Below are 144179 nucleotides of genomic sequence, written 5' to 3' on the forward strand. Positions count from 1 at the left end.
GAGATGAATATAAATTGCTTATACTAAAATGATTAGAAACAGTTTATAACTGCATCTATCAAATCAATCTCTCAGGAATTGGGCCTGTTAGTTAAATAGAATCAATTTTCATAATTGTGATGCATAATATAGTTTCATATCTATATCGAATCAAACTCATTGTGTAGGAATCCATTTCAAGATTTGTAGATTACTTCATAATGCAGATTTTAGAGTCTGAATTGGATCCGCAAATGGCTGAACTCTTTGTGATGACTGCTTTAGTAGATTTATTAAAAATATTTTGCTGTCCACTATGAAATCAGGCCATATCATAGCTTCGATAAGTACGTAAGTAAAGTACATTTAAAATATATATTTAATGTATACTGACTATATTATTTACTATTTACTCTATCGAGCAGAGCAAATTGGGAAAAAACAAAAAGGAGGTGTTATAAGGTTAATAGCAACTCAGAATAACAGTAAAGTTAATTACAGAGCCCTAATAATTAGAAATATGCCATGTTGTCATATATAGCTAAAGTATTGTATTTTAGGCAACATAAAAAAAAAAAGTAAAAAACAGTACCGTAATAAAGCGTGCTACTAGCCCCTTTCTATTCAGGTCGAATCATTTCTGTAGGAAAATATTGATAATTTGGCGATAATAGCGATACCATTTCAATGTGGGCAGTCGACAATCTGATTAATAGAATTTAATTACTTACTTCAGAGTAGATACATAAATCAATATTATAAAGGTACAATATATTATATTCACAATTTTATATAATTAATTAGTACTTAATTACCTGTTTTTAATTAAATTTACGGCACAGTTTATTTATATCATTTCTTATCAGGTGTTCCGCCCAAATTGTGGCCATTAATCTTGCCTAAGTATGAGCTTCGTCTTGAATTCTTAAAGCTGGCACTCGCCTCAATTGTGTTCGGTGACATAGCAAACATATTCTTAATACCAACAACAACAAAAGTGGCAAAGACTACTTTATGTTGGAGCCGCAATAAACGTAATGAAACACTCGACAGCAATAGCAACACTCAATTTTCGTTTAGTCATTAAAACGAGTCACAAACTCACACACACGCACACCCACACACACACATCTACACACACCCACACATATGTACATACACCCACGCATACAGCGGGACACTTTTGGCAACCTGCAATATGATTCATCAAAACGAATGTGGATGATGCAGATGGGAAACGCGACCGCAGCGCGTATTGCATTTCCGCTGGTTATTCATGGTCAATGAACGCGGCTGATGCATGCGATGTAGTCATAAAATCAAAATGCAATGCAAATTAAAGAACAACAACTGCAGCTGCAGCAGCAGCAGCAACAACAATAGCAAGAACAACATTTCCTGCCAATGCATTGGTGTAGGCAATGTGTTTACGTATGCACGTTAGTCAATGGGATATATATATACACACACACACACACATACACGTCTACCTCTAATACTGCCCACTGGCTCTCCCAGTCTCGCGGTCGGCGCAGCTAAATTAGTTTTTGCCATTCACGCTGAAAATTGTGCTTCACACACAGAAACGATGCAGCAGCAAATGCAAATGCATAAAATGTATTGCCTACTTTTCAGCTAAATATTTTCTGCTGCAGTTGCTGAAGCGCATTATTGCAATTTACAGGCCGAGTGAATAGCAGTAATGGGAAGAGAAATTGAAAGGAAACAAAGCTCAATGCAGATATATATATATGCATCCGGCTGTGTTTTGAAGCAACATTAATGGGATTTTTTTGCAATTATTAAGTATGATCAGTACAAGATATGCATTGATAATTGAGCTAATATAATAATTGATATGACATTTCCTGTGGACTGATGCATTATAAAAAATGTGAGTCACTGCTTTGTGCGCATTGCTTCAAGGACAAAACTCAGTTTGTGGTCAACTGGGTAGAACGAAAATAACTAAACCATGCTCATCCGTTAGAACTATATTTATTTTTATTAAAAACATTTTCTTTGCTTTTGAAAATTGTGGATAGTAGAATTTATAGCATTATTTCGAGAAAATGATATCTGCTCATTAACTGAGATCATAGTTGACTCATTCTTATGACAATATCAGCTTTTGTCAAACATTACATAGTGATTTTAATTATTAAAAAAAATATATATATATTTCCGATCTGTCATAATTTAAGCATTTATAATAATAATAAAACCTACAAATGTTCTCAGAGTTTCAAGCAAAATTATCCCTCTCACATTTCACAATTTTCCCTAAGAGCTTCAAGAGTTTTAGACTGGTAACGTAAGCCCCGAACCTCAAGAAAGCTTATAGCTCTTGAATTGGGAGATCTGTCTAGTCAGCAGCTCGAAAACGTTTCCTTCATTGAATATTCCGCTTTCTTGTGAAGAAGGTAAGGGGGTGGACATAAGGGTAGGGGGTAAATTACAACAAAAATTGAAATTATATAAAATACATATAAGTCTACATTTAAAATTTGGAAGCTCTAGCTCGAAAGGTGTTAGAGATATAATTAAATAACTAAGGGGGAGTAGTTATCGATGTATAGAGAACAACTCCATACGCGCGTGATATACACGGACCTAGGAATTTCAAGTCTCTAGCTCTTATATCTTCTGAGATCGACGCGTTCATACATACGGACGGACAGACAGACGGACAGACATACGGACAGGGCCAAATCGACTCAGCTCGTCGCCCTGATCAAGAATATATATACTTTGTGGAGTCTGCCACGCCTCCTTCTGCCTGTTGCATACTTTTCTACACAACCATTATACTCTGGTTTCCCCCATGAAAATGGGTTCAGGGTATAAAAAGTAAATTGCAAATTGTAAATTGCATCCTGAATATACTTTGGCCACTGTATAGGGTATTTCTGAATTATATATTTCACTTCATATCCCACTCCATGCGAATGTTGACTGTAGATCGAAGAGGTTATATTGATGCTCAAACTTTGCTTCCATTGCCAGTGCACTGAGCATCGAGCTTAGTAATAATAATTGAGCGAATTTTCGCTAGTGTTTCTAAAACATTTTCAATTATTCTATAGGAAAAATATCACATTTGAATATATATTTTAACAACTAAATGCTATTGACACCTCAATGAGCTGCTAAATTGTAATCAGCCAAAGTAGTATAGCTCTTGCCACCGCATAGTTATCAAATGCAATTTATCAGCAAAAAGCCCAAACTGGATTCTAGATCAGCCTGCGTAAATATGTATGTTTATACCCACCCATTCCGCCTTCTACATCCCATTGACTAGGCCTATTGTAATTGGCGAAATAAAAAGGCATAATTTGTATACAAATTTCAGCCATAGTTTTTTTGTTTTTGATCGCTTTATCTATTCGTTTGTAATTAAGTTTATCAATTTCATTTAATTTAGCGGCCATAAAATGGCCATACATACAGTGCCCGCAAAAACTGCTGACACGCGAGCCCGAATACGGCGCAAAATAAGAGTGCAAAGTAAGCAGCATGTGCGTGCCCTGTTTTTATCAAATTTACGCTTATTGCATTTTAATTAATTATAAACAGGTAATTATGTTAAACATACTAGGGCACAAACAAACACACACACACACACACACCCATACACACATGCACTCGTTTCGCTCGTTATTATCTGACAGGCTTCCACTGACAAAAAACAAGAGAGAATAACATGCACATTTCCCACACACGATTACCGAGTGCTTAACATTAAAGCTGGGGCTGGGCAGAGTTTTTTCTGTTTTTTTTTTTTTATACCCATTGAACTCATTGAAAATGGGAAACCAGGTATATTTATTTGCGTCAAATGCATGCAAGTTGCAATAGAGGCGTGTATCTGATCTTGATCTAAGTAAAAAGCCGATCTCTACTGTATGCCCTTCTGTCCGTAAGTTTGAACAAGTCAATCTCTGATGCTATAAGAGCTGCAGAATGAAAATCTTACTCATAATTCGCGTGGATCGAGTTTATCTATATGACTTATTTTTTATTATCATCGGCTAGAATTTATAAATGTTAGAGAATTTCCTTCCATGACCCTTAGAACTAGAGTCTTCAGATTTGACATATAGTTTCATGTGAGTTTTATAAAATTTTGGATATTTGTATATATTTCTACCTTCTTCCCTTCAAACGTTTTCAGACCACTTTACAATGCTACAATATATGCATATTCACATCCTGAATATTTGATATATAGAAAGTGAATCCATGAAAAAATAAATTGCAGCCCAAGCGCAGTCGCTGCGCAGTTAGCAGAGAATGTGCTAATTAAAAAAAAAGTGAAATGTCATTGGAAAATCTGTTTTCCAAAGATATCAGGGCATCTCGTGGTCGAGAACTCTCGCCTAGAGCTTTCTCAGTTGTTTTTCGTTGTTGCTTTTTTTTCTTTCGATTTTGTCCTGGCGGACGGCATAAAATTAACTAATTTAATCCGTGTCCGTTCGCTTAACTGCACTTTTAAGTGCCTGGCCATAAATGTTCATTGCCTAAATGCTTCCGCCCATAAATTTTTGCATAATGCGCCGCATGTGTCAATAATGTGTGGAAAATCGTTTCCGAAACTCCAATTGCAAGGCTGCAGCCGGAAAATGTTTTTATGACAACATTCAGAATTTCAGCTGCTGCCGCTGCTGTTACAACAAATGAAAAATAAATACGCAAATATTGAAAATCCCTGAAAAAACAGAAACACCTATATAAACGAACTGTAAAGCGAAAATTCTGCATTCGAGCAACTAAAACTGGCTTCATTAAGCACCTGTTAACGGTACAGAGAATTGTCCCTTTCTGTACAGAAATTTTCTTTGCAAAAATCAACTTAGCACCATGAAACAGATCTTCATCATCTTATCAGACATAATGTAAGCTAAGGTACTTACATCTAGAGAATGGAGAATCTAGAGATCAGCTGCAAATGAAATTTGTTTTGAAATACAAAATATATGCCATAATAAAATAATATATAATATTTCAGTTTTATTAAAATGTTGCAAATAAATAAATATTCGTATGCTTTAATCTAATTATATTCAATATAAATAATACTTTTCGTTACTTAAAAACTCTTTAATATTTTAATACATATATTTTTTTTTGTTTACTAAACCACATCCATTGATTTGGCCTGCAAAAATAATGGGCATTTATTTATGTCAAAATTATGTTAAACATTATTATTTTTATAAGTTTTCTTTTTTTTTTTTGTTAACTGCTGTTGTTATAGCTCTAAGATATGTATATTTTAAATGCAAGTAGTTTTTTAAGCTACATGAGAAAATATAGACGTATTACCCTTTAAATAAAGAAGTTTCAGACCTATTATTTTGGCCATGAGTGTAAATTTCTTTATCATAACTGTAATAAATATCTTTATGGACATACAAGCCCACTAGCCATGCAGCTAGCTGCTAGGCCGAAGAAAAAAAAAACTCAAAAGGTTAAGCGGACCATTCAATAATTATAATTATCTTGTTTCTAGTAGCCTAATAATAATAATTGTGATGTTTATTTTCTGACTTTGGCTATTGCATCATGTTAATTGGGAATTCATTTGCATTAATCAATTTTCATTTTACAGTTGGAAATTTTAATTTAAAACCGCTAATCATTTGTTAATACTCAAGATTTGTTAAGTAAGATGAGATGAATCTTAAAATGTTTCATCGAAAGTAATAATAGCAGAAGTTGTTTATTTTCTCTTCCTCTCTCTCTTTCTATCTCCCCTGGCATCTCTCATTTCACCTAATATTGTTCAAAGCGTCTGCCAAATAGTTTTTATTGTATATGTATGTCTATATATTTATATAATTTGATCGAATTTCCCTTTTTACCAAAAACCAAAATTGGCAATCGCAAGTTTTTGGTCAACACATGCGTTAGCCAAATGAGTTTTGATGCCTCTGCCGCAGAGTTTGCACTATATACACAAAATTTTCTTTTTTTTTTCGGCTAACGTGTGTCTGGCTTTGTTTGGCTTGCTCGGCTGTTGCAGCCGCGCAGTGACTGCACATAAATTTCAATTAACATAAATTTTATGGCAGCACAAAGTTGGCCAACAAACGCAGCGACCGCCACGGCATTTTCAATTATTGTCTGCTGGGAAAAGTTTTGGAAGCGCTGTCGTTTTGATTATGTTTTTGGATGCTGTGCGAAGAGAGAGAGAGAGAGAGAGGTACGTATGCATGTGCGTTTGTGTGTGTAGCACACTTGAGTGCTTTAAGGGCTAGATTTAAGCCGCATGTGTGTGTGTCCGAGGAATTGGCAAGCGGCGGCGCTTATGCAAAAACGATAAAGCGCAAAAGCCAAGCAGCACAAATCTAACCCCAAGGCAATAAAATCCATTTGAAATTGTTATTTTACGAGAAAGGCGGCGGTGGTGGTGGCGGTGGTGGTGGCAACAGAGGTTAAGGTAAAAACTCTGAAAGCAAATAAAGAAAAGTAGCCAAGGCATAAAAAAATCAAATATCGCTTCAACAACAACAACAACAACGGCACAAAGTGGACAGCAACGGAGGCAAATGAAGCATTCCAATCAGTCGGCCTGGCGGCAGATAAGCAGAGCTCGGCAAAGGATTCGCCAGAGGAGAAGGAGGAGGAGGAGGTGGAGTCCTTCGACATCTAATGCACAGCCAGAAAGAGAAACACATTCACAGCGAGCCCATAAAAAATCAAGGTAACGAAATGCGTTTTACTGATGAAATCAGCAAAAGTTTCCTGTTTCTTGGCCATTTCGTAGCTGAGCTGAAAATCTGTAGATGCCAATAAAACTGGCAGCAATAATGAGACACACGCGCCCGGGCAAAAAAAGCCAAGAAAAATGCAATGAAAAGAGGAAAAAGGAATGAAAAGGTTTACAAGCCAACGAAAATCTTGATAATATGTAAATTGTTGTCTTGCATGGCAAATGTGTGTGCGTGTGTGTGAGTGTGTGTGTGTGCATGTGTGTGTGGGATATTTCACCTTATCAATAGCTAATATCGTTTGCATATTGGAAGGCAAGGACAGCGCAAGAAAAACAACTTCAGCTTATCTGGCATCAACTTTTAAATACTTGAATCAAATATTTTGCTGATAGAAAGTTTTCTTCAAGCTGTCTCGAGTAGCAAAGCTGCAACGGAGCTCAGCTCATTGACTTTTACGCTTGAGTTGGCAGTGCAGCGACTGCAACGAGTCGACTATTTTGTGCCTTTAAGTGAGTGGAGCTAAAGAGCCAAAATATTTACAGCTGCACTTCACAGATCACGTAGCTGCATTGACATCGCAGCATTTCCATGACTCAAAATGCCTTTTAATGTCAGCCCTAGGCTCGAGCTCGGGCTGTCCCTTGTGCCCAGATCCTATATAATTTATAGCGCTGGCAATGCCAAATTATGTGTGCCAGCAATTGCAATACACACAGACAGACAGACAGACAGACGGACGGACAGACAGACGGACAGCGATTGGCAAGCAGCGTTTTATGGGCATTTTTATTTTTGCTACGCATTTTTATTGCAGTACGAAAAATTATGATTGTATCTATGGGCTTCTGTCTGTGCGGCTGCTTCTTGCATTTTGTTTTCTATTGCCTTTGCTCTGTTTGCCAAGGTTTTCTCTTCATTTTTGCTTTTTATTTTTGCAAGGCATTCATATCTTTTGTTAAGTGCAGGAGGGGACTTGCTTAACGTAGGGTTTTTTGGCGCTGCTTCAAAGGGGCGATTAAAGAAAATGAGGAAATTCAGGAAAAAATATGATGTTAAATATTATGTTATGTTTGGTATTTTTATTTTATTATTTTTTTTTTATTTATTTTTTTTTTTTTTTTAATTAATATAAAAGTTTGTATGGGCTTATCATACTGCGTAAACTAAAATGCCCACCAGCCTTATTGTAATGTGCAAAAATGTATTTAAAGGACTTAAATCCATTTCAATGGATTTCAATGCTAAGAGATGAAAATCCTGTATGTGTCTTCAAATTTTCAAAACCCAACGAATCTTAAGACAAAAGAAATTTGGATAAAAAACATCGTAAATATTTATATTACAATTATCCAAAGTAAATTGTCTTATATATAATATATTATGTTTATAAATAAAAAAAAATATATGCATATACATGTTTTTATATATTTATATATTTATTTTTAATTTTGTTCTTTTTACATTTATTTTTGTATCTGTAATTTTATTTGAAACTGAAATATTTCTATAACTAATTTAATTAATGTATCAATATATGGATATAGATAGGAGTAATAAAAAGTATTCATTAGCTATCTAAAAATATTTATCTATAACAGGAAAAGCAACAGAAAGTTTTAAAGTATATTACTTCAAATTAATGTACAACAGAAAAACGAAAATATCAGGGTATAAAAAAATAGAAAAAGAACAAACTTTTGGGCGCTGTTTGGTCCTGTATTCAAGGCAACAAACGCGTAAGGATAAAAGCAAATACATATAGACAAAAAATAAATAAACAAAGGCAATGAAATTACGTGACGGTGACAAGGACTATGACAATGACAATGGTGTATAGAACAGGAACTCGAACCAGGGCCAGACAGACGACAGCAGCAGCAGCAGCAGCAGCAGCAGCAGCAGGAGCAAGAGCAGCAGCACGTAATTTGCCAATGGGGTGTGGCCAATGGCCAACAACAGACACTTTTTATTGCAAATCATTTCAAATGCTGCAAATGATAACAACAACCAACAGCAACAACAACAACAACAACAACCAACAGCAAATAAAGTAAAGAATAACTGAAGCAGTGCTAAAAACGAGCTGCAAGCAGACATGACATTCCGTTGACTGTGTGGCATTTGTGTGTTGCATGAAAATCGTGTCCAATGCCAATGTTGTTCAGGCGGATTGTGGCAGCAACAGCATCAATGAAGACACTGCTAATGGATAAAAAAATTGATAGAAGTAGAGGTGCATCAGTTGTGGAGAGAGAGAGAGAGAGAGAGACAGACAGACAGAGAGAGGGAGAGCAGAGTAGAGTGTGTGATAATATTTGCAAATAAAATTTAATGGAGCCAGCAAGAGAGCTGCACTTTCTGAAAGCAAACAAAATTGGATTAAGGGTAGGATTAGAAATACAGAAATATTTTGAAAATAAATTATAGTTTGATAAAGTTGAGGGCAGAGATTAAATGAGATTAGAAATATAGACATGTTTTTAAGAGATATGAAATGAGAAAGAAAGAGAGAGAGAGAGAGAGAGAGTCATATTGCCTGCAAATATTGAGAAGAATAAAGCTCTTAAGTTATTGAGATAAAGAAGGAAATATGGAATCCTTATGGAGAAAACATAATTTTCTTAGAGTAAATAGAACAATAGTAGAGAATATTAGATCTCATTGTGATGGTAAAATGAGAACAAAAAAGTTAGAGTAAATTAAGAAAGAGAGAGAGAGATATAGCGAGAGAGAAAGAGACAGAGAGTTAGAGAGTGAGAGAGAGAGTGAGAGAGAGAGTGTGAGAGAGAGAGTGTGAGCGAGAGTGTGAGAGAGAGTGAGAGAGAGAGAGAGCGATAGAGAGAGTGAGAGAGAGAGCGATAGAGAGAGTGAGAGAGAAACCGATAGAGAGAGTGAGAGAGAGAGAGACTTTAAATATCAATATTCGATCAGCAGAAGCTGCATATAAAGAAATGGAAAGTTATGGAACCAATTCAATATTTATTCAGCTAGGCTGAGCAATTGTCATCGCTTTGTAATTGAAATTAATTAACAGCCAAACTCACTCAATCTCTTTACAGTACTAATTGGCACTTGAGTAACTTTCTGGCAAAACTTTCAAGTGAAGCCCTGAGCCCTAAATCAAACAGATTTTTACTTATAGATAATATTTTTATATTTAAATGGCATCTTGATTTAATTGAAAGAAGTTTGGCTGTCTACAGTGCTAATTGGCACTTGTGCAACTTTCAGCCAGACATTAAATGCGCAGCTTAACTTATCGTTGCGAGCAATCGGGGCAAACTTTACCTGTGCGGCAATTTATGCCGTTTTATCTGTGTGAAATCAAACATAAAGTTTTTAAGCTTCAGACAATTGAGCTTAATATGCAAAGGTGTCCCACAGACACACACACACACACACACACACACAGACACACTCACTCACATAGTTTGTGGCGCCGCAAAGTAGGCAACGCATATTTCTACACCGAGTCGTGGCTTAAGTGACATAAAAATTACACAAAATGGTGGCTTGTTTGTAGAGCGTCTGTCTAATAGCAGCTTAGGCTAAGGCTTAAGCTTCATTGGAGACAAGAAATTTCTTACACAACTTCTGTTGTCGTTGTCGTTGTTGTTGTTGTTGTAATTAAATGACAAATCTGATTTATGTGACATTTGATAGCCGCAGCGAACAGCAACCAGCAAACGGCAAATAAAGCTTGACCACCGACACACTCGCTTGGCATTTGGCTTATGCGAGAGATTTTCCGTGTCATTAGAGGCAGGCCAGCTGGGCAGGGCAGGTGGGCAAGCCCAGCGCAGGTGTGTGCTGAGCAATTTGTTGTGCGCAGTTTGTGTTTGGCTTAATAAATCTGCTGGCAACCTCCCTACCTCCCTCCCTTACTAACAATTTGTTTGGCTTTTGTCATATATTTATCAAATGCGCTTAGTTTTGGCAGCTTATTAGTGGCAGCGTCTTAGGGCTAAGACGCCAGCTACTGCCATAAATAGGAGTAATCTCTGGCTCTGATAAGCCACACAGAACACACAGTTCTATACATTTTCTGCTGCTTATCAAAAGACTGTTGGGAAATCGAATAGAAGCGTATAAAGCTGTTATTGATTGATGCCTGATTGAACAGAGCTATTACTAAATATTGTTTTAATTTTTCAATCAAATTGCAAATATTTAGCCATTTTATGTAAATAATTTTTTTAAGAAAATTAATTATTTTCTTGTTTATTTTTATCTAATTTGCATACTAGTTACAAAATTAAAAAAAAATTAATATGTTTCACTAACAGATTAACAATTAATAAATAAATCCATGTATCAATATCAGAGTCATATTACTTATGTAAACAAAAAATATAAAAAATTATATTTTACCTTTTTTTTTGTTATATTTTTTCATGCATTAATATTTATTTATTTATTTTTTTTTTTTTAGACTGAAAAATATTGCAGTTAAACGTTACCGACTCATTCAGCCCAAACGCTATTGGATATACTTACCGCGCCCTTTGGATGTATGTGCCATATCTGTTTGGACTTGCAAAACAAAAATACTAATTTCACTTTTATGAATGAGCATAATAATTGATATGAACTTTATTTATTTTCTTCTTTTTTCGTATATTTTCCACAATTTCTATTCGGTAAAAAAAATGTTTGCTGTGAAACCAAAAGAAATATTAATTAAGCTTTGCCTCTTGTTTTTAAAATCTGTTTTCAACACATTTTATTAAAATAAAAATAAATAAATGAAAATTAATATGAATATACATTTTTTGCATATAAAATATATCCAACCTTTTTACTCTATAAAAAAATGTTAAATATATAAATAAAATATATATTCCTTTGAAGTTTTTTTTTTTTTTTTTTTTTTTTTTACTTTTTGTAATATTGTGCCACAGCCTAACAATCCCACCTATGGCGGCACATTCCATCGTCTGCATTGGTTCAAATGCCCATCTCTGCTTTTTTACTGCTAAACGGTTTCGACTGTCCTCCGTTTTCTTTATTGTCGCTGCTGCTGCTGGCTAGTCGTTGATGCCTGCTGTCACGTACGCAACGCACATTTTCACGTATTTCAAATATTTTCCAAAAATTACCCAATTTTCTTCTAAAAAAAAGTGCCAGTAGCGGAGAATGTTGGACAAGCTGTCAACAGAGAAAAATGTTGAACATCTCTAAAGGAACTGAAGACAAAATAAATTTGGTTGATTTTTAAACAATTATTCGACTTTTTTTTATTATTTTTATTTTTATTAATAATTATTTTGTGAAGATTTTCGCTTATTCGATCATAACTTGTTAGATTTGTTGTTGTATCATTTGCTCGCATCTTCGTTTGAATTATGCTTAAAGATATTTACAGAGTTTCGTTTCGATTTGCATTTTCTTTTATTGTTGTTAAATTCAATTTAAATTATTTTATGGCATTTGGTTTTGTTTTTAGTATGCAGCTTGGGTTTTTTTTTCTTGTTTTCGTTTAATTCATCGTATATATATTTATTTATATATATATTCGAATGCATTTTATCTTAGTTTCTTTTTTTTTTTTGTATACATCTAAGAATTGAGTTTTAATACACAAATAATTTACACTTACAATTAGCAGCATATATATATATATTTTTTTTTAATATATTTTCCTTTGCATTAATATTTTTAAGTGTAGTTTATAGCGTTGATTAAGTGGGACTTAAAAACAGTTTACAGTTTACAACAATGCACATTGATTTTCATTAAAGTTTTATATATAGATGCACTTAAATCTGATTGCACACACTCACACTCACACACACACACATACAGTCAGTCATACACTCTCCCACTCACACTCATATCGTCTACTTAATTAGCATTTAAATGTCTGCACATTGATATTTAATTTATGCATAAATTTATTCGCTTAGTATTTAAAATGTTTGCATTCATTTTATGGTTTTGCTCTTTTTTTCCTCGTTTTGACATCTTAATACTAATTTAGTTAGGATTTTAATTCAAGTATTTACACATAACATTTATAAATATATATATATAAATGTCTATATATATTGTTTTTGTATTTAATGACAATTAAATTTCAAATTAAAATTGCTATTGCAATCGGAAATCAAATTTTTCGTATTATATAGAAAGAGAGAAATGGACAAAGCATTTGATATGGCGCTGCTCTCGGGGCTATTTACATAAATGAATAATTGTGTTTTGAATGTTGAATGCATTTTGACTCTTCATTAAGGCTTAATCACAATCATTTCTCTATTGTTTTCTGTTTTTTTTTTTTTTTGTTTTTTTTTTTCATACTTTTGTTGATGACTTTCGCATTGTTGTCTCTAAAAATTTGGCTAACTAAAATGTTAACATTTACAAACATTTTTGGTTTTTCTTCTTCTTCTTTTTTGTCAATTTATAGCAAAATAACATGGAATGTTATTAGTATTAGTAGTTCTTGACTAAATAATAATATATGTATATATGTTTATATTTATAGGTACGTTGGCTGTACATACTAAAATACGGACAGAGAACAGATCGAACACTTAATGTTTAAATATATTTGGTTTTTTTTTTTTTTAAGTTTATTTCACTTATTTGTTTTCTTTTGCATATTTGTTAATTGAGTTCACATACATGCATATACACATACATTAAAAAATTTGGCAATTTATAAATTTACGATATGTTTTTGTTAGTTTTAAGACCTTTCGACAGTCACCAGCTTTTAAATGCTACATTTGATTAGATTCCATTTAAAAACTTTCTTTGCTTTCATTATTCTTTATTTGTTTTCTTCATTTTTTGTTTCTTTATGTGAGAAAGATTTGTGAAAATACAAAAATTTGATACGAGTGCATGGAAAATGAATTAAATATGTATATTTCGAAAATATTTAACAACATTCTGGAAAATGAAAAGTCACATAGCCTAAATAAACTTTCATCGAATGCATTCGCAAATTTACATTCAAAATTTCTTTTAAAATTCAATGTATTGTTATTACAATTTATGTGCTTATTTGGTTTTTCATGATTTTAGCTACAGAATGCTTAAAACTAATTTAGATTTAATTATATGTTTCTTAAATTTATGCATATATGCTTAAATATATATATATTTCGTTTTGCTTTTGTTTAAACTCGTTCTTTTTAGCAGAGCTCAACTCTGAGCGTTTTTATTTTGTTTTCATATTTTTGATGTGTTGTTTGCTTTTAATTTTAATTTTAAGTTTTGCCTTTGTTTATATTAATTATACTTTATTTTTTTCTTTTTTTCTGTTTTAATCTTTTTGTGTGGAATTACTTATAAATTAATAACATATAATACACACATTCATTATTAACTATATACAGTTTTATCAATAACTTTTGAATACGCTCAACAATTTTATTTTTTTTCCAGCTAAAAACAGGTTTTGTGGCTCTATTTAAAATATATAAATATACGTAGTTTATATTTTATTAAATTTAAATATTTTATGCATATAAATATGTTTTCTTTTATGTTTATACAAATTAAATTCAAGAAAGCTTTTGTTAACGACATAAATAAATAAGCAATTTTTTGCAGCTTTTTATTTTTGGTTTTCTTTTTTTTTCATTTTGTTTTTTTTTTTTTTAAAGATTTTTTTCATGCTTTTGATTTTCATTTTCTGCGAAGCGAAGACGGAAAATTCAGTGGAAAAAATGGGCGGGGCATAGGCAAGGCTAACTTAATGCAGCTACCGCGCAGTCAGCAGCAACTGCCGACGCTGCGCTGCTGAGAGAGAATCTTGAAGCGTTTGCTCAACATGAATGAATTGCGCTACGAGCTTATCATTGGGCTTATCATTGCCTTGCTCTGGCTCTGGCCTAACAACATTTATCGAAGCTCGATGCACGCGGACCCGCGGACCGAACCCAGCCTTGCTGTGCCTGAACGCCGGCCAGTTGGAGTGGAGGCTGCCGCCCGCTAAGGTGGCAGCCAGGGCCAGCGCCAGCAGCAGCAGAGCATTGGGCGCCCGGGCCATTAGGAGCGAGTCCGTATTGCTGGCTGCATTTGGTTGAAGAAAAAGCGATAAGATTTTGGTAACAAATATTTCCCGGTATGACATACCTTGCACCGGATCGGCGCGCGAGTTGCTGGCGAAGGCGCTGTCGCTCTCTCGCGACTCCAGGACCGGCGCCTTCTGCGGCCGATCGCCCTCCACGGACTCCTCGTTGCTGCGCCAGTAGAACGACGAGAGAGCAGCCACACACTGTGAAGTCGATGTTAACATCAGTCAATCAATCAATCAATCAAATCAAGTCTCAGCAATTCCACTCACCTTCAGCTTCATGTCGCCGTTGCGAAAATGATGTTGCTCCACGCGAAACTGCAGGCCCAGCACTGAGGTCTCCAGGCCCTCGCGGCCCGATACAATCGTCTCGAATTTGCGCAGCTTCTGGGGCTCGGCCGGCTCACCGTTCACATACCAGGTAAGATTGACGGCCGGCTTGGAGCGGCCGGCGGTGCAGTTGATGCGCACCCAGTCGCCGATTTGGTAACGCGGACGTCCTCCAATTATTTTCGGTGGTCCCTGATCGGGCAGAGCTGCAAGAGTAGAGGAAGCAACAGACGGAAGACTGGTTAGTTGTTGCCATGGCTAACGAAGTCAAGCTGTGCTGAATTTAATTTACGGCTAGTTACAGACAGCACAGCCAGCCCCTCCCACGCCCCTTGCCCAGAGCCTGCAAGCATTGCTCTGCCCAAACCTCGAAATACCATAATAAACCAAAGCCCAAGCCACCAGCAGCAGCAGCAGCAGCAACGGCAACAACAAAGTCGCCGGCGCCCATCCGGAAATTCAATAAAAGTTCCAGCCGCTGATGCACTGACAGACTGCTGATAAAATTGCACAAAAAAAAAAAGAAGCAAACTAAAGAAAACAAGCGAAATAAAAATAAAATTGAAATGAAGGCAAATCGTGACTTGATCGCATCGCATCTTTGAATACTCTAACCAGGCACGCAAAGTGCATTAGCTGAGCGAATTACATGTAATTTGACAGAGCTATGTTCTGTTAACAGTGCTGGAGTTCTTTATTGACAAATCAGTTAACAGTTGTGCTACTCTGCAATGATAACAGAGCCTAAGCGACTTTATTAACAGATATTGGCTTACTACTGCATCCTAACAGTTATTCTATGCTGAAATTTTAACAGAGCTCTTGTGTGTTCATTAACAGAGATGTGTGTATGTTTAAAAACATTGTTTAGTGTTGAATGAATAAAGAGGCGATTCGCTCTGTAATGTTAGCTTTGATTTGCCACTTTCAGGGCAGTATTTTTCGCTAATATACAAATATACATATGCAATGTTATCGATATTGTTAATTTTTTTACTGTTATGCTATTTTATAATATGTTAATATGACTCTAATATGTCAATCAAAATATAAATTAATTATTTAACTTCAGCTATGATAACATACCGATTGTTAGTATTATGAGTATTATGATCTTGCTAACTCTGTAATTTTTACAAAACTCTTATTTGTTATTCAACAAATGTTCATTTATATGTTAGCTAGCTCAAATATTTCAATCGAAATATCAATTGCCTAACTGGAGTTCAATTATGGAGTTCAATACTGCATATTAGTGCAATAAATAACTAAATTTCCGATTTTTGTAATCTTCCCTTAGCTCATATTTGTCTATTAATAAATTCTTTTAAAGTTACTTTATTATGCTATGTAGCCCTAATATGTTTATCAAAAGCTATTTACATAAAAATCTCTCACAGTAGCTCAACTTAAGAAAAATAGCAGAGACTCTGTTAATCAAGAGAGAGCTGCATATTAGAGCATCAATTTAACAGTTGCTTAATTTTGTTAGAAATTAATCTCTAACATGTAAGTTTAAGGTAATTAACATATAAATGTAAGAGTGAATTGCACACAGTTCTTTTAATCAACAGAGCTCTGTTACGCTAACATTGCCTTCATCTGTTAATCAGCAGCCATGCTCTGAAAACAGAGCACTTTAAAGTCATGGGATGTTAATATTGCCCAAATACTTCTGTTATTGAAAAATCAATTGATTTGAATTATCATTGAACAACCAATCACTACTGTTAAGTTAACATAACTCCCAACTGTTATCCAATATAGATTTGCATATCAAATAGATATTTATTGAACTTGACTTCTATTTTATATTTTTGCTTTTCTGTTTATTTTCATTATCTAAATAATATTTTATTATTTATCTGCTAACAATGTCAGTCCAGCCCAACAGCCTTTAAAGTTAACGTAAAACGGACTAGCAAAACAAATTGTCAAACTAATAAAAGCAATGCAGTTAGCCAGGCCAGCCATAGCATGAGCCCCGGCTCTGGCATGCTGATGCATCCTGACATGCTGTTGACTGTGCGTCATGACAAAGTTCTAATACCCGTTCGCTCTCGCGAAGACTATAAATCAGTGCTGAGCAGAACGATGCGAGCGGAAACGGAAATGGCTTTTTTGCCAGAAGGTCTAACGGCAGCTGTGGGCGCAGAGAGCTGTGAACTGCCAAAAACTGGACTCGGAGCTGTGGCATATGCGAGCCAGTTATTGCTGTTGTTGCATCTGCTGCTCTTGTAGTTGTTGTTGTTGTTGTTGTTGTTGAAGCTTTTAAAAAGTTTGATTGAAAGCCAAACAGGCAGCCTGCACAATATGAGCAACACAAGAGCCAAAACAAAAGCGCGTTAGAACAAAGACAAAACCAGCGCCAGATGAGAGAGGAATGGAAACACTAGGCCAGCTGGCAAGAGAGAGTGAGAGAGTGAGAGTGAGAGGGAGAGAGAGGGAGGGAGCCACAGCAGCTCTCCTCTGTCCACGCAAAAGTTTATAATTGAACAAACGAAATGTCAACGCCAGCTCAAAGCGTTCCGGTTTGCCTCGCCCACGTGTGACTCTCGTTGTCCGTGGCAATAAGCGTGATTTCCGGTCTGAGCCCCGAGCCCTGCAAGCATTTCACAAAATGTTGTTGCTCCTGCTCCTGCTCCTGCCTGCTGCTGCTGCTGTTGTTGTTATGCTGTTTGCATTTCGAGTTGGTCGCGACATCTTCGAAATTCTTGTTCCGCCTACGGCAAATTGCTGAGCAAGACAGACAGTTGCAAAATTGAGTTAGATGCTAAGCTTTGGCAGGTTGCCGACCAACAGCAGCAGCGGGGCATGGGCATGCCCATGTGGCATGCGGCTCGGGGCCACAACTGAGAGTTTTGTTAAGCTTATTATAAACACGAAATCAAATGAAGCCTGTCAAATGCAGTTCAACACTTGAGCAGATCAACAATTGAATTTGCCTTCGCCCAAATGAAGTGGACCAAATTGAATATGAAACACCAGCAGCAGCAGCAACAACAAAAACAACAACAAGAGCTCAGGCAGCTGGTCCAAGTTCTGTAATTTATAATTGCTTCGAGCGTGTTGCACAGATTAATGCCAACTATGCAATTAGCCGTAATTTAGAGTTGGCTGATTGACGCTTCACTTGAATTATTGCTTTAATTCTTGCAATTATTGTCAGCTAGTGTATAGGTAGGTTCCTCCTAAGTCTAAGAAGTTTATTTAATTCAGAGATGACAGTTCGAACTGTCCGCTGTCATAAGATATTTTATATGCCTTGAACACTTGCTAGAGGCTAGTTAACAGTTGATTATCTACTTTCAAAATCGAAAATAGCCTAATTAACAGTTCTCGTCGTAAACTCTCTTAAGTCTGCTAAAGACTTTTCTAAAAAAAAACATGCAGTACTTAACATAATTTATTTATTATATTTTATATTATATATATTAAATACTATGTTTATATATTAAAGATATTCCAAAATAAGGAGGATCTAGATATCTTGAAGGGCCGATCTCAGAGTCCATTTTACAGTTAACTTAGTTAGCTAACTATTTACTGACTACTTGAAGCGAAAGCTTTGAGCCTAGCTAACGACTAACAATGGATAATCTGCTTAAGCTTCTTCAAGTGACACTAGCTAAAAAAAAAATTTTGAACACAGCTAAAAGTCGATAGTTCTTTTTGACTGCTTCTCAAAATGAGCCTAATTAACAGTTGAGTACCTCTACCCATTATAATCTTCTTGAAAGCTCTACTGCTCGCTTTCACTTGAATGTATAATTAGAGATGTACAATCAAACTATATTCCATTTAACTCTAAAGCTACATAGTTTGAGATAATAAATGAAAATAACATAACATTAACATAGACAATTAACAGTCGAGAATTGAATTACCATATATTTATATGGTACATTTTTTATTTCCTCAAAACTAAGTTTTTGAGAGAAGTTAACAATTATTTATTTCATTTTATAAATTTTGGCATTGAGTCCATTTAACAGTATACTGCAGCCTGATTAACAGTTAAGAGCTCTGGAAATAGTCTCTGCATAGCTATGTTAAATGTGCTTTGGATACTTAGTTGAGCTAAGTTAGTAGAAGTAGTAATTAGTTAAGCTTAGTTAAGTTAGTATTAGTGCAATTTATACAGATTCTAGGTATAGGAAATCTATTTTCGAAAGATATTCAAATTTAAAGTTTCTAATTTTACTGCTTAGCCTGCCTCACTTAATGCTTAGTTCAGGCTCTTAGCATAGTGGACATGTGAAATTCCTTAGCTAATCTCTTCAAATACATCGGCGATCTATGCTCTTTCCACTCATCAACTTTTTTAAGGACTTAACACTCTAGACAACAATTAAATTCCACACTCATCAATAAATAATACTGTTATCTATATATGAGGCAAGCAAAATCTCTATCCATTCTTGTAAATGATATAGCTAGTACTATATGTACTTTTTGATTATATGTATCTGATTATTGTTCAATCTCTATTTCTATTCAATTACATGCGATTTCTCTATTTATTTCACTTGCTACACAATAATAAGCCTTACCTGGCTCTTAACACCACCTCCATTCCCCGCACATCACTTCACACATCTGCAGCCTCAACAACACCCTAGACACAATTAAACTTCAAGAATTGATAGATGGACACTCTAGACGTTACACTTGAGTCTAGTTGATTGCACCACCCAAGCCCTAATCGCCACTCTCAGTAAACTCCCTCTCCCCCTCTCCCTCACTCTCTCGCTCTCTCGCTCTCTATGGCTATGCTGCGCCAATTTCCAATTAGAATTATAAGTATTCGCCAGAGTTCAATTACTCTACAGCAGCTCGTATTACTATTATTGGTATACTTACACACAACAACCATGTCGCCATGCTCGGTGACCGTTTGGAAGGATGGCGCCTCGCCGGAAACCTCGCAGCGGAAGCGGCCAGCCGACTGCAGATTGACGTTGTGCAGGTTAACAATCGCATCGCTCGAGTTGTGCAGCTGCAATTAAAAACGGTTTGAATGTGTTCAGAGTAAAGTAAAATAAAGGCAGCGCAGCGCGGCTAAAGCAATGTAAACGAAAAGTGGCAAAAGTTGTAAGACCAAAAAGGAAGCCGCTGTCCGTCCTTCGACATTGGCTGTTCGCTATTGGCTGTTGCCTGTTCCCAGTTCTCAATTGCCAGTTGGCAGTTTCAATAGCCGCCACCACTTTGAACGTTAATGTAACGTAATTGTTTTTGAGAACCGGCTCAAAATGCTTTTTCAATGTTTTTGCTACTCTTGAAGGCACACAGAACCCACTTGGTCAATTTAAGGGTCAGTCGCGTACGTTAGGCGAATGCTTCCCCCTTCAGCTTTAAGCCATTAAGCTGCTTTGCTGGCCGCCGCCTGTTTGCCTGTTTGTTTTACCCGCTCAAGGAATGCAAGGAGCTTATTGGTTTTGTTCTACGTCCGTCTGGCTGTCCATGCGTAAGCCATTTTGCTGCTATTGAAGCTGGAGACGAGAAGTCTTATGTGATAGTGCTTATACTTATCCAACTGACCAACTGGGAGGAAAAGGAGGTTTTATATCTCTTTTGCGATGTTTCTTTTGGCGTTTGATAGAATTTGATATAATTTTTGTATATACTCGTATAATAATCTGCGATTTTGTATGTGTTGTAGTTAGATCCGTGGCTAGGCACAATGAAGAATTGTGTATTACTATATCTTGTCAAACTTCAGAGGAAGACTTCCATGTTTCATTTTTACTTTTGCCCTTCTTTATAGGCGAAAGAGCTCGTAACAAGCTCTATGGGCAAGGGAAATCGGAAAAAGATTTTACCACGTCGCATCTTTCACAATTGCTGGTAGATCCTAATTAATCTCTATGGACTTTTCTGTATGGATATTTCTCTATATACCTCTATCAATACACTTTTCTCTACGAACTTTTCAAGACTTTTATATAATCTCTCTATAAACTCTTCTGCACAAACCTTTCTCATAGACCTGTTCTATGGATCCTACTTCACTGACCCTTCTCTAAAGACCCATCTTAATCACTTCAGCTGCATTGACACTTCCCAAATGTATATCTTCAAATAAACTCTTCTCTATAACTCTTTCCGAATAGACCCTTGTCTATAGATCATGTGCAAATACCCTCCTCCACAGACTCTTCTCAATGACCTCCAATGGCCTCTTCTCTATAGACTATTCTCCATAGACTCTTCTCGGTAGGTCCTTTTCCATAGACTTTTCTCTACACACTATGAATTCATCTCTATCGACCCTTCCAAATGATCTCCCCTCTATAGACTCTATAGACAAATTTCTATAGATCCTTCTTAAAGGACCCTTGTCCATAAACCCATCTCAATAGATCCCTTTCAATAGATCCGTCTCTATAGACCCTACTATGTGGGTGGACTCTTCTTTATAGAGTTATCCCTAGAGGCACTACTCTATAGAACATCAACTCTATAATCTTCTCGCAATTACGCATTGCTCATGTTAAAATTTTCTACTAAAGATGTGTAAATATATCTGAGCGAGTATTAAACAGTCGTTTCTACCAAAACTCAAGCTCTTCATTCATTTGAAAAGGGGTTTTTTAATGTTGTTTACTTGCCCAGCTAAAAGTGCACTTTGTTATCTTTTATTGCGCATTTTTTATACCTTTGTGCTCATTGTGTTGTAATTGTTGTTGCTGTTGTTGTCTTAACCTAATTTATAGTTTACCTAGCTAAACACAAACACTGATGCAGACGCAAACGCAGACGCCGTTAAGCTCTTAGCTTAGCACACGTCCAGGCAGACGGCGAACAGTTTCGCACAACTGCAATAAAACAAAGCCCGAAATCCAAACAAAAAGCCAGCCAATGGCCAAAAAGTTGTTGGCCCAGCCACGTCAGTCAGTCGGTCGGACGGAGGGACGGTCGGACAGTCACTTGAATCGATTATGCTAAAACAATATCCGCCAAATGTGGTTTGGATATAACCATTAGCATTGGCTGCCAGCTAGAGCCAACTATCTAGACCTTGCAACATGTTTCGCTTTTATCAGCTGCCCACCATCAAAGTTGAGTAGACCGACTCTGTCCATGTGTGGGTGTATATCCTCTGGCTGTTATAATGCGCATTATAGACACGTTCGTGCCACGCCCATAGCCAGCGGCGACTGGCAAAAGCGCAACTTGAAAAATTTATTGCACTCGCAACTGGCAAAACACACGGCACAGGAACCCGAACAGGATGCGCGGGTGTAGCCAGGACATGCATGCCAAGCAGATTCACTTTTATTTCTCTTTTCGGTTACGACGATTAGACTCGAGTTTCAGTAGTTTGCTCTAGCGCAGTTCCACTGTACATCGTTTTATGGCTGTGTATGCGTGTGAGTCTGGCGCTCTCACGTGCTTATCTAGAACTCAGCGAGGCGTTTACCCTCGCACCGCCCCTCGGGCAATGCCAATGTGTGCTTTGTATGCGTACACAGGATTTTTCGGGCATTGGCGCCACCGCAACCTCACCTGTAAGCGCGTGCACCTCGCATTTGACGTGCAAAACTTTTAGTGGCAAAAATAATGGCGCAATGGCATTTAAGTGCGCCACTTTTCCAGAACGGAGCGGGCGGCAAAGTTCGGCTCAGTCCATGCATGATCATTGTTTGAATTTTTATTTTTAAATGTTATTCAGACTTGTGCTAACGGCCAACTGATGGGCTGGAGACTAAAGTGCTAGAGCTTTAAGCACAGCTCTGAGGTCAGCGCTTGACTTGTCTACGGAGCTCTGCTTATGCAGAGCAGCTGCGTGAGAGTTCTCTTTGTGGCCATTAGATACGCTCCAGCAGCTGCACCAAAAAACTAACTCAACTCCAAGGCGACTCATTGTCTGCGCCCGTGCAGTGATAAAGAGCTCCTTTGCTGCAGCCCTATATAAGCAGACGGGCACTAGAGCTGCCGGCCAGGAGGCGTTGCAGTCTATTGTCTGGCTGCGCCGCAAAGCATGCAACGTTGTTTTAATGCCGCGCCTTAACAATGCCGCCGCCAAGCTGAAGGCAGCTCTAATTTTGCGTGAGACCACGAGAAGTGCTCAAAATGGGGTATACTGGTTTTGTAAAAGTGCATGGGACAGGCTTTGAACTGAGCAGGATCAGCCATGAGAAAGATAGGAAACTAAGCTGCTGGCTTCTCTCTTTTTGAATATAATAGCCAAAGGAGAAAGCTTTAGATCGGATATTATATTTGAACTCTTGAGGGCTAGATATTAAAATTTAGCTCATTTTTCTCTTTCTCTCTCTCTTTTTTCATCTAAAGAGTCTAATGTCTGAGATGTTCTTATTTAATATGAAATAGACTAATGTTGATATGGGATACATCTACTTCAACTCGTCTAGTGAGTCTTGATTGTAAGAATCATCTATCTTGTTCTTTTTCTCTCTATCTTTCTATCTCTATATATCCTATCCCTCTCTGTTTACCCATAGGAGCCAAAGAAGCAAAGAAGCATATATTATAAGCCTCTCTTTCCAGTTATCCATAAGGTCTTGGAAAGCTAAAAGTTTATTAACTTTTAATTATAAATGACTATCTTTTCTGATATATGTATAAAGTCCAGATGAGGCCGATAAACTATTTCTATTTGCTTTTATTTATTATTGAATCTCTCCCTCATCAATAAGGGCTAGAGATGGTCATTTTATAGTGCTCTCTAATCTGGTATGTTCGTAAATTATCGATATAATCATTTAATTGCTTGGAATCGATGACACACCTCATAATACACTAAAATTGTATTTTTTTCCCTATGTCTCTCATTGTAATTAACTGTAAGATCCAAATAAGGTCATTTTATAGTGTACTATATTTAAATTTAATGGAAAATTATCGATCATGTATCAATATTCATGAAATTGATACCATAATCTTCAATGAAATATCTTAATCCAGGGATTCAAGCACTTCTTTTAAGTATAAAGAGCTCCAGCTGACTCAACATATTCGCTTTAAGTACAGGAATACATAGGACTAGCTTTAGGAACCTCTCTCAGCAATGCTTGCTGGCCTTATACACATAGTATTGCCATGGATAACAACAGGAAAATCTTCAGCTGCAGCATGGCACAAGTCTTAGGGTATCTGTCAGTCGGTTCATTCGCGTCTTAACAACTCCTGCCTATTTTTCTTTTCGCTCTCTTCTTCTTCCGTCAGTGGCATACTCACATCAACAGCAACACCTGGCAGGCGAAATGTTTGCGCCGGCGGATTATCCCTGGGCACATAGCGGTAAAACTCATTGCCATCCTTGTACCATTTGACCGAGTAAAGCGCCTCGCCATCCAAATCGTAGAGGCACTCCAGCTGGGCGGTGGCGCCCTTAATCACATAGTTTGGTATGCGCACCTCGACCAGACGCAGTCCGGCCGTAAAATCTGTAAAACAAGCAAAAACAGAAAAACAGAAATTTTAGCATTATTAAATTGCTGCACACACACACATAAACACAACGCATTCGTTTGCCCTTTCGGGGCTTTAATTTTTAATGAGAGCGTACGTTGCTCATGATTGATTTATGTTTAAACAAATTGCTGTTGTTATTGTAATGTTAATTAATTATAAAAGTTTGTTTGGCTGGCCAGCATAAATGTCAACCCGTTGGCCGCATGAGCGATTGCTCTGTCCCTGGCCCTTGCCCAGGCCCTGGCCTGGTCGGCAGTCGCCGCTTATAATGCCTCGCACAATTTATGTATTTTTAATATAATTTATAATAACATTTTATCACCGAGTCAGGGATATGTTTTTGCTTTTATATTTATTTTCCCAAACAGTAATTTTCTTCTTTTTTTTCCAATTTACAAAAGTGCACAACGCTCAGCAGCTGCGAAAACTACTCGCTCATAATACATTTTGATATATATAATAAATATAATGCGAAACGTATATATATATATATATATATATGCGTCTGATTAATCAGTCACTGTGGCTGGACTGCAGCAGCCCTCAGCTTGATTGAGTGCCCTGATTTATGTGTTTGTGGGCCCCTTTGAGCTGAGCATTTAACTTGTAGTCTAGTGTAGTGTATGTGTGTCACTTGACTGGCCCACTCGAACTGAACTAGACTCGACTCGACTAGACTTCCAGCCATGCCAAGTCAAGCCATTCCAGTCCACTCCACTCGGCCCGGTCTCTTGTTACGTTTTATAGCAAACTTGTTTATTGTCAATATTGACAATGCGAGACACAGGCACAGACACACATTTACAGATAAACTTCCACCTACTGCTCTTTGTGCGTCTTATATTATTAGAGCCCCCAAGGCACACACACACACAGTCGCGCACATCAAGTGACTGCTCACTCTGCTGCTTCTAAGGATGCTTGAAGGACCTTCGACTGCTGCTGCTGCTGCTGCTCCAATCGTTGTACATTACAAGTGTAATAAAATGTGAAAGGATATTATTGTACATACATCGCCCAGCTGACAGACAGAGGACTCTTCACACTGAGCAATCGAGCTCTGCCAGCAAGAGTCGAGCAAAAATGCATTGCATTTATATAACAGCATGATGTACTACAAAAGCTTAAGAGTCGAGCTACAAATTTCTAGAAATTCAGGCAACAACCCAAAGCAAAAAGTAATTACAACAATATAAGCATTCCGTAAATGTTATCTAAGAAAGCAAAAAACGAATAATAAGAATACGAGTGTAAGACTCTTGCAAAGACTTAAGCTGACATTTCAAAAACTTTTTAAGCACCAAACTCAAAAGAAGTCGCCGTTGGCTTGGTGACGTCCTGCCGATTGCCCGCCCAAATATCGCCAAGTGACTGCAGTTGACATTATTTTGTTTTGATTTTTTATTGTAAATTTAAAGCTTGATTTTGAGTTGTAATTAAATGAGAATATAGCAATAAACAAAAAATAAAAAATAAAAATTTATTTTTTTATTATTTTTATATTGATAAAACTTTATTTTTTTATCTGCTTTTAATTTTTGTATTTTTTATTTTCTTTTCAATTTTTTATTTTCTTTTATTTTTATTTTTTATTTTAAATTTTTTTCTTTTTTATTTTACATTTTTTAATTTTTTTATTTTACATTTTTGTAAATTTTTTATTTTTATGTTTTTATGATTTTTTTATTTTATTTTAATATATTTATATATTTTTTTTAAATATATTTTTATATTATAATTTATTCTATATTAATATTTTTATTTATTTTTATTTTTTATATATTATTAATTTTTTTTTTATTTTATTCTTTTTTTAATTATTAATTTTTTATTTTATTTTATTTTTTTTTTTTTTTATTTACAATTGATAAAATTTCCAAACTACTAACTAATTACCTAACTAATCATTTCTATTCGACAACCATATCTAGTCATTATATTCAATTATTTCAATTATTTAAATGCTGAAACATATATTCACCATTTTTATAAGATAGCTTCATTTCTCTCTAGCATTCGATATATTCTTTTAATATGTAACTTAAGTTTTTTTGCTTTTAACTTTTATAAAAAGACATCTATTGAAATCTATTGATATATGTATGTTTCTCTATATTACCAAAACTTTTTACCATAAAACTTAACCACATTTAGCTATGAGGAAACTTAAAAGGCGTTGATCTGCCAGCAGCTGAAAGAGCATTGCTAAACTCCCGAAAAAAGAAAACAAAAATTGTATATGAACAACCTGCTAAAAAGTGTTTCAACACTTGCAACAAAAACAATGAGCAAAAGCTAAAAGAACTTTAGTTCAATATGCATCAAGTGCAAGTGAAAGACATTCATGAATTTGAGAGTAAACTTTTAGGAGAAGCCAGAGACACTAAAAAGAGACTGTATATATGCAAAGACACACACACACTCATACACTTACATACACTAGCATATATGCTAAAGTTCTAGAGTGCAACTGCAGACATTTCTATAGACAAAGCAGGTTAAATAAAAATAGTTGAATGGGCAAATAGAAACTTCTATTCAGAATTACTATTTCTTTATTATATAAATATTAGGACCAGACAGATCTTAGCTTTACCTATGGCAAATTCACTCCAAATTTTGAATAAACTACAAATTTTTCACTTGTTCTCGCTTAAAGTTTAGAATACCCTCAGCAAGTGTCGAGAAAGTTAGGCAACTGCAGTTTGTTGGCGTGCGTATATGGAAAGTCTTATATACACACATACATATACACATATATATAGCATACATATATGTATGTTTGAGTGCTTGCTCTTAAAGTGAATTTGGGTTGCATGGCTGGACGAGCGCCCAAAAACTGAACTGCCTGCAATAGCAGCTTTTGACTTTTGCCACCAGGAAAAAAAAAAACCCCCCCAATGAGAACAATGAAAATGTGAAAGGAAAACCAACTCTCTACTCATTAATTCTGCTTAAGAACAGAGCAGAGCAGCGGCGAGCAGAGCAGAAGCTAGAGGCTGGAGCTGGGGGAGCGCAAAGTAAGCGAAACTAAAGTTTTGGCCTGGTAATTTAAGTAACTTTGTCATTTGGGCGTCACACACACACACTGACACACACACGCATACTTTAACTGGAATGTCAACACACAAAGAGCAACACAATGCGAAGTGTATGGTCTGTGGATGGGTGGTGCATGGGCGTGGCTGAATTAATATGCTCATGCTGTGACCTCGTCCAAGTGAAAAATCAATTTACCTCGCACTCCCACTTCGCAATAATGCGACACACGCTGCATGCCACATGCCGCATGCCGCATGCCCCGCATAGCTTGCCGCTTTCTTATGCCATCAGCCAGCGACAACTTTTGCCAAAAAAGAAAAAAAACACACACACACAAACTTTTTCGCCATTCGTATACTTCATTGGGGTTAAGTGATTAAATTTGCACAAAAAAAAAAAAAAAAAAAACTTTTCCTAGTAGAGGCTGATTGACTTGAACTTACCCTGGCATAGCTCAAAAAAAAAAATTTTTTTTTTTAATTCTATTTTATTTGCATCTACTTAACTCTTTATAATGTTATAATATATTGCGAATAGTAGACTTGATCTTTAAAATTTTTTTCAAAAGATTTATGAAATATTTTAGTTTCAAAACTAACTACAAGAGATCTTTTCTATTTATTTTTTTCTTAACTGAAAGAATTTTAGAAAATTTTGTATAATTTTTTAAAACACATTTCCGCTTGAAAAAAAAAAAAGTTTATCAAAAATGTACAATTTATTTTATTATTCTCTCAATTGAATAATTCGGTTATTTATATAATTATTCATATGAAAAAGTAGTTTTTTTTTCTAAAGAATCAATGAAAATTATTTCATAGCTGAAAAATGAAATTTTAAGAAAATTTATATATATATAAAATGGTATATAATATCTGTGGCATTATACTAAATCGAAATATTGCTTTTTAGCACAATTTCGATTGGCTGAACAGCAAGCGCGGAACTTGTTAGCTTTTTTATAGTCCATCAGAATTTATGTAGCAAATTTTATGACTCGAGCGTTTTGTGGATAATTGAAATTGAAAAATATTGAAAGTTCGAAAAAGTAGCTATCGCCCACGGAGACACTGAGAATATAAGCTATCTTCATCAAAATGAAATAAAATTCGTATCTGTAAGAAACACCTTCAGCGAGAATCAACATACCCCGAATGGCCACTTGCAAATGAGGGCGCACAAAAGGCAGCTTGGCAGGAAACTTTGGCACATGTGACACTCGCCTCGAATGCCGCATAATTGTTGCCGAGTCTAAACTGAAACTTTGTTGCTGGCACAAAATTTGATTATTTTGATTATGATAACAAAAAGTTCTTTTTTCCTCTTCTTTCTTGCTTTTCGGCAGATGGGCAGATGGGCAGGAGGCGGGACATAAGCAAATCATTTGCCGGCAACTTTGAATGGCAATTTACCCTTTTCGCCAGCTCCAAGGAATTGAGGGACTGTTGCTGCTGTTGCTGCTGCTGCTGTTGCTGCTGGCTGCTGGGCCTGCTTGTTTAAGCTATCAGTTGATAAGCAGGCGGCAGGGCCTATTGAAGCGGCAAATGCCAATGGTAATGGCAATAGGATCACAAAACAGGACCAAGCTCCGGCACTTAATGTCGGGTCACTTTTGGACTTTGGGCCAAGTTAGCTGCGTCTTTTTCTTGTTTTTTTTTTTTCCTGCTGCCTCTTTTTTCCTTTTTGTCCTCGGGGCAGTTTGAGCTTAATATCCGTTGCCATTGTTGCTGCCGTTGTTGTTGTTGCCGTTGCCGTTGTTACTGTTGGCTGGTTTATTAGTAGTTCGTGCTGGATAGAGGCAGGATGCCAAGCAGTATGCCAGCGACTGCTGTATGGTATGCTCAGCTGGGAGTCGAGTGCGTGCGTGTGTGTGGCTGGAGTGAGTTCGAGCTGCCACATAAAAGCAGAAGCTGTTTGCTTATGTAAATGTCTGCATATGAGCCATGCAACGCATCCTGCTACCCACGTTCCACGTCCTGCCAGCCAGCAGCCAAACAATGCCTTTCATGTTGTGCGAGTGTGTGTGTGTGTGTGTGCGTGTGTGTGCGTGTGCGTGGCGCTCTGGCCAGCGCCCGAGGTAGCAATATTTGTTTTCTTGCTCTCATCATTTGCATATAATGGAGCTGTAAAAGTTCATAAGATGCCCAACCCAAAGCACTGTAGTGCGAGATGCTGCTTGCTTGCCTGCCTGACTGCATCGCATTGCATCGCAGCTGCAACTCGATGGGGGCAAGGAATTTAATAAGCCCAACTATGCATACGATTTGAAATTCTACGCAATGAAATTGAAATTGATTTTTCAAATCCCCAACTAAGCCACAATCAAATTGTAAAAATGCTCAGTTCTGGAATGGAATGGAATGGGAAAGAATATTTGACTATTAAGAAATTCGTGGAAAATGAGAAAATATGCCAGAGCTTTTTCGACTGGGATTTGGATTTGGCCTCTGACTCTAGCCGTTTCCTTCGTGACTTTAGTGCCGCCGGGCGTGGCAAGCGCAACAATTACTTCAGCGCTCCCCAGGGCGACATCAGAAATAAAAAAAAAATAAATAAAATAAAAAAAAAATGAAATGAAATGAGAAGAAAAACTGTGTAGCAAATGAAAAGAAAACAGAGAACATTCAGCATGCAGCTTTAAGCAGTGCCCGCTGGGCCTTACTTTCGAGGAGGAGAGCGGAGAGCAGCAGGAGGCGGCCGCGACGGGGGAGACTGAACTAGACAAAGCTTTTGTAGTTGCGCTGTTTTGTTTCCTGTTTGTCCTTAACTGGGTTTCCGCTAAGAATTGCATTGCATTAATAATTAATTGTTTCGACGGTTCGTCAGCGAAAGAGAATCGTTGCCCTAATTAGTTTGGGCCATCAAATAATTGTAATGGGCCTCGCAGCGCTGGGAATTGAGGGTGAAATATGCTGACAGAGCTCGTTAGCTTTATAAAAGTCTAAACAATGATGAAATAAACTGCCAACCGTGCTGAGTTTTAATAAAAAAAAATAAAATAAAAAAATAGTCTGAAAAGCCAAAAGCTCTGATATAAAGCTCTTCAACAGCTTGACTAAGTTGGAAGTATGTGAAGCTTTTGATTGCAGAGACTTTGAAAGCACTTTGAATACTCCTTAAGCTACTCACTCAAAGCTCATGAAATCAGCTTTCAGTGCTGGAAGTAGAATACGCTGACAGTGCTCCTTAGTCGAACAAGAGTCCGAACGATAATTAAAGAGCTTTACAGAACAGGAAACAATAATTTAATCAATTTTAAAGCAATGAAAAGTAATAAATCTATATAAATGTCTAATTTTTATGTATTAAAACTATAATATACATACTATACTCATTATAATCCAAAAAGAAACTAAGTCGGCTACAAACTAAAAATATTTCTACCAAAAGTCTTTCACTTTATATCATAAACATTTCAAGTACTTTCTAAGCCTCTATGTATCATTCCATTCAACCATAGTTTGCTTGAATTAATTATAGAATAATATTTATATTTATTTTATAAATAAATTTTAAGCTTCTTTAGATCGACTACAATGTGCTCTGCTCTACCAGTCGGCGTATATATGTATGTATGTATGTATATGTATGCACATTATCTAATTGCTGCTGCTGTCAAAACAGTTTCCGTTGCACCTTAATTAATTTTTCGCGCACTCTTTGAGCCAAACATTTGCGGTATGACTACAATGGAACTCAACGTTGCTCATTTATATCGCATATCGTTTTTGTGTGTATTGTGTATTGTATTGTGTTTATCGTTAAACCATGATTTACGCTCATTATTTGCTTTTCTACCATGAACACAATTACACCAACTTGGCCCATCCCTCTCGCTCTCTCGAGCAGTCTTGCTCTTTCTCACTTTTATAGACTATTTGCAATTGCTTGTGTATGGAACATTTTCCCACACATCAATGCCAAACAACAACAACAACAGCAGTAACAATGGCAATATCTAGAAACGTTGCTAGCGCTCCAAAACCTGGGCCAAGCCGCCATTTATGTAACGCCATTATATTCATTAGCGCCCACACATACACGCTCTGTCTCTCTCGCTCTCCCTCACTCACACCCACACACACAAGCACACATCTAGGCAAACAAATACCCATACACACACATACACTCAAAGCCAAATTGTTGCTATTGTTATGCAGTGCGCGATTTCCTCTAGTCCCCTCTCGCTCTCGCTCACACTCTTGGCGTCTGATTTTATTTATATATGTGTGACTGTGTGTGTGTGTGTAGTTGTTTATTTTTTCGCTAGATGGCGTCAGTAATTTGCTCCTTATTGAGATGTTGTTTATTTACCAAGCAATTTGTATTCATTGTGCGCCGCCCAGGCTCGTGTTACCAGCATTTGCTGCCGGCCCCCATTGCAGTCGCCTCTGGTTTTGGGCATAGATCGGGGCGTGGTCGGGACCGGAGGAGTCGACTCGTAAGTTATAGTTTCCGCAACTCATTTCGTTGTTTGGCGAATTGATTTTGGCTGCCTTGCCACATGTTTGGCCGCAACTTCGGCGTCAGCTTCCATTCACATTTAAGCGCTAGATAATTATTTTCTTTACCTTCTGATGCTGCTGAGCTTTGCATAGCAAACAGCCGATGGCAACCCTAAGCCATTAGAAGCCAACTTAATTTATTTGCAATTAGCTAAGCGCCGTATTGTGCCCCACGTTACACATTTGCGCTGCCTGTGCTGCTTCATTAGCACATTTGCCTAACTTTTGACAACAAACAATGCTCAAGACAATGTTCCCTTCAATGAACTTTAAAGATACCAAATAGATACCAAAATGAGAGTTGTATGCATGTTAAATTTACAAGGTTTAAAATAAAATTTGTATTTCATTTTTTAAAAATTAAAAAAAAAAAAAAAAAAATAACACATTTTTTTCTTTATTTTCTTTATAATTTATTTTATATTTTATTTTATATATTTCAATGATATTTTATTCTGCATTTTTGTAAATATTTTTTTTTTTTTTTATTTTCAAAATTTTATTATTAAACATTTTCTTTTATTTTCAAAATTTTATTATTAAACTTTTTTTTATTTATGTAGTATTTTAAATGTTTTTTTTTCCTTTTTTTTTTAAATATATATGTAAAGGATTTTGTGTAAAAGAAAAAGCATAAAATATGTTAATTGAATAATTTTATTAAGTTTAATAATTGTTTGAGCTCAATTTGTTTTTTAAATTTATTTTCTTTTTAATATATATTTTTTTTAAATACTTTAAAATATTTTTAAAATTTTAATTTGTGTTTAATATATATATTTTTTTTTAATTTTTCTTTAAAAAAGGTTTTTTATCCTTTTTATTATATTTTTGTATGGCTATTATTTATTGTATTAAATAAAATGAATGATATTTTCCAAGCCAAAAAGTAGAAAAACCAATTGTAGAACTTTGCTAATATTTATTTTACAAGTTTAGCTTAGTTTTATCTAATAATTTATAGTCTAAGATCGAGTCAGTCTCAAAATATGATTTAAAGTTAAAAGGGAAAACTATTTGAGAAACTATGCATTGAAGTTAGCTCTTAGCTTGGTAACTTTTATCTTTTTTGTTATTTAAGCTATGTGCAGGTAACACTAAAAATAACACTCACACACACATACGCACATTCTGTGAACTAATTTATATAGAAATTAGCCAGGACTCGCCTTAGGTAAGCAAAAAGTTTTCTTCAATGTCCAAAATTTGCCATAGCATGTAATATGCATTTCATATAATAGACCAGACCAAGCACAATAACCAACTTTTGTTGCACTTGAACTTTATACGCACACACACACACACATAGACACACACACTCACACTCACATATGTCGCCTCGGGTGCGGTGGCTGTAACATTTTGCTAATGGAGCTTAAAATTTATGTAAGCCATTGTCGGCCACACACAATGTGTATGTGTGGGAGTATGGGTGAGCGGGACAGCTGGATGTCATGCATGCATAAGTGCAATTGCATCTTGCGGCTGGTAAAAGAGTAAGAGAGAGAGAGAGAGTGAGAGAGAGGGCGTACAGGAGGATCGACCAAAAAACATATTGCATACTTTTGTGCATGCGAGCTGAAAATTAAAAGCGCTTACGTTGGCGAAACTGAAAAAAGTGGCAAACGACAATGGAAACGAATGAAACGCATAAAACGAATGAAACGAATGCACAATGCTAGCCAAGTAAATGAAGTTGTCTTTCACCACACACACACACAAATGAAATAAACAAACACGAATAGCACATCGAGCTGATAGAACACAGACACAATGACGATTCTCTTTTGAGAGCTTCGAGACTGGAACCGAGAGCATTTTAGCAAGAATATAGAAATATCTTTAAAAAAAGAGTTTAATAAAGTTTAATAATGTTTAATTACAAATATATTTCTGTTATAATAATTTTAGTCTTAAATTTAAAAAAAAAAAAAATTAAAAAAAAAATATATATTTAAAAATATATATTTAAAAATATATATTTAAAAATATATATTTAAAAATATATATTTAAAAAAAAATATATATATATATGTATTTTTTTTTAATTTTTTTTTTTTTTTAAATTCATATTTGAGGGCATTTTATTGAAGAAATTTGTGAATGAAGTTTAGCTTTTTAATTGCAATCAGCTTTTAGGTTATGCATCTTATCTTATTTAAGTCAAATGTTTTCATAAACAGAGAAAAATAAATAAAAAGGAAATGAATTTTTATAAAATTATTTAGTATGAAATATTTGTATTAACATTTCTATATCCATAATAAATAATATCTGGGCCATATTGCGTATAAAGGGTATTTTTAAGTCGATTTTTACAGTCTTCAATGTCTAATTCCCTGGCCCTTTTTGGCCACTCCCCATAATTTGCGCATATTAATAAAAGACGTCAACTTGTGTATCTGCTAACACATATCTCTTGCTGTTATTTGCTTTTTATGGCTTTCTGGCACGAGTCACCGTCGAGACTTTGCCAGTCGCAGCTGTTGATGCTGCTGCTGATGACGATGAGGATAATGTCGCTGATTTGCCACGTGAATACAAAACGAGTAAGAGTGGGAGATAGAGATAGAGAGAGAGAGAGTAAGAGCAGACTAAGCTTTCAGCTGTGGGTTAAGTTGAGTGCATTCATACGAAATTCGCACACTCACACCTACACTCACACTCAATCGCATTCGCTTTCACATTCACATTCGTTTTCGTTTTCATTCTCGTTCTCGTTCTCCTTCTGTGTCTGTGCAAGTCAAGCGCTCGAATAATTTAGTGCTCTCTGAAGAATAAATGTTTCAGTTAAATTTGGCAATTCGTTGCCAGAGCAGCAACAGCCAGAGGCAGCTAGGATATTGTTTAATTTTTCATTTGTCTGCCAACAGACACACATACACACACACACACACACACACACTCGTACATGTGCAGCTGCATATCTCCTTTGTTCCCTCTATCCCTCTCCTTTCGCCTACTCCTGCTCGCCTCGCCTCGTTTACGTTCGTTCTTTATGGCCATGCTTTTGGCTGAGCTTTGGGTTTGTAATTACTCTGCGGATCCCTTTTTAGCCATTTGTTTGACTTGAAATTTGTCAGGATATTGCGTTTTGTCTTTGTATTGATTGGGGCGCGGGTCACGTAGCAACTGTTCGATACATTTAAGCGGAGGCAATTATTAATCAATTGAGTTAACAAAGCTCACCTAAATCAATCAGTTACACTAACCAACAAATCTTTTGTGCCGAATGAAGCTAATCAATGTGATTGAGACTCGCTGATTGGAAATGAACGATATTCGCATGGCATACTAAATCTAATTAGATACGCATGCAAATGCTTTTTGCCAACTCAGTTTGTGGCATAAAAAAATAATGTTCTTGGCTGCGCAGTGTAATCAGATAGCTTAATGGCCACAAAGCAACAGCCTTTGAGCCGATAGCTATCAGCTGGGCGGCTGGCTGCTGGCTAAGAGCTCCTCTTTGGCAGGAAGTGCGTCTTGTCGCTGGCTGCTTATTGAGGCTTAGATCCGATTTGGCACAAGACAAGCCGCCCATGAAATTGTTTGTTTATTGAAAAATGATTGTTCGCTTGGGGTAGCAGTAGCAAATACATACATACATACATATATATATATATATATATATATATATATATATATCTGTGCTACAGAGATATCAAATAAAATAAAAACAAGAGCAAGAATACGATACGGCCTGGGCAGAGGGCAAACGCGGCCGGCTGGCAACCGATGCGATTAGGCGATAACCCCAATGCGAACCTTAAGCCGCCAAATGGTCTGTGAATGTTGCCAATGCCAATGGCTTTGCCTTTGCCTTTGCCTTTGCCATTGTTGTTGTTGTTGTTGGCTTGTCTATATTGTTGTTGTTGCCTGCTTGTTTCTAGAGGCTTTGCGGCTTTGCCAACGAGCCAGGCTAAAGCACATTATCATTTTCAAAATCAATCTGTTAACAACACTTTGTGCCATGCCAACAGCTACAAAAACAGAGATAGACAGAGAGTGAATGAGAGAGAGAGAGAGAGAGAGTGGGTGTGAGAGCGAGAAAAAATATACATTTTCCCCCCAAAGCTGTATCTTACAGATGCATTTGTATCTACATATATATCTGCTGCTGGCAGCCACTGTATTTTTTATTGTGTTTTGATTGCTTGCATTTTTTTTGTTTTTTTTTTTTTTTTTTTTTTTTTTTTGTTTTTTTGCTAGCCATTTCTGTTGATTTGTCCATGCCAACAGCCAAAAACTTATCGGCTGCACCACTATAAATTGTTCCCTCTTTCCTTTATTTTTTTTCTGAGTGTGGTCACACAATTGTTGATGCTGGCGCTGTTGTTGTTATTTTTGATGAGTGCTTTTTGTGCTGAGTGTTTGGAACAAAAGGCGGCAACTGCTGCTGCCTTCTAGTATTGCTTTTTGTCAGTGCGCATTGATTGAGTGCATTGAGTTGTTGAAGTTGTTCTGCCGCTGCCATTGCCTAGCATAGACAAACGCATTGGCCGAGCCAACAAAGTTTGTCTGGTTTTTGTTTGCGGTTTGCTGATATGCCAAACAAACCAAAATACAATAAAAATACACACACACACACACACAAAACGAAGGGAAATGCAATGCACACAGCAGCAGTTGACAACAGCAGCCGCCATTGGCCACGTTTAAATGGACAAGCTGAGCGGCTAAAAGGCCACTCCCACACACAATCGAAAATGGCTTACTCTAGCATAGGGCAGACAGTCGCTCAATTGATGTAGTATAATAAATTTACTCCTATACTTTTATCTATTCTATGTGCTGCTAGGCTACACTCTCTGCCTTTCCCTCTGCCTTTCTCTCTCTTTATTTACATTTACATTTTTCAACTACTCCAACAAAGTTTGAGAGCTTTTAGGCACAGGCTTTTGCTTGGCTAATACCTGAAATTATCTCAATTTGTAGCTGCAATTCTGTTGCTGTTGGTAACTCGCACTCGCACAGCGTGTGGCCAAAATGTTTTCCATGCCAAGCCAACTGAAGTGCATTCGAAAATGTTCGAGCTGCTATGGGTTGAAATATATAGTCAATAAAGGCATTAATGCAATTACTTCAACTTCAGCAAAACGAGAGTCGCCCGCTGGGCGTGCCGCAATTAGCAGCACCAAAAAAAAAAAAAAAAAAAAAAAACCTGGAAGGCCAGGCCAAAGCCAAGCTGCACATAAAACCAAATTACCAAAAATAAAAAATTGAAGTAAAAGTGAGAAGAGTAGCAAATTCGAGAGGGTTCTCTACCTCTTTCGACATTCATTAAACTTTGTGGCTTTGCTCATGCCACGCCCTGCATTTGCATTCTAGCGTCAAAAGTTCAAAAGTCATCGCACCTCCTGCCTGCCTGCCAGCCAGGCAGACAGACAGCCAGACAGCAGGGAGCAAAAGGTGGCAAGGCGCAAGTGAAGTGGCTGGAAGCGAGCGAGCGAGCGGCAAGCGTCTACGATTACCAGAAGGAGCGCAGGCAGCTCAGCTTTTGACTAATTGTATTAGATAAATTGTGAAACCTTAATCGTGTGGGCTGATGGACAGCCTGCCTAACAGCCGCAACTGTCGTCATCGTCGTCGCCGCCGTCGTCGTCGTCGTCATGCCAAAGTGCAATGGCAAAGCTCTCAAGTCCAGCCCACGCCCCTTGCCACATGCAGCTTGGTCAGGTGAACGTGGGTGGGGGCGTGGCCATACCCCCTCGCCCACTCCGCCTTTGTGTTCACGTTTTGTCGTTGATTTTTGTCTTTGGCATTGTTTTACATCCTTTGTCTCAGGGCTGGGCGTTTCCGTCGCCCTTCGACCACGGCGCGCTCTTTATTCAATTTCAAGTTTCACTTACTCTGCACGGTTTGTCTTTCCTGTTTCTTATTTAACTTCTCGGTTTACCTTTTGCGTATTTTTTTCTTATTTCTTATTTAATTAATTTGTGTCTGCGTTGATGTGTATGTGTGTGTGTGCGTGTGGGTGTTGCTGTGTTTGCCTTTGGGCACATAGCCCGAAGCCCTTTGCCTTTTGCCCATGTCAGAAAACTGTCCGCTGCGGGTCCATTTAATTTAAAGCGGCTTTCGTTACATTTTTTTTCCAATTTAAATGGATTTTTTTTAGAAGCTTTTGGTTCTTTGTTTTCATTAATTTAGCATAATAATTATTTTTAGTTAAAAAACAGCAGCCAATTTAATTCTATATCTATTTAACATATTTGTTAATCCAATTAATTATGCAAATCTTAGTGAATTGTCTCTATTTTAAATCTATTTTAATGAGAGCCCGGGCGGAATTTCGTTTTTAACTGCTACTAAATATTTTTAGACATTTATCACACTCACTCACTCACACACACACACACACACACCCGCCTTTTCTCTCTGTCAATTAGTGCGTCTTGGGCCAGCCCAGCTGCGCCCATCAGTTTAAACTGTAGCGCAATTAAAACATAAAAGTCACTCATACGTCATGTAAGCCAGAGCCAGCGTGTGCGTGTGTGTGTGCCAGTCTTAATAGCATTTGTGCACAGCGTGAATTATGTTTATATGACGCATGTCTCGCCTGTTTGTCGTCCGCCTACAGCCCGAAAGGCAGTTGCACCCCTTTTGTGCGGCCATATAAATAAACATAGCATACTTTTGCGGGCCGCTGCTCGTTACATGCACAATGGCTATATATATACACTATGGCTCCGGGGATTAGCCACTGAAATTATATTAGCTAAATAAGTTTTAAAGAGCGTTAAGTAGGTCGCACAAACTGCCTGAGTGCAAAGTTTCTTAAGCTAAGAATTTTCTCGATATTGAAATTTTAGTATTAAAATTTAATTAAATTAAATTGCTGCAACGGGTGTTATTTATTTAACTCATAACGAGCTCAATTAAATTTAATAAAAATATATATTTATATTTATTATTTTTATTATTTAGCTCAGTCAAATTTATTTTAAAAAATTTTTCAACAAAATCGAATATATTTTTTATTGTATTATTTTCACATCATTTTGTTTTTGCTTCATTTTCTTGCCAGTCAGCCAACACATTTACCATATATTTATGACAGTTTTTTACACACTCTAGCTGTCTCTCTCTCTCTTTTTCTCTCGTTCTCTACTTCTCTTTTTGCATTGTTTTATTTGTGTTTGCTTTACAACGGAATATAATTTGCGCCTTTTTCTGTTGCGCCTTTGCCAACAAACAAGCCGGAGCAACAACTTCTTTCACTTCCGCTATGCGACGACACTGTGTGCTTCTGTGTATGTGCTTAACTATGTAAATGTGTGAAATTGCTACGCGCCGCATGAAAATTCCCATACGTGAAGTCTCCTTCTCTTTTTGCTATTGGGGGGCCCAGGGACGCAGCGCTGTTTGCTGTTTGTTATTATTATTTCTTGGCTCGCCTCGCAGGCACTCAACGTCAACATCATCGTCACTGTTCACGTTGTTGGTGTTACTGTTGTTGTTGTTGTTGTTGTTGTTTTATTTCCTTTTGTTTTTTATTATTATTACTGTTGCCGTTGCCGTTGCCTTTACAAAGCAAATATGAGCGTCTCGCCGTGAGCTAAATATGTTGCTACTCCTGCATGCTGTTGCTGTTGCTGTTGCTGTTGCTGCTGCTGTCGCTGCTGTTGCTGCTGCTGTTTGGCGTTTTTCTTCTTGGCTTCTTTTTTTTGTGTTTTTTTTTTTTTTTTTTTTTTTTTTAACTGTGTCTAGCTGTGCCTCAGCTGCTTCATTGTTGTATATATGTATGTGTGTGCGTGTTAGTGAGCTTGTGCTCGTGCAGCACATCAAATGTATTTAAGACACGCGCTGACTTGTCTTCAATGACGTTGATCCTGTTGCCAAAGGTAAACCAAAGCGGCTTAGACTCATGCAGCAGCTGCAGCTGCACTTGCAGTTTCTGTTGCATTCGTTGTTGTTGTCCTTGTTGTTGTCTTACTAGTTGCAGTCGCAGCAGCACCGCGCGCAGTTGCATTCAAGCTGAGGGTGGCCCCTGGGCTGCAGAGCCTTGGCAAAGGTTCAACAGTCGTCACAGCTCTCGCCGCTAGACTTTTATTTGTTTGCTCGAGCGCTATTTCTTCAGCTCTTACATTACAGAATGCAAACAAAGGGGACGCAAAAGGCAACAGCAAAGGCAAACAGCACAACGGAGGAGCTGCAGACATGGCGCAGAACTGAGAAATCCCTCAAGGAAGTCGCTGACACAAAGCAGAGACTCCACACACACACACACACACATACACGCCCACACACTAACAATAGCAAAAACCGAAATGCTCAGAGGAACAAAAAATCATATATACATATATAGCTTTAAACTGCGAGCTGTTGGCTGCCACGCCCACATGCTGACAAGCAACAAGGCGCCATGTTTCAAAATTCATTTATTACATTCGCGTAGCATGTGTGGAAGCTCATCAACTCCCCCACTCCACGCTCACCTCTGACATTTTGGCAGTGTACCAAAAAGCGAAAAAAAAGGCTAGAAAAGCCTCAGCTCCCACAGCGCTGAGCGAAACGCCATGTGGCGGCCGAGATGTGCATAAAGTGTGTAACTGAAGAAATTGCATAATATTTCTCAACAGGCAAACACACACACACGCATACAGATACACAGAGAAGGAGTCAGCCATGGATCGGGTAAAGCGAGCAACTTGTGACAAAGCCAAAGACAATAATAAAGAAAGCACAAAAAAAAAATTGACGCAGCTTCGACATACCCTAGAATTATTTCAATTAATGTGGGCATATTTGTACAAAGCTAAAAAGCATTTGTGAAGGAAATATTGAATACATTATATTTAATATTTAAGGATGGCGGAATATAATATAATTATAAAATTTGTTCTATAAAAATCTTTTTATATTTCAAGTTGAATTTAGATTATTTTCTTCAATGAAATTATTGAAATTATTATTCAGAGATTTAAGGATAAAGCGTATGAAAAAAATTTGATATATTTTACATATTTATTTATCAGCAAGGTCGATATATAGTTTATTTATTTTGAAAATGTTATAACAATTCAATAATTTTTAAAAATATCTGTAGATTTTACTATCCTAATATGCCTTCTGTGAAAAATTTATTTATTTGTTTTACAATGATAAAATGTTAATTTATTTCTAAAAACTTAAGATATGAAAACTTGTAGGCATACTTTCAGATTTTTGTATCCTAATCTGCGCTCTGGGAAACATTTATCTCTTTTGTCTAACTCCTTCAACTCCATTCAGATATGCCAAAGGCATTCCTGCTTGCCTCATTCTATCCACTTTCAATTAACTCGATTAACATTACTTTCAACTCTTTCGAAAATTTCTTTAACTCAAGTTATTTTGTCTCCCCCTCACTCTATCATCTCTCTCTCACTCTTTTCCACATTGTTGGCATCTATCAATCTAACCACTCCTAGCTTTTACAGAGCATTCCAGCAGCGAACGCTGCGTGCACTGTATACCATAATCAGACGATGACAACAACGAGGCAGAGCTGGGCCAGCGGGTCAGGCCGAGGGGCATGACGGCGCTGACGAAGGACGAAATTGCAGTAAAAACGGCAACTCAAGTGCGCTGCCTTAAATGAGGAAAGTTTAATGGTTTCATAAGCACAACAAATCCGAAGACAAAACCCCGACAGACCCGACCAAGTGAAAAATAGACGCTGCGTGAAGCCGTGCCGCATATCCTGGCGTTTTATGAGCGTTATCCTTTCTGCCCCAAGCTGGGGCTCTCCACAGCCTCCGCCACCGCCCGTTAAGGCAGGTAGCTCCAGCTCCAGCTCCAGCTCCAGCTCCAGCTCCAGCTCTAGCTCTAGCTATGTAGCTACTCGCATACTTCTATAAAAATCAAGAGTTTGTTGTCTCTGCTCCGGGGCAATATTTTCTCTTGCCGTTTGCATTTGCTGGTGCTGCTGCTGCTACGGCTCACTCATCTTTCCCTTTGCTCCTTCGCCCCCCTTCGACCAACCTCTGCAATGAAAGTGCACAAGTTTCGCGTTTAATGGCTCATTTGTCTTTTTTTATAGGCATCTTGCGCGTACCCAAGCCAACAGAGCTACGGACTTGGCTTACAAATAGGCTGCATACAGGGGCAAAAAGAACAAAAAAAAAAAAAAAAAAGGATAAGGAGAAAATTAAATATTATGAAACTGCGGTCGAACTGGCTACACGTTGCCCCTTTTGATACATGCAACGCTTCTCATTAAAAAACCATATCAAAGCATATCAAATTTGCATAAAAAATTCAGCGGAAGTGTGGGGAAAAAATGGGTTCGATTACAGAATTAACTGAATAAAGCCTGGAATTTTACATTCATTTTGCGAAATCCCTTTTTGAATAATCCTTACTTTGTTCTAATAATATTTACTCACTAATTCAGTTTCGCTAATTAATGCTCGAAAAACAAAAACGAATCAAAATATTTATCAAATTTCAAATAAAATTCCGCAGAGCTGAATGAATTTTTAATTTTTAATTTATTTTACACAATTTCATATTTAAGCTCAATGCAACGATGATTTATTATTGAACAATGAAATTTGTTCCATTTGACTTTTTCTATCAAATCAGCTATGGATATATATATTTATATACATTTATTTGTATGTATAAATTTATATATATATATTTGTTATGTTTCATGTCTGCCCAACTGGCATTTACATGAAACGCGAGCTCAAACAATTTACTACGCCTAATGGCCCGCGCACAGCTTGGCAGCCATTTTGCCACAATTAAACACACGCAAATTATGTGGCATGTAAAAAAAAAAGAAGAAAATGAAATGCTTTGCAGCAGCAAAAATTATGATCTCAAGTAAAAATTAAAGCGAGCTTAACGAGCCCTACTCAAATAAAAAAAAAAAAAAAAAAAAAAAAAAAAAAATTAAAAAAAACATAAAGAGAGAAACAACAACAACAACTGGAGCAGCAGCAACAGCAGAATTGATGCAGCTGGCAAAGGACAGACGCAGCAGCCATTAAAATGCATAAGGAGCTGCGGCAGAGGCCGAGTGAAATGTTCGTGTGCGAGGGCGCAAAAAGTGAAATGGATATTAAAAATACACGCAGCAGCAGCAGCAGCAAAGAGCAACGAAATAATCATAATTTCTGCTAATAAATTTTATATATTGCTGGCCCACTGACCAGCAGAAGGAAAGCAACCAGCCAAGCAGCCAAGCAGCCCAGAGCAGAGAACAATCAAATGCTAAAAGCTGCTGCTGCTGCTGCTGCTCCGACTCCTGCTGATGCTGCTGCTGCTACTCCACTCTCAAGCCCAACTGGCGTGGCATAATTTCTCGCTGAATCGGCTAGAATTGTAGCTGGTGATGGTAATGTGGCCGCTTATGTGGCCATAAAACTTGAAGAGCTTTCAAGCAGCTTGCTGCATGTGAACAAGCATTAATGCTAGACGCAGTCCATGCACACACACACACACACAGAGAGAGAGAGAGAGAGAGACCATCATAAATTCACAGACAGTCATTGGCGAAGCTGCAGCTTTTCCCTTTTTGAACTTTTCGCACTGCACAAAAATTAACTCGCACAAAAGCGAGCAACACAAAATGCACTTGCAACCAAATGAGTAGCAACAAAAAGAAAGCCATATTAGTGTGTGTGTTTGTGTGAAAAGTGTGTATGTGTGTGTGTGTGCTGTATTGCAATTTAATTAAGTTTATGCGTTGCTCTCAATTATGAAATACTTGCAATGCATGTTAAATTGAAGCCCTTTCAACACTTTATAAATGAAAAACATTACGCGGAGTTGCGGTAAAATTAAAAAAAAAAAAAAAACATTGAAAAATAGTCTGCATTTGTGCAAAATACTTGAAATACTGATACTATTAAGTTTGTTGACTCACCAACAACAATTTATTTTGAAAATTACACCCATTTTAAAATTGAAATCAAATGTCCTAAGAACTTTTAGTTGCATATATCAAGTGCTTAGGTATTACATTTCCGCGTAAAAAATAAAATTAAATATATAGTGACTAAATATTTGTAGGTTTTACTTTTTTTTAGTTTATGCACATGCGTAGAGATTTAAATAGCATATATGAAGTGCATAGGTATTACATTTCCGCGTATAGAACTAAAATTAAATATATAGTGAAAAAACATTTGTAGTTTTTCTTTTTAAGTTTATGCACATGCAAACAGATTTATATACATATACATATATATACATCTGTATGAATGTTATTTGAACTTTTAGTTTTTTTTCTATCTATTATACATATTAATAGAGATGTTTTTTTATTATTTATTTATCCATTTATTTGATATATTTTTATAAAAAAATTTTTATGCATTTCTTCAGGTCTTTGCTTTATTTTTTTTTTTTTAATTTATTTATTTTTAAAATTTTGTATATTTTTATGTATTTTTCAAAGTATTTTTTTGTGTGCATATTAAGTTTTTTAAATTTTTTAATTACTGAACTTAGACTTTCGTATTTAGAGAAGATAGTTGAGGAAAGTTTTCGATTACAAGAAAATCATTATATTACAATTTTTTTATTTTTTAATAAAAATATATTAATTTTTTAATCAGGCTTCAAAAAACATATTCATTCATAACATTCTACCAACAATTTTATGCATCTTTCAGTATCGATTAGAATATTGAATATTGCAAATGTCAAATGTTTGTGGACAACATCGTGAATATGCACGCATAAACCAAATTCAAAACAGCATTGCAAGCAAACGAATGTGTGTGTGTATGTGTGTGTGTAGGGGAGAGTTTTGTTTGTGTTTGTAAAATGTTACGTTTCATAAATTCCGTTGCTTTAATTACAAATTTGACTTGGCTGCTGCACAAACGGAGGCGACCGGGCAATAAGCCAACAGAGCCCCCGTCAGGAATAGCGGCAATTGGCCCCAACGTAACACCGAACAGGATGATGTTGTTGTTGTTGCCAACCCACTGACCCACCTACACACGCACTCACACTCACACAGACTGACTTCTCAGGCGTTCAGTCTAACGGCATGTAATTAGTGTGGCTCTATTAAAAGGCACCGCCTGCCAGCCAGCCAACCAAGCGGGCATCATCGACAGGACGAAGGCAAGAGCTGAGCGATGCAGTGGGGTTCGTTTTTGCTACTTTCATGGAAATTAGTGTTTTAATGTATGCTAAGCGCGCCATTATCCCCCGTCAAGTGGCCCCATAAGGCTCTGCGATTGGCCAATTTCATTAACTGGACTGTCCTCTAGCTCAACCAAGACAATCGATGGCCAATAATGTCAACGATGACGACGATGATGATGATAATGATGCTGCTGCTGCTGCTGGTTCGACGCTCTTTAATGCACTTCCAGTTATTAATAACTATCAATTAGCAGGTGCTCGCGCCTCGGGTCTAATTGTGCCAAGCCAATTGCCTGCTAATTGACTTGGCTAGCGGCAGCAGCTAATTTCCAATGGCAGCTCGGCTCGCTCTATAGCAAATAAAAATAAACTTTGCCCATCTCGATCTTTGCAATTGATTGCCAAGTACTTTATAAAAGCATATTCCTAGCATGCATGCATGGCAATCACTATAATTTAGAGAATTATTCAGATTTGTTGCTTGCTTGTCTCTTTATATATACTTTGCAGCTCTCGCAAATAATGTTGAGCTGCAAGAAAATTCTCTTTCGAAAAAATAAATAGAAATAAGCGCTTCTATTGTGCTGCATGCTTGCATGTGAGTGGGTGTGCATGTGTATCGTATGTGTGTTGCCAATTTATGACAAGTGGCAGCCAGAGAGAGACAGAGAGCAGAGCAGAGGGAGATGCAAAACCAAAGATAAGCTCAAGCAAAAAATACCAAACTGAAGAGCGGAAAGTTCTTGGTAAGTGTATAAATTACGCTAAATGAAATATTTATGAAAATTGCAAACACAAAAGACAGTGAGAGCAGGATAGAGGGAGGGAGGGAGACAGAGAGAATGGCAAAAAGTGTAAGCTAGCCTGATATATGTATGTGTGTATGTGTGTGTGTGCGATATCATTCAGTTGGCATCTCGATTTATGCATGAATATGCAAACGAAAATTCTAGTCCAGCTGTTGCCGTAGCAGTATGTGGCATCAAGTTTTTGGCCAAAAACAAAATATTTCAAAATATAAAAACCATTTTATTTAGCAGAAAATATAAAGACAAACTTGACAGAAACAACAGCAGCAGCAGCAGCAGCAGCAGCAGCAGCAGCAGCAGCAGCAGCAGCAGCAGCAGCAGCAGCAGCAGCAGCTCTTTAAAAGGTAGTCGCAGTTGCACTTGAAACAATTTGCCAGCTAGCTGTCAATATTTATAATGAAACGAGATTCAGAGGAGGGAATGGGAGAGAGGGAGATGGAGATATAGTGCCTGGAAAAGGAATTGGCAGTGCGACCCTGACTGGCCTCCACGCTTCGCTGTCCTCTGTCTCCAGCAGATAAGAGCAGCAGCGCAAAGATGTTGCAGATGCGAATGAATGCGACTTCAAGATTAACAAGCTGCAGAGCTGCAGACGAGAGTGCATGACTAGCAGATACTGTGGAATGAGAAACTATACAAAAGGGCAGAGAAGGTAGGCAAACATATAAGAGCAGAAGCAGGTTATCTAGAGAGAACGGAAAAGGAAAAACTTATCGATGAACTGTTGCAGACTTGACTTATCTATGCTATAGTACTTGACACTAACAATGAGACTTTAGGCTCTCCAGTTCCAATAGATATACCTCTGAAAATAGTATATACTCTATGGCTTCACACATTTTATACCCAGTTTACGCATTTTCAAGGGGTTCTGCGCATAAAGAAGGGCAACAAGACAGCTCCACCGGTCTGTCTCTCTGGTCCAAGTGGCGAAAAAAAAGAGAACAGAAGAAAAGAAGGAGAAACAGCATTGCATAAACCAGACAGCTTCAGTCGTAGCCATGGCTGCTGCTATTCCTGCTGATGCTAGATAATTTTCAGCGCTGCGATTCATTAGGGAAAGTGCGCACCAATGTGGCAAGGGGCAAAGTTACTCCAAGCTATATTATATAGTCTATATACAGTTTATATATAGATATATACATTTGTATATACATATAACTTGAAGCATAATTGAAAATTGAAAAAAATCTTAATTCGCGCTGCGTAATGTCAGCCGCCTTTGCCTCTGCCTGTCTTCCCCCGCCAACGACTCTACCACTGTCTCTGTCTCTGGTTCGGCAGCAAATCAATTTTAATTGATTTATGACTAAAGTGTTTTCGGCTGCAATCCGCTTTGGCATGCGGCATGCGGCATGCCCCAAGTGCCACGCCGCCAGCATTTGATTGACAGCCATCGCTGTGTGGTCGGGTCAGCCCGACTGCCTTGCCATGCCATATGCCCAGGGATTAGTGACTCATAAAGTTGCACTCCTAATTGCACTTGAATAACCGTCGGGTGTCGATACTTAACAGTCCATAAGGTGAGGCCCCGCTCGACGCTTGCTGAGCCCTAAGTGCTGCTGCTTCCCAATTGGTTTAACGGCATTCCCTCAAGAGTGCAATGCACTGATTACAGCAATGCCAGAAGAAGAGCCAGCATAAGAAATGTGTGTAGGAATTTCCCTCCTCAGCCTTTTCTAACAAATTGGAATAATCTGCCGGATATATTGAAATTGAAACATTTCTTGCCCTTTGGCTGCTGCACAGTTGACAGGTGTCAGAAAAATAATCAAATCAATTGAGCACAATCTTAATTAAATACACACATTTTACGGCCGACGGAAATATAATAAATATATCAAAATGTTTGCCAAAAACAAACGGAAAATAATTTAAGAAAATTGCCAAATTGTCTGCCGCTGACAGTTGCTGATATTCGACAATTTTTTTAATTCAATTGTAAAAAGAAAATGTGACAAAATTCGAACATTTTTATTTGCTTTCAAATTAAACTGTCAAAAGCTTGATTCAAAAATGTTTTAGACGGTTTTTGCTGGTAAGAGCGAAGAAGCTGTGATAGAGTTGTAGAGCCGTACTAAAGATTTGAAGGGTTGTAGAGTTATAGATCAAAATTGGACAGCTGTAGAGATGTTAAGTTATAAAGATGTAGAGTTATAGAATTGTTGATTTGAAGACTTATTGTAGAGCTGTAGAGCTGTAGGAGATTTGTAGGGTTGAGGAGCTGAAGAGTTGAAGAGTCTTAGAGTTATGGAATCTTTGTAGAGTTGTACAGCTTTACAACCAATGGTTGTAGAGCTCTGAAGTTAAGGAGTTGTAGAATTTTAGTTATAAAAATGCACAGCTATAGGGCTGAAGACTTAGAGATTTGTAGAGTCATAGAGTTTTAGAGTTATAGAGGTGTAGACTTATGGGGCTATAGAGTTATAGAATTGTAAAGTTATAGACTTGTAGACTTATAGAGTTGTATTGGTATTGTAGAGTTGTAGAGCTTTACAATTAATGATTGTAGAGTTGTGAAATTAATCAGCTCTAGTGTTGTACAGTTGTAGAGATCTAGACATGCATAGTTGCAGATTTATAGAGCTGCACAATTAATGATTTGAAGAGTTGTAGAGTTGTTTCTTCGGAGTTGTAGCATTATAATGTTGTAGAGATACAGAGAAACAGCGTTGTAGAATTGTAGAAGTGTAGAGTTATAGACTAGAAATGTTGATTTTTAGACTGATGTATTGCAGAGTTAAAGAGCTCTTGAGGCATCCATCATATTATTACTATCATGGTGAGAATTATTTTCATCATACAAATCTAACTTAAATAGCTTTGTTATATTACAAACGTATAAATGCAGGCACGTAGAAATTCCTGTAACAGCTTTATTATAGAGAAATTCATTTTAATTTGACATTTCCTATAATTTATTTATGCATTTTATATATAATAACAATTACACTTTTATCTATTTCAATTTATCTTAAACAAATATCTCAATTCAACTTTAGTATGAGCTTCTTCTACAGTTTGAGGCAGGCTGTCAAAAAAAAAAGTTGAGGTTGTCGACATGTTAACTTTGTTGACAACACAAATTAACACTCATAAAAGTTTTGTGCCGCACACACACTCTCACACGCACACAGAGAGAGAGTGAGAATGTAATGAGAGTGCGAAACGAAAAACTCTTCAACATAAACAACCAAACAACAAGAATTTATGTGCATATTTGCTCAGCCGAACAACTTTGACCGACAAAGGCGAATGTGTGTGAGTGTGTATGTATGTGTGTGAGTGTGTTGGTGCAAACATTTACTTTCAGACATTGCAATTTCTTCTAATTGACGCATTTCGTGGCTGACAGCCAACCAAGCAGCGCACCATGCAACATGCGTGCAACATAACATGCCACATGATTTGGAGGCAGCCACTAACGAAGGAACTGACTGAAGCTGAAGCTGAAGCTGCAACTGTAGCTGTAGCTGGCTGAAGCTGGACACTGAAGTTGGCCTGTAATTGAAAATGTCTTACGCTTGTCGAACCGCAAGTCACAAATGCACACACACACACGCACACCCATACACACACATACACATGTACAGCTCGTGCTGAATGTCATTCCCTGGGCATTTGCCGTGAGCCCTAACAATGCAATTTGAGCAAAAACACACACAAACAACGCACAAAACAAGTCCGGGCACACCGAACGGGAGTGCCCGATTAGCAAATACCCGGCACATCATGTCAAGCTGCTGATGTAAGCCTTCTTTAGGTAAATCTGCACAGGAATGCAAGAAGTGGAGCAATTTGCTGTGAGCGATGACTCCAGCAACCGAGATGTGCTCAAACTGTCTGAAGTTTGGCAATTTTTGAAGCGATAACATGGTGATAAACACTTATCGAGTATCGACTAGAATCGATAGTAGAGTGATCGATGGTTTGTAAATAACTAGATCGACTTTTTAGTGCCTGATGATCATTAATTGCGGTTATATCAACTCGAATCGATATAACGATAAAAATGTAAGCAGAAAACATAATCTTCACTTGCATATGTATATCACACATATAAAATATATCACTCATTGAATGATCAGCGCTAAAGCGAATGCTTATGCAGGCACAAATATAGATAGTTAATAGATATATCGATAGTTAATCAATAAATCAATAATTAACAGATATATCGACACTTAATACTTATATAATTAATAAATATATCGATACTAAATACTTATATAATTAATAAATATATCGATAATTAATAAGTATATCAATTCTTATCGATAACAAAATTATCGATAGTTTGTAAAGAGATTTAATCAGTGTTAGATCGACTCTTCGTTTCATACTGATCATACATATATATTTTCTGGTATCTCCTGATAAAGAAATACGCTACCAAACAAAACTTGATACCCTGTTTTCCGTTTGCAATGGGGTTCAGTGCATAAAAACGCCGCCATTGCGAAAAGCGAAAATGAGCGTAAAGCTCAAAATGACAGGGAAGCGAGACAAAGACCGTGAGAGCTAGAGCTAGAGCTAGAGCTAATGCTGGAGCTAGAGCGAGAGAGACAGGGACAGCTACAGAGTGATGTAGTCAGAGGAGTCGTGCCATCATGCCACTTGCACGGCTGCCAACTTGTTTATCTCGTGACTGCACACAGTTTCAATTCGACGACCCAGCGACCCTACTTCGGGTGCACTGTAATTGCCCGCAACAACAACGGCTGAAACAGCATCAACAACAACAACAGCAGCAGCAACAACAACAACTAAATGCACAACTAGAATTGAGGCTGAGCCAGAGAGCAGCTTTAGCAACTTCATTTGCACTGTTTCGCTCCGCTTTTCATCTATTTTCCTCTTTCACTTTTTTTTTTCTTTTTTCTTTTTTTTTGTGTGTCTGTCATTTTGATGTCCCTTGGCTGGTTGCTGGCTTGACAGTTTCTTCTTCTTCTACTTGTTTTTTGGTGCATCGTTCTGGCTACTTGCGCTGAGGTCAACTGGTTGACACTTTGCCATCTTTCTTTCCATTTCTTTCTTTTTTTTCGCAAACTCTGCGTGTCGCTTGCTGGCTGTCAGAGAATTTCTGGAATTAGTCGGCATTGCCCCATGAGCTGGGTGAAATAATGCGGAACAATGTTGAAAGCGATTTTTATCTTATTAAACATTGCATATTTTAGCTTCAGCTTGACATGCGAAAGCATTTGAGCCGCACCAGCGGCACTGACAATTTTTTAAATTAAAAGTTTCTTCAATTATTGCCCCAAACACTGGAAGCAGCCGGCAAATTATATTATTCTCTCTCCCTTTTGCTCCACTGTCTACTCTATATGTGAGCTTCTTATGAGTATTGGTATTGGTGTTTGCTATTCTTGAGACTATAATTAATTTGTCAGCGTTTTTCTTTTCTTTATATCGCTTTGTAAGGTGGCTCTGTCTTTGCTTATTGTATGAATCTTAATTTAAGGTATCCCATTCTATTATATTACTCTCCCGTTCGCTCTGTTTCTTTCATCATTCTATTGCTCTCTCTTTTTCTTTCTCTGTTTTTTTCCGTTTTTTTCTGAACCATACTTAAACTAATTTTAGCATTCTTTTCCTTTACTCCACTTCTATATGATATTCTGCTCTTTCGCACTCTCGCTCTTGCTCTATTCATCTCTTCTCTCTTTTTTTACTCATTTCTCTCCTCTCTATATTTCAATTTCTCAGTTGTTCACTTTCTGTAGTTGCTCTCTACTTTTTCTTCCTCTATCACTATATTTCACGCTCTCTTTTTATCTCTTTTGCCTGGCACTACACCCTCCTAACTCCTCTTTACTTTCTCTGCATTTCTCCCTTTCTTACTTTTTCCCTACTATAGCTACACCTTTGCGAACATTGAAATTTTCCGTTCTCTTTTCAACATGCATTCTTAAACGTTTTGCTTTTTTATGCTCCTTTAAGAGCCTTTAAACTCTCGTATGTTTTAAAAACAAGTTTATAAACTAAATCAGCGAGCTTGCTTTAATAACAAAGTTGATAGCTGCATTTCTATCATGAGCGGGAATACTTTGCTGAAAAAAGTTAATTTCTAATTCCTTTGATTACCGCATACAGTATATTAGTTTAATTAACTCACACACACACAGACACACGCTAATGCAGAAGCTCAACATCAATTAAAGTAAATTCGTAGTAAATCAAATCATAGACATGCGCTCATAGCGCAAAGCCGAATCACCCGCTCTGCAAATGTTTTATAATATTGCTTTTTCCCATGAATTCCATAATTTATTATTAATTGACTGGGACTGGGACTATGACTGTGTCAGGGACTGGGACTGAGGGGGTTCGCTCTGAGCCCCACAAGGGTTAAGAGCTGGTCTGAGTTATGGAGCCGAACATGCGATGCGCCGCCGCAGTCGCAGCGACTTACGACTCGCAATAATACGCTCTCTGAACATTTCAATTAAGGTCGAATCGCACTGGGAGAAATACATATTGATAAAATCACAATCAAATACAAATAAAACAGACATTGCACATAAAAATTGACGCAATTTAACAGCTGCGCTTAGTGGCTGCCGACTGCCGAGGGGTTTTGGCAGTGGGGTGGGGTGTGGTGGGAGGAGAGGGTTGAGGGTTGCGTGGGGGGGTTGTATAATCCACAAGGGGAAGTTGCCATGGCCACGAGGCTGGAAGCCAACGCAGTTGTTGGTAGTTGCGTGTGAAAATGAAACAATGACATGACCACAAAAGCCATGACAGCCAGACAGCCAGACAGACGGACAAACGGACACGCGTACAGCCGGCTACAACAACAACAACAGCATAGTAAACTAACAAAGTTTAATGCCCATGAAAATCGAATACACAAACTCACTCGCTCGCTCGATGGGGTTGCTCGGTTTTTCGGGCCAAATTTCTGGGACAGTCGAAAAGTGGGCAAATGCTATGTGCGCTGCTGGCCAGATGCGTTGACCAGACTAAGTCAATAATTGCAGCCAAGCAGCCCAGCCGCCCAGCAGCCCAGCAGCCCTGCTGGCGGTGTAAAGGGGGCCGGGCTTAGACAAAACAAACACACTGCATTATAGTTTGTAATCGTTTTTCGATTTAATAGGATAGTCCAGAAGGGGCTGAGAGAGGGAGGAATTGATAGAGAGAGAGGGGGAGGCAAAGTGTGGGAGCGGGCAAATTGCGGTAAATGGAAATGTCCGTTGCAGAAAGGACAAAAAAAAAACGAAACAAAACTGGTGCGTGCTAGGATATGGCAGCACATGAAGGCGTGCCATGACAGTGGCCTGCCAAAATGCTCCATGGGGACACCATTTGGGCCTTAAATGAGTTTCTGGCTCACACTAATGCGACGACTGTGTGCGACTGACAGCCAAACAACAGCCAACAGCAGCAGCAGCAGCAACAACAACAACAACAAAACACCCCACCAGCCCAGTTTCAGTTTTCTTTTTTGCCATGGCAATGGAAGCACCTAATCCACCGTCCAAGTCCGCACGCGCCCACATAAAAACTGCAATTAAAGCGTATTGACCATGAGAATTTTATAATTGAATTACAAGTTGGCAGAGATACAACGGATACATACAAGCCGGGGTTGGCCAAACCGGACGGAACTGAATTCACAATTCACATTTGTCCACTCAGATACATGCAGTCAAGCGTAACTCCAGGCCAAAGGTCAAGCCTCAATGCGACGGGCCAGTCAGGCAGAAGGTCAGCAATTAAAACGAGGCGTGGGCAATGCTGAAGACTTAATAAATAGCCAGAAAATTCTGCAGCACAGCCCCCTAGAGAGGGTTGGTCAACACACTCACACACACACACACACACACTCACCCACACATCTGATTGCTGACCAATAGTCCGCTCTAAATTTGTGTCATCTTCAGCGTACGCCTCATCGAGCTCAGCTCACTGCGTGACCCCTGACCCTTGCCCGCCTGCTGAGTGAGTATTTAATGCGCTTACAACAGATGTTTCTGTGGCAGCAGGATTCGAGGGTTGTTTCCCGCATGTCAAAGGACTCTCGTCTAGCCCGAAAAATTGTCCTCGATTGTATTCCCTTCTTGGTAAACAAACGTTAAATGAATTATTATTATTTTTTTCTTTTTCTTGTCAGCAGCAAATAGCATTAAGTCTAATAATATTAGACGACTTCTGGATAAGAATATGATTCAATTGCGACTTTATAGCATCATAATTATAATAGATATTTTTTAAGATAAGTCATAAAGCAATATAGAGATGACAAGTATAAGCTGTTGCCTATATTAAAGTTTTTAGATACATATATAATGAGGTAGTATTCATGGCTGATTGAAAAGTGAATGAACCAGTGAATTATAAAAAATAATTTAATTTTTAAGAGTATTAAAATTTAAATACAAATCCTGTAGATCAGACAGAGGAGTTAAATATGTATACAAAAATACATAAAAATACCTACATATATACGAAGTATTAAATATTTATAAAAAATGTATTAAAAATATATAAAATATATATAAGTATATAAATATATATCTATCCTATATATAAAGTACTTCAAATAGATAATTATGCAACAACAAAAAATACCTTCTGAGCAGACTGTAAAAAGAAATATATATACAGATCTCAATTTAAGGTTTATTTATTTATTAATTTTTTTTTTTTTTGTAATATATGTTTCTCCTAAATCTAATTTGTCAAAATTCCAAACATATTTAGTATAAATTCATCCAAAATTTCTAAATATATCTTGATTAGGTTTGCTATGACCTTTCTCAAAATAGACTCAATTAGCAATTAGCAGGAGCGGACTGTATCAAGCACAGCAAACATACCAGGAGCATTCCTCGTGTATCCTAATTGTGTGGCATGAGCTAAGAATAGCGAAACTCTATTAATATTTTATTGAGTTAACAGCTGTGCGACAGGTGAGTTGAGCTCCGCGAGCATAGAAGAGCCGCGACTCCTGCTCCTGCTCCTGCTGCTGCTGCTTGTGCTCCTGCTGCTGCCGGTAAGGCTGCTCAGGTAATCAGATATAATCAATACAAATATCAATATATGAACATTGCGTTGGACACAAAAGCGCGCACAGAATGCCGACTGAAAAGGTGGCCCGCACTTGCTAATAAATTCATTAAACATTAATGTGAGAGAGAGAGAGACATGCAGAGACAGAGAGGTAGCAATGTGGGCACACACACAGAGAGAGAGAGCAAGTGCAGCGGCAATAAAACTATTAGCATAATGATAGCATTAGGGCAATGGGAACAGCAGCTGAATGAGGCTGACAGGATGCGGGTCCTGGCAGTTAGCTGACATAAAAAGGCCTCATTGGGGGGCGAATTTGAAATGCTCAGATAAATTGTTATTTTATGTGCCATCGTAATAAGCGCATTATATAAGACAGCAGTCGACCGTGTGAGTATGCGAGTGTGTGAGAGTGTGTGCGAGTGCCCAGTCATACAGAAAACTACGCACGTCTTAGCATCAGGCATGAGAGAAGTACTTCAGGACGTCATTGAGACAAAGACGAAGACGAAGAGGAAGACGAGGAGGGCGATGACGCCTTGGGGACATTGAACCCTACTATAATTTCGCATGGAGCAGCAGTACGGCGCGTGCCGAGGCCAAATGGAGCCAAGCGTTTGGGGCTCCAAGGCGCAAAGGTGCAGACGTGGCGCAGACAACCGAATGCCACTCAAAAATTATAAACATTTTTTAAAACACTTTTTTGACAGAGTGTTGAGAATTTATAGCCAACGAATAGAATCGTACGTGCTGCGGTCACGCATCAATTTTTGGCCACACAGCCAGCAGCAGCTGCTCAGGCGTGCGTGAAAAGGACGAAGGACGACAGCCCCGTTCACTTAATAAAGTGTTTGTTTGGCATCAGCTCCAATCCAACAGGGGCTAGGCAAAAGCTCTATGCTCGCTATGCTCTCTATACAATTATATATGGTATATACATACATATATATTGCAGTCCCATGACTGAATTCTGTTTCTGTCAGCCAAGAGACTTTGACATTTCAATTTCGATTTTCAAACTGGTCACAGGAATAAATGACAGAATACGCAACGGCACAGCAGCTACAGAAAAAAAAAAAAAACTATAGAAAAAATCAGACATCAATACCACAATTAAATGGCATATATATTGGAAAAGGTTGCAGCAGAAATTGAAGCGAAAGTTCAATTTATTTCTGACTACGAACATCAAAAACGAAAACAACAAATAACTTGCAACTCGCTTTTGTGCTCTCCAGTTGAACCGGTGTAACTTGAGGCCAAACTTGGGCAGGTGTCTGACGGAGCAAGTCCGAATTTTGAGCAATCGGCAATAGCCGATGCTTGATATGGCAGAGCCAGAGTTTAAATAAAAATGGAAAGTGTAGAATGCAGTTGGTTGTTTAGATATTTTTAATTCTTTATGTCTTTAACTGTAGCTATGTCATAAACAAAGGAACTTCATCTACTCATTTTCCTTCTGCAACATTCACTCCAATTTCAGTTAAAGCATCTGTAGCTTTAGTTCATATCTAACCCAAATTCAAATAGAAAATCAAGCTTCAATCTGAGCTTGAAGAAGGTGCAGCAACTTTAATATATATTTTATAAAATTGGATTATTTAAAAAAAAAAAAATTATACTGGCTATGCATGAAAGACATCCTGATATAACAAATAAGAGTTTTAAGAAAAAGAAAGCAAATCAGATATTGAACTGGCGGTTATTTATGGATAAATCTTCTGTCGGATATAACTATCTATAGTATAGATAGCTTTGGAAGTGGACAAAACTAGGCTTACAATCCAGTATACTTTTAATGGCCTTCAAGTATTATTGCCAAATACTTTTGCACAATTGTCAGAATTATCAATTTTTTGATAATTCTAACTTTCAGTCTAGAGTCATCAAATATTTATTTATTATATTATATTTTATATTTATATTTATATTATATTTATAGTTATATTTATTATATTATATTTAAAGATTTATAATTTATATTATATTTATATTTAATTTATATTAAGATTTATATTTATTCTATTATTATATTTATATTTATTTATATTTAATTATATTTGCAATCTTTATATTTATTATAATTATCTTTATTATTTTCTCTTTATCTTTATTATATTTATTTTATTTTCTCTTTATTTTCTATTTATTTCTCTTTATATTATATTTATATTTATATTTATATTATTTATAGTTATTTATTTATTATTTATTTTATTTTATTTCATTTTTTTTTATTTTATTTATTCTTTGTATTTTCTTCTTATTTTTTTATTTTATTTTTTTATTTTATTTATTTTTTTTTTTATTTTTTTTATTTTTTTTTTTAATTTATTTATTTTATTTTTTTTTTAATGCTTCCATCGGTATATTTCCATTCTTGATTTGCTCATTTATTAAAGCATTATTAATTTATTTTTTATAGTTTCGCAATATCTATCCTTACTCGAATCAGTTGAAAATATAAAATAAGTTATCTTCATAGTTCAATCCAATATAATTTCTTTGTAAAGAAAATCAGATTCCTAATTTAGCTCGAAGAGGTCAAAGCAAATGGTTTATATGAGAAACTAATGGCTATTTTATAAATTAAATTTAATATTATATGTCTTTATCTTATCTTATATATTATATTTTATATATTTTTTATTATTTTTATAGCAACTTCGTTAACCGCATGGCAGGTCTCTTAGCCGACGCCTGGAACAAGAGCAGATCAACTTTTATGCTGAACTTTAACCTTATCCTAACCCATCTTACTCGCACATAGCCTGTCGCACATGCCTTTCTTTAGCTTCCGCTGACAATGTAAAATCTGTTATCTCCTCAACTCCACCCACCCACTTATTAGCCACTCAGTGTCGATCGTATTCGTGACACTGTTTAACAAATTCAGCCGCAAGACGATTACACATCATTACACGGTTTGAGCATTTGAGGCGAACTCTCACTCTCAGCTCAATTGGTTGGATGCTCTGGAGTTTTATTTACATTAAAACATCATCAACGTGTTTATATCAACATCAAACTCATTTTACGCATCACCAAACTTTTCGTAATCCTTTGATCCGATGCAGCAAAAGGGTATGCCCCAACCAAAAAAAGAAGACATACGAAGGGCAAAACGAAAATCAAGGCAGACCTCATAAAAAGCTTGCCATGCTGTTTTGCTGCTGATGCTACTTCTTTTTTTTTTTTTTTTTTTTTTTTGGCTCCTCTTTTGGGCATACGCACAGGAAGCGCAGAGGGCTAACAGCAAAAAGGTTTCATGCTATTTTTCTTGTTGTCAACCCACTACACAGCTGAATAATATAAATCCAAAATAAATCAGTATACTTTTCAGAGTCGAGTGGTTGTTAATTTGAAATTTATACGAAAAACAATTTAATCGATTCGAGCCGAAAACTGTTCTAGGCCCACCAAATGTTAACGGATACCAGATGTGTGTGAGTGTGTCTGTGTGGGTGTCTGAGTTTATGACCTTGTCGCAGTCAATGAGCTATGGCTTTTGGGATAGGTCTAGCGGGTAAACAATATTCACTCATCCCCATATGGTGGGAGTATCAGATTTAATACCTGAGCTGAATTGCGAAGAGACCTTTGGCGAAAAATGCGGCAAAATAATTCTTGGAAGCGACTGAGGGCGTGGGCGTAAAAACTCACATATTCAAAATGTTTCTTACGAAACATTGAATTATATTTTTAGAGCAAAGCTCAAGAAATAATAAGAGTCTTTGTTGAGAATCACGCATGCATTCAGATCTTTAGCAATTCTCTGTCATGCGCCCTGCTTGAATAACTTTTTGCATACAATTTACGCAGCTTCAGTGAGACTCGTATTTTATATAGATAGTACAGCTATTTAAATTTATAGTCACTTTTATGCCAATCCACAGCGAGCGTAAGAGATTGCATGAATTTTATTCTTAGACTCTAAATCTATAAATCATCTTCAGGCTCAATCCTTTCAGAGCTTGCTTTCTAATTATAGCACGAGTTCCAGAATTTCGTAAATTTATGTTACCCCACCTTAACCACAAGCAGCTCAGCCCAAGCTTGTCGAGCGCTGTCAATTAGCCTGTCCGCCCGCCCGGTTGTCTAGCTGTCTGCTGTCTGCTGTCTCCTCCTGTCTAGCTGTCGTGCTCGCATTTTGGGGCCAACTGGCAACAAACAATGTCAACGGCATGAAAACCGCAGCCTCATTACGAAATATTTAATCATATTTAGCGCGCAAGAACAAAAACGAACGGGGAGCAACAAGGAGCAGAGGGCGAGCGAGCAGGTGAGAGCAGGAACTGGAGCACAGCCACAATTCGAACAATACAAGCGAGGAAATCCTCAACAGCCACAGGCCACAGATATCACAGCTGCCTTGGCAGTTAAGTAAATGTGACAAAATGACAATATTTTCTACAAAGAGGCAGCAAGAGAGGGAGAGGGAGAGACAGGTTGGTCTCCTCTAGTTAGAGACAAACTGCTTTGTGTGTGGTGGCGCTTAGAGTATTTGCTGGTTGGCAATAATATCAAATTGCACTTTTCTGCACATGCACACACACACTCATATACACACACACTCTCAGTGTAACAATGGCAAAAAAAAAAAAGATACACAAATATCTGGCAAATACAAACAAATGTGCAAACAGACGTCGCAGGAGCACAAGCCACGCAACCGACCAAAGCAGAGTGAAGAGGGGGAACGACTGTGAAACTGAACTGAACTGAACCGAACTGAACTGAACTGAACGGAACGTGAACTGCTGCAGTCAGTGTCGCTCTGCGGCTTCGTAAACATCACTTAAGTCCATTTGTGCATAGCAGCAAAGCCACACGAGCAGCAGCTACTGAATGGTCGCTCTGAAGGAGCATCGTTTCGTGTGCTCAGCAATTTCTGCAGCGTGTGCAATGTGTGTCTGTGTGTGTGTTTGTGTGTGTGCTCAGTTATTTGATATGCGCGGTTATTTGATAATAACAGCTGCTTGATGGCCCAGTGAGGCAGGGGGCAGGGGACAGGGGGAGTAGCAGCCGTCTGTCAACATGGCATCAATCAAAAGGGCCACATTTGCCATCTACTTAGTTGGCTGGCTCGTCTTGCTGATGAGGCAATACAATTGTTTGATGCCTGATTGGCCGGGCAGTCAATGCAACAGCAGGAGCACCAGCAGGAGCAGCAGCAGCACCAGCAGGAGCAACAGCAGCAAACAGCCAGCTAAAAAATACTTTACTTGCTTGTTAAGATTAAATACTGAAACGGTAAACAGATAGCTAGGTAGACGCATATTTATCCAGCAAATTGTAAAAAAGTTGACAGAATGCTATAATTAAATAGATAGATAAACTGATTATCAGAAATTGAATATGAAAATGGGAAATTTTCTTAAAATTCAACAAAAGAAGTTGTCAATTTTATATCTGAAAGATTTTCTTGGCTGCTTGCAAATATAGAATGTCATAATTTATATAAACTGTTATGTGAGAAGAGGAGAAGAAGAAAAAAATATCTATGTGATACCAAAGATATAATAAATATAGTTGAGAAAGAGAAAAAAATATCTATGTGATACCAAAGATATAATAAATATAGTTGATTATCTTCAAGTAAATGCTTATTTTTGAAAGTATCTTTAGATGAACATTCAACATTTAAAAATAATTAATCTTGAGTCTTAAAGTATCAATTATCATTCATTCGTTTTAATTTATTAGGAAATGTTAATTATAAAAGAAAGTATGTGACAAAAGGCAAATATGTTTTACCGAGCGAATATCTATTTGAATAAAGTTATGGTATATTTCACAGAAGTATACAATCTTGTATCTGCAAGATACTTTTGTCTGCTTACAAACATCTACTTTATTATAACCTGTCATATCGCAGTCATTCTTAATGCTCAATTTGATAACTTAAAGATATTAACCTACTAAAGAGATACTAGACCTAAGAGATACTTTTATCTACTTGTCAAAGTATCTCCAACGTGTAAGAGAATCACTCAATATGATAATAGACTCAGCTGGTAATATTACATAGATAAGTACTTTGGCTGCTTGCATAAAGCAATCAAAATCATTCTATAGACACATGAAAGCGATGCTGCTAGGCAAAGTATCTGTCAGTTAGCCAGCCAATCTGACAGTTAAATATTCGCTAATTAGCAAAATATCTATTCGATATCTAAAGTATATTTCACGAGCATCTATGACAGCTCGACACTGTGAATAGCCGCAAGTTATATGCTCACATATGCCCATCAAATAGCTAATTAGCTGAATATCTATCAGATAATTTAGCCAACTGTGCGGTCTGACAATTGAACAAATAGCAATTGTATAAATTTCGACTTGACTGTCAAATTAAGATTATTTGTAATCGTATTTAGATAATTTAACTCTTAGTTTTGACCTTTTGGGAGCAAATCAATGTTTACTCCAATTTTCGAGTCAAGAAAAGCTATTTCAAATTTTAATGGATTGCTCAGAGCTCAGTGCTCTAAGCTGAATGCTTGGGCCCAGAATTTCCGTTCATGGCTTGTGTCTCGATGTATGTCAATTAAATTCAATTGAGATTAATTTAATGTTGTTATTGTTTCTTTTCTTTGGGATTTCGTAAGACTGCCGACCGAAGCCACTTAAGGCTGCCCAAACAAAGACCGCACAACATTCGATAGTAAGGCAAATCAATGAATAGCAGCTACCTGACGAGGGCTGAACATTGTTGTTGCTGAGGTCGGTCGCTCAATTAGATTTGGGTCGAAGCTGAAAGTGGAATTCGAGCGGCGACTAACTAAGTTGTGCTTCTAAAATTCCAAGAGAGTATATATTTGGTTTGCATTAGAAATGCATTTGGGTGCCTGACAGCTAAATAATTCATGCCAACGATAATGTAGAGCTAGAAACAGAAACAGAAGCAGAACAAGAAGCCATAAGCATATGTATCTGTATCTGTATCTGTAAATGTATCTGTGTGTGCATTTTTATATGCTCTTTATGCATTCGAATATTTTGCTTTTATTTACCACTGGCGCGTATTCGTATTCCAATTCGTATTCGTTTGCCTCATTTGCTTTGCTTTTGTTTTTCACATTCCGCATTCGTTTGCCCCAATCGATTGACATAGTTCACTTCTAATGGATTTTCACGCCAAGCGTTGACACAATTGCGGCCAACAGCAGCCACAGCCACACAGCAGCCAGAGCCGGAGCCAACTCGAGTGTTGGCTTTTTGCTATTGTTAACCCAGCCAAGGCAGAAACTTATATCATAGACATACCTGCAACGAAACAGAGAAGAAGTGAAAATTGCATTAAAGTTTCAGTTTGTAGTTTGTAGTTTATAGTTTTTAGTTTGTAGTTTTCATTTGTTTTGTTTTTTAGTTTTTAATTTATTTTCTTCATTCAATTCACTCAAAATTTAAAGTCATAAAGAGCTCAGCTATCAGTCGACTGCATATAAACATAAATTTCTTGAAACCTAATTGCCAGAGAGATTATCAGGAGGCGCAGCGACCCCAAATCAAATCGAAGTCTAAACCAAATGATGTACGAAAATAAAAATACGTTTTTGATATATTTACGAGACGAAAGACTTGTGGAGATTACAACGAAATGTCGAGAAACTTTAAAGAGCGACACACAAAAAGTTATCAGCGATGCGTGGCTGCTGCTGCTGCTTTACTTGCTTTAATTTTAATTAAAAATCTTTCGACTCAAATAACCCCGAGTTCGTAGAGGGACAAAAGTCGAAATGTATATATAAATACATACATATACATATATATTTATATATGTATATACTTATATATTTTTAGTCGAAGGCTTTATCGCAGCTGTAATCTGTCAGCGGGACAGTGAAGTTGTTTAGGGGCACCAAAGTCGAGTGCTTGGGGGGCGCGCGCACACAGAGACAATGCTAGCATCTATCTCTCTCCCACTCCCACTCGCTCGCTTCCATTGATGAATGCTGCGACAGCAACAACAACAACAACAACATCTTCGCTGGAAGTACATCAAGTGAAGTGCACTTGTTGCCTCTTTAGTTATTCTTGTTGTTGTCGTTGTTGTCCCTTTTGTTGTTGTTGCTGTTGTGTTTAGTTATTAAAACTGACAGTTTTATTTGTCGACTCGCAGTTCCATCTGGAGTTCGACTTGGAAGCCTGTCGCACACCCAAATGCCTTATGACACTTTTATTTCTCCTCTTTTCTTCTCAGTTCAAAATAGATTTAATATATATATATATATTTTTTTTTTCGTCGCTCATGTTTTTGACATGTGTCTGGCGAGTTCGACTTCGAGTGCGAAGAGTTCGGTATTTTGGGGTTGAACACAATTGATTTCACTTCATAGTGAACTTTTAGTTTCTGATTTTGAGTGCGAGGCGATTGTCAGCTCGCTGCGGTGGTTGCAATTGTCCACAGATACAAACGAAGTGGCATTTGAACTTCTACTTGCGTTTGACATTGGCATTGCAGACAGCTCGACAGCTCTTAAAGAGCGCCGAGCTCGCAGAACACCGAAAATCAATCAAAGCTGCCACAAAGAAATATCGAAAGAAGTCTTAATGCATTCGCAATAAATTTGAGGAGGGAGAAAAACAAAAATGTTTTTCAACGATATGTGATTTCTTTTAATATATTTGTATATTGTATTTATAAACAATTTTTAAAAACCACATAAATATCACAATAATAAATCTAAGCGAATGGCTTTTTCTACAAATTGAAAGAAATCATTTCAATCAAAATTTTTTTTAACAATAGTTCCAGCACTGTTCAGATTTTTTTTCTTAAATTTTATTTTAAGCTTTCGTACTTTATATATATATGTATATAAAAAAAAAAAATTATCGATGAAAATTTCTTCTACAAATTTTGCTTAAAATAATAATAAAAATTTAATATATTAGCAATAAACAAATTCATACAAACTTTTATTTACAAAAAATTTTCCCACTTTTTCTTATTTAATTATATAATTAGAATTATAAATCTTTAATACAAACAAATATTTTTTTTTTTTAAATCTAAAATATATATTTTGTATTTTTCAATTCCTTCTAAATTTAAAAAATTAAACTCATTTTTAAAAATATTTTTTTTTTTTTTTGTGCTCCATTAATATATATAATTTATGCGCTTCGCACCTACTTAAAATCTTTAAAAATTTCCCACTCTCCCGCAGCTAGCTAAAGAAACTATGCCTCCTATTAATTAGTATTTATTTCAGCAAATGAGGAAAATATCATAATTTTCTATATATTAAATGAGATGCCAACAAATTAGTGTCAAGCATCGTTTCGAATGTATTTAACTAATGATCCACGTAGAGGAACACGAAGGCAAAGCAAGAATACCATGAAATTGACTAGAGATAAACATGCTCGGGCGACTTTTCGCACTGCTCTTTCATTAATTTTCCAATTTTTCGAGTCCTCCGGAAAACAAAAAATTCAAACAAATGAGTCGCATAATATTTGTTGTCATTTGTCTATTTATGATAATTAAGCTTTGACATTTTTATGATATTAATTAATTTGATGGCAAACCGGAGAAGTGTGAAAAGAAATGCCAAATGCCACGCCTTCACTGCCCTTAGCATCCGCGCCAACGACCCGCCCGCCCACACGCTTCTAATTTTGTCAACGCGCGACGGATGTCGAGACGACCACAAAAAAAAAAAAAAAAGAAAAAAAATTAATAGGCCTTGGCGTGACCCCAAAAGACAAAAAGCAAACACGAAACACAATTGAAACGGGAAGGTGAGAAAAGTATTGCTGCAGCTGGAGAGTGGATACACGGTTGTTGTTGTTGTTATTCATCTTGTTGTTGTTGTTGTCCCACTTAATGAGGGGTCTACGTCTGCGGCATTAGCGCTGATCGTCAAGCATTTAAAACTACAGAGGGGGCGACTTGGCTCATAAAACTGACAATAAACTAAGACAGCTAGCCCTAAAAAAAAAACTAAGTGAAGGTGGCTGACTAAGAGATACCCTGTTGACTAACTTGAAGTGTATTTGCAGAGATTCTAGATTATATCTATATACATTTGCATGTGAGTTTATTCCGATCATTTGGGCAAGACTGAAAAGTTTTATTTGTGTAGAATTTCTCACATAGACAGATTTACAGTTTTGGTAGGTTTTTTTTTTTAGTTTAACGAGCTGCGAAAGGACTTATAAACAAATACAAGCATTGCAAGCAATATTTAATGGCTTAACAATTGCATGTTATCGATAAGTTTAACAACAGTTGCAATAGAGCTATCAAAAATAGCATTACTCTTGTTTGGTCAACCCCGAATGGTTTAAATTTAGATATCAAATATAGTCTAGCTCTTAGAAACTGTTATATATGATTCATTGAGATATTCTTGGTATCGATATAAATCGATTTAAAATAAAATAATATATTAACCATAAGAGGATCTAGGAATTATTATCAAATATCAATATCAAAAAGTTGACTTAAAGACAGAACTCCATGAACTCCACTGAGGCTGAACTAGAGTATCCTATATAAGCTTATTCGATAATATCTATAAGCTTCATCACGCATATGTAAACAAAAATAATATTCCCTGCATCGCTTGCTGTCAGGGTATTAAGAAATAAAGATAAACCCGCTGGAGTTGGCGCTCTGCTGGCTTATAAATACGCCTCATGTCTGCCTGCTCGACTGAATTTGGTTTTAGTTCAAGCATTAAATTAAACAAACAGGAATGATCTTGCTCACTGCAGCTAAACCATCCAATATGTCTATATATGTAAAATTTTCATAACAAATTTGCCAGCTCTTCGAGTTTTACGACTGCATGGAAGCTCGTTAGCCAAGTCGTAGGAGCCATAAATAATATCGAACTGCGATTGCGATTGCGTGAAGGAGTTCCCCATTTGGCATGATGGATGCGCTATATGAATTTTTGTATAATCAAATTTCACTTTGCGCCAGCTTTAAAATCAAATTTGTGCCTGTAGCCTCAGCCTGTGCCTTCAGCATATGTTTCACAGCAAGAATTATGTGGCGCAAAACTAATGCACAAAAATTTATGCGTTGTGAAAAGTTTTTTCTTCTACGGCTCTTTCGGGCTGCTGTCCCCCTTCAGTCAGTCTTTCAGCCACTGGCCAGCTGTGAACCACTCAATGGAGCTGGCCAGCCGTATAGACAGGCCCAACAATATTTTTGGCTGCCCGCCTTTCGGTTTCTTTTCTTTTTCTCTCTTTTGCAAAATGAGGCGCAACGAACCGTATGACAAACAGATTTTTCTCCAAACGCAAATCCGTGCGCTGAAAAGAAAAGGCAAGGAAAAAGTGTAGGAATTTCCATAAAATTAGAATAACAGCAGTGATTCTTTACTGAGAGAGACCCGCGCCCCGCCCCCCAGGCAGACGAACGCCGAAATTTATGAGCAGCAAGCATCCAAAAAAAAAAAAAAACAGCATATATATATGTATGCATGTAGGGCAAAAGAACAAAATCGAGAGCGAGAAGAAAAAAATGCAGGAGGAGCAAAGTGAGACGGCAGAATAAATGAGCGCTGCCTTGAAAGAGGCAGCAATAGCTTGTAAAATATAATTGAAGCCGAGGCAGCGACAGATTTTTATGCACACACGCATCAAGGGCTAAGGGCTAGGGCCGCCGCGAAGGGCAGCACAATATAAAATGTGCGAGGGAAAAGAGTGAGAGGGAGAGATGGGCGAGCGAGGTCTGAAACCCTTTTCCGCTCCAGTCCTCAGTCCCTTACTCCTACGCTTTGTTAAGTCATGGCGCCTCGCCATTTTTGGCACTCATAGCTTGCCCCAATTTTTATACCTTGATCACAATTGCAGCAGGCTCAACAGGGTATATTCACTTTCGGATTAAGTATGTTGCATTCTGAAGAAAATGTAGCTGAAGCCGAGAAAAATGTTTAAGTGGATATATATTTGTTTTATAATTTTAAGTAAGCCTCTGATTCTTCAGTTATTACATGATGTACATATATAAAGCTTTAACTCTTCTATTTTACATATGCAAAAATACTTGTAAAATGTAGAGTATCTGTGAGTCAAGCACTCCACACACTGGACAACGCTTCCTTCTTTCCTCTTTCTCTGCATTTATGATGTATTTTTTTCGCGCATTTTTCATGTTGTGCACCGGCGGCTGCTCCAGCAACTTACATTAAGTCATTCATCTTGATAGTTGTGTCTGTGTGTGTGTTTGCTTGTGTATTTGCTTTTACTTTAATTCGTTTACAGTTGCCTTTTTTATGCAGCTGCACAAATTCTGATGTCATTTTCATGCCTCTGCCAGGAAAAAATAAACGGCACAGCAGGCGCCAGCCACAAAATCTATACACGCTTTTTAATTTGCAAAATAAATTTTCCAAAGCCCTTTGACGCACATTTTACAACTATTTTAATACTCTTTAAATATACAAAGATATTATTGAACATAATGTAAAAAAAAAAAAAAAAAAAATGTCTTTAATTCTGAGTTAAATTGAAACTTTCGAAATAAAAATCAAGTTTTGGATGTTTATAATATAGATATTTATAAATTTATAATATATTAAAACAAAAAAATGTATATACCAAAAAATAAATTTAAAAAATTTAAATTAATAATTCAAAATGAAACTGCAAACTAAATTAAAAAGAAAGGCAGTGGGAAAATTAAATTAAAATTATAATAATACTACGATAACAACAAATTGTAAAAAAAAAATGTAAAGCTTTAAAAAAATATAACTTTCAAAATATTAAATTTTTTTTTAAATTATAAATTATAAATTAAATTAAAATTATAAATTTGTATGTATATAAAAAGCGAAATATATTTTTAATCAACATTGGATTAATATAGGAATCTATTATATTGCATGCAAAATTTAATTTTTATTTTTTTTTATTTTATATTAATTAGCCCATTTGGCTGAGCTAGTGCATATGTTATTCGTTTTGATCCTTGCGCGCTGCAATCGGTTTTCCATGTTGGCCATTTGTGGCCAACGCATTTGTCTGTGATTTTTAAAGCAATTTTTTGTGCACTGCTTTTTGAACTTTAAACTTTGCCTCTCTTCTTTTTTTTTACATTATTCGTTTTCCAAAACTATTTGCCCCATTTTTTCATCATTTTTATTTGGGTTTCTATTGTTGTTTTTGTTTTTGTTGTGTGGGGTTTTTGTTATATTGTTACGCCGTTTGTGGCATTTTTGGTGATATTTGGCGCTGTGCAAGTTTTTTGTTTAGTTTTTTATTTGATTTTTTCCGCTTTGGCGTTTGCTGAATTGGAATTACAATTTTTTTATTACTTTGCGGATTTTCCCCTCTCTCTCGGACTCGCTTTGTCTGCGTGCATATGTGTGTGTGTGTGTTTGTGTATTTTTTTCATAAATCTCTAAATTGAGATTTATGTTAGTTTTGCATATTTTAGCCATGTCCAAAAAGCGGTTTTGGCGGCATCAGACGAAGGAGAGCGAGACAAAAAGGACGAAACGCGCTTACAACTTGCCTTCGCTTTAAAAGTTCTTTTTCCACTCTCTTTGTGTGTGTGTGTCTGTGTGTGTGATGGCGGGAATTAATAAATTAGTTTGTGGTCGAAATGTCGTTTCACTCTTAACTTTTTGATTGCTGCCGGCGGCGTGGTTAGCTAACATATGGGAAGCAATTAGGTATTTAAGTGGAGTTTCCCACCAAGTTAAAAGTATTTAATTTGAGCGAGAGGGAAAGCTAAATTGGCAAATATCAATTGCATATTCTGATTAAAGGTGCGATTGGTGAGCCTGCAGCAGGCCTTATAGAGCTGATTTGAATAAGATGAGCTAACAATCGACTTAGGCCGAAATGGATCATGTAAATTGATAGGCAATTCTTGTGAAATGCCAACGCTTAGAGACCGGTTGGCTGGGGGACTGGGGGGGGACTGGCATGTAGACCGTTGCTTCAGCCAACTGGAACAATAAGCCAATAACCAATATGCAGCAAATGCATGGCGAAATCTGCATAATGAGCCCAGGCACTTGACCATATGTTCAGCCAGGTATCCATCCGTTCTATATAAATCCCCCTCAAACAGATAGCACACCACATAGAGTGGGCAGAGGGAGAGGGAGAGGAGTAAGAGAGAGAGATTACGGGCAAGTACAGGAAAATTCCTAACCGCACTAGCCAAACGCCTCATACTTGACCAGCGTTGGGGGGCTCCAAGGGATGTGAGTTTGGGTTTGCGGCTGGCCTGAGTCGAGCAATTTAAATCCCTGGCTGGAGCTTAAACAAATTTTGTGTTTAGGCCAAGTGAACCCAAGCGAGCGTCCAGACATATGGCATAATTGAAGCTGAGGCACAAACACACACACAACAGCCAGCCCCAAACAATAGCTGGGGATGGTATGGTTAAATTGCCGACTTGGACATACCCTGGACTAATTGAACTTAGATCTGTCTTTAGGCATACAATTGCCATGATTTTTGTGTAGATATAAGAGAAAGTGAGTCTTGGTCTAAACAGTTGAAGATAACGATCCAAAATTGATCAATAAATAAAAATATTGATCGATAACAAACATGAAATTAAAGATCGATAATTTGTAAGTTAATCCTATCTCCGCTTGTTATACTTGGTTGCAAGTCTCTAGTTGATAGATCTCTATATCTTCATGTCCAATACTTCTTCACTACACTGAAAGTAAAAATCGATAGCTGGCAAGCTCTATCGATAGTTTACAAAGAAATTTGATGCTTGTTTAGTATACGTAGAGTTATAGACCGACAGATCTGAGCCAAATCTTTTTGTCACTCATCTTCTGTCTTTTGCATGCATCAATCGCTATACCCCATTTACAATGGGTGAAGGCTATAGACAGCACACACACACACACACACTTACACGTGCCTATTGTATTTGCATTAGTGTAATGCAAAGTGTTATAAGCTTTATTATGGTTACCAGTCGATCCAACGAGCAGGAGGCCAACAAACCTGCCTGTCTAACTTCTCAGCAAGGGAGATTGCCCAGGCTCACTTTGGGGAATTTTATGTAATGATGTGCTTAAATCCCATGCACACACATAAACACACGTACACACACTTGCGCGCACACACACGCTCGCAGAGCGTAAGAGAAAGGTTGAACTATGCTCGTAATGCTAATGCTCTGGCTAAGTAAAGGGTCGCTCGTGTATTTTCCTTGGGAGGCAAAGCCCCAAAAATGGATTGATAATATCCCACAAATGATTAACTTGGCTGGAAAGTTTTTCGCATGCCTTTAGGTTGGGATATTGGCAAATGGAATTTGGCCCAGTGTGCTCCACTCACACATATGCTAATAGTTTTTGGTCTCGAACAGATTTGTCAGGCTGGCCCTTTATCTCGAGCCTGAGCCTCGAGCCTTGAGAAATTTGTCGCACATTTAAATCAATTGGCATTAGCCATTCGGCATTGGGCGGGCATTGGCCCAAACTTTGTTAACTGATGCTCCAGTCAACGAATTACACTTGATTGCTATCGCTACCCAAATTGACAAGCCTAACAAGCTTAACTGCTTTTATCTTTTTTCTAGCCACAGTTAAAGGGTTGAGTGACAACCCAAGGAGAGAGAGAGAGAATGAGTGAGAGTTCGTCTGATTAGCAGCTGATTTATGCAACGATGTCAATGTCATATGGCTGCCATAACTCAGCTGGCGAGCAGCAGCAGCAGCAATAAATATTGTATCATATGGCATCATAAGGAAATATAATGATAAATAACCAAATCAGCGAGCGAAATGACTTCATTTCATTGCATGCCTGAGACACTGGCACTCTCTGTCTCTTGCTCTAGATGCGACACATTCGCATTCATATCCATAAACATAATACACAATGCTAAGAAACAACTGGGAAAAGACACAAGCAGGCAAGCAGGCAGGCAGGCAGGCAGGCAGTCAGTGTCCACAAATCGGATTGTCAGTATGAATCGGGCGTAGTGGAGCTTACCCCGCTACCCTTGATATGCGTAAATCTTTTATCCGCATGGAACGATAATAAATCTTTGCAGCAAAACGTACAGATTATTAGGCAACCCATCCACCATGCCAAGCTCTGCGACAAAACATCTGGCATCAGCAACAACAACAGCAATAGCAGAGGCAACAACATTAGACATAATCGCATACTTAGGAGTGTGATGACATTTTTCCACTAGCTGGCAGAGCAGACAGCATTAGCATTATCTGATTGGCAATGGAGGGTAAGCAAACGAATTCAGCCAGTGTGCAAGTGTCTATATAGGAATTTAATTAAACTTGCTTGCTTGCAAGTAGTTACCAGCTTTTTGCCGCTTTAGTGGCCATGCATAAATTGGAAGAGATACGGGCTCAGATACGAATATCCTTAAGTATTTGTAGACAGTTATTACAGAGGCGACGCGTGACGGGAGGGAGTGAAAGAGAGTAGAAAGTGGAGAGTGGAGAGTGGAGACTAGAGAGTAGAGTTTAGATAATGGTGTGGAGAGTACAGAATATAGAGTTGAGAATGAGGAGTTGTGTAGAGGAAACAGCATAGAGCTGTAGAAGTAGTGGATAGAGCGATAATTGGAGAATAGAGGGAAGAGTGGCGAATGGAGTGTGAAGCTAAGAGCAGAGGGTGTAGAGTAGTGTAGAGCGGTGTAGAGTAGTGTAGAGCAGTGTAGAGTAGTGTAGAGTAGTGTAGAGTAGTGTAGAGTAGTGTAGAGTAGTGTAGAGTAGTGTAGAGTAGTGTAGAGTAGTGTAGAGTAGTGTAGAGTAGTGTAGAGTAGTGTAGAGTAGTGTAGAGTAGTGTAGAGTAGTGTAGAGTAGTGTAGAGTAGTGTAGAGTAGTGTAGAGTAGTGTAGAGTAGTGTAGAGTAGTGTAGGGTAGTGTAGAGTAGTGTAGAGTAGTGTAGAGTAGTGTAGAGTAGTGTAGAGTAGTGTAGAGTAGTGTAGAGTAGTGTAGAGTAGTGTAGAGTAGTGTAGAGTAGTGTAGAGTAGTGTAGAGTAGTGTAGAGTAGTGTAGAGTAGTGTAGAGTAGTGTAGAGTAGTGTAGAGTAGTGTAGAGTAGTGGAGAGTAGAGTAGAGCAGTGGAGAGGGTAGTGTAGAGCAGTGGAGAGTAGAGTAGAGCAGTGGAGAGTAGAGTAGAGCAGTGGAGAGGGCAGTGGAGAGGGTAGTGTAGAGCAGTGGAGAGTAGAGTAGAGCAGTGGAGAGGGCAGTGAAGAATAGCGTAGAATAGAAGAGCAGTGGAGAGTGGAGAGTCTGGAGTGAGTGGAGAAACAAGACTAACGCGAGGAGAGGAGAGTCAATTGTGGAGAGTGGATCGCAGAGAAATACAGGAGAATATTAGTAGAGTGTAGAGAGATAAGAGAGTACACAGAGTAGAAAAGGCTGAGAGTGTAAACGAGTAGAGTGAGTAGTAGTAGATTGTAGTAGGGTTTATAAAGAAAGAGAGAGAGAAAGTACATCAGAGTATCATCGTTTCATAGCTATCAATTCTTATGGCTTAAACTAATAAGATGTAATTGAATGCGAAATCCAACCAACAATTTCGTGCCGTTGATAGTTTGGCCTCTGCGCGAGCCCCCATCTGAATTCCCCTCGACAAATGATGTGATTTGGATACTTCGCCGGGGGGCTTAGAGCAAGTTTTGCGGTTTCGCATATTTGTGCCATTTTTATTGCGCAGCCAGTTGGCCGTTTTGTGCTGAGCTAACACTTTAAGACTGCCACACTGTGTGCTGTGGTGTGCCATGGCACTCGGGCTGATGATTTATGGCTGGGTGCAGCGAGTGAACAAGTGAGCGCGCGAGCTCGAAAGTATGCAACAGAAAAGGCAAGCTGTGGGGAAATGGAGAGGTGGAAGGGTAGCGATGGGAGTAGAATTTGTGGAGGGGGAGGCATTTGTTGTGGGCGGCAGTCAACAGTCGCGACGCGGTGGCAAATGTCGTCGGCAAGTCACTTAAAAATGGCTCGGTACTAGGTGCACACACACTCATACCCACACACACACACACACAGTCGTGATAACATGGAGTCTGAAATGTGTTTGGCGTTGCGCCGTAATGCACTTAAAATGCACGGCAAGCCAGCTGAGCGGGTGAAAAAATAAAAAGGGAATACGAAGAATAAAAAATAATCTGTATAAAAAATAGAAGTAGAAGAAGAAGAAGTAGCAGCAGCAGCAGCAACAGAAATGAGCGAAAGGCGGGCCAGAGCCGAAACTAAAAGGCATGTCATGGGTAGCTGCTGAGTGTTGCATGTAGCATAGTGTAGAGTAGCGAGAGTGAGAGAGAGAGAGAGAGAGAGAGGAGTGTTGTGTGTGTGTGTCGAATGTGCTATAAGCAAACACTTTCGAGTGCATTTAAAGTGTGGCACAAACAGTGGCAGCTACTTCAGCGTCTGCCGCCTGCACTTCATGGCATGTTAAGCTCAGACACACACTCGAAAGGCAACATTCGCGCGAGCTGCCACTCTCCCACTCACCCACTCACTCTCTCTCTCGCCCTCTCTTTCAACTGCCATTGTCAGTGGAACATCTTTTTATTTTCTTCAACGCCCCGCTGTGTTGCCAATAATATTTAGAAAAAAAAATGAAGGAAAATATGAAAACATTTGCGCAACAAGTGGGCAAGCAGAGCCGCCAAGTTCGCAACTGCCACTCAGTTGCTCACTTCCTGGCTTAAAATTCACACTTGAGAGCGAGGCAACAACAAACGAGGACCTGCAGCTAGCTTCGCATATGGCTGCCAAGTTGTGCGCCTCCTGCCGACACACACACACACACACCATCCGGCCTCTGCTCGACTCTGGCCCACTGTGCAACAGTTTGAAAATTTTTGCCTAAAATATTTTCAGCTAAAGATTTCCGGCCAACTCTCTCTCACTCTCTCTCTCTCTCTCTCTAACTTCCACTGAGCATAGTTTGCTAATTTTGTGAACCTAATTTGTGTCATCCTGTTCGCAAACTTTTCCAGTTGTCAGTTGGAGTTCCGATTCAAAAGCGAGCCCAGCTCTATCAGCTGCTAAGTAATTGGACTAGAAGCTAATGAGATTGTAGTACGGCTTAAACAGGACTTTTAATTCGGGTCGTGACATAGGTCAACTGTCAGACTTAAGGGAGACTAGCAGAGGGAGGAAGGGAGGTATAGCAAGAGTTTCATTGAATGCTCATTTTGTTTATGCTTTTATGGCATATAGAATTTAATAATCAAATTTAATAACTTCCTTACTTTATACTCCCCATCTCTTTCTCACTCGCTCTCTCTTCCCCCTCCTCTCTCATAGTTGAGCCAAAGTTTTGTCTTCCTTCGTCGCTTAAATGACGTAACTTATTTGCTCACATTCCACATTTATTATGCCTTCGATACATTTTCCTGCCCTACCCACAAAAACTTTATCCATGCGAGAGAACAAACGTCTACCTGTACCTGCTGCCCGGCCCTGGGTCCCCGAGCACCTAGGCGGAATTTGCTGAATCGTCGCAAAAATCACTTTTACGATTTTGGTTTATATAGCAATAAAATGAGATTATGTTGCTGCTGCCGTTGTTGTTGGACAAAACTAGCGCAATACAACTGAGAAATCTTTTGTGACTTGTCGTGAGAGAGAGACGGAGTAAGAAAAAGTGGGGTGAGATGGATAGGGATAGAGGCAGTTCACCTGCAGCATCCAGTAGCACAGCTGAGATTCGCGAGTTGTGTGCAAAGTTTTCGGCAGTCTCGGCCTGTCTGAAGCTCAATAAAATTGCATGCGAGGCAAACAAAGTAATTTTTATGGCAACTGCCAGATACATAAGAAAACACATACATGACTCTCGCATACTTTGCTCTGATTTCCTTTGCTCAATCTTTTTTTTTTCGTTTCTTCGTCGGCATCATTACTGCCTGCCAGTGCTGCCAAGGAAATGGCCAGATGAAAGAGCTAAATAAATATTTAAAGAGAACCAATTTCCAGCTGCTATAAAATCCCAAGCCAATTATTTATACATTTTGTAAATTTAAATAAAACTAAATAAAGCAATTTAGCTATAAACAAGAACTAGCTTTATCTAACCGAAAAGCAGCCAAATTCGCAGCACTACTGGCAGGCATTTGCTTCTACAATCTGTTGACGCTCAGCCCAGAGCACTGAGCCCTCAGCATTGCTTACGACCAAAAATTCAACGCGTAAAAGGTGGAGCTGTAGTTCAATTCGTTAACAAGCTGAGACTGGCAGCATGCGAAGATGGGCTATGTATGTATGGGGGCGGAGGGTGGGGGGCGTGGTGAGTGTAGAGTAGCATTCGCATTCGCATTCGCATTCGCATTCGCGCTGACTGAAAATTTACGCGTCGCATTACATAAACTTTGCCATTTCATTCAGGCAACGTCTCAGAATGCGCTGCCAGCAGTTGGGAAAGGGTAGCATTGATGACGCTCCAAGAAAGTCAGCATGACTCTTCAGTTGCCCCAGATATACACACACACACATGCACATACATATACTATATGTGCTTGTGTGGCATAAGGAAGCTCTGCTTGCGCTAATTTCGCCCTGAATATTCCTCGGCGGCCTGCTTGGGTGTTGTCAAGTTATTGAAAACGAATGGTGTGTGAAAAATGTGAATTACGCGTTTGTGTGAAACTTGTTCTTTATCCTGCATATGCCCTGAGAAAAAAGGTTTCCTGCATGCATGCCTGCCTGCCTGCCTGCCTGCCTGGCTGATTGTCAGCCTGCATGACTCTCCTTTGAGCTGCTTTCGCTTTGTTTTGTTGCGGAGCAAACAAAGCAGCAGCTCTGATAAGACATGTTGTAATCAACTATGGCTAAGCAATACCACATGACGTGATTAATCATGAATAGTTGAAGCGAAAATGCGTTAGCTTAAATTATTAGTTAGATGTAAGTTTAACATGGTAATGGAATTTTCGAATATTAATACTCTTAGTTGATTACCATCTAAAAAATAAACTATGAATTTAAAAAAAAAATGACAATAATAAAATTAGGAAATGTTAAATATAACCATAAAAATGAATATAAGTTAATATTAATTTAATTTAAAAATAAATATAAGAAATGGAAGATACAATAATAATAAATATATATAAAATATGGTAAAATAATAATAATAATATATTTATATATCTATATATATTATAGATTATATATATTATATATATATATATATGATATATAATATATATATATATATATATACTATATATAATATATTATAGTTTATTATTTTTACATATTTTATATATCTTTATATTATGTATCTTCCATTTATATATATCTATATTATGAAAAAAAAAAAATATATATATCTATTAATAAAATATAATAATAATAATAAATAATAAATGTAATAAAATAACTAAATGAATTTAAAAATTCTGATAATAAATCTATTTTAAGATACATATATATTTTTATATTAATTCTTTATTTAAATTCAAAGAATATTTAATTATATGTTATTCAAAATTTTGTTTTCATTTTAAATAGCCAAAACAAAAATTATATGTATTATTAATTAATTAATTAATTTTGGCTAGATATTTATATATTTTATAAACTCATTTTCATATAATTTTTTTGTTCATATAATTCAAAGATATATATTCTTTTGAATGTTTTTCTTTCTAGTTAAGAATGTGTGTCAAAAAAATTAAATTAAAAAAAATAAATAAATAAAAATAAAAATAAAATTGAAAAAAAAATATATCAATATATATTTATTATATTGATATGAATGAGAAATACGTTTTTTATGCCACTAATAATTTCAGATGAAAGATTTAAATTTTGGTAGTTTAAAATTTATATAAACTTTAACTTTAAAATTTCGCGTTCAAAATTGCTCATATATGGGCCATATAAGCTTTAGTGTTTTTCTATATAACTGTTTTATTTTTTGTGTTTTTTTGTAGAATTCTGTGCTCAAAATACTTCGATACGCTGTAGTCTCCAATATCCACTGACCTTGACAATGCTATTGCACTCAATTCGAAACTCGAAATCGCTTTAAGCAAGTGGCGAAAGAGTGCGGGACAGACGAAGGGCGGAGTGAGTAGGGGGCACCAGACGCCCCCATTTGGAGCAGCTGGCGTTTAAGCATTCAACACCCGTCTAATTAACCCATACAGGGTTAGTCAATACAGCGATGCCTGGTCCTGCACTCACTCTCTCCGTCTCTCTCTCTCCCTCACCCACTCATTTACTGGATTAGTGAGTCAGCTGCTATTGTTCGCCGTTGAGCTGTCCGTCGCTCTCCTGTTACCCAGCATATGTTTTTAATTATATCTGCATGCATACATATAGATTCACAGCTTTCAATTTCTGTCGTCTGCGAATCCAGACTGTCGCTCTCTCACTCTCTCCCACTCTCCCATTCTCTCTCTTTGTGCTCCACTTTTTGGCTGAGCTCGGGGCGATTTCTCGTTTGCCATAATTTTGCGAATTTATGATGCGTTACATTTACAGCAAACGAGACATTTTATAGCAGATCATCAATCAATTTGTCAGCTTCTCAGAACGCGGCTGTGCACACATTGACAGTTATGCCACTGGCCGTCTCTCCCGCCCACTTCAACCGGCCAGCCACGCCCCCCATTTAGTTAGTGAATGCCTGGCAATAATTAAACATTTGGCTTCGGCCGCGTCCATAAACTTATTTATAACGCGAGCACGCAGCAACATGCTATAAAATATAACTTTATGGCACAAAACCGCAAAATGCAACAAGAGGTAGGGTGAGGGAGAGCAGGGGAGGGCAGTACAGTTGGTGTAGGGAAAGAGTAAATAGTGAAGGGGCTAAAAGGCGAAAAATGTCAAAGGCAGCAACAACGAACGAGGAAGTTGCCTTGACGGCCAGTCAGCGAGTCCGATGGGGGCGGACGAGCGGTGCCGGTGTGAAGGAGGGGGGCGTGGCTGTGCTACTTGCAAGTTTACCACATTAATTTCCGCAGCGCCAGTTTTTGTTTTTTTTTTTTTCTGTTTCTGCTGTTGACTGAAGATGGCGACGCGGCTGTCGAAGTTGCCGGCGTGTCGAGCATGTTGCTGGCGTGCCTGTCGGGATGTTGCTGCTGCTGTTGCTGCTGCAGTTTGACAAGCACAAACAAACAGTGAGCGATGTTGCTGTCGCCGCTGCTACTGCCGCTGCTGCTGCTTTTGTTGTAAATGTGACAAAATGAAGACACATGCCGCCTTGCTGAAAGCTGTGCAAAGTAATTAGACAAACATTTGCCCGCGGTCGAGGCCAGCTGCAAGCTGCAACCCTCAAATACAGACGCATACACGCACTCACACACGCACAACTGCTAATTGCTTCAATCAACACGTTTGTTGGTTTTAACAGCTGGACAGGGAGACATCCAGCCAGCCAGACGGACGCACTTTTATGTGCCATAAAGTCAAGTCAAGCCAAAAGTTTTTCAAAAATATATGCTTCAAGAGCAACAACAACATTGAGAGCAACTGCCTTACGACAAATGTTTTCAATATGCCACGCCCATGACGCCTCTGTACGCCCACTGCGGCCAGACGGCGTTTATTGCACAAATTTTGTGAACGAAATTGCCACGAAAATTGCGCTTAAATAACAAATCATGAGAGGAGTCAGAAGAGAGCGAGAGCTAGGGGGAGAGCTGATGAGTAAGAGAGTTGGGTATCGGAAGAAGGGGCAGCGGGTCTGGAAGGTAAGCAAGGCGATGCGGCTGGTCGCGTTAATGACCACACTCAGACGCCATGGACACCAGCCGAGCAAGCGACGAGGCGCGGCTGTTTCTAATTGTTTTCATACTCACTGGAAAGCAGGCAGGAGGAGCTGAGCGGGGCGCATAGTCAGCTTATTGCTATGCGCGCTCAGAGGAAGTCAAAGCGAGTAGATTGGCTAAGTGTATGCTCGTATATACACGCGACTGATAAAGCGTATGGGATTGATTAGGAAATGCTCACATGGGCCGAGGCATTGGGCTAGCCTAGACTAGGAGCTGAGGATGATGTCACTATACTTATTCATAAAGTGAAAGGATTGGACTTGAGTATTATTCGCCTAGACTTGAAATTGGAAAAAAACGCGAATTCCCACTAGAGGCGTGGCAATGCGGCAAAGACATTTTCCAGCTTATAGATCTATGTGAACTCCTAGTACAGAAAAGTTTGGAGCATATCCAAGTTTTCTATAAGAATTTCACTTGACTAATGTATAGACAAAACTTGAATCCCATTGCTATTAAAATTCACCCACTACTGAACAGGCAACAGACAGTCTGTTACTCCTCACCTCAAATTTGTTTGTTACTAATGGAAATTAGGGGTAATTCAGCTGGAAACGCAAAAGCATTTAAGTTTTTGGCTATGTGTGCGATTGTTAATTACAATCCTGCGACAATTTGAAAGATGTGATGCCACATCTACCACTCCCCCCAAGCATACACACACACACACACACTTACACCCTCATCCACATACACTCAGACAAATTATTGGCGATCTGGCAACGCTGTGGGCCCAGCATGCAAATGGGCTTGCGGCTTCAGAGGTTAGATTTGATGGGCCAACAGAACGGCACTGGTGTTGGAGTTGGAGCTGGAGGCGGGGCTGTGGAAGGGGCTGAGGTTTGGTTGACAGCCGAATTAAACGCAGGCCGCTTTGTCGAGTTGTCAGTGGCACGAAATTCGAAATTCAGCTTTGTTTGTTGAATGAATCTCATTAGGCAGGCAACAGCTACGCAGCTCCAGTGGTTGCCTTTGATTTCAACTATGAGGAGTCAGCGCTAATTAATTTCTGCTCTAATTCAAATTGAACTATGTAAACTTATAGCAATTGCCACTAGGCCTAAAATTGACGAGGAAAGCATGTGAAATTTAAAGATTTTTATTTGGGAATAATATAATCAAGAAGAGATGGAAAATTGACTCTAGACTCAAGAAATTTCGGGATTTTTTATTATTATTTTATTTTTGTTTATTTATTTTTATTACTTTATTTTTGTTATTTTATTTTTATTATTTTATTTTTATTATTTTATTTTTTTTTATTTCATTTTTATTATTATTATTATTATTATTATTATTATTTTTTTTTTTTTTTTTTTTTTTTTTTTTTTTTGTCTTTTACTTAGGAAAAGAGATTGTTTTTATTAGCAATCTAAGTCTTAGGAGTATTACGAAAAAAAACTATCAGAACTCCTATGAAAAAAAAAAAAATTAATAAAACTAGAAATATTTTCGAATTCCAATAAATAGTTAATCTTAATCTTGAAAGTAATTTTATGAAACCTAACAGAACTTCTTTGAAAAAAATAATAAAAATAAATAATAAAATACATGACACAAATCTTTATATTAGGAGTATCAAAATCCTTAAGATTAAGACATGTATGATATAGAGCTGCTCTACAACGTAAACTTCAATAGATAAATACGTATATTATAAAATCTAACATAATTTATAGTAATTCTTAATAAATTGTTGAAGAACAATTCATTTATTATATATATATATTTTTTTTTCTATGCTCAGTTTTCCTTCTAATCAAACTTCACTTTCAGCGCATAATAAAAAACCAATAAACCTTCCTTAGTTTCTCAGCGAATATTGTCTCAGAGTTTGCCCTCTAAGTGCTTTGTCGGCTTGGACACTTGTCGCTCATTTGGAGCAATTGCCACGCCCACACTGTTTGTCATACTTGAGGCTGGCAGCAACAAGCTACAGCAGCAACAACAACAACATCAACAATGGCAGCAACACACTAACGTATTAATTTGCACAATTCAATGTGGCACTTAATACCAAAGACGTGTCAATTTCATGGCTGACAAACCATTTGAGAAGCCGTAACCAGCCGTAGCTGTCCGTCCGTGTGGAGCCAACAGCGTCGTCACATGCATGAAGACCCGACGCAACGCTTATGGGAATTAATTACAGCCATCAAAAGTTATTAGGCGCAATTATCACAATGTTGGCGACGTGCAACGTGACGAAGGCCATGGCGATGGAGATGACGATGGCGATGGCACTGGGTGGCTCTGTGCTGGTCGAACGGAATGACAGCGCATTGCGACGGTACGACGATTTCGGTCAGCCGGATGAATGATAGCTGCGAGCATCATTAATGGCCGGCAATGCGCATCAATAAGATGGCAAAGACGACAGATCGCCTACCCTTTCGATAGGGGGGGGACTTGGGGCTAAATAGCAAATGAGTTGTGCAGTCATCGCTCGACACTTGAGACACCGAGGCACGGCCCTTTCGCTCATAGCCATAGAGCTATAGCTGCTGGCCAAACGGAAAACGGCTGATAGAAGAGGAAGAGCGCAAAAGGCAGAAGGCAGCTAGCAAAATGCGCCATAAATTAAAACTAAATGCCGCTGCCTGTCAGTGGCAGCAAAACTGGAGACAGCAGCGACTGCAGCAAAGATTAACGCACAGAGAGAGAGAGAGAGAGAAAGAGGCGCGTGTGACTATGGGCACGCCCACAGCATGCAAAATGGGCGTTGACACCAACACCCACGCACACATGCGACAGGCCGAAAACAAAAGTCAGGCATGGGACGCATGATTTACGGCCCAAATGGAAAATTGCGCATACGCGACGTTGCCAACGCGCAGAACAGACAAAAAAAAATACACAAACCAACAACAAAGGGAAAAGGGCAGAAAAAAGCCAAATAAGTTAAAGTGTTTTAGCTGGCATAGTAGACTAGAAATACCCTATAAAACAAGTCAAGTCGAAACTAGTGGCTAAAAAATTATATGAAGAGTGAAGAGGAGATGAGATGAACAGGAGTAGAAAAGCTGAGCAGAATCGAGCTGAGATGGAAAAATCCATCAATAAAACTTCCAGTTGCTGTGTTTGCTCATCAACTATCGAGTTGCAAGTATCGATACTACTATCGGGTAGGCTTGACAAATGAAGTGATAAGGAGAGAAGGACTAGTAGAAAAGTATTGAGAAGCAAAAGAATCGAAAATCTGTCACATTCAAAGCCATCGATAGGAACTCGATACGATGGCTTCCCCTATTGATTTGTACCACCAACGATACTATCGATTGGTGCCATCGATGAATTTGAACAAGTTTTGTGCTATGGTAGAATTTTGTATCTTGAAGTTCTCATTCCAGCAATCGAGTTTGAGCTTACTTCGAAAAATCTATTCTACAATGACTTTAAGCTGAAGTAGAAACAATTGTTATTGGAGACAAGAGATAATTGCGATAGTTGGCATTGAATTATGATAGGTCTAATTATGATATCTAGTTTAGCCGATTCCAAGGAAAAGATATCGATAGTTGCAAATAAAATTGATCTCAGCATGAAATATCAAATTCCATGACAAATAGACAATAGACGCCTTACTCATAAAAACTGAGAATTTATTCACGTCTCATATTATCGCACATCTCATATACTTGAATGTCCAAAGTATACCCGTGCTCCCCCATTTTCACTGGGTAACAAACTGAAAATGGCTAAAGAAAATTGCTCATAAATTGTTCACGCACATTCAATGCAAATAACTAGAAGAAACATTTGCCCCTGGCCAAAGGATTTGCCAGTTGCGAGTTTTTTCTTCTACAGCCTGCTGCGGGTGGTCCTGCGTTTTGTTTTCTTGTTTTTATTTGTGCGCTAGGCAGACATTTGGTCATTTGTTGGCAACGCTTGTTGCTGCAAATTACAAACAGCAGCAACAACAACAACTTGAACATATAGCGCAGCCAAAGTGGGCGACCACGTCAGAGACACATCATCTTGTTAGCATTTTGTCAGCCAGCCTGTCACATTCGCTGCTCAACAAGTTGACAACGAAACAAGGGGACAGGCACATCTTCGGCGAGCCGACGCCTTTGCCCTAGAGTGGGAGATCCGCATTCATGTCTCCTTTGCACGCACTTCACGGCTCACTTGACTTACATTTGGGCCGACAACGGGGGCGACGGCGACGGCGACGGAGACGACGACGATGATGACTCCAGAGCGCAAAATCTTTAATTGTCGCGCAATTTTCCAGTTACTGCATTTCTTTTGCTTTCAACAGCAACAGCAGCAGCCTCGTCTCGCCTCTGCCCCCCTCTGAATGACTGCCTGACTGCCTTCCTAGCTGCCCAATTGCTATGGAATTCATGTATTCATTCACTTGCCACCCGCCTGCACAGTAGTGAAAGGAACTCACGAGGGAAGCAAAAAGGAAGCGCAGAAATATATTATGAATATATTACCAGTTTAATATATATATTTAATATTCTGATATAGTTTATCTGAATTTTAAGCACTTGATATTTCTTAATTATAATATTATTTCTTATTTTTAATATAAATTATTTCTTAATTTTAATATGAATAAAATGAAAAAATTAAATATTTATGTATTTGTATAAACTAAAAAAAAAAAAGAAAAACACAATTTCTGAATAATTTTTAAATATTCTTTAATTTAATTTTTTGAGTTTTTTATTTTTTTTTAAATGAGAGTAAATAAAATAATAACAAAAGAGATCAAATTTTTTTAAATATTTATTTGATGTGGCTTAAAATAATTCGTTTTTTTTTTTTTAATTAAAATAAATATTATTTTTTTTTTTTTAGCAGTTTGTAACACTATTTTTAAAAAATTTGTTATAAATATATAAAAATCTCCAACTTGTTGCTTTATCTGATCTTTCAATCCATTGTAAAAGAAAGAAAATAAATTAAGAATCTAAAGATTCATTTACATTGTAGAATAATATATAAAATTAACTCCAAGCACCGTTTTAATTCACAAATAAATAAAATGCCACCATAGAGTCTATAAAAGAAAATACAAATAAAATCTGTATAATCCTTCTATTAAAATTGTTTGGTATTTCAAATATCTGACAAAAATTCCTAGCCCAATTTTCGTTTATTGCTAAGCAGCACGTAATCAAATTAAAATCATAAACTTTTACGACCATTGAGCAAACGATGACCAAAAATTTTATCACGATCTGTTGGCCACTGTGCGACAGTGCCTAAGATATTCATTCATACGATTCGGTATATTTTCTTTTTTCTCCATTTTTTTTTTTTTTTCGTTCCATTCTCTCTTTGCATTGTGGAGTCTGCCGGCTGCATTCATTTGGACGCCACTTGCGCATGCAAGCGATACGCCCAAGCCTCCGGACCTCCGGACCGGGCTCCCCGAGCTATGGCGACGACGACGACAATGGTAGAGTGAACAGTAACTACCAATTAGGCGGGTAGCGAAAGCAATTTCAATTAAAGGAATTAATTGCGTGTGCGAGAGTCAGTTGAAGTGCCACCCGCTCCCAAAACAAGGCAAAACTGAAAGCAACACAGACACAAAGACGGACAGCAGACGTGCAACGTGCAACACTTTTGGGCGCGATAAGCGACACTTATCTAAATACATATTTACTTAGCTGCTGCATAAAGGGAAGCACAAAAGAATCTAACTGCATAATACTTGTTCGCAGCCTTAAGGAGAAGTGAAGTTAAATTTATTGCTATACTTTTTCAGGATAGACGTTAAAGTCTACCAACTCATATAGTGTAAGACACAATTCTAATTTATGCTCCACTCATCAAATAGTCAAGCCATAAAGTCTGATCTTAGCAGGTAAAACTAAACTGATGACACAATTATAGAATTTTATCTCTAATAATACATCTCAAATTTTATATATAATTAAAAAAGTTCCATTGAATAAGAATTAATTAAATCAAAATTAAGAATTAATTAAGAATTAATATTCGAAATTGCAAATCAAATCAAAATTATGAGACAGATAATATTTATTATTATAAATTTCAAGTAATGTTATTATAGCTCATTTATATAGTCTTTGGGCAGTTTGATGACTAATATAAATACAATTTTCAAAGCTTCAAGTCAAGTTTTTCATCATTCATCAGCTTACAGTAATCTGAACATCTCAGAAAAATGTCTGCACTTATCAAACTGAAAGTTAGTAAAAGATGAACACTTAGTCAAGCCCATATACCCGCTTCAACTGCATGAACGTGTATTTGAGCAACTCTCACTGCTTAAAGGCTTTGTACGACTGGAAGTATGCAGCGCCCGCATTGTAGCCTTAACGGAATATACATACATATATATTTATATGTATATGATGCGTGCTTGGCTGTGCATCTCTTTAGAGATGGCGCTTGTGATTTTTATCGCATTTCACGCAACTTGACAGGCGCCAGCAGCACTGACACCTGAAAGAGCTTTTCAGGCACAGCAACAATAACAAGAACAACAACAACAACAACAATACAAAGCTCTTTCCGCTTCCGCTGTGGAAGCTGTGGAAAGCCGCTTTCGACAGTCGCCAATGTGAGAGAAATGGAAATGTTGTTTTCCACGCAAGCGAGCTGACGAAACCGGAACAAATTGTACAATAGACTGAGCTAATTAGTGGGCACACAGATTACAGATCAAAGATATAAGAAGCACAGCATAAACTAACCATAAGATAAACACTAAGAACTTAAGCTAAACAAAGACATTCTGCTGTTGTAGTAGATGTTGTTTGTGGGCGACTGCCTAGGGGACGCGAGCGGGCGAGCGGGCGAGCCATAAAACTGGTCAATCAAATCAATGCAACGCCGACTCGAATGGGCGCACATAAAAAGAAAATATATATATCACATATATATATTTTTTACGATCGACTAAAACTAAGCTAAAAGCTTTGCTGAGTCATGGAGAAAGAGCAAAAGAGAGTTAAAATGTAGCTGGGGCTTGCCTCACGTGTAAATGCGCATGTAAAATGTCACTTAAACCCGTTCAATATTTGATAGGGCCACAGGCAAATTGAGTCACCTACGATGAAATGCAACCGGGCGCCACTCAAATGCATAGACACAAGCAAGCACTCACACACACTCACACACACTCGCATATACACATCTATAGATACAATGTGGCTGCGCTTTATAAAAAATATTTTACGATTGCAGGGCACAAAACCCGAAAACAAAGACTCGCCAACCGGGCATAAAGTGAGTTTTATTATGCTCGATAGCGGAGAGCGAGTGCAAGAGCGAGAGCGGCTGTAGAACAGCGTACGCTAGAGGGAGAGCGGGAGTGTGTGAGTGTGTGAGTGCGAGTGTGAGGCAGCGAGCTGGGCCTGGGGCCGGTTGGGCTGCTTTGCATGTCGCGACTTCTGCTCAGGCTAAAAGCCAAGCGGCATTGCATTAAGCGAACGGCCACTGGAAGACGTCTGGACATGAGCGTGAACAACATGAATAGCTGCCGGCAGCTTAATGGATATGGATATGGATATGGATATGGATATGGATATGGAAACGGGGATATGCTAAAGCAACAAATAACAAACAGCAATACACCAAACGGCAACAACAACAACAGCAGCAGCAACAAGAGCGAACGCGACAACGTACAAATGGAGCGAACTCTTCGGTTATTTTGTGCTCTTTTGTTGTGCCCTAACAAAGAGTTTTATAAATTTATGACTTAACACACTGGCAATTTCATCAAATTTGTAGCTGTGTTAATAAAATATCATATACTCGCTTGATATGTAAAAATGATTGGCATTTGATTTATTGAATGCTGTTATGAATTTTTTATTTCCTGTTAAATTTTTACTTACTTCATTGATTTTATTCTTATTAATTTATTTTATTATTGTTTATTTGTTCTATTAATATTACTTTCTTATTTATTTATTTTATTTTTATTTTTTATTTTTTAACTATTCTTTTTTATTTTTTTATTTATTTATATTTTTTTATTTATTTATATATTTTTATTTATTTTTTATTTATTATTATTTTTTTTATTTATTTATTTTATTTTTTTTATTTATTTATTTATTTTATTTATTATTTTTTTTTATTATTTATTTATTTATTTTAATTTTTATTTATTTATTTAGGTTTTTTATTTTATTTATTTAGTTTCTTTTTTATTTTATTTATTAGTTTCTTTTTTATTTTATTTATTTACTTCTTTTTTGTTATTTCTCTTTAATTTTTAATTTCCCTTTAATTTTTTTTTTATTTTTCTTTTTTTTTTTTATTTCTCTTTTTTTTTATTTTTTTTAAATTTTATTTATTTATTTTATTTTTAGCCTAATTTTTTTTTTTAATTTGATTTTTTAATATTTTCAGAGGTTGCATCTCCTTTGAATTTAAACTAAAATTTTCAATAAACTAATTGGAATGCAATTCACTTCCTGCTCGAACACAAGTAAGGTCAGCTTATAGTCAACTGAGTTGATCTTTATTCAAAATTTCAGCTTTGTGAATCAAACTGAGCATATACATATACAAAATAGTACACGAAAGAAACTTTGAGTAAGTGTATTTAATCTTTCACTTTCTACCTGCAGCTTTTCTGTTTACTTTAAAGGCATTTTTTTCGCGTGTGGTTTTTCAATTTCATTATCAAGTTTTATGTGGCGCGCATCGTTTTACTTAGCAGCTGGAGACAGATATGTGAAAAGGCATAAAGCAAAGGCCTCTGCGGTGACCTTTGTGACGTCGCCAACTTGGACTCAAGCGGATTGTGACCCACTCGTTGTTGTTTTCGATTCTGCTTTTCGATTGTTGTTGCATTCAATTGAATATTGTGGCTGACCAATTGGCGACTCATTGAGCCGCCCAGTGACTGAAAAGAAGCAACCGCAACAGCAACTCAAAGATTATTGCTTGCTGTGTGTGGGAAGCGGCTCTTGATAAAGAATTTTTTGGTATTTTTTACAAATGATGATGTCTTTCCATTTTCGTCACAGAAAAGGGAGCAGGTTTTCTTATTAGCTATAAATATGTCGGAATGATATTATGAGAAATGAATTACACAGGGACGTGTAACTGTCAGTATGGCCGGGTCGTGTCGGTGCGATATTACACTGTTGAAATTGCAATTAGATATTTTGATATCGTGTTAATCGATTGATTTAGTATTGTGGTGCAATTAAAGGATGCACTGTCACTAAGAGAGAGACAACAATAGCTGTTGCTGAACGTAGTCCCGGGTGTCGCTGGGTGAGAGCGAGACGGCTAGTCATGCCGTTCGCAGCAGGGTCGCTGTGCTTTCGATGAACAAGAATATGCGACCATGATTAGAACTTTCGAGAGTAGAAGAGAGGACACACTTGGAATGACTATTGAACGAGAAAGAGCATTAAAGAGAGTTTAGCGACACACCGGGAATTCGTTATTACGCGCAGCTATGATGGAAAACCAGAATGAGAAACGCATCGCCCCGACAAATATATTGAATATATATATATATTTCAATATTTGTATGAGTCGAAAGAGCTGAAAGAGTTTTTAGTTTGTCATTGTAGTTAAATATAGAAATAAAAGATTATAGAATGCAGTTTTTTATGGGTAATACTTCTGAATGAGATTTTATATCTCATGAGCTTACCAAGCTAAAATATATATGCTTATAATAGACTTATCAATATATATTTACAATTATGTTCACTAACTCACTGTTAAAACTTTGTCCTAGTCAACAATCTCTTAGTTCAATTTTCGCTGAGAGTATTTTTTACCACTTTTAAATTACTGCAAAAAAAGTCATCTCGTATTTCTATTCTAATTCCCGTATATTTGTCATATAATTCGATTGCGAGTCGACTTTTAATTTCTATGAAATAAACCGAGAATAGCTAACCAAATCCATTATTCACATGAATTTGCGTCCATTAAGCCTTGGGGCATTGAGCACTGCACTCAATATGCAGCTGATACCTTTCGGGTCGGTCTACCCTTTATGTCCAAAAAGCAGCTTTAAGTGCTCTACAACAAGAACAACAATTGTTGCCGTTGTTGTTGTTGTTGGCTGCTCACAAAAGGAACGATAACAGCGATAACATTTTAGCAAATAAATTACAAATTCATGAAAAATTTTACGCTCGTGTTGTGCATTTTTTTGTTATATACCCTGAATCGAATTTTAAACGGATAGGCAAGGTATATGAGTTTTATTGAAGAGATTATTGTAATATGGTGAAGTATATACTACATATATGTATTCAAGATATTGGTAATAATTTCGTTTGCCATGATATGTATTAAATCTATCCTTTATCTTCTATCCTGTAGCTTCTACTTCTAGTTTCTAGCTTAGACTTCTAGCTTCTAGCTTAGACTTCTAGCTTCTAGCTTTTTACTGCAATCTATTCTATTTTCTTACTTTGCAGGGTATCTAGCTAGTCGAGCGCTCTCAACTTGTTTAGTTGTGTTTTATTTCCTTGTTTCAGCTGATGTTGTTGTTGTTGTTTGTTTGTTTTCTGTTTTTGGCGGTAAACGCATTGCATGTTGCTGCTGCGGCCGTCGCTGCTGCTGCTGCTGCTGGCATTTATGTTGCTCGCCGGCAGCAACATGCATAGAGCTGCCCGACAGATATCGCGCATGCATCGCATGCGTTTCATTGTATATGTCGGCTGCACGTGTGCATGCGTATGTCTATATTTCTGTGTGTGTGTATGTGTTTGCGTGTGGGTTAGGCTTTGCCTTACTTTTTCCGCAAAAGGTGCCTGCAAAGGTTGCAGTGGGGTCAATGCGTTATTTGCAATTCATTGCTGCTGTTGCCGATTGCGATTGCCACCAGGCATCTGCTTAGCGGGCATTTGGTGGGGCGTGGCGGTGGGCGGGGCCTTTATGACTTCATTGCGAGCAATTTAAATGTTAATCGAACTGTGAGAGCAATGGCTAGCATAACGCAGATTGTTAGTGATAATAAATAAAACTAAGCATAAATGTTGACTTGCAAATGGAATTCAAATCAAAATAAATGCCGACTCGCCTACTATTTGTTTGCTTACCAGAGGCGAGAGAAGCGAGCGAACAAATGTGTAGACAAGCAAACAAAAATCTGTTGCATTGTTTGGATTTATGCCTCCTGCTTTGCTTACCTTCGAATCCCAGCTGGCAACGGTTGCAACTTAATTTGCGAGACGCATCAAGCGAAAATATTTGCACAAAATGGTCGCTCTTTTTTCCGTTTTTTGCCATCCCCCCAGCCTAGTGGAGCATGCAAAATGAACAGCAGCCAAGTAGTTGCAGTCACAGCTGATGCCATGAAAACGAAATACGGGCCAAAGAAAATGATGAGAAAAATTCTAAAAGCCAAAATTGCATTATGTCGATTCTGTGGATTTTTCCATTTTATATGCTAAAAAGCGATGAGAAAAAAAACAAACCGAATGAAATAACTGACAGAAGCTGCGCGTAGCTGCTTAAGCTGAAGCTCCGCCCCAAGGCACAAGAAACGTCAACACTAAAGGACACGCGGCAAACATTTCCGAAAGTCCTTTATTGGCTTAAGAGCTGCAGAAGCAGCAGCTGACAAAACAGCTGCTCGGTAAAGCGGAGAGCTGCGCGAAGTATATAGGTGCAAAATATGTATATAAAATGTATATATAATGTTTACAAAATAGATCAAATATATAATAAAAAAAAATAAAAATAAAAAAATAAATAAATATTTACAAAAAAAACATAAAAAAATATATAAATAATATATACAAAAAAAATATATAAAAAATATGTATAAGAAATATATATATAAAAAATATATAAAAAATTAAACTAAAAATAATTATAAAAAAATATATATATTATATATCAAATATATATAAAATTTTGGATTAATAATATTGTTACTTTAATATCTCCTCAGTTCAAATTGAAATATGTAAAATTTATAATATACGATTAGTAGGAAATCTACTGATATAGTATTCTCTGTTGTTCCCTTCCTTTAATATGTCTGGTTTCCAAAGTAAGCCCAATACTTTGACAATACTCAAGGCCAACATTGGATATGCTGTAGATGAAATTTTTGAACCGAATCTTGAGCGAAACCAGAGAAGCGCTTTTACTGCTGCCTCACAGAAGTTGAACCAGTCTTCTGAAGCTGAACTAGATGAGCAAGCACAGCCCAAAATTGGCCACAAAATAAAGCCAGCAGCACTTTAAAATTTAACTTTGCTTTTTAACTTTTGACCGAGTCAAAATATACATATGTATTATTTTCTTGCTGTATATAAAAGGAAAACATCGGCTTTCCAACCCCTTTAAGAATTTTGCAATTTGTTCTATTATTACTTGTGACTTGTGCAGCTCATTTCAAACGTAAGACTCTCGCAATATTTAAGATATATTATATCTACTCCCATAGATTTCGACTAACTATTGTTTATAAAATCTAAATTTGTGTTGGGCAAACAGTGAGCCCGTATCTCGGCCCTATCGCCATCTACATTCGTGCGCTTTGCCATCTTTGGGTCAATAAATTTCCGTAGACTAAAAGAAAGTTTTTCGCACTTTAATTTTGTTTATCTGGGCGCACGGCCGAGTCAAAGGCAGAGCTGCTGCTGCTGGGCGTGTTTTTAATTGCCGGGACAATTAAAAACAATTTTGCAGGCACCCAGAGCGAGGCAATAAATTTAATTGGCCGCAGTGACGCCCCCTTGAAAGACGCCCCTTTGACTTTTGTTGGCTTTTATATGACCCGCTCTCTCTATCTCTCAATTTCGCATTCTCATTGCCACTCTCTCCCCACCATTCTCTGCCTTTCTCTCCCTCTCTGGCTGTCCTTGCCTTTCGATCTGCTATCTACGTTTTCCATTTCCAGCTTCATCTCCGACTCCATCTCCTGCCTGCCTCACCGTCGCCGTCGTCGTCGCCGTCGTCGTCGCCGTCTTCTTTTATGGGTATTTTGGCTTGGCAGCCATTTTCGCACCTACTGATAAGGTGTTGGTGGGGCGCGCGCAGCAATTTATGCGGCTGTCAAATGCAAGCCAGCTTGATTTTTATTGGCAGCAAACACGCATGCCCCACCTACCAATCGCACCCCTCCAGCCAACGGCCCATGGCTTGGCTACCCTTTTTGCTTTTCGGGTAATTGCATTGAGCACATAAATCAATTGAATTGCATTTTCATGCGACAAGTTTGGCCAGAGCCCTCGTGGACCCTTGCCATCATCGGCTGCAAGTGAAAGCCAAAGTAGTTTTTCCTTAGTGCTGTCTTTCATCTTTCCAGTGCAGCGTCCTGTCCGCTGTCCTGCTGTGAAACCCTTTCAAGCGTAGCATAATCAATTGAAATTGCATGCAATGCGTCAAAGCCAAAGCTGAATTCTATGCTGTTCAGCAAGAAAAAAAAAATGGAAATGGAAAGGGAAAGGAAAATCGAAGACGGAGTTTTTCCTTCAAGTCTCGCCCCACACGCTCCCCCATTATCCATCATTATTCCCCTTTATTTGCCACGCTCTCTATCTCAAAGTCAATACTCCAACTATTTCGCCTTCTCCGCATCATCCATTAGTTTTGACTTGCGGCTGCCCCCATTTTGAAACAATTTTGAGGTCTGTGCACGTAAAAAGATTATCAGAACTTCGTTTATTGCTTATCAAATTAAATGATTAATGTTTATTTCGTTCTGTAGTTGTTGCTGTTGTTGTTGCTTTGACTTCTTCGAAAAATGTCAGCAACAGTTCTTTTCTTTTTTCTTCTTCTAGAGTTCCACTGTGGTTCTTGTTATTCATTTTCATTTTCCTCTATTTGTTGTTGTTGTTGCTGTTGCTGTTACTGTCGCTTGTGTGTTTGAGCATTTTATTGAGAAAGTTTTGCGGCGACTTTGCGGCTGTTAACGCTTCGTCGGTTTGCTCGGCTCGGCAATTGGTAGCGGCAAATCATATTTTACTTATTTTGAATATCAAATATATTCGAGCGACACTTGTCAAACAAATTTGCATATCAGCAGCAGCAACAAGTGCCACAGGCGGGTCGGTCGCTCAATCGCTGTCACCGATGAAAAATGACCAAATTTTCCGACACCTTTTTGATTAGCAAATTTTCAATTACAGATTCCAGTCAAAGCGTGCAAATGTCACATTTTATTTCAAAGGCATTTAAGTGGCATATGTAAGCCACATATATTCATAAATATATCTGAATACTTTAAATTTATGGATTAGTATATATAATAACATTATATTCTAATAAATGAATATAGCTGTGTAACATATTAATAGAGTCTACATATATCTCATATACGTTAAAAAATTAGCAACTCATGGTCCACATGAATTACACATATATTCCACATACGTTCCACAAGTAAAATAACATTCCTATCAAAGTCAATTGCCATATGAAATTGATGGTAGTACCTAATCAGATATACAAAAACGTAACTTCACTTGGCATCCACATATGTTCCACATGCGAAATAATTCAATTGCTAAATCATTATACCCTAGATAGTAAATTTAATGAATGTGCAAAATATGTACACTACTTGAGGTCCAAATGGAATCCACATATGTTCCACAAATTACTAAAAACTAATTTTGACAAAAAAAATTATATTTAATTGTAAAGAATTATCATAATTCAAATATATAATATATATAAGTGGAACGTATATGCGTTTCATTAAAACAGAATACACATAAGTTCCACAATTGATTTACTTTGAACCAAGTCGCTGACGCTTAGCGGGGGGGTAATGCATGATCTATAATCCATAACACACGTTCCATATAGAATCCACAATACATACTAACTATATACCTACATATAATATATTCACTTATATACATAGAGGAAATTTCTAATTTATCTAAATATATGTACAATTTAAAGTTTATATAAATTCTATAAATATAAATTCTGTTCTGGCAATTCCCACGTTTTCCACATCTGTTGCACTTACATTCCACTTTTCACGTCTGTCCCACATTTGAAAAGCTTCGCACACTTTTCTTGGCTGTCGTAATAGATATAACAAACGCACCCGCATTCACTGCATATGATCCACATGCCATTAATCAGGCAAGGGGCGGCCCAAACAAAAGTATAACTCATCAACGCACAAATTACAAAGACAAACGATGACTGACAATTCGGCTAGAGTGAGACAAGAGCGAAAGCTGCGACATCAACAACACCAGCATCAGCAGCAGCATCACCAGCACCACTTACTACCCACAATCCACATACGCTATACAGTGGGGCAGAGTTTTTGTTAATTAAACAAATGCCGCAGTGACATGTGCACATCAGGATGATGACTGGCGTTTGGCGTATGTTGAACGCAGCGTAGCGCAGTTTGCGGTTATCCCACTGCAGGGCCAAAATTGTCAACAGCTAGGGGGAAGGGAAGCAGCAGAGAGAGAGAGAGAGAGCGAGTAAGGGGCGCTTGATAAAAGCGCGCACACATACATATACAGTTGCATAGCTGGCGTCGGCGCCGTTCAGTGAAAATGGCTCCGCATGCAATTTAATTTATTTCAATTGCAGCAGAAATTATTACGACAGCCAGCAAGAGGGAGGAGAGTGAGAGAGAGAGACAGCGAGAGAGAGTGGGTCGACAAGATGACGTTGGAGAGCAATTTGCTCATATTTCGTATTTCGTATTTCGTATTTTGGTATTTTGTATTTCTTTGTTTGTCTTTGCCCCACTACAAATTGTTCATAAACAAATTCTGGCGCGAAGAAAGCAAAAGCAGTAAGCGTCAATTTCAATTAAACAGACAACATCATCATGAGCACGATCATGATGACGGTGATGACAGGGCTGATGATGATGATAACGATGGTGCACCCTGGAGGCCTTTAGCCGCGTCGTGTGTGTCTTGCCACACAGCAGCAGCAGCAGCCACCGAGGGAGGCTTAACTCTGCACTGGCTGCCCACTCGTGGCATAGTTAACACTGGCTTCGTATCAGCATCTCCCCGTCCCACTCTCGAGGCGGAAAATCATCAGCGGAAAATGTTGCAAATTTCGCACTGTTCACTGTTCATTCGCTTCATTCAACTCACTTGGGAGCAGGGCAACTAATAAAGCGCGACTGATTAACACGGATCGAGCATGTAAATAGTCATACGATTAATGTGATTAAATGCTTTTGGTGTCGATACTTGAAGGAACATTAAGCATATTTCGATATCCGCCTAGCAGGGAAATGGTAAATTTCAAGCGATATAACTGAACTAATCAAGAGCCACATCTTCATGGAATCAAAGCACTTTCAGCTTACTATTCATGAATTTTTGAACACTGTGCATGTTTGAAAATTAACTGAAAATAAGTTTAATCACTGTGCAATATTTAAATTAGTCTGGATTATTTACTCTTCATAAATTTCTTTATATAGTTTGAGAAAGACATATTTTCTGTTAATAATCTTATTTACTTCCACTTTTTACCACTGTGCGCTGCTCTAGAGCTAATTGTTACCTATATGATAAAGATTGTGATTAATAAACTCTAACTAAATATTACCTCGCACATTGAAATTTTGACTTGATCTAAATTTTTCTTCAATTTTTAAGCACTGTGCTATAAATTAAGCAGCTTAGGTCTATCCTACATTTCATTCATACATATATAATAATATAATATTCAGTGCAAACAATAATTACAATATTTTTAGCATTATTATTTCCAATACTTTTTGACCACTGTGCAATATATTATGCAGCTCAGAGTTATGTTACTTTTCAAACATTTACAATAAATTCAGTATAAAACTTATGAACTTATTATTTTTAGCACACCAAATTTCAATCACTTTTTGACCACTGTGCAATCAATTAGGCAGCTCTGATCACTGAAATTCGTACATATATTATAAATTCAGTACAAAATGAATAACCTCATTTAAATTATTATTTTTAGCACACAACATTCCGATCACTATTGTACCACTGTGCAATCTATCAGGCAACTCTGATCGCTCTATGCTAAATTTCATACATATGTACATAATAAATTTAGTATAAAACTTATGAACTCATTTACAATATTATTATGTTTAACATCAACATTTCCATTACTTTTGAACCACTGTGCGCTGCCTTAAGTTGCTTAGAATTGAGATGCAACGATAGACGTTGCACTGCGTCATTCCTTGACTAACCTAAGAGTCTAATCTAAGCTAAGAGTTTAATCTTCCCTTTGAGTCCTTTTCTCATTTACTCTTTAACCACTGTGCACTTACTTAGCCAGCCCAGAGCGATAATACTTTCCATATAGCGCTACATAATTAGCCAAATGCTAACTACAATTCCAGCACTTCGAGTCACATTTCGTTTGCAGTGCTTGGCCCACAGCTTTGTCTCTCTTTCTATGTACCTTTCTCTCTCCCTCTCTCTGTTTCCCTGTTGACTCTGCCACGCCACATACATATTTATTTAATGTGGCTATAACAAAGTGCACTTGGCCCAAACGGTTGCTGACTTCTGCAATGCAATTTCGCCATGGGTGGCAAACAGATTCAGTTGCATTTTAAGCGTTTAAGCATTGTGTTGCATGTTGCATTTTATTGTTGTTGCTTTTGCTGTTGATGTTGTTGTTGTTGTTTGTTTGTTTGGTTGCACAACGGCGCAGAGTTTCAAGTGTAAATTAATTTATGAGGCACGCGGCGCCGCGCTGTGCGGCTTGGGTCAGCGAATTGCGAATGGCCATAACACCCATAGAACACGCCCCCCTTTCGTTGCTGCCGCCTTTTCGGCTGACCATTTGAAATGTCAACCAAAGTGTGAAATTTTATATTGAATGATGACGTTGCCGTCGTCACTGACAAATGGAGCTGACCGTTGCATAATTGAGCAGCAGCAGCAGCAGTGGAGTGACAGAGAACGAAGTATGCACAACTAGCTAGATACTCTATAATAAAATATTTATCTCACTTACCTATTAGAGAGCCGACGACGTAGAACGCCACGTAGAGCAAATGCAAGCAGGCAAACATTTTGTTGATTTTGTTAATTCTATCTGAAAATGGAAAAGAGAATGAAATATAAATAAATGTGAGTGGAAAGCAGGGAGTAGTTTCTATGCTATGTCTCTATAGACTATATATCAGAAAGCGCATAAATATATTTATAGATATATTTATTATAATTTAATATATTTTATATCATTATAAATCTAAAAACACAATGATAATAATTATACATATCTTAAGAATTTTATTTAAATAAATATTTATAATAATTATATATATTTAAAATTTAATTATTAAAATTAAATATCTTAATGAAAATTATATTTTAGAATATATTTAAAATATTAATGTATATTTCAAATATATTAATTTTTTTCCACTCGTAAAGTAAGGTTTTAAGTAATGTGAGTTAAAAATGGGAAAATTATGATTGTATAAACTTCCAGCTGATGATATGTACATATATGTATATGTATATCATATTCTGACATGCGTACTAACGGCGTGGCACATGACTAAAATGCATGCCTAGATTTAGAGCTTCACTCATCCAGCTCTACTGCTGAAGCGAGCTGCAGTCAAACCTCAATCAATTCAGGCTAAACCCAACATCAATAATACAATCAATTTATCCACTTTCTCCACCTTGATTGTGCATCAAGCAGTCGAGTATAGCAGATTGAAAGCGTCTCATTTGTTTTTGCGTTATCTTTATTTACCAAAACATACACTTGTTCTATCATTATAATTGTTTTTCTTTTATTACAGGTATTTTTTACATTTTTCGTCTTCTTCTTCATGTCTTTGTCAGCCACACCTCCTCGGCGCTATGGTCTAGACGGTTGTCTACCCATATGCAATTTGTCGCTTGTTTGGCACGTCATAATAGAGACATTATGAACCCAACGATTTCCTCGTCGGGTTTTTCGGCTTGGCCCGCTCCTTTTCCGGCTGTGCCGAAAGCAAGTATCAGGCGGAAGCGCCACCTGTGCCGCGCTGCCAATGTCATCATTCAAATGTCAGTCGCTCTTACAAATTGTTGTTTGACATGGCATGCCGCTAATCAAAATACACACAAACACACACACAAATGGAGATAGAAACAAAGCGCCACACATGTCAATCAACACCAGAGAATGGGAAAGAGGCAGAGGCAGAGAGAGAGAGAGAGATAGAGAAGGAGTGAGACACTCACACACCCTTTCTCGTGTGCAATTAAGCGCTGCAAATAGCTCTGAGCCACGCCCACACACTATTGACCAAAAAATGTTCATTAGTTTGTCCATTGTCCAGCATCTGAATCAGAATGAGAATCAAAGTCGAAATCGGAATTGTAATTGAAATCGGCCTCAAATTCGGCCTCAAGCTCAGGCCGTGCTCTACCATCTACCATCTAGCATCTAGCATCGACCATCGACCATTTCCCATCTCTCAAAGACCAGCTCCCTGCTTCAATAGCCTTTCATTTTGTAAATCTCTCGATGATTGTCATCGTAGGTGTGACTAATTGTTGGTCATTTATCTTCTTTGGCTACGCTTTGCATTCAGTCTGCCACTGTCGATGCCTTTGCCTTCAGCTTGCCTTTGTTATCATGGTCAGTCATGAATAATTTCCGTTACCTCCCCCACCCCCTTTAGTATTGTATATCCCCCAACGGAGAGGTCTTTGCACTGTTTGTCTAAATGAGATACATTGGCCTTACGCCACTAATTGATGGCCCGAATTGTGGGCTCTCCTAGGCAAAACAAAACCGGATGACATACATCTATTATCTGTGCAAAGGTAATTTACTATTATTCTAAAACAGATCAAGTTGATCGAAGCAAAGAGAAGATGAATTTATCGATTTATAAAAAACTTTGTGTAGAGTTCTATAACTAGTATGACTAAAAGCAATACGATTTTATATAAGTGGAAATGTATTCCGTTCTAGTTTATAGTAATTGACTTGGCAATATGATACAATCGATAAGAAATATATTTTATATAATTATTATTATCTTAATTATAACTCTTAGAATTTGCTTTAGAATACTTAAGTCTTTGTGATTGAGAGCTTCATTTTGATTGGATCTACTCATGTAACTACTACTGTGACTATGACTGTGACTACTACTGTGACTACCAATATTTCTGCTAGTTTTGATTACTACTCTGACTAATACAGTGACTACTATTCCTCTTTCTATCGCTGGGACTACAACTATTTCTATTACTGTGACTGCTACTACTTCTACTACTGTTTCTACTACTGTTACTACTACTATTTCTTCTACTGTGACTACTACTGTTTCTATTACTTTTGACTACTACTGTGACTACTACTCCTATTTCTACTACTGTTTCTACAACTGTGACTACTATAGTTTTTATTACTTTTGATTATTACTGTGACTACTACTCCTTCTACTACCGGAACTACTACTTCAACTATTCGGACTATCACTATTCCTACTACTGTGACGTCTACTGTTACTACTACTATCTCTACTGCTGTGACTACTGTATTGTTGCTCTACTTTATTGATTGCAGCTCAATGAACCAGGCATAACAAGGCATTATTAGATAAAAATTGAGTTGCAATATTATTGTTCTTACGTTATTTTTCTCTATTCAAATTTATATTACATTTTCAATAGGCTGTAAAAATAAAATAGAAAAATGTAGAAAATTAATGGTACTTTTTAGAATATTTAAAAAATTTTTATATTTCTATGGCATTTTCTATTTTGTATCTGTATTAATAATTTTTTTTCCTTAATTTCAATTATTTCCATTCAATTATTTTTCCGACATATTTTCAATCATTTCACATATTTTATTAGACCAAAAATTCAAAAGTTTTAAAAGTCAAATGGAATTTTTGTTATTTATTTTCTCTATTGGCTTTTCTTTTTCATCTTCCTTTTTATTTAATATTTCCGTAGTTTTTTTGTTTTTCTTTTTTTTTTCTATTCGAAAAACTTTTCATCAGCACATTTTGCAGACATGTTCCTGATGGTGTGGCATGTGTGGCATGTTCTCTGCTTTGCAGTTTGATTGACAACGAATGCTTTTCATTTGGGACCGACAAATATTATACCAATAGAACCGAAAATGAATGCCAAAAATTGTTCGCATGCAATATTTGAGTCTAGATTGTGGGCTCTCGGCTCTGGGCTCTGGGCTAACTAGCCTTAAATGCCCCAATGACTTGCAATACATGTGTAACTGTCGGCGCCTAGCAATGTATCTGTCAGATACATTTGCAGATACAGCGAAACTCATGTGTGACTGTAAGTATTTGAGTGTGTTTGTGTGTATTAGCAACCCCTGACAAATACTATGGCAACACCTCCAATGACTTTACTCTGGGGTGGGTGTTTTCTTACGTTATTTCCATTTATGTATTTGTATACACATTGATAAAGTCAAGCGAGTATATTAGTTTGACTGACTAGCAATATGATATTTAATATATATACAGAAGAATCCCGATCATTCGAAATTTTTTTTTCGATTTACACAAATTCAAATTATCGAGAATTATTGAGAATGATATTTTTCCCAGGGGTATAGAAATTTTTTCGATTTATTGCGAACTATCGAGACTCGACTGTATACATAGAGTTTTGTATACCTTGCTTTGGTAAAATTTTAGAATTGTAAACAAATTCTAAATTCTAATTCTAACCAAGATCAGCTATTCAATTTGCCAGCTCCACCGTTAGATCTATCAATTAAATGTTTATAAATTCATTGTTGAACTTTGCAGCTTGCATGAGCATTATGCAGTCGATTGCACTCAGCTGCAACATTGTTATTTGTCTTTTGTATATATATTCTTTGCATTTTTTGTCATTCTCTCTTTGTTTTGCAGGCCGACAGGTGCACACACACGGCGTTTTTTTCTCTTCTTTTTCCTGTTTCTTTCCAAACTAATTTCAAAGCAAATGCCATGTTGTTTTTGGTATGAGGGCACTCGCGTGTCTGGGCTGATTTGCATAATTTTACCGTTAAGTGGCGGAAAAATGTAATCGAATGAACAGATAGGCAGCGAGCGAGCTACAGGGCCTAGACTAGGCTAGGCAGCTAGCCAGCTATTTTTACGAGCCCCCCAACTGCAATTAGAACGTAACACAACATTTTGGCAGTATTAAATAAAGAAGAAAAAGAAGGAAAAGGAAAAGTGATTGGCTGTTTAACTTAAATTAAAGCAAATGAGCCTCAAAACTGGGCAGACACTTATAACATTTAGCTATATATGAGAAGGCATCTTCTAAGTCTAAGGTGAAGGAATGCAAAAGAAGGGGGGAGGAGGTAGCATAAAGTAATTATATATTTTGCTAACTGTAAAAGCATTGCTCTAGATCCTTAAAAGCTTGATTAATAACCAACTTATATAAAATTCATAAAAAAAATGTTATATAATGTTCTGCCTTATTTTTTAAAATCCATTTTAAATTAAATTCGTTTTAAAAATAAAAGCGAATATTTTTTTTTTTTTTTTTTCATATTTTGACTTTAATATGTAAGCTTGTTATTTAAAATAAATTTCAGTTCCTTGAATTCTATTTAAAATGTCGTAACGCATACAATGCTCATATGACACTTTATAGATTTATTTCGTATTTATTTCGAGTTTCTATTGTTCAACCCCCAGCAGTTGGACACCGGTCAGCAGCCCCACAAGTGGCACTTGCTAACCTTTTTTAGCCATTGACCCACCCAGCCATCCATGCATGCATGCGGGTGGGTGTTGACACTGTGAAACTGTGCTTATGTAACAATGTCAAGATACTTTTACATTTCGGTTCATTGGCTTTTGAGTACTTTGGTTTCTCGAATTTACAACGAAATACAAAATACCATATATGACTGGCTGACTGGCTGACTGACTGACTAACGTTACTAAGGCCAACCAAGACCCAAAACTCAATTGAAAATGGTGAAGTTATCAATTACAGTTGCCCACCCACACTCGCTGCTGATTCGCTCCTGCGGCAAAACAAATGACAATTTTTGTCACTTGGCTTTTTTATTTTTATTTTTGGATATTCAATGACAAAAGCGTAGTGTGACATATATATAATTTATTTGTCTTTGATTACAATTTCAATTAGTTTTTTATTATGAAACGTTTGCTCTATAGTAACATGAGTTTCACTTTAATTCTATTCCGAATAAGAAATAAAGTATTTTAAAATGCGGTTTAGTGTTATGAATAAGTTTTGTGACTCATGAAGAGTTTGCATCAATAAATGTGATTAAATTCCCTTTCTCTCTCTCTCCTTATTAAAATATAATTACTGTACAATTTTTCCACAGTCAGTTCCATTTGAGTCTCGCAAGATGAAGGTTTTACTCGGCTTGTTCGTGCTCATCACATTGACATCTCGCATAGAGACCTCTGACAACCACTACATATTTTTAGATACTGATCTGCTCGTATCGTGTATTCACGAAAAATCGATTGAGATGCTAAGCAAAAGACGTATCCACTGCGAAATGTGCACGGAATTATCTGAGATGGACGAAAAAGTGATCGAAATTGAGTGTAAAGATATAATGCTTGGCAGACTTCGGCCAGAATGTAAGAAGAATAAGATGACGGGCAAATATGAGAGACTTTATGGATTATTAACAGCTGCACTGAACTTTGTGGAAAATTAAACGAAGCTGCACTTTTGATTCTGGTTGATCAAAGGAATAAAATATATACATGAAATAGAAACTTAAATGAATTTATGCATATGAAATATATAAAACAAATACCTCTATGGAATATGGAGCGCTAATCAGAAATTAATAATGTTTATATGGAATAATGAATATTTACAAATATATATGTTTTTAAGAATTTGTGCAAAAATGAATCAAAGTTAATAAATATTTAATTGTTGTTCTTTAAAAACTCGTTTTATTTTTTTTTTTTTAAATTATATATATTGTTAATGAATGCATACTAAATTCAATACAAATTACTCATACTCGTTTCTATATAATATGTAAAATATGTATACTGAATGAATGCTTTTTAATGCCTTTGTAAAGAGTTATTATTTGAGTATATACTGTTTTGTTTAGTTTTCTTTTTCGGACTCTAACATAATTCATCTTTCAATTCAAACAAACTTTTTAAATAGAAATTAATAATGACTAAGATCTTAATAAATTATATATGAATATAAATTTATATTTATGTACTGCGTTCACAGTATTATTGAAAATGGTTTGTGAATCCCTTTAAAGAGTTGACTGAATGAAATTATAAGATGACAGAAGTTCAACTGACATTTGAAAAGCCAAGTACTTTGAATTAGTAATTTAAAAAAATCCCAATTTATAAACTAAAATATGATGCCTTTTTCTATTGCAAAGTTTCTGCTCAGCAGCAATTTTTTATATAAACAACATATTTTAATTGTTTTTTAAATCATTTCGATGTTATTTTTTATCTGTTACAAACTTGGGAAATACGCTCTTCAGGGCCTTCAAAATAAACTAGCGAACAAGTGGTTCAATTCTAATTTTCTCACATTCAATTAAAGTTTCATTTGACGTATTGTTCACAAAAAAAAAAAAATCAAAGCTCATAAGCTTATTTATCTCGCTCAATTATGCGCCCGCTCTCTTCCCTTTGTTTATAATATTTTAAAAACCAACCACAAAATAAACAGTTAATAAATTCCAGCGGCCAATTAAAAGCAATTAATAAATCAAGCGTACAATAAAAGCGGCTGAGAGTATTTTCTTTTAATTAAAGACAGGCGAAAGCAGAAGAAGAAGACGAAATTACAATCAATAAGTTTTGACTTACAGCGGTCGAAGGAGATTGCAAATGTTGCCAAATCGATTACAAAACTACTCAAACATAAACAATAAGTAGAAGAAGAAGAAGCAGAAAAGAAAAAGCAGCTAGAAAAGCAAAACAAATGAGCCATAAAAAAATCTGGAAAAAAAAATAGAAATATAAATGGAAATGGAAATCGAAAGGCCATAGGCAAAGGGGGCATAAAAAATTCTCAGCTAATAAACTAACAAGAGAAAATTTATAAACAAAATTGTGGAAATTATAGAGACGCAGTAAATATGTGTGTGCGTGTGTGCGTGTGTGTTCACGATTTGATACCCTATAATTTGTTTATTTTGTGCTAAATGCACAGCAAGCAGCAGCAGCAGAAGTGCCATAAAAAATCAAACAGCAGCGCGCGCGTTGGGCAAGCATGACTGAATTCGGGGTGGTGTGGTGTGTGGGGGCGTGGCAGAGTGTTAGGGCGGCTTGTGTAGTTTCAATAATATTGAATGCCTGAATATTTATGCAAACGTCAATGCAATTGAGTTTTTTCTTTCTTTTTCGAGCTGTGTGCCAGCATTTGTATTTTATTACAAATCATCCAGCAGCAGGCAACGTGACGTATGAGTGATGAAGCGCTATATAAACACAAGTACAAGCGTGCCACTGTACGTGTGTGTGTGTGTAGTCATTGCATATGATTAGTTGCTGTAACGCCACTTGCTGGATTCAAAATTAGGTTGCAGTTGGCGCTGGCGCCAATTGAAAAGCTCCAAAGCGTTAACAAATCAAACTAGCGATGCCGCGACCATGCCCCCTCCCCTCCCCGAACGCCCCCTCTCTCTAGAATTGTTTATAATGCGCACTGATAGCCACTTGAGGCTGCTGTAGGCCACACTAACTGACTGATTGACTGACTAACTGACTGACTGACTGCACACATTTTGCATATATTGATTTGGCTTTCTTCTCTCCTCCTTCCTTCTTCAGCTGCCGGCATTTATTTATTTGATTGATATGGCGCAGCCATATACGCTCTACTATCGCATTTCATATCATATATGTCTGTATATAATTTTGTAAATTATTTGCCCTCTTTCGAATTGCCGCTAATTTGTCTGTCAATCAAATGGAAATGTTGCAGTTTTTCTTTTGCTTTTTCTCTAGCGTTTTTCTCCTTTCTTTCTTTTTATTCGCATGCCATTTTCATTGTCCCCGTTTCATGATGCATTTGTTTATTGCCATATTTATGCTACGACTGTTTTTTTTTTTTCTTCTTCTTCTTCTTTGTTTGTCTATCATTGCTGTAAATATTGGTATATTTATTTGGCATGTGTCGAAACTGATTGACGGCATTAAATAAAATGTTCATGCAAGTTTTGGAGCTACAAAATTAGAACTCAAAACAGTACTACATTATAATACTAATTTAACTTTAAGATCAATTTCACATTTTGTGTATGTTTAGCTTAGCGAAATTCATCCAAAATTCTCTCGTTTTTTAGCAATTAATTTTATTTATGTCTTATTAAAATTTCATTTGATTTCATTTGATCATGAGCGGACGGCAAAACATGTGAATGATCACGCAAACAATAAATAAAATACATAAATATTTATGAAAGAGAGTCCATATCACTTTTGCTATATTTGCATCAAAGAGATTTGAATTTGGTTCACTTAATGTTTTTGCCACTATATGAACCTGAAACTTATATTGATGAAATTTTCGTTGAATGACACTAAAGAAATAGTAACTTTCTTAAGTATTACGTTTATATTTAAAGCCGAAATCAATTCAAAGAATTTTGATAAGCAATTCAGCCATCTACAGGACATTACGTGAGAATGGCAAGTTTGATAATATTCTTGATTATTATCATGCTGATTGACCCAGCATAAGCACACATGAATGTTTATCTTCGCTCTATGCCTCCGCTCTCCCTCTCTGCTCACTCAGCTAATCCACCTCCGCTTCAGTTATCTTCATTTAAATACTTAAGAAATAAAGGCTTTAATACTGGCAGCTCCGTCGTGCAGTTCCGGGTATCTGCTAGTCGAGCACTCTCGGCCAAAATGCTCTTACTAGTTTTTTTTCTCATTTGTGAACATAGTTTTACAGCTCGAGCAAGCTCTTGGTCATAACTACATTAAATATTCTGCGTGTGTCTGTGTGCATGCGTGTGTCTGTGTGCGTGTGTGTGTGTAGAGGACTAGTTCAACTTAATTGCCTGCACGATATTTGTCTTTCATTTTATGATTTTGCAGCATGCAAATAATTTTAATGAATTGCCAGAGTCAGAGCTAGACTTGGCCCTAGACAATTGGCCCATATGCAAAAATAGTAATAAAATGAAAAAGTGAAGAGGACGATGAAATGTTGCTCCGATTTTGTCCGCACATGCAAAAAGTCGAACATTATTTATGCATGACAATTCCAGAGATGAGGCTCTGCTCTCTGCTCTCTGCTCTCTGCTAGAGCAGGTAACAGCTATCAATAATGCAGCCAGAACTTTCAGCAAAATGTTAGATGAAATTCAAAATAATTTTGTGGCCAACAGGAAATGCAGCAATGCATAAGCGTAAGCAAATGAGACGCAATGCAAAGGGCTGCGAATTCATTGAATTCATCTTAATTAAAAAGCAAGTCTCGACAAAGCATTGACAGAGCTCAAAGTGAGGAAACGAAGTCAATAAAGCTAAAGAAGAAGTTGCCATTGAGAATATTTTGTAGGATACTGAAAATTGGCTTGAAAGAATTTGGCTATTTTGACTTAATTTGGAATGTGGCTAAAGAAATTGGCTAATGAGGCTTTAATGAGGAATCTAATTGCTAATTCTTTTGAATCATTTTTGGCAGATTTTCCACTATTAAAGCCCAGCTAAGTCAGCCTAAATTAATACTTCAAGTTTTATTTCAAATTTAATATAAATTTAAATTAAATTAAAAATTTTACATTTTATTTGTTTACTTATAAGAAACAGTTTATTTTGATAAAAATCTGTATGACTTAGCTATTTATATAGCTTTTTATAGCTAGAGTCAATACATTTATTTTAGCTTCACTAGCTCATTAAAGCTTGAACCTGCTTAACATTCTGCTCTGGGATAAATTTCTCACTGAATCAATCCAGCCACATTTTCCTAACTTGATTTAAGTCAAACCTCGATAGGATGGAGACTTAAGCTCCCTGCTTTAGCTTAAAGCTTTCGCATTTGCTACCTAAACTTTTGTGCAAAACTTAATCTAAAGCTCTGCGGCTGGTGTCATTGCAGCACAGATATTAATTCTCTCTCTCTCTCTTATTTATGTTAAGGGCTAAAGAAAACGCGCAGTAATCAAAGCAATGCGCATTGAGTACTTAAGAACTCTTATAAAACGTATCGACTTATAACATTTCGAGCTTATTAAAACCTTAAAATGTTGGTTATCTTTTCAGTCTTTAAGTTGAAAGCTCTACCAGGGCCTGTCAGCCCGTCTCATTGCCGAGTAACCGACATGTCCATCAGCGCAGAGCGCAGAGGGTGCAAAGGGTAAAGACAGCGCTTCGACTGTGTAAATGAGTTAACCGCAAAATGTCAATGCTCAACTAGCGCCCCACCAGACAGCGAGCAGAGCAACGGCTCCCTTCCAACTGCTTGGCAGTTACCGCCTAAAAGCCGCAAACACGCACAGCCAATAGAGCGAGAGAGGCGGCGAAAGAGAGAGCTAGTGAGAGAGGGGGACAGGAGTAGGGGAAGTGGCAGCATGTGTGGGAGTGCAAATAAAATCAATCAATTTGTAGGGCAAGTACAACAAACAGGGCAGCGTCTAAGTGCACAGCGACACTGAAATCTATTTAACAGAGTGTTGAGAAAAGTTCAAAAAGGGATGGAGTAGCACACAGAGAGAAAGTGAGAAACGGAGAGAGGGGGAGAAAATAGGACAAGTAATAGCAGTAGAGAGTGAGGGAAAGAGATAACAAACTTTAATAAGTTATAGACGGTTAGAGTTTGGAATTAGGGGACACACTTAAGGCATGTGGAAGTGTGCGTGTGTGAGTGTGAGTGTAATTAAACACAACTTACCCCAACAATAACAAGAACAGGAACAACAACAACAACAAGAGGAAGACGAACTGCAGGCGTCGCATGAAACGCAGCCTCAAGTGTCGATTGATTTAGCAGCTGAGTTTTGGGAATTCAATTTCTTGTTGGGCATTTCGTCCAGTGATATATAGTAAATATATGTAGGCAGCATTTCGAGTAGAAATTGGGAAAACCGCAGTATTCATTTCCAACATAAAATCAATCAACACGCGCGCTTAATAGCTGCAGAGCGGTCGGCGCATCAAATGTATCTGCCAGATAGATTTTCGAGTGTATCTGTATCTTTAGCCATTGCTTCCTCTCTCTCCCGCTCTCTGCCGCACTTAATATTGAGCGATTGCCAAAGACAAATTGCCTTTGTCTCTAATTTTAAAGACAGCGCTCGTCGCCTTTTCATTAATTTGTCTCAGCCGTGGGAGTCGAACAGTTTCACACGCTTTTTTTTTATTTTTTTTTTATTTTTTATTTTCGTGGCCTTTTCTTATGAGGGCCAATTGATTGGCGCACGTTTTGCGCGTGTCTTGATGCGCCGCATAGAAGTAAAAAGTTTTGCTTTGCCTTGCGTTCGTGTTCGCGCTCGTGTGTTTTTATGGCCCAAAGAGGAGCTAGGCAAGCTGAGGGCAGACAGATATTTTATATGCATTTTGTAGGAGATCTGTGAGGAGATCGTAAAGTGTGCATATTTATGATTTATGATAAGGTTCAGGCATGTGTGGAGACAATAGCTGATGAATATTATATGTATATGGGCTTTGGCTGATGCATATTATATATGGGCTTGGAATATGCTAGACTCTGATTAATGGGTATCTTCTTCGTATTCCTTTAGTCAAACAATTCCAAGCCTTTACACCTAAGCTATGAGAACTAAAATAATGCCACTGACCAGAGAACACAGTGATAATACTCAACTCTATTTCATTATGGGCTACGTGTAATTATAGGCTTTTTAATATATTGTAAACCTAAACCTAATTATAGCATTCGAACAACTAGTTCATCTAAGGGCTTACCTAATTCGCCTAATATACTAGACAACCCAAGCAAAGGCAAATTAATCATAGGGAAAATGAATTATCTTATTAGTATATTTATAGTATTTATCAAGCAATCTCCGTATTATGCTAGTAAAATTTAATTGTTCTTTTCCATATCATAATAACTTCCAGTTGTGCCTATTTATATAGTAGAACTGCATTTCTCGGTTTGTCACGCCCATAGTGGGCGGATCGGGAAATTTCCTTCAGACGGACCAACAGCAAGATAGACAATGCACAAAGCCAATATACTCATTGCATTTGAGGGAATGGGCATAAATATTATCTAAAATATAATAAAATGTCTTAGGTTTTCAAGCTTCGTCTTTGTGCTGCTCTTTTTCATCTTCTCGCTGTTTTTTAGGCACATGGAAATATTTCAATGTTTTCTTTTTTGCCCTCTCATCTGTTTTTCAGTTTTTATTGAGCCTCAGTTGTTCTTGTTCTTATTGTTGCTGTTGTTGTTGTTGTTGCCTCAACAGCACTTTGTGGGTGCTTAAACCAGCTGACAGGCCCCACTGACAGATTGATGAATGTTGATGCCGCCTGCCTTTTCGCGTGGCCCCTGTTATTTCAGCCCTCTCACAAAATACAAATATAAATATATACACAAATACAAATATATATATATATTTGTATTTTTGCTTTTATTTTCTTTTTAACAGCATTTTCATTTTCGATTTTTAAATGAAAATATTTTGGAAATGCGCTATTTTCATTTTGGTGCTGGCACGATTTATGGCAACACTCGAGCAGCAGGAGACGCGGGCAGATTGAGAACTTTTCTGGCCAGAAGACGTGCCTCCTGGCCCCTTGTAGGCATCTAATGGCATCTGGGCGATCGCTGAATCGTTGACAATTGGAATCAAATTGGATAAAACTGCGAGATCTCATCACACACACACACACGCAGACATGCATATGTGTGTGACTGAGTGTGTGCATCCAATTAGTGTTGTGCCCCAAGGGGCGCCCAGATCCATATCTTGTATATAAGTCAAGGGCTTTGTCTTCTGCGCTACCGAACACCACGAAGATTATGCGAGTGGGAAAGAAGGTCAAGCTCATCTGGTAAACATGTTGTAGGCAATGGAGCATTAAGCCAGAACTTAAAGTTGATTAGGAATTATGAAAATTGACTGGAATGCGACATTTATATAGGGTCTTGGAGAACAAGAAAATCATAAAGATAGAGGCAGTATAGCTTAATTATAATACGTTTACTAAAGTTTAGGAAAAACGTTATGATTTCAAAAAAAAAAATACTTTGAGACTTTGGAATTATGATTTTGAAGCTACAAGTGTAATTTAGAAACAAAAAAACAAAAATAAATAAATAAATAAATAATTAATTAATTTAAAAAAAAAATAAATAAAAAAAAGTAAGAACAAATTTGTATTCTTTAATTAAAAAATTTTTGGGATGAAATAAAATGAAGACGAAAATATAATAATAATAAAAACTGAAAGGAAAGCATATACAAATATAAAAAAAGCTTAAATCTATATATAAATTACATATATACAATATAAATTTAGCTTAAAACTGTTTTTTCCTATCATAAAACAAATTCCTTCGGCTTTAAACGTTTTTTTCTTTTATTAATTTATTATTATTATAATTTTATTATTATTATAATTTTATTATTATTATAATTTTATTATTTTTATTTTGTTTTTTAATTATTTTTTTTACTATTTTTTTTTTTAATTTTTTTTTTTTTTTTTTTTTTATTTACATATAGATATATTGGTAAAATGTTCAATGTGTAAATTTATTACTATAAATTACAAACATAAATGTATATTTTATATACATATATAAATATCTTAATCTTTTTTCATTTCATATAATTTTACTGTATATTAAGAATATATTTGTATATCTTTTATATATAAATATCTTAATATCTTCAGACATCTTTGACCCTCTTAAATAATGGAATATGCTTGATTTCCACACCGAGATTCTAAATCTAAATAAATAATCAAGTCAAGTTTTAATTAATTGCATATAATTATTAACTAATCTCGAACTCTGAGCCTCGCTTATCTGCCTGTTTTTTCCGTGCTCTGTTCAACTTTTCGACACCTTTTTGTGTAGGTCTAATTGAAATCTGTGCTTAGCCTCGTTTACCTAATAGAGATCCAAAGATTTTATAACTTGGCAATTAAAATGCAAATCAGTTCAAACTTTTCTTTAATGGTTTGGCTGCTATTCTTCTTCTGCTTCTTCTGTTTTGCCTTCTGGTTCTTCTTTATGTCTCGGCGATACTTTTGATCTAGGCAGAAGGCAGCAGATAAGAAATCAGCGAAAGGGTTTTTAAATTGTTGCTTGGACATTCTTTGTGTTTGGAAGCAGCAAAAACAAAAATGTGTAAATAATCGAAAGAGAAAAAGTTGTGGAAAACCCTAAAGAAAAGTAAAAAAGAAAAACAAATATACAACTGTGGAATATCTCGCGAAAAATCTCGGAAAAATTGGACGCATTTGCTGACCCAAAAAGACAAATGACCGAAAAACAAAACAAAGCAGCAACAACAATAAGTAAATGTTTTATTGTGTGGTGTATACGACTAAGAGATACCGTGTAATGTTTGTCGAATGAACTCTGACAGTGATATGTGAGCAATATACAAAGATTAATGAAATATATAATACAAATAAAGAAAAGGTAGTAGATAAGCTGGAAGTTGATATCGCGGATGTCCGAAATGGAGTATGAACTTGAAATGTTTAAGTGTAGAATGAAGATAATTTTAAGTTTTTTTTTTTTTTCCTTAGCGGAATCGTATCCATATAAAGTCAATCTAGCTGCTAAGAGCTTCGAGAAAAGATCAAATAAGTAACAGCAATTAATATAGATTAAAATCGATTTCATATAAATTATCGACGTCTTGAAACTAGCTAAAAAGATATTCATATAAATTCCGGCTTCATTCTTTCTAAGACTAGATTAGCTCGTCCATTGATTCAGATTGATTCAGGTATACAATGTGTATATACATACATATATATCCCTCTCTTTCTGTCGAGTGCTCTATAGATTTGATCATCCACATTATACCCGCCTGCAATGGGTACACGGTATAATGAATAGAGAAGCAAAAGGGACAACAATCGCACTGGGGATACAGGGAAAGCGTTTTTCAAAAGGGGTGTATTAGGAGTAGGCGGGGTAGGGATGGGGTAGGGAATTGGGGGGTACATAGGGTAGGCGTGTGTTTATTTTAATGCAAATATTTGTTTATTTCTGAATGGCGAACGCGCAACTTTTTTTATTCTTTTCTTTTCTTTTTTTCTTGGGTAAAGAATTTAAATTCTATGAAAATCTTTTCATTTAGCAGTTCGTCGAGCACCCACATGTATTACCATTATATACTACATATATTTTTTTATAAAAGGTGCATATTTAATTTAGGCCTTTGCGTATTTGTTTTATGCTAATCTAAAGATTTACAGCTGGACACACTTACTTGGCAAATCCTTTTTTTATGCGTATTTACTTGGGGTCTATTTTGTTTTTTTTTTTCTCCTTTTATTTTGCGTGTTGGCGAATCTGCAGAATTTTTTGTTTTTCTTTTTCTATCTCTCTCCTTTTCTGTTTGGCCCTTGATTGGATCGCAGATTAAATGCGATTCAAATGCAAATTAATTGTTAGGCACTCACGCACACATGCACAGCACTCACACAGGGGCACACGCGTACGCACATACACTGAGCGGGAGATAGAGTGACAGAGACAGAAGACACAGCCGCTGAACGTGCTTTGGTTCCGTTTCTAAGCTCGGTTTATTTATCGGGCAATGCGCTTAGCTCGCTTTTCGTTTTGCTTTGCTTGAGCTGCTTCTCCGATCGGCATCAGCATCTTTGTATGACGATTCCCGAAATTCAAATCAAACCGTCAAACGGTCGCTCACACGCACAAATGCACACAAACACTCACAGTTACACAGTTATGGCCATCACGATGAGACGGGGCCGAAGCAGTTTTGCTAGAACCGAAACGGTAATTTTGGCTAGCACAGAGCAACGTCGTTTACCACTGATAATGGAGACACAGAAAGCGTTACAGCGTCCGCAACTGACCATCCGTTTCAATGCGCGCGTCGTCAAAGACTGAATCAGACTGAATCATACAAGTATAGAAGCAGAGGGCCAGCATGCAACCAGCCGAACGAACGACCAACGTTCGGGCTCGTCTGTTCGTGGAACACGCACACGAGCCGTTGACACGAGCCAAGGCGTCGCACCGCGTCGGGCAGCTGCAACGCACGTCTGTGCTGCAGACGCCAACAACAATTCAAGCAAAAGAGCCGACAATCGTGTCTGACGAAGGCGATGTATTCACGAAGGCAGTGGCTCCATCTAGCGGCAGAAGCGCCGAACTACGGTCTTATACACTGTTAAGCCACACGTAACAGTGGCCACGGCTAACAGCAGGAGGTTGCATCGCGCACCAGGCAACTCGAACATGTTCGACCTGGGGTAACACTAGCAGCCGCTGTTAAAAGGATAACGAATCCTTTGACTAGGTCGCTGTAATTAATTTTTGGTCCTGCTGCAGCCGCAGCAGCTTGTTGCACACATACACACGCACAGGCACACACAAGTTTACCTAATGTGGCGAATGTCAAGAATATTGAAGGATGAGCTCTGTGTGCTAATCTAATTGAATCTTGGGCGAGCAGCTCAGACTTGGACATTTATTAAAGCATTACCTTTGGTTTCAGTCTAGGGATAGTACGATTATTGAATGGGCATATGCATTTAAATAGAGTGGAAGTGTTTGAGCGAGTGAGGTACTTATCGTTACTCTATTTAGATTGCCTGGTAAGCTTTATTTATACATAATATAACTCTAATTTTTTTTTATATTTTGTATGAATTATATGTGTGTATATGTATATTTGGAATTTTTCTTTCAGTTTGAAGAGTTTATTTAATTAGTATTTTCTTAAATTATTTTATTACGTCTATCTTAAGTATTTTGGCCTCAACCAAACTGTAAACAGTTATTTTCACTATTATTTTTGTTATTTACAACAAATGTGAATACCTCAGAGGTATAAGTATTGTTTAATAAATTCTTTAAATTAATTCTTTAATAAACCCTCTAAAAATTATATCTGGCAGTTGTTCCTATGGATACCATAATTGAGATATTTATTATAACAAAACAAACACAGAAACTCCCACTAAATCCTCATAAGCAATTAACACTCACCGCTTGATGGCAACAATGTCTTACCTTTATTCATAAATCTCATTCTTATGCCTACACGCACCCTCGCTCTATCTCTCTCTGGCGCCTTGTTGTGATAGGCGGCGGCACGCCCATAAAGCAATTTGGTAGTCGCATAAAAAGCATTACAAATATAACACTTAATTGTATTAACAGAGCAGAGCTAAGCAGAGCAGAGCGAGAGAGCAGAGCAGAGCGAGCGAGTAGAAGACATGGAGGAAGTATAAGTGAAAGAGGAAGAGGCGTATGTTTGCTTTAACAGTTAAGCTGGTCAAATAGCTCAAAACAAAGACAGCAGCAACGACAACAACTGCAGCAAAAACAGTCCACCTTGACAGTTAGGCCATACAAATAGCTCACGACAAAGGCGAGAGACCAACAATAACAGCAACAACAATAACAACAGGCTAAGGAGTGTGTGTGGAGTCGAACTCAAACCAAATTCGAAGTTAGACTCGAAGTCGATGTCGAGGTCGCAGATTGATTGCTGATTTTATGACATTGTTTACTCAAGTGATGATGAGCGGAGCGTGAGTGCGAGCGAGAGGGAGCGAACAACCATAAACTAGCCGAGATAAAAGAAAGGGAAAACACTTGAGCAGGAATGTGCGTGTGCGTATGCGTGTGTTTGTGTGTGTGTGTGTCCTTTGTTGTCGTGGTGTCGGCTTGCCCGCCGGGATTGCAGGCCTGCCTAGTCTTTGTCCATAGACTGGTCTCTGGCCCTTTGTGGCCCTGTTGTTGTTTTCCCTGGAATGCTATCAATCTTTTGCTTATTAGGGATAATATTACAATTACTTGTAAGTGAGATAAGCCAAAGACAACAAACGCCGAAGGAGAGCAGCGAAAAGGATAAGTGCGCTCAAGTGGGCCGACGGACGGCGACTTTGCTTTGACGAAGCGCATCCACCTTGTGTGTGTGTGTGTGTGTGTGTGTGTGTGTGTGTGTGTGTGTGCGAGTGTGCACTGGTGCACTGAGCGAAATGATAGAGCGACTGATTTGATCAGAGTCCCATTGGGCTTATAACATTCCATTCCATAATTCTATTTTATTTTTACATATAAATGTTCACATTTTATTAATTTACTGCATGAAAATATTTATTAACATAAATATATTTCGTTAAACTGATCTGATCTATAATTCCAATATATAATTTCATTTAATTATTTAAGATAAAGATTTCATTAATTTAAATATGAATTAATATTATATTGTTTCATAAACTGAATGAAAATATTGACGAAGTATATGCTGTATAATTTTAAAAATAAATAAATATTACTTATACTTTTTAGAGAGTGTAAATTTTAATCTAAATTCCTTGTCTAATTTTTTGTAATCAATGGAAATATTTTTGTTAATTTATAAAATAAAAAAAAACTTTATTAGTTAAATTTATATTTGATTCTACACAAAATTAAGTGTAATATAAAAAAAAAATCATATTCTATTAAACCGAAATTTAAAAAATTCACACTATTCATATTGCCAACTTCTACTACCCTTTTTCTCGCAGTGCACTCTTATTTTGGTTTGCTGTAAACAGAGACTCGACTCAGTTACATTCGTGGCAAGGCAAGGCGAGGCGAGGCGCATCTGAGCGTGTCATTCGGATGCCCGATTGATTGACAAATTGACAGGGCGAGGAGGGCGCTAGGTGACAGTGGGGGGCGTAGGAGTGTGCGGTGCGTGAGGGGCGTGGCTTGGGCAGCGCCTTTCGCTGGAAGCGCCGGCAAGCACTTCCTGCCTGCTCCGACAACCTGTTTCAATTTAGTCATAAACTATTAACGCAGCCCGCAGCTGAAGGAGTCACATTTTAGAGAGAGAGAGAGAGAGAGATTCCGTCCGTCCGTCCATCCGTTCGCTCGCCAGGAAGCCAGCTGTTCCAATACCGCACGATGTCCTTTGTGTCCTTTGTGTTCTCTGTGTGTGCTGTGTGTCTGCTGTTTGATGATAAATTAGACCTGGCCAATGCACAAAAAAACTTTAAAAAAGCCAGCAGTGCTAAGGGGAGGGGTGGACTAGCAGATACCCAGCAAAAGTGGAGTGGATTATGGATAGAGGGAGATAGACATATATGTACGTACATATGAAATAAGAATTGATATGGCTGCCACGCCTACTTTTCCAGCAAGTCCCACGCACCATTATACCCTGCTTGCCCATTAGCAATGGGTATCATACACATGCATATAAAAGAGGAGAGAACCACCACACACTTTATACAAGTATGTATCTCTCTCCTGCCCTACCTCTCTCTCTCTCACTCACTCTCTCCTGCTTTCCCTGCCATGTGTAACGCTTGTTCAGGTAGCATTTGTGGCTCTTTAGTTGGCCTTACCGCCATTTACCTTTCTCCTTTTTTTATTGCTTTATTATGAGCTGGACGACGCGTCGTCGCATGAGCCGTTGTTTATGCCTGGCCAAAACGGATGGCCCGAACTCCGCCAGGCACTGTTAATGTCAGCAGTTGCCTTAAATGCTTCCTCCTCTCGTTTATAGCTCTTCTTATTTGCCGTCAATGAGCGGCAATGAGCTCCAGCAGACATATTCGAATTTCGAACCATCTGGCAACGTTTGTTGTCAAATTAGAGAAGAGAGAAGAGATTGGCGGAGTCGAGATTGCAAGGGAAGAGAAGAGGTCAGTATGAATAGTTTCATTTCATATTTCTTCTGCAGCTTGAACTAGTGCTGACACGATTAATCGGATGACACACAATAATCGATTGTTTTGTTTTCATTGCCGATTGAATCGTATCGCAAAATGGGTTGCGATAATCGATAACTCCAAAGAAATACAAATGATTGATTAACGATCATTATTGTGATGATTATTATCGATTAACGATTATTTTCGTCGATTAAATTAATCATATGATTCAATAATCGATTCATAAACTTTTTTTGCCATCACTAGCTGGAACAGTTTTTTGGAAAGCCTTCTATGACTGTGTCGGCGCTTTTAGGTGTTTAGGCTCGATAAGCGGCTGCTCCAGCTTCCTCGGGCTGCTGCAGTTTCCCATAAACGGGCGTTACGAAATCAATTTGCATGCTTGCCAGGCCTAGGCATGCAATGAGAAAGAGGAGAGCGAGAGCGGAGAGAGAGAGAGAGAGAGAGAGAGAGAGAGAGAGAGAGGGGAGAAGTAGCCTCAGTCACAGTCCACAGGCATCGCATTTAGCCAAGCGAAGCTTGGTCACAGAGCTGCGCCCCATCGGGCGAGGGAGTGAGGAGAGGCGAGGTGGGGCGGTTGCCATTGGCCGATAAGCGCAAATTAGTGGCAAATTAAGCCATCAATTGCTGCAGCTGTTTATATTTCGGATACCGAACTGTACTGCTTTTCTCTGTACACCCCCTTGCCCTTCCCATTCCCCTTCTCCTTCTCCTTCTGTTCCCTAACTCGCATTTCTCTTGGTCTCCGGCTGAAACCTCAACCGCATTTGACAGACGTGCACTCAACACTTTCGCCAGCTGACAGTTACACTAATAACGGCCTCAGCTCCTGCTCGCTGGCTGCCCGCACGCCCATTGGCACATGCCAACGGCCTAAACAAACAGCAGCCCGGCTCGAGTCCTGGCCGAGGTCCCGCCTGGCTGACTGCCTGCCCGACTCCTGCCCGACTCCTGCTCGGCATACGCTTATCAGTTTTCAATCACATTTGAAACACATTGGTATTTGTGCGTCCATAAATCAACAGGAACCTTAATCCTCAGGATCGTGTTCGACTTACGGTTGCTGCATTACACACACATACACACACATGCACTCACACACTCGCACACCGATTGCAAAGTCACCTTCAAATAGATAAACATTGACAGCTTGACATATGTAGAATTCTCACTCGTCCTGTTATGGGGCACCTTTGTCCAAATCGAAATGGTGGCATTTGGAGGGGATGGGGGGGGTTAATTTTTATATTGCGGCTGCCGCTTTGAGTGATAAGCGCGAACTTCAGCTAGGACTACGGCTAAAATGGGCCCACAGCAAATGGCTGACAACAACAGGAAAACTTCTATCTGGCCTTCATTCGCGAGGCGAGGCACGTCCCTGTCAGGGCTATAAAAACAATTAGGGTTCAAGGTCTCGTTAGGCATTAAATATAACATATTACGATAGAGAGAAAGGGAGGGGGAGAGAGACTCAGTTGAGCTAGCTGCGTTAGCTGAATACAGAGATAGCAATAGGATAGATAGCATAGGATAAATTATAGAGAGTTGGCGGTGAAGAGTTACTAAGGAAAGGTATAGAGAGTTGAAAGGTGAAGAAGAGTTGCTAAGGTGAGAGAGAGAGAGAGAGAGAGAGAGAGAGAGAGAGAGTTGCTTATAGAGAGTTGCAATCAAAAAACTGCTGAAGAAATGCAGGAAGAGACAATTATGAATAGAATTGACATGAAATTTACACTATAGAGAGATATGTACATATGTATGTAGGTACATATGTATGTATGTACATTTGAATGTATTTTGGCGATATATGTATGTAACATTCTGATACAACTAATAGCCGCAATGAGGATGTACCTAATGAATTAATGGATAAATGCATACTTCCAGAAAGTATTCACATACATGCATACATACACATATACATACATACATATATACATACTTGCATACATACATACATACATTTGTATGTATGCTACTACCCTATTTTACTTGTTATTGTACTTTTTTTCATTCATACATACACTCATGGTCAAATTAATAGGTGTGAAATTTTTTTTTTTTTTAAATGGGAATAACGTCTATATTTTTTCATGTAACTAAAAAATTCAACTTATATTTAAAAATAGACACATCATAGAATAACAACAACAAAAAACAAGTTTAAAAAATAATAATTTTTAGCATAATTTTGGCATACTTCACAAAAAACTCCAAATTTTGCTGGCCAGATTAATAGGTGTGCCCAGCAAATTTAAAAAAAAAAATGAAAAATTTTCAAATATTGTAGAATATTTAGAATATATTTAGATAAGTATGGTTAATACCCTGTATATCCGCCTTTATTCGCAATGACTTTGCTGATTCTTTGGGGCATAGAGGATATTAACTTTCTGCACGTTTCCACAGGAATGTTGTACCATTCCTCCCGAATATTTTCCCATAATTGGTTCTTATTGGAGCATCTAATTTTGGAAAGTCTCCTTTTAAGGTGTCCCCAAAGGTTCTCAATCGGATTGAGATCTGGAGACTGACTTGGCCACTCAATAACGTCAATTCTATTTTCATGCAACCAACCCTTAACTACTCGGGAGCAGTGTTTAGGATCGTTATCCTGTTGAAATTTCCATTTCAGAGGCATGTTGTCGTCGGCATATGGTAGCATAACACTACTCAATATATCCTTATACAGGAATCTATCCATGATGCCGTTAATTCGATGAATCGGACCAACGCCTTGCCACGAAAAGCAGCCCCAAACCATTATGCTGCCTCCTCCGTGCTTAACCGTCTTCTTTGTATATCTAGGATCTAACTCTTTGCCTTTAGGTCTTCGGACATGTAAATTTGAGTCATTCCCAAACAAATTTATTTTCATCTCATCACTCCAGAGAATGTTCCTCCATTTACGCTCTCCCTCTAAACCACACCAGGCCTTGTCAGTTTGAGCAAAATTAAGCCTCATCCGAATATTTGATTTTCGCAATAGAGGAACCCTGCGAGCAACTCTCCCAGGTAGATTCGAGCTTAATAGCCGTCGACGAATAGTTCGTGCCGATACAACATTGCCCATTTCGATGGCAATCGCTCTCGAAGACTTAAATGGGTCCCTTTTAGCCAAGGTGACTATACGGGAATCCTCTCTTACGGTAGTTTTCCTCCGGGCACCCGGCTTCTTTTTATCTTTTTTTGGTTTTAGAGCATTTGTAACGAAGTTCTCCGATCGTCCCATTAGTGAGGCAATTTATTTATAAGTTTTACCCTCTTCACGAAGCTTGAGAACGAGATTTCTCTCTTCAGCACTGCAGTGAACTCCACGACCCATCTAATTTTATTTAAATGTTGCAAATGAAAATTTTTATGCTTCAATCAAATTATATTCAATAATAATACTACCTTTGCTTACTCAAAAACACTTTAATATTTTAAAAATTTTTTGTTTAGTTAAACACACCTATTAATGTGACCAGGTCAATTTTGAGGTAGAGAATGTATAATAGCCAAAACTTTTTAGCGAGTAATTTTTTTGGGGGGATTTACCTATTTTCTTATCAAATAGTGTGGCCATACCTAACAAAAAAAATTTCGTGCTGATAGATGTTGTCATACCGTAATTATTCCAAAATATGCTAGAATCTTTGGGTCACACCTATTAATTTGACCATGAGTGTACATACATACCTATGTACATACATATGTGCATGCATGCATTCTTATATTCTTCAAGCTTATTTTCATGTAGAACAAAATAATTTTTCCATAGAAAAATATTATACAAATTCGTAAGCATCTCAGTAAAATAAAAATAAAAAAATTAGAAAAAACTTATAGTTTTGTATACAAAATTATTTTAAACAAGTAAGAAAGCTCCAGTCGAGACTGCTCGACTAGGAGATACCCTGAACCCTCCAAGCTGATATTCTAATCATTCTGCACTTCTTTTATGCACACATACATACACATGCATCCACACGCACGCATAAGCCTGCGCTCTGCTAACTGCGCAGTAAGCAGCGACTGCGCTTGGGCTGCGCTGCAGTGTGGGCAATATTATGAGAATTTATTTGTTAAATAATTTCTTTTGTAGACATACGATCTTAATGAAACTTTTAGAGCGTAATCATATGGTGAATGTGTGTGTATATTCCAAAGCCCAAGTCTCTAGTATTTGAAATACGCTTTTTACAAAAGTGAGGGTGAGGGGGTGAATTTAAGGGTGGAGGGTAAATTTTAACAAAAACCGAAATTGTATAAATTGCATATAAGCATACATTAAAAATTTGGAGACTCTAGCAATAAGGGTGTAGAAGATATAATTTTATAACTGTTTTTCGATAAGGTTTTTTATCGATAAAAAAAGATCGGGATGAGTTATCGATTTTTAATGATAAACTTGATATGCGCGCTGTAATTATGGACATTTAAAAAAAAATTTGAAGTCTCTAGCTCTTATATCTTCTGAAATCGACGCGTTCATACATACGGACGGACGGACGGACGGACGGACGGACGGACGGACGGACGGACGGACAGACGGACGGACGGACGGACAGACAGACGGACAGGGCCAAATCGACTCAGCTCGTCGCCCTGATCAAGAATATATATATTTTGTGGGGTCTGCCACGCCTCCTTCTGCCTGTTACATACTTTTAACAAAACCATTATACCCTGATTTCCCATTTTCAATAGGTTCAGGGTATAAAAATTGTTGTCAGTAATTATACTTGTGAGTTAATGTAAAGTTAGTTTTAGTTTGTGTATTTTGTATTATTTTGAAAATCAAAGAAAACCGGACATACATATGTATGTATAATAAGAATTTACTGTATGTACTGAACTAAAAATAAAATTGAAAAATTGAATAAAAATAAAAATTAAAATTGTAAAGTACATACATATATACTTATGTATATATGTATATATACTTATGTATATATGTATGTACATATGTACATATGTATGTACATATATAATTATTAAATTAATAATAAAATGTATCTTCGTTAAAATGCACACATATGTACATATGTATATGTACATATTTACATATAAATGTAATAAAATATTTATTATTTTTTTAGGTATAAAAAATGAGTTTAATTGACTTTTCAACTCACAAAAAATAAAATAAAATAAAATAAAATAAAATAAAATAAAATAAAAACAAGTAAGAAGGCTCCAGTCGAGACTGCTCGACTAGGAGATACCCTGAACCCTCCAAGCTGATATTCTAATCATTCTGCACTTCTTTTATGCACACATACATACACATGCATCCACACGCACGCATAAGCCTGCGCTCTGCTAACTGCGCAGTAAGCAGCGACTGCGCTTGGGCTGCGCTGCAGTGTGGGCCATATTATGAGAATTTATTTGTTGAATAATTTCTTTTGTAGACATACGATCTTCATGAAACTTTCAGAGTGTAATCATATGGTGAATATATGTGTACATTCCAAAGCACAAGTCTCTCGTATTTGAAATGCGTTTTTTACAAATTGGGGGCGAATGGGGCGTGGTATCCAAAATCTGTAAATTACAAAATCTTTGTATCGATTAACTTTATATACAACACAAATTTGAAGACTCCAGGTCTAAAAATGTTCAAATAAGGCTAAAAAAACAAAATCAATTTTTCGATTATTCTCGATAAAAAAGTTATCGGACGATTTATCGAAAAAATAAAGCAAACTCGTACTGCGTATGGTACACACGAGTATGCATGCCAAATTTCAGCTCTCTAGCTCTTATAACTTCTGAGATCGACGCACTCATACGGACGGACGGACGGACGGACGGACGGACGGACGGACGGACGGACGGACGGACGGACGGACGGACAGACGGACAGGGCTATATCGACTCAGCTCGTCACGCTGATCAAGAATATATATACTTTGTGGGGTCTGCCACGCCTCCTTCTGCCCGTTACATACTTTTTCACAAAACCATTATACCCTGATTTCCCATTTTCAATGGGTTCAGGGTATAATAAATACATGTAAATAAATGTCAATAAAATGAAACTACAAAATGTAGAAAATTAAATAAAATTATTTTTAATTAAAAGAAATGAAGATATTGGAACCATACATAAAAATATAGGAAATGCACATACAACATATGCATGTACATATGTATGTATGTACGTACACACATACAGTATGTCCATTAATTGTTTGCAAAACAAAAAAAAAATACAAATTCAACTTTAAGATCATATTTTATTAGGAGAGACACATTTTCTCAGAATTTTTTTTTTTTTTTTTTCAGTACTTTTGTTTTATGTGTGTATTCTTAACGCAAATAAATAACAAGCAAAACTATCAAAAAGGTTTATGAAACAAATAAAGTAATAAAGGAAAAAAAGCAATGCGTAAATATAGTTTTCATATTAAAAGAATGAATTAGTGCACAAATATAGAATAGTTAAATATTGCAGAAATTAGCTTACATCACATGAATAATTTCGCTCAAAAATATAATTTTGTGTACCAATGCTCCTAGAATTACGTCAACTTTTTTCCGGCAGCCGCTTGGCCGTAGCTATAGAGACGAGGATTGATGCGACTTATGCGACTATGTTGAGCAACAACGAAAAGAGGTTTCCAATTAACACTCTGGCTAGCTGGAAGCAAGCTCGGTTCGGCAGAAAAACTGGGCTGAGGTTGGAGTAGAGGCGCAGGAGGCGTGGCAGTTGTTGTGGCAACGCGCTGCAGCCGGCGAAATTAAGTGGAAACGAAGTGCGCACTTGAATTTCAATTGAAATGCCTACTTCAAAACCAAAACCAACCCCCTCCCTGCCAACCCCCCACTTGACATTAAGTCGAAATTCAAGCCAAAAATAGCTATAAATAAAAACAGCAATTGTTTTTGTTGTTGTTTCTTTCTTGTTTTTCTTTTATTTCGCTCGCTTTTGCGGTTATTTAGGCTTCAGGTAGGACTGCTCGAAAGGGTTTTTTTTTGTGTTGTTCCCGGTGCCCAAGAAGTAGCTTGACTAATGATTATTTAACTCAATTACCATTAATGCCGGCCACGCCCCTCCCAGCCCCTGGGGAACTTTTCGACTCGAGCAGTAATTGTATAATTGTTGCCGCCTGTTTGCCATTGTTGTTGTCCTTTAACGAACGTTCCTTGTGCTTATTAATATTAATAAAGTTGATTAAAAGGCTTATGCGAAACTAAGTACACACACACACAAAGAGGTTTGTATGTGTGTGTGCCTTGTTCAAGTGTTTGTATTCTTGGCAAGCGAAATTTGTTTCTCAGCTTTGCTTGGCTTGCTTTTTATACCCTGAACCCATTTTCAATGGGAAATCAGGGTATAATGGTTTTGTTGAAATGTATGTAACAGGGAGAAGGAGGCGTGGCAGACCCCACAAAGTATATATATTCTTGATCAGGGTGACGAGCTGAGTTGATTTGGCCCTGTCCGTCTGTCTGTCCGTCTGTCCGTCTGTCCGTCCGTCCGTCTGTCCGTCTGTCCGTATGTATGAACGCGTCGATTTCAGAAGATATAAGAGCTAGAGACTTCAAATTTTTTTTAAAATGTCCGTAATTACAGCGCGCATATCAAGTTTATCATTAAAAATCGATAAGTCATCCCGATCTTTTTTTATCGATAAAAAACCTTATCGAAAACCAGTTATAAAATTATATCTTCTACATCTTTATTGCTAGAGTCTCCAAATTTTTAATGTATGCTTATATGCAATTTATACAATTTCGGTTTTTGTCAAAATTAACCCCCCACCTCTAAATTCACCCCCTCACCCTCACTTTTGTAAAAAGCGTATTTCAAATACTAGAGACATGTGCTTTGGCAATTACATGCATATTCATGTTATAATCATAATCTAAAAGTTTCATGAAGATCGTACGTCCACAAAAAAAGTTATTAAGCAATTAAGTTCTCATAGTAAGCGCACACTACAGCCCATGCGTGTTTATGCGTGGGTGCTTGTGTGTGTATGTGTTTGTGTATGTGTGTGTGTATGTGTGTGTGTGTATGCGTTTGTGTGTGTATGCGTGTGTGTGTGTATGTGTGTCTGTATGCGTGTGTGTGTATGTGTGCCTGTGTGTGCGTACGTGCCTGTGTGTGTGTGTGTGTGTGCGTGTTTCTTCTGTAAGCTGAAAGACGCGAAAAATTATTGAAATATCTATTGCTCCAAGGGTTCAGGGGATCTCGTAGTCGAGCAGTCTCGACTAGAGCTTTCTTACTTGTTATTTGTGCTATTACGTGAATGATTTTATTATTATTATTGTTGTTGTACTGTTGCATTGTTGTTGTCGTTGTTGTGGCTGCAGAGCTTTTATGGCACTTAATGCGGCTAAGTGCCACAAATCAAACAAATCGAGCAGTTTAGCAAGCCACGGCCAATCCTCCTCTGCGGACATAATCTCCAAGAGTGCTCCATAGGCCAGATGAGCTCTCTGTTTGTATTTGAATATGCATTTTAATTGTGCTCAAATACATTTTTGGCTAAGCCATTTAATACTTGAGAGTTAGAGATAAAGAGAGAATGCAGAAGGCAGGAGAAAATTGTGAGTCAGAGAGAGTGGGAGAGAGATAGAGGGGGAGCAGAAGATTGATTTGGATTATTTGCTGTGAATTGCAGTGCTTAAACATGAAATAAAACTTGGGTGAATGAAAGAGAATCTGTATGTGTGAGAAGGAGAGAGAGAGAGAGAGAGAGAGAGAGAGAGAGACCAGGACAGAGACAGAGAGAATGGGTGTGAAAGAGGAGAGATGGAGACGTGTACATACAATGGAGAAAAATAAAGTAGAAAAAATGAGAAAGTAAGCGATATAAAGAGAGAGAGAGAGAGAGAGAGAGAGAGAGAGAGAGAAATCGAGAGGCAGAGAAGAATGAAAGATGAGACGGATCGTTAGATAGAAGGACATACAACGAGTTACAATATCAGAGATAAGCAGAACCACAAAGAGCGAGAGAGAGAGAGAGAGAGAGAGATAAAGAGATAGAAAGGCACAGAGGGCGGGAGGGTTAAGGTTTAAGTAAAAAAGAGTACTAGAGGTTTAAGAGAAAAAAATGTGAATTGATGAGAAAACCGATGGACGAGTGACAAGGAAATAGAGAGAGAGAGAGAGAGATAGACTGAGAGAGATAGACTGAGATAGAGAGCGAGAGCGATAGAGAGAGAAGGAGAGATAGATGTACATATGTATATCAGAAAGGCCATCGAAGCCAAGGCAGGATTGGCATTCATATGTACATGTATTTACATATGTAGAGTGAGAGAGAGGGAGGAATAGAGGTGTAGTCAAAAATGAAGTGTGAAAATGTAGCTTTAATATAAACATAAAGCTGAATTCCCCCATTCAGCATAAAGGATATGCTCACTGATAATCTTATCTGCGTTTTATTGCCCGGTATAAACTTTGATATATGCATGCCTTTTAGCCCTCGTGACTTTTCGTAGATTCATTTGGGCAAACAGGAGTCACCGAGTTCACAGTTCACAGTTCACCCTAATCATTGTGAATTGCATTATGCGTAGAGGTAGAGTAGATGCATGCATGTTTGCCTTGTAGCCGAAACACTTTTGCTTTTGCCCATCAAGGACACACGCGCAGGCCGATTCGTGGACACGCGACAGCAGCGAGTGGAACTGGAACAGGAACAGGAACTGATAGTGGAAGTGGAAGTGGAACTGGAACCGGCAGCAGACATGACTCAGCAGACAACGGGCACGTGTGCTCGGCTCGACTCGGGTTGAGTAAACCATGTAACAGAGCATTCGAATAAATGCTTGCCGAATCGTCGACAAATTTTATGGCCAGAGAAGGACTTGCAATGCTTCAATATGTGCGGGCTGCACGACATGCAGCTACAGTGAACGCTCCCACAGGCGAAAGTGAACAAAAAAGAAACAACAGAGCAAACAACGCAAATAACTCATATTTAAAGAGCGTTTCTATAAAAAACAGAAATTTAATTCAGAGCTGCAGCTGGAGGCAGGAGGCAACATATGACGTGCCGACAGAATGGCAGGGGGTTGGCTAAGGGATAGGGGTAGGGGCAGGGGCAGGGCAACGCGGTCTCGAGTCTTAATTAATTTGGACACGCAAAAAACAGTAAAAGCTGCTCATAAATACTTTTAATGATTCATTGCAATTGGAAATGAAATGAAATGAAATATTCGAGAGCCGTGGAGTTGCACCTACAGGGCGTCGTCTCTATGACGCATGCAACAACGTATGTTGCAGTCAAATATGAAAGAAGTCAAGGGCTCACACACACCTAATCGCTAGTTGTCACATTTGGCACGCGTCATCAGGTGCACGTCTGTGGAGGCTGAGCGACGGCTGCCTCAGCTTCAGCCTGCGCCTCTACCTTCGCCTCTACCGCTGCCTTTACCTTTGCAGTTGCAGCTGTTTAGCTCTTGTTGCTGTTGCTTGATTGCTTTTATTGTTGTTGTCGTCGCGTTTAAACACGAACGCCTTCGTTCGAACGTGCCCCGGCCAAAAGATGCCGACAGAGCCTGCCATACAGGTAGACGATAAGGCGTGGCAGAGGCTGCCACTCTTTCAACTGGGAACTTGGAACTGGGAACTGGGTCTCCCGGCCGAGGCAGAGTCTGAGACAAGCTGCTTTGCATGACAACCGGTTGCATTGTGGATTTTAAAGCGTTTCGTTTTACCTTTTGTTGTTGTTGTTGCTGTTGTTGCTGTCGCTCTCAGTGTTTAAATTGATTGGAGGATTTAATTTCAGTGGCAGCTGCCGCTGCTACTGACCAGGTGAGCTAAGCGAAACACCTTTTTGGCTTTCTGGCTGGCTGGCTGTCTGTCAGCCTTTGGCTAACTAAGTTAAATTGCTCTTTTTATGCACTGTCCTCGAATTGTATGCCACGAAATCGAAACGAAGGGTATAATACTGGTAGTCAAATGTTTTGTAACACAAAAAAGGCATAAGCTAATTTGGTTATCTAATTTATTATATTTTTTTATATAACTAATCATTTACATTTTTTGTTAACCAGAAAGAAGTAAGCTTTGCTGGAAGTTTATAAAGTAAAAACAAAAGAACTGAAATAAATTATATATGTAAATTATAAATGATGTTTGTGTTTTGAAATAAATTTACAGTCAAAAAAAAAAAAAACAAAAAATATATATAAAATAAAATAAAAAATAATAACAAAATAAATAAATAAATAAAAAAAAAAAAAAAAATTAAATTAAATTGATGTACCTAAGCAAATAGAATAAGATCATTAAGTATTGATTTTAATAATCAAATTCCAATATTTCCATATTAAATATAAAACAAATCAAATATGGTATGTACGCCTAAACCCTTTATGTATATATGTATGTATGTATATTTCAAAAAGAGCCATACGAAACGATTTATCTATTAAACCTATCAGACTTCTGCCTGCACGTACATACAATGTACGTAGACTAAAACGATTACAGCCTCTGGAGATTTTCTACAGTGTGTTCTAAAATTAAATTATTCAGACTACAGCTAAAAATAGTTCTTAAAGACAATTGCAAAGAAGAACTAGAAACACACCTTCAGAACTCTTTTCCCATTCGGACTAGTAATGAGAACTTAGATGTGGAGATTCGAATAATTATATGAACTCTACGTTTCTTTACACTAACTAAAAAGTGTAGGTAGACTTAATCGAAAGTCCCGATTAAAAGATTACTGATTGGATTAAGTTCAGGTTGAGCAAAGTTTTGTATGCAGCTGAAACTTTGCTTGTGTGCAGGGTATATTAAAGTCGGATATGCCTCACTGCAGCTCCTTCACATGTTTTATTTTAACCTTTTGAACATCTCTTATATATTTTGAACATGTTGTGTAATATAATCAGCTGAATATTGTAGGCCAGTGTGCTAAAAAAAACAGAGAATTTAAATATTATATTGCAATATTATTATTACATTAAATTAATACCTAATTCTAGCTAATTCCAATTCCCACTCTATGCATAGATAGCTTTTCATATACCATTTTAATGCTCGCTTGCATAATGTTATTAGTTTTTTTTTTTATATTCCAATAAAATCCAATCGGTTTAAGGTAATCAAGAACTCAATTATTATAAACATTGTTTATGCAGGGCATTATTAATATTAAGTTGTATTAGTTCTATTTATAATTTTCATAATTTGAGCTCGGCAATCGCATTACAATTGACGCATACGCAGTCACATTTAATTCTGGTTCTGCTGCAATAATTTATATTCATGGTAGTCGGCCTCAGGTTAACATATTAATAATGTTTATTTATGCAGCTATCAAATTATATTATAGATTATATTATAGATTGTGGATTGATGTTAATGCAATGTATCATGTGATAGATGAGCGGCATTAACATCCACACTTTGGCAGCCCCAAAGGGGTTTTTTTTTTTTTATGGTTGGCTTTTAATATGTCATGTTTGTTTTTCAAGCGTTGCTAACATAAACAATCAACAATGTAAACATTTAGCTTTTTAGCCTGGCTGTGATGGACTTGAAAATACCCTGGGAAGGTGAGATGCCATGAATGTTGAAGAATATGTATGTCGTTTTTCTCAATAAGGTCAGAAATGCATATGAAGTCTCTCTCGAAAACTAAAATAATGAAGTACCCTGTTTTTTTTTTTTTTTTTTTTTTTTTTGAAAAGCTATATTTTATGATCGAAAATATGAAATAAAAAGTGATATAGAAATTCATTTGAAGACAATATTATTTTAAAATATATTACTTGATAATAAAATACCCTGTAAAAGCCATCTGTAACTATAAAACATTTTTCATTTAAAGAAAAATGCAGTTTATATAAAATTTGAGGACATATCATACCCTCCTTTACAGCCCACCTATTTACAGGGTATTAAAATAACAAATAATAATCCATAAGCAACCGCAGACTAATTATATGATTCTATACATATACACAATTTATAATGAATATATTTTGTGCTACAATTTCAAATTAATTAAAGCCCGTTATGTCGTTACGTTTTTTAATTTATTTAAGCCCCCGAGAAGGTAGGTAGAGGGTGGGGAGAGCCAGGCCTGATTACCCAAAGTGGAAAATCAGAGCAGTTTGCAATTGCGTAAAACTTTAAAGCATTAACGAGCCATTAACAAGTTTGGTCAATAAATTTGTATTACGGCCAATTAAAAGCGAATAAAAATAGCAAAAAAAAAAAAAAAATAAAAATAAAATAAAATGGAAACAGCAAAAAATAAAGAAGCAAGAAAGGAAAATACATAAATAAATAAATATAGCACAAATGGCCAACAAATTTCGATTAGGCAACGCTGGGCGAGAAAATTTGTGTTTGTCATGCCCCTCAGCCTCCATGGAGCAGTCATCAAGTTCACTTACACATTTGCGCCACACAAAATGTTGCAGCACGTTGCATTGATTTATTGTGGCTGAATTAGAAGCCAGCAGATAACGAGCAGCGAGCCACCAGCTGGGAGGGAGGGGGACCCGATGGAGACTGAAGCTAGCTGGCCAAAGATGCCAGCAGGCATTGTTCTATGGCAGAGAGAGAGAGAGAGAGAGAGAGAGGGAGAGTGAGACAGGCGAATCCAATTCTCCTCGGCTGGGGCAACTTAATACGCACGCGTAATCGTATATTTATTTAAATTTATTGCTGCCAGCTACTGTGCGGAGTGTGCGGCGTGTGCAGACTTTTGGCTGCCATTGTTGCAAGAGTTTTGCAGCAGCAAAATTTGCCAAGTGGCATTCGCTATTCGAACTGAGAGACGGAGTCTCTAGCCCTAAGTGAATTTCTCTGGACAGTGGCCTGGACTATAGGGCGTCTCTGTCGCTCTCCCTCGCCCTCTCGCTCGCTCGCTCGCTGTCTACGTGCAGCATAAGAAATATTCAATTAATCACAGTTTATGGTTTAGTTACAACATTTGTTGCAATTTTTCTTGCTTTGCTCTTGACGCTTTATTACAATTGTTGCTTCAATTGTTGCTGTTGTTGTTGCTGCTTGTTCTCTGCCATGTTTCCAACTTGTAAGCAATTAAATTTCTCTCAGTATGTGTGTGTGTGTGTGCATGACTTTCAGCTTTGCTTAATTAATTGCACTCAGTGTAAAGCTTTCGAGTGCTGTCCAGTGACTGTCCAGTCCGTATTTATTCTCAACTCAGCTCAGCTCAGCCCAGCTCAACTCAGCTCAGCTTATTCTCTTCTCTCTCTCTCTCTCACACACACAAACACTCTCTCTTTGTTTCTATTCCTTTAGGTTCTCTAACATTACGTTTTTGGTTTTTCACCAGCATGCGAGAGTGAAACTATGCTACGGGAATTTGATTTTGTATTTTGTGTTTTCTGTTTGAGTTGCCAGAATGCAATGTGTGCAGCTAATTCCGTTTGCTACTGTAATTTAAAGGTAAGAAGTGCTTGAGCCATTCGATGAAAATGCAATTTAGGCTAGCGAAACTCGGAGTTTAAAGACAAACGAGTTGAGTTCATTTAAGCTAGAGTTACTTCTATGTACAAAGCTGATAGTACTTGGAAGTATATCTATATAATGCTTAAAGATTAGAGTTGGATTCAACCAAGACTTAATTCTATAAGATATGAAAGCATTTATTATTCATGCATTATAATTATTTTTGGCCAGCTTTAATTTTGAATTCAGATTGAATTGTTCATCTTTATGCTCTGATTGACCACATTTATAATTTTTGCCAATATTAAAATTTGCAACAAAAAAAAAAAAAAAAAAAAAAAAAAAAAATAATAATAATAATAATAATAATAAATACTTTAGATTCTATATAATATAATCTAACTGTGTTGTTAAGGTACTATACTTGCATTGTACAGATTCAGCGCTTAAAATAAATATAACAAAAAAAATAAAAATAAAATAAATAAATAAATAAATAAAAAACATAAAAAATTGTAATATTAATGATAATAATACAATAATAAGAATAATAAAAATAATATTAAAATAATTGCTCAGTTTGCTTACAGGGTATCTGCTTGCGTGTCACATAGTACAAAATCACATGGACTTGTTTTCAATTACTCAGACTTATATAATATAATAATGAAAAATCATTTATTAATTAACATATAAGCGAGCAACAAATTGAATGTTTTTCCACTAATTATTATTTATGTTAATTAAAATGTCATAATCTGCATTTTAATACAAACGCGAATTTCCATTATATTTATTATATATACTTTGAATATATAAGAGGTATTTACTTATTGCTCGCCTTGTTTTATGAATATTAATTCAATTTGATATCTGGGCTTATTTAGAGAAAAATTCGATTGCCCGTTACGCATTAAACTATCAATCATTAATCCGCTGCGTTTGGTAGACGCGTTTGACCCGCTTTTTAAATATGCATCGGCAAACGCAATTGCAAATTGCAATTACAAAATCATATTTGCATATGCGAGGCTTTTCATTTGTCACTTTCATAAATAAGCGGCAATAATTTCAATGCCCATTGCGAGTGGAGAACGGAGATATTATGTGTTTGATCGAGCTTATCGAGCTTGGGTATATTGATAATATGTGCTAGCTCTGATCTTATATTGTTAGATAGATGGACAAAGTAGAAATACATATCTCTCTTTTTCAATAGATGTATTTTTATCGATTCAAAATATTGAAAAATCTAGATAATAATCTAGATACATATTCATCTGTATACCAATCTAAAGAATATCTCTATCATATAGGTAGATAAATAAATTTATATATAATAGATAGAAATATAGATATAGATAGAAGAATATATCCCTATATATAGCGTCAATGAGTGTAAAAGAAGAAGGAAGAGAAAGAAAGAGAAGAAGAAGAAGAATAATAGATGGATAGATATGTAGATTAATATAGACAGATAGATATCAAGATTGATATATGTATATAAAAATATATAGATCGATAGATATATAGATAGAGTAGCAGATAGAAAGATAGACAGATAGGTAGATAGAAAAAAGATAGTTATATAAATATGTAGATAGATAGAAGCGAGGAAGTAAGGGAGAGGAGTCAGAGAATGAACGATATAAAGATATAAATATATATATATATACATACATACATTTATATATGATAGATTGATATAGAGAGTGATAGAAAACTTCACATCTCTACCTACAAGATAGTAAAAAATAAATAAAATGTCATCAAAAACTACAGAAAGAATATTATATATAGACTTCAATACGAACATCATAAATTGGTGAACAGGGTATCTTGAAGTTTATCACTTTCAGTTCACTATTCTCTGACTTGTTCATGTAATATTCTATACACATGCACACACATACATTCACACATACATAGTCTTTTTTGTTGTTGCTTTACGTTTTCACATTGACTTATTTGCAATTACATGCAATTGCATTGGCGCATAATTTAAAATAATTGAAGCCAGCGACGAGTTTGGCTCGGCGGATGCGAATGCTGCGACAAAGGCTGGGAAAAAATTAATCATTATCAGTGCTGATAAGCGCATGAATTATTTCACGTTTGCCGAGCATTAAAAGTGCATTAAGTGCATTAATTAATATGAGAAAGATAGACAGAAACACACACACAGAGAGAGAGAGAGAGAGAAAGAGAGAACGAGAGAGAGAGAGAGAGAGAGATAGAGAGCTTTACTCTATATATCAGTTCCAGTTGCAGTGGCAAACCCCAAATTAAATCACTGAGCTCCAGCCAAATCAACTAAACAATCATATTTTTCTTAGCACTTTGGTTGCGTCTCGCATTTCATGCAAATCTAACATTTAGCTGAAAATTATGAGCTGCACAAAAAGCAGCAGAAAATGCCAACTCAGGCCGGCTAAATAGCCATTTCGTGACTTGCAGCTGAGTCTGCGCGACGGTCGCCCCATTAGCGGGGGCTAATTAGACGCGGCTCGCGCGGGACCCAGCGAAAAGTGGCGAAAAATAAGAGAAGAAAAATAATAATACAAATCGCATCACATTTGCAAATCATGCGAGCCCAACGCTTGTCGTTGGCTATCCCGCCAGCCAGCCGGCCAGTGGGCGTGACCGCCTGCTCCTTCTCTTCTTCCTTCTGTGCCTCCTGCGGGCAGCTGGCAGAAAATTGGAGCAGGAAATTAGCACGTTAGCGTGATTCACGCGACAGGCGTGAGCCGAGTTCCCCCAGTTCACAGTCCAACCCTCTGAGAAATTGTTTTTGTCTGTGCGAAATGCTAAAAAAAAGAAGAAAAAAACTCTTTAATAGTTGAACAATTAAATTTGGCAGAATACATTCAATTACAGCAATGAAATAAGGAAAATGGGCTCGGGAAGAGGCCAGAGCGAGAGAGCTGATAAAATATTCGAATTGAATTTGATTTGAAGCTCATAAACAGCTTTGTGATGAGTCGAGCTTGATATGATAATTGAATGTTTATTATTTCAGCGTGAAAGGCCGTAAATCAGATTTGAGAATCGCTAAGAAAGGCGGCAGACGGACGGACTGGGCTAAGTCGACTCAGCTCATCGCCTTGATCAAGAATATATATACTTGATGGGGTCTGCCACGCCTCCTTCTGCCTGTTATATATTTAAAATGTTTTTATATATTTAAAATGTTAAATGTTTTTACTTATTATATATAAAATATTTTTACTCTAGATAAGAGAAGTCGCTCAAATAAATAAATATTACACACCAGCACAGATACTTATAAATATATCAACATAGATGAAAATCAAAAGAGATTCATCTGATTTCTTAAAATTCACCTACCTATAGATATACACAGATATTACATATTAAAAGAAATATGTGGAATTAAAATACAAATATTTAATTAAGTTTTCAAGTCTTTAAAGCCATTGTTGCTCATTCTGAGCACAAAACGTAAGAATTTAAATTTATTCAAGAGCTAATGTATAGGTTTTCCAATATCAATTTGCACACATGGCCACGCCCCGATCCCCTCAACAGCCCTTTTATATTGAATTTGCGTAAATGTTTCACAGGTTTATTTTTCACAATTTTTTTAAAATTATTTTTTATATTTTTGCTACTGATGGATGACTGTGGCCATGATAAGCCTATAGCCTGCCACGGCATTCAGTGCCACTTTTCCGCTATGCCGCTGTGCCGCTGTCCCGTCGTCTGTTGATTGACATTAAACCAATTTCGTGTTGCATATTGATATGTTTATTGACAATTTGTGGCAGCAATGGAGCCCCTTTTGCGCTGGCAAAGTAAATCAAATTACGTTAAAATGACAAAAAGAGCGAAGCAAAAAAAAAAAAGAGGAAAATGAAAATGAAAATGAAATGGAAAATAATGAATGGAGGCGGACAAAAAGGCAGCGGCGAATGCCAACATTTGCCTGGCTTTTAATTGCACAACAAACATTTACAATTGTTGTCTGTCTTAACTTACACACGCCGCACGTCTCCTGCCTCCTGCCGCACGCCTCCTGCTGCATGCCCCAATCAAATTGCCACGCAAAAGTGCAAAAGTTAAGGCTCATTAATCATAAATGTAAGGCCTTCGCGTGGGTGGCCCCCCCAGCCCCACAAAACGCAGCTCGCAGTCGAACCAGTAGCAGATAGCGATAGACAAAGCGAACGGCGCTCGAGATGGATGAGCCAGCCCCAAAAAAGGAGCGCAAATTATTTATAAAGTTGCCGTGACGTAAAACTGTAAATTGGTTGGCATTTATATAGATAGATACTTCCGGGCCATCAGAAACTTTCCAGCAGGTGGGCGAGCAGGAGAATTATATTAGGAACATATTTTCAAACTGCTGCAGTCAATCATATTTTTTAAATATTTATTTCAGCTTGAGGAAATGGCATTTCGTTTGGCACACAGTTGGCAAATTTCAGCACATTATTGATTAATTATGATGAAACGATATAAGCTGTAAATTGATTCGATTGGAGCTGGAATGGGCCTAGAAACTGTGAGAGGTAGGTAGCCTTAATATTGGCCTTGCTTGAGTTATATATCAGCAGGAGCTTCGTCTGTTGAAATATTTTATGATATGCTCCAAGCTCATGTGTGTAAGTAATTTAGAAAATTTGTAAAGCAATTTCCAGTGAGTTGATGTTTCGTGTTAACGCCGACCTTCATCACTTTGCTTCAGTGGACAGACCAATTTTAACAGTTGAAAGAGCTGGGTCTGGGCACTAAAGCTGCAAAGCCATTGATAGTGGTTGCTCCCATCTATGGTTTCAATCAGTGATGCTATCAATGCATGTTTAGGTTCATTTTTGACTCTTTTACCTCTTTAGCGAGCTGCTTGACGTAGATTGGTATGATTTAGGAGCAGTCAGAATTAGAGAAGAGCCAGCATAATTCATCTGAGAGCAATGTGTAAGAGCATACATATGTATATATTAAGCATACCCAGCCAAGTTGAGCTAATCAGCCTTCAATAAGCTAGGGTAACTCATAGAAAATGCCTGAATCACTTAATCTCGACATTGGCTGTGCTCCGGTACAACCAGAGTTAAAGTCATTCAGTCTTTGCATATGCTATTCAATATAAGCTCTGGCCTCAACTATTACGACTTAAGGCGATGTTTAGTTCGTTGCCAATATCCCTAAGTGTACAAGGGCAAGAAGATTCAGTTGAATTCCAAAATAAGGAGATATCATCGACGTAGCTCGCCTACAATATATGCGCTTTGCTTGCCTTAGACTACAAAGAATCTGATCTAAATCCGATCATCTTTGGATATATCCGGCGTGTAGCATCCGCCTATGACAAGGACATACCAGAACTTACTGAGAAACGTCTGAATGAACTTTGAAGCTCCCTTACAACTGTTGACTCTTCATATGAAGCTATATTTAAATTTTTCTAACAATTCCCTTTACCATTCCACTAATTTGCTCACAGTACACTCATTTTCAACTTTTTTACCAGCTAAATAAAATTTGCATTTTTAAATGCGACATTTTGTAGCTCTAAAACAATATGTTCGTTGTTTTTTCATTAAATGTTGGTATATAAAAGTACATATACCCTACACGTTTAGCTAAGAGGACTGGACACCACAATACTTTTCAACTTAAACATAATCATATACCATACATCATGAACACTGAAAAATTAAAAAAATATATAAATAAAAAGTAACATATGCACAAGGGGGAAAAACTTGTAGAAAAAATGCCATAAATATTAACCTTCTTTAAAAACTACAAGTTAAAAACTAAACTGATGTCTACTGTCCTTTCACTCACTATTCAGATACAAAAAGTATATATAGATATATATAAATATATATATGTATACCAAATTCAACGACTAGCTTAACTTTAGTTTTTGCATACCTCCAGCGTTGCATTGACTGTGACAGCCGGATGTGGTATATGGGATATGTTCGTCCTGCTCCCGACACCATGCTGCCTTTTTACTCTATATGTATATGCGTGACACACACATCAACATTTGTTCATGGCTTATTTAGCATAATTACAGTCCATTACCTGGTCACGCGCCCCTACAATGGCAGCGGCATAGTCCAGCCACCCCCTGCACAGCCCTTGCCGGCCCTTGCCCAGAGGGCGAGTCGCCACATGTTGTCAACTGGACGCAGACCAAAATGAGCCACCCTCACTTTCACGCTTTCCCTCTCTTCCTCTCTCTCTCTCTCACTCCCTTTCACTGTTGACTTTTTAGCTGCAAAATGTAAATTTAATGTACGTGCCGCGAATGGCATGAAAAAAAAAAAAACCTTGGCTACAAAATATTTAGCAAAATTATTCACATCAAAAGGCGGCACAGCTGCGGCCAAGAACTTGTTGGCCAAATGGCCATTAAAAGGCCAACGCTAATCACTGACCCAATAAAAAGAGCCCAATGTCTCAATATCAAGCCCAAAATTAGAAGTAACCAGGAGTGACTGACTAGCAGATACCCTGCAGAGCTGTAAAAGAAAAGGAGCGTAGTCGGAAAGAAATTTATAAAAGTCTTCGACTAGGGTGTAACCAAGCACAAATTGTATCGAAGTAGTCAAAAAGTAGGGTATATAACTCTGTGAATACCCTAGGAGAAATTAATTAATTTATATTCTTTTTTTTTTTTTTTTTTTGGCACTAGCTTTAATGAAGTTTCATATATTAAATAGCTAAAAATTAAATTACAATTTGATCGATTTTCATGTAGTTGAGTTATCGATAATTTGAAAGAAATTTGATGTGGGCATTATAAACTCAGATATAGCTGAATTATACATATATAAAAACTATAGATTGTATAAGATCTCTGACTGCATACCCCTTTGACTCATTCCCTGTGTGCACAGGGTATATACAAAAGGACCAAACCACAACAATGAAACAGAAGTTTTTCTAATTTGTTTAAAGGTTGTTGCGGTCAGTTGGTCAATTTAAAGCAAATTTCCACATGAGCTGACATTGTGTGTTATTATAGCCGCCAGGCTATTGGCAGCAGGAGTAGCAGCAGGAGCAGGAGCAGTAGGGCCTGTAACTAGGTTGGTGAGCTGGGGGTGGGGCTGAGCTGGACTGGAGCACATTTGACATTGGCTTGGTTTTTAGTCAGTTTAATTAAAATGCAAGTAGGCAATTTATATACACTTCATGTCCTTTATGTGGCTGTCGCCTGCTGGCCAACGCATACAGAAAGAGATAAAGGTATTTAGAGAGTAACAAGCAACAAAAGAGACGAAAGAGAGAGCAAGAGAGAGAGAGAGAGAGAGAGAGATAGATAACGAGCAGCCAGTCTGGTCTGCTATTAGGCCATGCTTTTTGATTTATGTTTTTACACGCTTAAATGAACTATGCTTGTTGTTGTTGCTCTTGTTATTGGATTGCTCTGTGTATGTGGTGTGTATGTGTGTGTGTGTGTGTGAGTGTGTTTGTGTGTGCTTGTGGATGGTTCAGCTCTGTCTGCCATTGAAAGAGTTTTGCACATGAATGAGTAAAGCTCGAAGTGGAATAAAAAAAAAAAAATGGAGGAAAGCGTATTAAAAGGCGGAAAATGTTTTGCCACATGGCTGCTGCAACGCCAATATGCAAAGAGACACACAGAAGGAGAGTAAAAGAGATAGCCCGAGTGAGAGAGAGGAGCGAAACGTTGTTTGTGTATCAATTGACCCAATTGGATATGACAGCTAAGTAGCTTGAAAACTTTTGAGCATCAGCCCATTCGACATTTGCCATAGTAATAATTATGTGACTGCTTCGAGAGTCATAGATAAATGGATCTATAAGCCAATGTAAAATATTTGGACTGGAAACGAAAGCTAATTGAAAGGGATCTATGCAGTTATAGTATGTTCAAAATTTACATTTTATATATATATTAATTTGTTTCAATTTGATTTACTAATATGTAATTATATATATTATAATTGAAAATAAAGTTGATTAAAATCATTTTCGTTAACTATCTCATATTTAATGAGTAAAACTTCTTTAGACTGATCAACTAGCAAATACCCTCAACTCAGCAAAAAGTGTGTGTTCTTATCATTCAATGAATCTAGTATATAGAGTTTTCTATATGCGACAGACCCATCTGGCAACCCTACATGGTTGCCCAAATTCGACGGATTCATGTTTTTTTTTTTTTTTTTTTTTTTAGTTTAGTTAAAGAAATCTGATTTTTTCAATTCTTGATTTCATTCAAGCAGATTTGTTGGCATCACTTTTTGAAAATTAGGTCAAAAAAGATATAAAGGGTTGCCAGATGGGTACGTGAAATATGGACAGCCCTGTAGATACTGAAAGATTCATTTTATATGCATGTACATACATATATATGATTGTAGAAGCATCTTCACTAATGTGAAAGGTTTATATGATAATTTTTCATTTTACACTTTCACACATAAAATTTATATAAACGAAATTTATTATTGATTTCGGTCACATTATTTTTGCAGTTTCATAAAATGTGTGTATATAATTTGTTGGCAGTAATTTATTATAAATTAAGAAATAAAATTTATAACGGGCTATTTTATGTGAGATCATTCTCTGTGCCTTCTGCAGCTAATGTTTAGATGTACATACGTGTGTTAATGCAATTTGAAATTCGTTTATCGATTCTAGAAAAGAAATACAATTATTTATGTCGCATTTTAATGTCTAAGCAGCGGCACGCAAGCAAATGTCGAACACCGAATGGCGATTGGCGATTGGGAGCTGCAATTGTTTTCGTCTGAAATTGAGGGAAATGGAACAGCAGCAGCAGGAGCAGCATGTGAAACGAGCCAAAATGCAATGTCAAACTATCAAATTCTTAAATTGCAACTGACAATCAAGTCACGTGCAGCAGCAGCAGCAGCAGCAGCAGCAGCAGGAGGAGCAGCAGCAGGAGCAGGAGCAGCAGCAGGAGCAGCAGCAGCAGGAGCAGCAGCAGCAGCCGTACTGGAACAAAGCGAATTTCAAGGCCCATCCACAGTGCAGCCAAATAGAAATACAATATATATATATACAATATATATAAATACAATATATACATATATATAGTGGAGTGTGAGGGTCAAAGTGAAAGTGGAATGTGGAATTATTTAATAAACTCACAAAACTGGACGCTGGGCAGTGCAAATAAGTTGAAGGCGTTTCATCAAAATTGATTCAGTTGGCTCGGGAAATTCCTGTGGAAAATCCACCGAGGCAAAATCAACAACTTTCATTTTGCGGTTCACTGAAGTTGCAATTTGCAACTGCCGACCGCACTGAGATATTTAAGCTGTAATTAAAATGCAACGGCTGCCAAGGCAACAGCAGCAGCAGCAGCAGCAGCAGCAGCAGCTGGAGCAGGAGGCGGGCAGGTACTAGCTGCACTTTTTATTTAGACAAACAGCTGTAACTCAATTTGCGGAGCGCTGCGCCTTTTGGCCAACAAAATATTTGCGCAGGTCTAATTGAATTTTCAATTAAGTCGCCGAAATGCCAGCGGCGCTCAGCCCAATGCAAACCAAATGAGGCGTACGCTAAAAAGGAAACGGAGAAAAATGTTGTAACATAGAACATAAATTGTACAGAGAGATGGCAGAGGGAGAGATGGCGGGAGGAAGAGATCTCAAATATTAAGCATACGCCGTGTGCAGCCGCAAAGTGCAAACCAAAAAATCCATTAGCCAAAGTGTGCAAACAAGAAAGGGAGAGCGAGCCTGGCCAAGCAAATGAAAGCAACGACAGCCAAATAAACAAGTTACACCAAAAATATACAAAAAAAAAAAAAAAAGAGGGAAATATAGTCGAAAGAAAGGCTACACAAAAAACGAAAAAGAAAACTGCAAATAAAATGCCAAATGTGCCGTCAACAGTCAAAGCCGAGCAGATTTGCATTTTGCCTGATCTACATTCGGACCAAGTAGGTACAGCGTTATCAAGTGTATATCTATGTGTCTCTATGTGCGCTTGTGTGCATGGGAGTGTGTGTGTAGTGATGTGAAATTTTTTTTGCCGTTTTGATAGCCAAAAATTCACCAAGCCCAAGAATCTAGCCATATTTGCCAGCAAAGCTCGCAACATTTTTGAATCAGAGCTGCCAAGAGCTGGGTGAGTGATAAGACTTAATAACATTTTTTTTATAGTGTAAACTATAGTATTTAAATAATTAAGAATATTTATAATTTATTTATTGGGCATATTAATAAATATAAAATAAATATGGTTAGTTTGATTGCTTTACTAGTTTTTTTTGAAGACAAAGTTAAATCGACTTTGCTAACATTTATATAATAATCTTTGCTGGAATGGCTATATTTTATATATTTTGTAACAATTGCTATAAGAATATTAAAGAGTCTTTATAGTCGAAATAACGTTTTATCTGTTTAAAGCTGAAACTGAATATAAATATATATATATAATTTTTTTTAAATATTTTTTTTTGACATATATAATAGACAAAAAACAATTTACAATCAAATTATAAATCTTACTTAATGCACAAATATAAATAGTACTCTTAGCGTGTTTTGGTCTGGCTTAGCGGTATTTGTTTGTTGTATTGAAGCTTGCTACACAGAAAAGAATTTTCTTGTATATAATATTATGTACATATTCTTATAAAGCAAATAAAAATACATATATCTAAAGGCAGCATAAAAAATAATATCACTAAATGCTAAAACTAGCTAGGAACTAGCCAACTACTCAGCACTGCCAACTATGCATGTTATTTGCTATTCAATTTTCTATGCATGCATTTAGTCCATGGAAACACATTTTTGTTGGTTTCAGTTAGCTTATAGCTAAAACTAGCTAAAATATGGCTAACAGCGCAGCACTGTTGCCAGCCATAAAAGTTTGCGAGTGCGAAATTGCATTTCATGAAAAGTGTCCTTGGCTTTAGAATGAGCTTAGATTGTGTTTTTCTGTGCGGGTCTATGCGCTAGAGCAAGCAACATGCAACAGCTTAAAGCTGCTCAGGCTAAGCTTACACATTAATTAAATTGAATAACTAAATATAAAAATGTTGGATTTTTAGACACTTTAGCTAAGCTTATTCTAGGGTATACAGTGTTCGTTGTGGCATTTCTTGTTTGCCTTTGACTAGTGCCAACGCTTTTTAAATTCACTTATTCAAATTTCTTTTAGTTGCCCACACACTCGCACACACACACACACACAGACACACCCACGCGCTAACAGCATTGTACGTGTGGATGTGTGAGTGTGTGTGTTGGGGAGAGTATTTGTTGAGTGTGTTGGCTGCCTTTTTGGACATGTCACGTGCATAACGAATTTGTTGCCAAAATCTGTTTTTGATTTAGTGAGCAGCTTGCATTTTCCTACACATTTTTTTTTGCTCTATTTTTTTTCTGTTGGCCAAACTTGAAATAAATTGAATTTGTCGGCCTATGCAAAAGTGCATGTCCAACACGAAGCACTTGACAGTTAGCGGTAATCAAAGCCAGGCTAACTTTCCATGCGTGCGAGCTTATGTGTGTGTGTGTGTGTGTGTTTATGCGTGCGTGTATGTGTGTGTGTGTTTTGCCTAATTTAGCTGGCAGGCAACTTGAAGCGGCAATCAAAATCAAGCGCATTGCTGATTAATGTGCTTGTGGATCCCAGGAATCAATCAATTCTTCAAGTTTTTTTCCTGCTCCTGCTGCTCCTGCTGCTATTTTATTGGTTCTTTTGTTGTGCCAGGAGTAGACCTAATTAACACGTCCATACATCAATCATCTGGCCAGGCCATGCCAGTTGAGTTCAACGAAGCGCATTATTGTGCGTAAATTACTTGGCTGGTATGGCAAATTCGCCTTCCTCCACTCGTTTCCCGAGCGGCAACCGTGGCGTATGCGCAACGCAACACTTTAAGTGACGAAACACTTAAAGTTGCACATTATTCATGGCCGTCGAGCTGCTTATCGTTGTTGTTGTTATTGCTGTTGTTGCTGTTGCTGTTGCTGTTGCTGCTGTCGTGGTCTGTCATGTTAAGGTTCAAAGTTGTGCCATGCAAAAATGTCAGTTTGCATTTGCTGCCGCGTTATGGACAATGTCCGAGCAGACAAAAGGAGGGGCTTCAGTCCGGAGCGCACTGTGGTCACTGTGCGCCGCTTATAAATGGCGTAGCATCAAAACGTAACAAGCGGCACTAAATCTAAACGACACACACCACACACACACACCACACACACACACATTCCACACACTCATACACTCACACACGGCGAGTGCTGCGGAGCTGTTAAGTCGACGTCAGACAGCGCAGTCACATGCGTGTGCGTCCAAACTTCAATTTTGTGGGCGCTTTAGCTTTAGTTTACGCCCCACACACACACACACACACACGCTCATACACACAATACAAGTTTTCACTTTATGCTCTAGCTCAATTGAGGTCATCCCAATTGTATGAAGTATCAAGAGCTCGTTTGACATATAAATCCTATATATTTTTCGCTACATATATAAATATAAATTCTATGCAAAAATTTATTCTGGTCGACTTTATTAAATATCTACTATTCACAACAGTTGTTATACGGATTATGCCTATCGGTCTGTCTGTCTATCTGTTAAGATCCATTGTACACAGCCTTTCAGTGAATATAAATGCAACAAACTTGCATTAGATAATCGATAAGTTTGTGCTTGAAATCGATTGCTCACGAAATCGATAGCTATTCTGACCGCGAACCCATCTGTTGGTCTATCTGGAACAAGTGAAGTCTTAAGTCTTAGCTGTATTGAGGAATGTTTTAACTAATGGGCATTACATTAAATATTTATGTGTAATCGATAAAAATCGATATTTATTTATTTATTTATTTCTTAAAGCTATTGACAAAAACGAGAGTCAATTTTAATTTAAAAAAGCCTATACAAAGTACACGATATAATTTCAAATAGTAACACCAACCCGATGGGGGTATTTTATTTGCCAGTCCGGCCGGCTATGCCCACGTCTCACAGCCAAATATGGTCAGTGATACTATTGAAGCTATGAAAAGAAAGTGTTAGTAAGAAACTTAAAAAAATAAAATATTAAAATGTTGGTTATTAACAATATCCAGCATAATTAAAATAATTCTTAAAATAATAATAAAAAAAAATAATAATAATAATAATATAAAAAAAAAAAATAAATAAATAAAAGTTAAAAAAAAAAAAAACAATAATAAAAAAGAAGAAAAAAAAAAAAAGAAAATAAGAAGAGATAAAGTATAGAAAAAGAAAAAGGACGGTAATAAAAGAAGTTACAAGAAAAGTTAATAAAAAGAATAAGAAATAATAAAAAAAAAAAAAGGGAAGAGCCAAAAATAGAGTATAAGAATAGAATTGAGAAAGCACTAACACAA

At 37.2% G+C, this 144179-nt stretch overlaps 1 protein-coding gene across 2 annotated transcripts; it reads right to left on the minus strand.

Moving 5' to 3' along the window:
* Window positions 1-12158: 12158 nt before the first annotated feature.
* Window positions 12159-112661, minus strand: beat-IIIc (beaten path IIIc). Of its 2 annotated transcripts, XM_018004683.2 has the most exons (7): window positions 111995-112661; window positions 96581-96661; window positions 24259-24467; window positions 19921-20056; window positions 14998-15263; window positions 14787-14928; window positions 12159-14723 (listed from the first exon to the last, which is right to left on the minus strand). In XM_018004683.2, the coding sequence occupies exons 2-7, from the start codon at window positions 96636-96638 to the stop codon at window positions 14413-14415; spliced, it is 1122 nt and encodes a 373-aa protein (XP_017860172.1). In that variant the 5' UTR covers window positions 96639-96661; window positions 111995-112661; the 3' UTR covers window positions 12159-14412. The 2 variants fall into 2 exon arrangements, with proteins under 2 accessions (XP_017860172.1, XP_017860171.1); XM_018004682.2 differs by having other exon boundaries at window positions 12159-14928.
* Between the last annotated feature and the right edge of the window lie 31518 nt (window positions 112662-144179).

This window comes from Drosophila arizonae, chromosome 3 (assembly GCF_054131065.1).
Source record: "Drosophila arizonae isolate 15081-1271.41 chromosome 3, UAZ_ARI_1.0, whole genome shotgun sequence".
NCBI classification, from domain to species: domain Eukaryota; kingdom Metazoa; phylum Arthropoda; class Insecta; order Diptera; family Drosophilidae; genus Drosophila; species Drosophila arizonae.

Bases quoted from the DNA above. Each gene is read 5' to 3' on its own strand.
- beat-IIIc (XM_018004682.2), bottom strand. From the start codon at position 96,638: ATGTTTGCCTGCTTGCATTTGCTCTACGTGGCGTTCTACGTCGTCGGC. The intron at 24,468-96,580 runs GTAAGTGAGATA...CTTGTTTTACAG, and splicing joins CGTCGTCGGCTCTCTAATAG to ATTTTACGGCCGGACTGCGT. The intron at 20,057-24,258 runs GTGAGTATGCCA...TTTTAATTGCAG, and splicing joins TGCCAGGTGTTGCTGTTGAT to CTGCACAACTCGAGCGATGC.